Consider the following 144,179-nt stretch of genomic DNA (forward strand, 5'->3'; position numbering starts at 1 on the left):
GTAAAAGGTAATGAATATTTTTTAAGCACTGTGGTCTTTTATATGAAATTATTTCTAAAAGAGCTTGAGACAATTTACATGCTTCTTTCCCAGTGGTTTAAGGAGTGGATGGGTAGCATTCTTGCTGTGAGTGAACCTGAATTCAAAGGTAGAAAAGAAATTGGGTTGACTGGAGAGCTAAAGTGAAAAGTCAGAATGGAGAGGGTGAGGTTCTGCCTCCTGCAGAGGAAGGTTCTTTAGGACAGGGTTATGGGAATGCCAGCCTGCTGGGGCTCTCCCCCAGATTTAGTGGGAAGTCCCTCCTCTCCTCTGTTCCTCTTCCTGGGCATCCAACTCCTTCTGACCACATCTCTGAGGACACAGGAGGGGAGCAGTTGTACTAGCCAGCCCTTGAGACAGGATGGCTCGCCTTAACCATGGTCACCATCTGAAATATGGGAGCAGAACAAAGCACACTAGGAGCAAGGGACCTGCAGGATCCTGTAGCTAAGTTCACAACAAGGCCTCCAGTGAAGCGACTTGTCTAAGAAGTGACTCACAGGGAGTTTGTGTCCTCCTCTCCATTCTTGTGTGATGATAAATAAAAATGACTGGATTTAATTTGAAGCTGCAAACCTTCCAGACATGATTCTTGGTGTACACGTGTTCTGTGTCATACGCCCTCTGTAAGTGTCGAGGGTGTGGCTGGTGCTGCACAGCAACCTACTGCACTTAGGCAATTGCAAAAATCTGATACGGAAGGCTTTGGTTCCTGCCTCTCAGGTATGCATTACCAGGGTGAACTGTTTCTCATGTCTTTACTGATTTTCTGGATGCAGTAAAAAAAAATTAAATAACCGGAGGTCTCCGCCCACCTGGGCTCCAGTTTGTGCACTCCCTCATCTTGAAGTACTGTGATCTACTGGACAGAGAACCGTAGCATATAGATATGAAGTTGGAGACATCTCTCACACCCCTCTTGATGCTGAAGTCCTGTGTATATGTCAATAAAGCACTGTTGGCCAATAGGGAAGCAAGATAGGTGGGACTAGGAGTCCAGGAGGATTCTGGGTAGGAGAAACACAGGGAGTCAAGATGTAACCGCCATAGGGGTAAGAAGCCTGGAAACTTTTCTCTGGTAAGAGAAATACTTAGATTAACAATTGTGGGATAAATATTTAAGTCAGAGCTAGCCAGTAAGAAACAAACAAGGCCAATAGCTTCATAATTAATACAGCATCTTGTGTGTTATTTGGGGACTACAACGCGGCAGAGCCCAGGCAACTGGCGGGAGAAAAACCAAAGCCACTGACAAGAAAAAGGCTTCTCTCTACACCCTCTTGTGTGTGTGTGTGTGTGTGTGTGTGTGTGTGTGTGTGTGTGTTTAATGACACCCAAAGATTGGGAACCAGAGTCCTTCTGCATTTATTTACAGTGAAGCACAGGTTCCTAATGCTGTTTGTGTTGGTAGTGAACTCCTCAAGTGACACCTTTCCATCCAACCATAATGAATCTTTCACGAGAACAGGGATGTCCACCTACATGCTTTGAAATTTTTTGTTTTGTTTTTGTCTTTCGAGACTGGGTTTCTCTGTGTAGCCCGGGCTGTCCTGGAACTCCATCTATAGACCAGGCTGGCCTCGAACTCAGAGATTCACCTGCCTCTGCCTCCCAAGTACTGGGATTAAAGGCATGAGCCACAACCACCCAGCATTGTTTTTTTTTTGTGGGAAGGGGTATTTTTGAGACAAATATCATACTATAGCCAAGGCTTGGCCTCCTGGGTACTGGGATTGTAGGGGTGAGTCACCACTCCCAACCCATTTCTGTGGGTTTACAAACCCATTCAGTGCCAATGGATTGATCAATTAAGGACCATAACTGAGCACCAAGCACTAGCCATGCGCAGTATGTAGCATTAGACCCTGGGAAGATACATAAGAGCTAGTGGAATGGCTACTCTCCACATCTCATGCTCTAGTTATAGACACCTGGCAGTGCCTTTAAAACACAAAACACACTTATAGGGCTTAACAAAATCTAATGGATTGCCTCTATGGTGGAAGAGAGAAAAGGGGATCAATTTCCAATGAGTTGAATGGACACTATGTGGGTAGTGTTGCTAAAATTCCTTCCTAGGGGGAGACATACGTGACATCTACCCTTTCTCATAAAGTCTCAACAGCAAATCAAGGCACTACTCTGCCATGCTCACTCTAGGGAACGAGTGGGGTTTTTATTGTGCTTCCTTACAGAGCATAGGTGAGGGGTCACTGAAGGAATGTGGGTGCTCCTCCCCAACCGTCCATACCTGGAAAGCCTTTACCCACCTAAGATGGGGGTTTCCCTGTAGCTTCATAGATGAAGCCCCCAGCCCCCCAATCTTCCCAGTCTGCATACTCCAGTCTCTTTCTTCTTGGGGCCACATGTTATCAAGGCAGAGCTGCCTATGCCAGACAAAGGAAGTGGCTGTACACTCAGGTGAGGGTCTCATGGCCCTCTTACCCCCATGTGGGAATAGAAAGAGTCATCAAGACCAGGTGGGATGATTCTTTTGAAGGGGGTACAGTTGAATTCCCCAAGATGGTGGTTGCTTGGCTTGGAGGACAGTCACTAAAGACAGGTTGTGAAAAGAAAGTTAACCACACCTCTGAACCAAAAAGCTTCCAGAGAAGGGTCTGATTGTGAGCCTGAAATATCACCAAGACGTGAACACCTTTTCCAGCCCCTAGAAGGTGCTCTGAGAATCCCTGGGTGGATGAAGGCAGACATTTATAGAATAACACTCTCTTTTTAAATTTTCAAATTGAATTTATCTACTGCTCTTGCAGAGGACCCAGTCTCTGTTCCCAGCACCCACATGATGGTTCACAAACACCTTTAACTCCAGTTCCAGGAATATTCTATGCCCTCTTCTGGTCTCTGAGGGCACTTCATACATGTGGCACATATTTGCATGTAAGCAAAGCATTCCTATACACATAAGATAAATATTTCAAAAAATAATTACTTCAGAATAAACCCATTAACTGGGATGGCCTTTCACCTTAACACTTTAAACATGCCTTAATCATCTCTACATGTTAATGTTTTAGAACTTATTATATGATTAAAAATTCATTACATAATAACATCTACACCAAAGGCAGAGATTACTCTATTTCCAAAGATATGAACAAAAGACATCAAGGCTTTCAATATACTCCCTTCGACAGTGGCTGTCTTGAAGAAAGCCTTCTATTTCTGTTTTGTGTTGTTGTGTTAGAACATCTGATGCTGGGCAATGAACAATGAACAAAGATGTTGTAACCACAGAGTCTAAGCAGCACGGCAGCAACGTGGTGAGTGCTTTCTTGATTGTCACGATATGGTAAAGAAAGAGAAAGGAAATGGCTATTCATGAAAAGGGCATGTATACAAGGAGGAAGCAAGAGAGATGCCGGGGTGGTGTCGGATTCTCTTATTACAAAGCACACTCATGATCCAGGAAAAGATCCAAGACTAACCTTAAAGACTCAGTCATGTCTGACCCATCCTAACCTTTTAAAGGGTCTCTTACCCCAATACTGCACTGGGGCCAACTGTCCCTTGGTACTAATATGCTGGGATCAAGCTTTCCAGCACAAACAGCGTTGGGGAGACAAGCCATAGTAGTGGAGAAATGAGATCAGGTGGCATTAGTATCAGCCTGCATACTACTACATCATACTCACCATTCTATTACTCTGGAGAGACTCCATGACCAAGGCAGCTCATAAAAGGAAGCATTTGATTGGGGGATTGCTCACAGTTTTAGAGGATTAGCCCATGGTGGGAAGCAGGCAGGCATGGTGCTGGAGCAGTAGCTGAGAGGTTTACATCTGATTCACAGGCAGCAGGCAGAGAGAGACTGGGCCTGCAATGGACTTTTGAAATCTCAAAGCCCAACCCCTAGTGACACCTGTACTCCAACAAAGCGACGCCTCCTAACTGGAAACGAAGGATTCAACATATGAGACTATGGAGACCTTTTTCATTCAAACCACCATGTGGCAAGAACCAGGTAAGTGGCAGAAAGCATGTGTCGAAAACTTCTGGGAAGAAAAAGCGCCATGAGTCACAATGATCAAGGAAAGAAAGCTTCATGATGGCAAAAGGAATGGCAATGACCAGAGATACAGGAGTGAGCAGGGAACAAATGAGGTGCATCATGGGAAACAGATGAAATGATCCTGATCCCTCAGCCCCAGGTGGGTGCAGGAAGAACATCTGTCAGGGAGATCAGCATGCATGACCTTTAAGAGTCACAGGGTCCCGCCGGGCGGTGGTGGCGCACGCCTTTAATCCCAGCACTCGGGAGGCAGAGGCAGGCGGATCTTTGTGCGTTCGAGGCCAGGCTGGACCGATAGCCTCCGAAACAATACAGAGAAACCCTGTCTCGTAAAAAAAACAAAACAAAACAAAAAAAAAAGAGTCACAGGGTCCCTTTAATCTTCTTTGGTGGGACCATCATTATTCAAACTCCTACATCCTTTAAATAACCCTTTGATTCTCCCATCAATGGATTGAGTACTCCGTCAAATACAGGAACTGTTGCTGTAATATTCACCTTCTTCTCTGCATGTTATCTAGTTCAAACACCTAAGTATCAAGACAGAAGAAGAAAAATGACTGCTGAGATGGCTCCAATGATAAAGGAGCTCACTGCCAAGTCTGATGACCCGAGTTCAATCCTTGGGAACCCCACTAGTAATAGGAGAGAATTAAGCCCCACAGCTGGCCTCTGACTCCCACATAAGTTTATTGAGCTTCCTGACATAGGTGAAGGGTTACTTACAGGAGTGTGGGTGCTCTTCCCCTGCAAGTTATAGTAACTTCAACAAAGTCTCTCTCTCTCTCTCTCTCTCTCTCTCTCTCTCTCTCTCTCTCTCTCTCTCTCTCTCTCTCTTTCTCCTTCCCTCCCTCCCTCCTTTCTGTCTGTTTTCCAGTGCACATGTGCACACAATAAGTAAATAAACAAATAGGTGTAATTTAAAACAGAGCAAACAGATATCCCAAATAGTTGTAATCAAGCCTGCAAACAGTCATAATGTGAAAGGTGCCTCCCTCTGTCCCCCCTCTGCTGAAGAGCCCGCAGATAACTGGCTGAGAAATGCTCTGTGTGTGTGGAGAAGCAGAGCTGTAAGAGGTTGACAAGAGGAAAGTGACCATTGACTTCTGTCCAGACCACTTGCCCTGAGCATTAGCTGCCATCTGGCCTCCACGACCCTGGAGCTGTTGATTTTCCCTCTTCCTCTCTCTGCTGCTCTCAAGGCTCTGTCCTAGGAAGGACTGCACACTTCCTGCGCTTGCCTGTGCATTTCTCTGGCTTACCAGACCTTCTACTGATATCCAATCCTTTATCTCCAGCCCCAGACCCACACATCTTCCTGGAGGCCGGATGTAGCTCAGGTTTCTCTAGTCTAACAGCCCAAACAAAACCTTTCCTATCTGACAAACACATTTCTCTGAGTGTCCACTTTTGGTCAAAGAACACTATCGATAGGGGTGTAGTTCAGTAGTAGGGAACTTGTCCAGCCTGTGTGAGAGCCAGGGTTCCATTCCCAATGCTGTAACAATAAAAACAAAACCCCATGAAATTATTCACTCATGTATTCAAGTTTAAAACTGGGAAGTCAGCCTTGACTTTGCATCTTCCACTACTCTGTCTGAATGAGCCGTTCTAATTTAACTTCTGTTGCTGTGATAAAATATCCTGACAACAAGCAACTTCTGGGATAAAGGGCTTGTTTGGCTTACAGTTTTAAGTTATGGTTTATTATTACAGGGAAATCAAGGCAGGAGTGTCATATCCACAGCCAAAGGTAAAGAGACTAAACACTTACACTGTTCAGGAACCCCTGCCTAGGGAATGGGGCCACCCACAGTGGGCTGGTCCTCTTATAACAATCAACAATCAAGTCAGTCTTCCACAGACATGCCAAGAGGCCAACCTGGTCTATGTATTTCCTCAGTTGAGGCTCTCCTCTCTGGTGATTCTAGGCTGTGTCAAGTTAACACAGCGTGTAGGACATCAGAGTCTATCAATTATACTTCAGAACCTCTTAAGCCCACCTCCATTTGAGTTCCTGTGAGGTAATCTCTAACTAACATTACTACAGTCTTTTAACTGATCTTAGGCCATGTATTTATCTCACAGTAGAATACTGCTTGCTGTTTGTCAACATTAGAAAAAAATCACACTATCGAAATCAGAAAATTAGTGACTTTGTAACACAAAGTGCAACCCCACATTTTTAGGAGAGCCTGATGTCCTCTCAGATCCATTTATTTGTGGACTGTGTCATGGGGCTCTAAGAAGCAACCATGAGGCAGTCATCGTGTATCAATTCACACATTAAATAATAATGTAACCGAATTTATTTCTCTTCTGTAGGAAAAAATTAAGTAGAAATATAAATTTTAGTATTTTCTTCCCTTTTCTCAAATGATTGTCTTAGTGACTCTAGGGGACATTACTTTACTTTGTGAACCACTAGTCCCTTCTATGAATTGTCCCCTAAAAATATGGTCAGCCTGGAGAAAGCTCAGTTGATAAAATCCTTCCATTGTAAGCATGAGGACCTGAGTTTGTTCACTGAACCCATGTTTTAAAAACAAAAGCCAGGTGTGGTTGTGCACCTATAATCCCAGATCAGGGAGGCAGAGGCAGGGTATTTCTAAGGGGTCTTTGTCTGCCAGCTTAGTTCTCAAGAAACAAAGTGGGTAATTCCTGAGTAACCATGCCTGAGGTTGTCATCTGGCCTCCATAAACAGACACATGAGCGAGAGAGAGCGTGCACGCGCGCGCGCACACACACACATACACACACACACACACACACACTCAGAGAGAGATGTTTGACTCTAACCCTTGGAATCTGTGAATGTGCATGCCCTTGTGTGGAAAGAGGGTCATTGTGGATTAACTAGTTAGGGTGAGGTCATACTTGAGTAGGGTGAGTCCATACCTCACTCTGACTGGTCTCTTAATGAGGAGAGGTGCAGGTGTGTTTAGAAATACGAATGTTTGGAGATCTACAGGAAGAAGGCAGGCAAGGGATGACTCTGCCGAGGCTGGAGCTGAGCAGTGCGTCTACACAGAAGGGCTGGGGAACAGCAGAGGCTGTGAGAGGCCTAGGAGGAGACTATCCTGCAGTTTGCAGAGGGAACACAGCTTTGCCACCGTCTGAATTTCAGGCCTTTGGTCTGGGAGACGGCCTTTGCTTAGCACATTGATTGTGACTCATGATGGCAGCTGTAGCTAGCCCATGTAGGAGGGATCCAGAAAATGAGTGAAGAGGGTCCAGAGAGGCAGCAGAGGTCCAAGAGGTGGAGGCGACCCATGCGCCTGGAGAGGAGAGAGCTCAGAAAGGCAAAGGCTTCAGATGACAGCGGAGGGAGCTGGAGGGTGTGAGCAAAAGTCTTGGAATGCTCTGACTAAGCTCTGAGCTGACCAAGGAAACACCTGCCACCATGGAGGTGTCCCAAGGAGAGCCAAATGCCTCTGGGTAGGGCATGCAGGGCAGCTGAGAGTTCTCCAGGTGCCCATCGCTTCTGCTCTTCTCTGGTACCTGCGTTCCCCCCCCCCAGGTGGTTCCCTCTAGTCATTTTGGTGACATGTTGACTGGGCTGCCAACTACTCATCTCCAGTTGTTTGCCCACGCCCAGCCCTGGCCTTATGCTCTCTGCCTAAAATTCGACCTCACTGGAGTCTCCATCGCAAGGCCCTTCTATTGAAGGTTTAATTTGTCGCCGGAGCTCCCTTAATAGCACACAAAGCAGGCAGCTGTTGAAAACCTTGGTATTGCTAAGTAAAAAGAAAGGCACAGGAAAGCTTTTCAAAGAACAATTCCATTTTGATATGCACAATAAACTCCAAATGCAAAGCATTCCTGTCAGATTATAGCCCCTTCTTCCCTAGAGCAAAAGCCAAAGAAATAAACTATCGAGGCCAACTTGCTTTTCAATGTATGCACTACATACTCAGATTAAGTACGTGTATTACCTATTTGCATTATTTTATTTCAAAAGTGTTTACATGTATTTATTCATTGGTGGAAGGGAGAACACACGGCATGAGTATGGAGATCGGAGGACAACTTGTGGCTATCAGTGTTATTATTCCACCATGTGGACTCTAGGGATTGAACTCAGGTAGTCAGGCTTGGCGGCAAGCACCGTTACCCACAGAGCCGTCTCACTAACTAACCCTCAAATAGTTACTTAGAACATTAAATACGAATTCTTCTGGTGGGGATGTCATGCCAGTTTCACACAGGGGATGGCATGCATGGACTCACTGGGAGCGTGAGGGAAGAGATATGTCAAAGGTAGAGTCAGATGTGGAAGCTGGACTGGAAGGGAGGGAGCTGGACCGTGTTCCCAGAGGGAGAGCCCCCTTGGATCAGGCATTGTCTGCTGTGCTTACAGAAGGGATCTCTGCTATAAAGCTCACTTGGAAGACTAGGTCTGTCTTCAGCTGTAATAACAAGCTGGTATTTATCTTGTGCTGGCTTTGTGCCGTTCCCTACCAGAAAAACAGTAAAATAAAGGGAAACACTAAAAAATGTCATCATGGAAACTATATAGGATTTGTGTTCCAAGCATTAGCCACTGTGTTATAGGCAGGCTGATGACTCACCTAGGAAGAGGTGGCCTTACATGGCAATAAAAGCCTTTAGAAACGTGACTAAATCTGAGTCCTTGGTGTGTCGATTATTTTAGATAATCCAGGTGGACTAACCAGACTTTTTAACCATGCTAACCATACATTCTAACCATACTTTCCAGTAGCTGAGAACTTTTATGACCGAGTTCAGAACAAGAGGGAGACATGGCAATGGAGAGGTGCCACAGGCTGGTTTTCAAGGACGAGCCACAAGCTAAGGAATGTGAGCCTGCCTCCAGAAATTGGGAAAATATGAACACTTTACCACACCTTGAATTCAGCTGTGTGACCCTGTGTGAGACTTCTGTTTTAGATAGTTGAATTACTTTGGGCACTAAATTTTTGGTTATTTATTCAGCTGTGGTAGAAAGAATGCCTCAGATTTGCCTATCAGTTTGAATAAAACAGAATCTCTGTCTTGAAGAACTTATATCTTACCAGGGCTTTTTCAGGTGGAAATGTTTGCTTGTTTGTTTAATGTGTGTGTGTGTGTGTGTGTGCACGCGCGCGTGTGCGTGCGCACACACGCACGCGCCCAAGTCTATGTCTGTGCACCACATGCATGCAAATGGCTGAGGAGACCAATAGAGGGCGTCAGATCCCCTGGAACTAAAGTGACAGGCAGTTGTGATTTGCCAGGAATGAGCTCTGGTAACCAAACCTGAAACCCCTGCAAGAGCAGAAAGTGCTCTTAGCCTCTGAGCCCTCTCTCCAGGCCCTGGGTGGAGATATGTAAAGAATATAGTAGAATTGCTAAGGGGAGGGTGTTCACAAAGAGCTATGTACATAAGATTTACCTGGGACATTCTGCTAATATCTCCCATCTTGAACAAACCACACCGGCATCATTGCTTGCACTTCTGCAGTCCCCATTCCAGTATGATTCCTTAAAGTACTCACCTAATCATAGCCTCAACTCTTCTAGAATTTCCTATTAAAGTTAGGCTTAGCTGGCCTTTTGTATCCTCTGCTCTACCAGTATTACTTCCTTGTTGTCCAGGTGGCGAATGACCTCCACTGACAGCTGTAGTGATTGTCAGTCCTTACTCAGCACACAGAGAGCAGCATGGACACAGCTGGACACAGCTTTCCTTGATGGAGGAGCCCAGCTCCTTCACTTGGCTTCCAGGACCCCATACTCTTAGTTCTCCTTCATTTCTCCATCTGCTTTGTGGGTTTCTCACCTTTTCCTTGGTGTCTTTTATTTACATTTCCTTCACTGGTAATCTCGTGAAGGTTTGCACCAACCACATGCTGATGACCTCTAAATTTATCAGTCCATTTCAGACCTCATCTATGGCTTCCATAGAACATGGTAAATACAGGAGTCCAGTCATCCCAGCTCCTTTCTACTTCCTCCTCCACCTAGAATCTTCCCCATCCACAAGTCCTTCCTTTTAGCTGATTAGATTTACCATTGACTCTTATATTTCCTGTCAGTCATTAGGAACTTTGACTGGTTAGTGTGTCCAGAATACAATCACTTCTACTGAAGTAATGCTTTCTGTGATAACCACCATAACCAAAAGCAACTCGGGGAGGAAAGGGTTTATTTCATCTTATACTTCCAAGTCACGGTCCTTCATCAAAGGAAGTCAGGACAGGAACCTGGAGTCAGGAACTAAAGCAGGGACCATGGAGGGCGCTGCTAACTAATTTGCTCTCCATTCATTGCTCAGTCTGATCTCTTACACAACTCAGAGCACATGCCTAGGGATAACACTGTGCAAAGTGGGCTGGACCCTCTCACATCAATTGTTAATCAAGAAAATGCTTTAGAGACTTGGGCACAAGCCAATATGGTGGCAAATTTTCTCAACTGAGGTCTCTTCTTCCAGAATGATTATAGCTTGTGACAAGTTGACCAAAACAAACAAATAAAACAAAAACAAAAAACCTAACCAGCACACCGTTCTAGTTACCAATACCCCTTACAAAGGCTGGATGCCCCAGCAAGTAAAGTCCCAAGTGCATACTATATCCTACTAGGCAGGCTTTGCAAGATCTAGACACCAGCCCCACCTTGCATCTCTCAAGGCTACTCCTCCATGCTCATTCTGCTCCAGTTGCTCTAGCATGAATTAATTACCTTTTGTGCTCTACTGAACATGCTTAGGGATTATGTCAGAAGAAGACATGACAGTACTATGAGCATCACTTAGGTGCTGTGATGTGGCAGGGACGGGAACAAGACTAGGCCAACGTGGGACTCAATAAAAAGGGGGATATTTGAAGAGCATGAGAAGGGCCAGGGAAAGTCCCTACTCCTGTGGCCACAGTGGTGAATTTTAAGTATTCCAGACAGTATTAGGCACAGTGTAAGAACTCAGTGATTGCTTAATGAGTTCATGAATAAATTTTTGGTCATAAATTCTCAAATGGCCCAATTCTCTCTATTTTGAAGAACACTATTTGTAATGCTGTTTGTTTGTTTATTAATATTTTTCTAGACTCTTGATTCAGAGGCACCATTGGCTAGGTTTTTTAGTTTAAATGACAGCAGACTGTAGGTTTTGGCCAGTGAGAAAGCTCAGCAGATAAGGGTGCTTGCTCAAAGTGTGAGGGGCCAAGTTCAAGCCATGTGGTCCACAGAGTGGAAGGGGAGAACCAACCCTCTTCAGCTGTACTCTGACTCCCACATGCATGCCGTGGTGTGGTGCACCCCACTCCCACCACTCCCACAAATACACAAATAGAAAAAAGAAGATTGCAATGTTGGTGTGACAGCAGGGACACTGACATTAAGAAGTAGCACAGAGCACATGTCTAAAAGGAAACAGCTCTACCTAAAAGTCTTGTTTTAAGCCCGGAATCTAGGCTGTACCTGTTGTGACATGAATCATAAATGACACTGGGAGGACACAGTTCTGAAAATTCACCTCGCAGTCACCCGTGCCTCTATGAATGCTCCTCTTCAGTAAGCATTTCTACTCCTAAGCTGGGAGCCAGACCATCAACAGCCCTTTGTTTAGATGGAATTAAGCTAAGTCTCTTTGAGAGAATTGTTTTTATACAGAAAACTCAGCTGCTTATGTGGTTGGCTAAATCGACAGTAGTGTCTCAGGCTTGCTCTGGAAAGCTGTGTCAGCTATGATATAAGAACATGGGCCTGGAGTCATACACATGTACATGTGAACACACATACCCACACTCACACATGGTATACACAGGAAGCCATCTGTCTGAAAAACCTTTGTTCAAGTGTTGTCTTGTTTACGTAAACCTCTCAGGACTTTGTGGGTAATGCAATGAAAGGGCAGGACTGAAATACAATTGCCTACTGTACCCATTCCTTTCTCTAATATCCGTGATACACTAAATCACTCTCTTTTATACTCGATGTTCCCTTTTTTGTTTCATTAACTTGGTCTGTGGAGGTTTGGTGTGTGTGTGACCGGACACAGTGGTTCTATAATCTCAAACTTACCCTTACATCCTCACTAGATACCCCAGAAGACTTCCCTGGTGGTCTCATATCTCATCCTAGGTTCTTTTATTGCTAGGTTGGAGCTGACTCGTAGAGAAGTTTCCAAGAATTTTAGTGAAATGGTTGAGGTCACCTCCAGGATGGAAGTACTTACACTCTGGAAACTGGCAACAGCTGAGATGACTCAGTTCTCTTCCCACCCAGTTACAAAAATCCAGTTGCTAAACAACTTACAAGCACACCTCTGGTTAAGTCTTCTAGAACCAGGTTTGATGACGTCAGAGTTCTCCTTCCAACAGAGGCTGAATTTCTGTCTGAATATTAACATTCTATAGCATATCATGTGTATGCACAAGTTGTTTCCTTTGCATCTTGGGTCTGCAGTTTCACATGTGTACAAACTATTTACAGGCATGAATATCACTTCCAGTTGGGTTTGACACCCATTTACACTCTTGGTGTGTAACAGCATGGCCTGATTCACAATGGCTAACTCTCCATTCTTCTCCTGAACAACTCCAATGTGGATATAATTTAGCAGTGTAAGCTCCTGGTCCATTATTTAATAAAACTAGGATATTATTATAGAATATACTACCTAATTAGCTGCTGGGAGTATTCAAATAATGCTTGTAAAGAATTTAGCACAGTGCTTGGCACTTAGTAATATTTTAATAAATGCTAGTTACAGTGCTTGTAGCGTAGGTGGGCACAGAAGGGTGGAATATAGTGTGTTATCCACAAATATTTTGATCAGCCCCTTCTAGCTTTTGAACACAAATAAACTGTGCTCCTGATGGTTCAGCTGTTGGGAGCCTGGTGTGTACTGCCCTTGGAAAGACACCGGCTGAGGAATTATCTCCCTTCTAGGAAGAACACTAGTTACTTCTGAGACCAGGGACAGCTCGCTGATATTCAGGGGTTCGGAGCCTTTACATCAGACCTTGCATCTCTTTTCAAGCTTTCCTAAGCACTGTTGTTCCCTGTGAGGCAGTGGCTCATGAGAAACCTCTTCCTTCTATGTGCCAGCCTATTCACACTGGTACCTCCAGCTTTTGCCTTCGTCCCCTTACACATGCTAAAGCTTCTAAGGGCTTACATCCCTCCCCGCCTTCTTAAGGACTTGACTCTTATAGATGACTCCTGCTGTTTCCCCAGCTGCCCCACTGCAGGACCATTCTCTTTCCAGCCTGTAGAGTAGATGTAATAGGTCCCACCTCTGAATGGAAAGCTTCCCACAGATTCTCCACCACTCTCTAGATGCTTTTGAGTTTTTCTGCTCCCTCCACACCACAATCTCTACCTTCTCATCTCCCATTCTCTCTAAAATCTACTCAAACCAATCTTCTCCATCTTTTGTAGGTATCCGGCAGCCTTGATAACCCACCTTCTCTTGGCTGCTGCCTTATTCCACTCTCTGGTCTGCGGCTACTCTCCAATCGTTTCCCGCCAGCCTTTTTTGTTGGTACCTTCTCTCTGCTTGATTTCTAAACATCGAAGTGCCTCCTTCACAGCCCCAGGTCTTCCTCTGTGAAATATCTCTCCTGCTTCCATGGTTTTTGAGGTCCACTCATCTGTTCTGTCCATGAATCCTAAATCTGTGTCTCCAACCTCAGCTTTCTAATGAGTTTCAGCTGAACTCCCTTCTTACGGCCTCACTCAGCAGCTCAGTGGTCAGCCCAGGCTAATATGGCTGAAGAGAATGCTCATGCTTCGGTTCAAAACATCATCATTCCCACCCACTCAGGGTCACTATCTACCTATTTGCTTAATGGTTCCTGTTGAGCCTCTATCAGTGTCTTAAAGGTCAGCTGTGACAAACCTATAATTGCCTTAGGAATGGATGGATGCCCAACAAAGACATTTCTTATAGCTGAGGTTGCATCATACAATGCTCCCTGTCCTGTGTGTAAAGCCTGTCCTTGTATGACATTTATTTCAAAACGCTGCATTGACAAATTGCTGAGAACCTGCTGTCTTTCACTTCTAATGAGGACAACTGTCATACATGGTTTTGTTCATTAGGAATCTGAATGTCACCTTTCAAACTTAAGAGCTGCAGTTATGGGTTCTCTAGCATGAAACATGCTCTCTCTTCCCATTTTTTGTCTCCTTTTTTAAAAAAATTACAACTATGGTAATGAAATATGCTTCCAGTCTTCTGTTGGGGGAGAAACTATTTAGGGGAGAAGGTGAGACAGAAAGGAGGAAGTCCTAAGTTGTAATTAGATAGAAGAAGGAGCTTCTGGTATCCTATTACATAGTAGGCCGACTATAGATAATGATGTACTATGTGTTTTTTTTTATCTAGAAGAAAGGATTTTGAATTATTACATAAACAAATGGTAGGCATTTGAGGAGATGTTAACTGATTTGAATACTGCACATATATATATATAGAAACATAACACATCTCTCCTTAACTATACACTTTATTCATATACTAGTCAATAATTGAAATGGGAATTAAATAAGGTCATTGAAAATAGGGAGCAGTCTACTGCTTGTTGCAGATGCTGACTTGAGCCAGTATGGAGCTGACAGGAGTTTTCAGGTTAGAAGGATTTATGTGACAGCGTGAGCAACCTTCATTGTTATCTATGATGTTCTGAGATCCACATTTGGGGATTTCCCAAGATGGCTGGAGTTACAAGTTGATTTGCTATTAGGAACCCACCCACCTGAGGGCGAGGGGGCTAGATTAATTTGCAGTTTTTACTTGACTTGTCACTGGAAAGTCATGAGCCAAGAAGCTGACAGGTCCCAGGAATCTCTTGTTCTCTCAGTCCCCTGTCCCAGAAGTGGGAGAAGGTGCACCTTTTAGTTAGCTTTAGAAGGCTATGCCTTGATCTTGGATAATGCATGGCTACACCCTTCTGAAGTTCAAAGGAATGATGCTTAATTGCTGTTTAGCCCAAGGATGGTTTTGAAGTTTATGGAGCATAATAGATACATACTTCTTCCTAGCATGATGAAATTAAATTGTAACTTGTTTGAAGTCCAGAGTGTGTTGGTGTCTTAGTGTATTTGTTATTCTTGTATATATTCACTTGTGGCAATAGCAATAGGAAAAATGTAAATGAGTTCATTGTAACTGAGTATTTGTTGATATTTACACCAAATAAACATATTGTGATATAAAGAATTTATCATGATGAAGTCATGAAAGCAGATAGCAGACAAAACTCTCAGAATAAAACATTTATTGAAAAGCAGTTATGATGTCCTCAGTGTAAGATGGAACAATGGAACAGAAGTGTGACATGAACAATGTCCCAGATGCAAGGCTATTACCTTGATTTAGAATTACCTCCCCTGAAGCATGGCAAGCAGCAATTGCTTAGCAATTGTATTTTATTTCATGTTTTAAATTTCAATGAAAATTATGTATGTAGGTTTACAGAAGGTTTACAGAAGAGGTACACAGGTGAAAAAAAAATCGCTAACCATTCTCTTCCAGAGAGCAAAAGTCTCATTTTCATAATCAAACTAAAAAATCATCAGTGAATCGTGCATCATGCCAAAAATAACTTTTTAGATTAATCGTTGTGTGTGTGTGCGCACACGCTTGCGCATGCTTGTGAGTGCATGTACAAGAGTACCCATGGGGAGGCAAGAGGTCGGTGTCAATGTCTTCCTCCATCACTCTCACTTTATTAATTGAGCCTGGAACTCAGCCACACTGAGTGACCAGCAAACCCCAGGGATCCCTGGCTCTGCCTCCCCAGTGCTGGAATTACAAGGGTGTTCTACTGCACCAGCTTTCCACATGGGTGCTGGGGTTAAACTTAGGTCCTCATGCTTGTCCAGCAAGCCTTTTATCAACTCAGCCATCTTCTCTGCCCCCAGCATTAATCTTTCACAATATACATTTAATCTAGACTTAATATTCTACATAAAAAACAAGATTTACATACAGATGTATTCATTTGTCAGCATATTCCATTAAAGAGGTCAAAATAGGCACATTAAAATGTGTGAAGTTGCCAGGCATTGGTGGCCCATGCCTTTAGTCCCAGCACTCAGGAGGCAGAGGCAGGCGGATCTCTGTGAGTTTGAGACCAGTCTGGTCTACAAGAGCTAGTTCCAGGACAGCTCCAAAGCCACAGAAAAACCCTGTCTCGAAAAACCAAAACACAAACAAACAAACAAAAAACGTGTGAAGTGGCCAAGCAACGGTGGTGCACACTTTTAATCCCAGCACTGGGGAGGCAGAGGCAAGTGAATCTCTGTGATTTCTAGGCCATCCTGGTCTACAAAGGGATTTCCAGGACAGCCAGAGCTGTTACACAGAGAAACCTTGTCTTAAAAAAACCAACCAACCAACCAACCAAACAACATATGAAATGTTATCTGTGATCTCATGTAAAATATTCTTTCATATATAGTAAATGATACAATAGATGACAATGTTTACATATGGTTTTATCAGAACATGGATTCATCTGGTGCCTGTCAACAATATAGTCAACAATAAAATCATTTAAGTGACGAGAAGACTGTCATTGTTAATTATGAATGTTAATTAGGTTGTTTCTTAAGTGCATTAGAAAGTGAGACAAAACTTGATATGTTTATTTTTAACAGTGTTTTGCTATGTAGCCCAGGTTGAACTTGTCATCTTTTTGCCCCATCCTCCTGTGAGCTATGGTTGCAGACTTATACCACCATACCCACCTTTAGTTTGTTATATTCCTTATCTTTACATTTATTTTATTTTATTTGTGTGTGTGTGTGTGTGTTGCATGTATATGCATGCGTATGGGTATGTTTCTCCCATAGTATTCCTGTAGAGGTCAGAAGACATCTTGTAGCAGTAGACTCTCTTTTTTCCTACAATGTGGGTTTCAGGCATCAAGCTTGGGTTGTCAGGCTTGGCAGCAAGAACCTTCCCTGGCTGCGCCATCCACCAGGCATAGCTTGACTTCTCCCAGTAGTGTTCTTCATTGGCCTGTGGAGCAGCAAGTGGCATGGAATTGGCTGCCTTACATGCTGGTAAGTTAATTATCCAGTCAGGAATATTTACTGAAAATACGAGAACTTTAACAGGTCCCTTGCAGATCTGGAAGAGAAAAAACAAAAACAAACAAACAAACAAAAACCAAAAACATGGTCAGAATAAGTAAATAAGTAAATGTATTACTTTCAGATCTGTGGAGACAGACTTTGCCAGCTTTTTCAATTCAAAATCAAAACCCTTTTCTTTTATCTCACAGAGCTCCCCACTGGGTTTATCTTGATATTCCACCTAAGATAAGAAAACTTCAAGGTCCAGAAATACTTCCTTAGATGATCCCTGAACTAAATTCCTGGCGGTTATCTTCACTCTGGTTTACATCACCTTGCTTTGAAAGGGGGTAATGGAGAGCTTCAGCTTTGAGCCTGGGCTCACAAGGCTATCAGTCATCTCCTTAAAGAGAAGGCCGAGGCATTTCTGGAGCTGTACATTCACAAGATTGATAACAAAGGTTAATTCTCACAACTAAAACCAGTTGGATTTTTTTTTTTTTTTACTGAATCCAATGAATTAACCCTAAGTGTCTCCTCTGCTCTCAGGTATAAGGCCAGCACTGGGGGTGGGAGGGGTCTGGCTTTGATCTGGACTGTGACATCCCCTCCCCCCTTTGCTACCTCTTTCCATAGTGAAACTAATGACACACACTGCATGTGTCACAGACCATTGACAGTCTGTAAGCGTGGAGGAGCCAAGGGAGACAGATAGGAAGCAGGCCTTTCTCAGTGAGATAACTGGTAAACAGGAGCCATCGTTAACACAGTACACTCAACTCCACAAGCCTCGGCAGGCAGGGGAGAGCAGAGAAGCTGTTTCTGTGGCTAGAGAAATGGCTCACTGGACAAAATGCTTGCCTGGCATCCACAGGGACCTGAATATGATCCCCAGAACCTATGTAAAAATATAAATAAGTAAGAAGTGGGCAATGCATATCCTCAACCCCAGCACTAGGGAGGCAGGCAGGCATCTGTTGGACAGCCTACTTGGGGAGTTTCAGGCTACTAAGAGACTTTGTCTCAAGACAGTGACTGACAGCTGTCCTCTGACCTCCATGGGCAACCTGCATACCTACCCCTGGTCACTCATGAGCTCCTTCATGCGTGTGTATTTTTTAAAAGTTGTTTCTGTAAGATGGAATTGATAGGCCTAGAAGTTTTAGTGCAAACTCACACAAGGGTCAGAGGTTATATGGGGCAGAAGCCATCCCCTTGGCACACATTCCAAGTTTTCCAGGATGGAGTCACCAGACAGCCTCCAAACACAGATGGTTTTACAATTAGGGCCAAAGATGAGCTGTTTATTTTTTTAAAGCTCACTTATGCAATAGAGTTTAGTTTTGAGTGTAGTGAGGGAGGAGGGTGTGAGAACTGCCTTGGGGCTTTCATTCTGGGGTGGAGATCTGCATCACGTTTCATGATCTCGTGCCCCAGGACTTTGCCAGCTATGCGATGTAGCATCAGAACTAGGAGAGGATGAAAGATGTCCTGGCCATTGGGGCTGGACATAGGGCTGTTGACTGGCGCCATTGGATAGGATCCCTGAGATGGTCCCCCGAATGTGTGATGCCTGAGGCTTGCTTGGAGGCAATGGTCCTGTTTGAGAGGCGAAGGTATTTGGGATGTGAAGGTTAGGTTTACTCTGTTGTTTACTCCCCTCCTCCTCACAGACCATCTCTGTCATGATTATCATCTAAGCATCTTTTGCTTATGCTCTCTTCCTGTTTTGTTTTGTTTGCAGGTCCCCTGGCTATACTGGCCTACCTGGTTCTGCTTCTCACTCATGCCCCTTCAAGGGATGGATATCCAACCTTGGGCTGTTCTCTCCTTGCTGGCTTATCGTCTAAGTGTTTCCCTCGCTTAACATAGGTCACACCTGCAACCCTGCTGTACTTAAAAGGTAGACACCTGATTGAGCTATGTAGGATAGCTTTGTTCCATGGCCTAATATACACATTTCTTGACAGGAGGGCAAAGAAATAGGATACTAAGGCAGTGTGAACCCTTTGTAGTGTTGAGACATCTTTGATAGGTTGTTACTTACATAGACACACCACCATCACCACCATCACCACCACCACCATCACCACCACCACCACCACCACCACCACCACCACCATCACCACCACCACCATGATGTGTGTATAAAACACTTTTTTTTCTAAGACATGGTTTTTCTGTGTAGTCCTGGATGTCCCGGAATTCACTCTGTAAACCAGGCTGGCCTTGGATTCAGAAATCTGCCTCCTGAGTGCTGGAATTAAAGGCATGTGCCCTCTACCACCTGGCTGCAAAAACATCTTTTAAAGGGTGCTGGAGAGATGACTTTGTGGTTAAGAGGCCTTGCTGCTTTCAGAGGGCCCAAGCTCAGTTCCCAGAACCCATGCTGTACAGCTCACAACCATCAGCTCTAGATCTGATGCTCTCTCCTAGCTTCCTTGGGCACCTGCATACATGGACATACACACCTACACATAACTAAAAAATTGTAAGTGTGAAAGCAAAACCTAAAACTGGCTTCTATAGATTCAGTATGGTAAGAAAATCTATTGAAGTGTTCTCTGAAGAGATGATAAAACAATTTTTTTGTAAAGTGAGAAGAATGAACCAAATCAAACCAAGCCTGTCTAGCTAAAGGCTGCTAGATGGCTTGACTTCACACAGGGTGTCTCGAGATCAGCACAGAAAGCTGGCCTGCACATTCAGGGTGCTGCTCTCTACTTAGTTGCTCTCAAATGAGAACGAGCAGACGTCAGCTATTAAGTTTCTAGACTGGAAGAATCCAAAAAGGCGACTGGACATAGACACCATGTGGACATCATGCAGACAGTTCATAAAAATAACTTGCCCAACATTTTTGGAGCCTGATGCAAACTATACTTGTGGCTGTGGCTGTTTCCTTTGCTTTATCCAGTAACAAACAAAAAGAAGCCAGTCACCCAGGCTACAATAACTCGGACGCTCCGGGAGACACCAGTAGAGAGTAAGGCCACAATTAACTTGACAGCCAGTTATGCAGGGAGACATGCTACTGAAGGCAACACATAGAAGATCCAGTCAGGGGTCCAGAATGAAGGGAACAGGGCACACATCTTAAGTGCCTACCATAGGTATTGAGTATTTGAGCAACAACACAGCCCCCAGACTATTCCAACTGTGTTTCACAGCTGACAGGGTCCCAACTAAACAGCACCTGGAAACTCAGAAAGAACAACCACAATTCACTCCAAAAGCACAAACAACAGATCAATCCAATCAGAAGTATTTATTGAGTATCCATCATAATAGCTCTCCAGAACACTCAAATATACAGCTTCTGGGGCTGGGGAGAAGACTCAGTGGGTAAGGTACCCATGTAGAAAGCCAGACAGGCTGTGAGCTGTATCCCAGCTCTGGGAGGTGGAGATGGGTAGATTCTCAGAGCTTTCTAGTTTGACTGAATCACGGAGCCCCAGGTTCAGTGAGAGACCCTTCCTTGAAACAAAAAATGTGAAGAATGATCAAAGACAACACCTGATGTTGACTTCAGGCCTCCACACACTGAACATCCCCAACACCCATGTATGTGCACACAACACACAAAAATACATATTAAAAATGACGTTATTTCTTATGTTAAGGAATGAAGGTCAACAGCAGTGTTGTCGGAGAGTCACACTTACTTCCCAGAAGGGTGGGGTCGGTGTGCAATCAGGGAAGTTATTGCTAGAGGAACATACTTGGGAAGGACTCCTGCTTTATTTTTTTAAAATCACCTTTTAATTGAAGCATAGCCCAGCTAGCTGGGTGTGGTGGAGCATCACGTCTGTAATCCCAGTGCTCAGGAGACAGAGGCAGGAAGATTGTGAGTTCCTGGCCAGCCGGGCCTACATATCAAAACTGGCCTCAAAACAAGCAAGCTAAGAAACTAACACCCAGAAGTGGACAAAGTCCCTGAATTGTGACAAACCGAATACACTAGTTGTGTGACAGGCACCTATGTAAGGGGATACAGCCCTTCAGGGCACTCCTGTTCCTTCAGTCCTTTCCAAGCACTCTTAGAGAACAGAATGCTTTCAGGTGAACGCAGACAAGCTCGTTAGAAGAGTACTTCGTATCTGTGAGGATGTGAACACTGGTAGCCATGTGCCCTGACTGAAGAGTGGGCCCAGGCTAGTTTGCACCCAGTGCCAGGTGAAGAAAAGCTGTAGAGCCTCGGGTGCCGAGTAGTCAGATTCTATTCACAAGCTGCTGAAGGGTTCCTGTTTGTTTCCATTTAGTCTTGGCTTCTCCTCTTCCTCTTTTTTTCTAATCCCCTTCTCTCCTGGCCTGGTCACTCCTTCTTTAACAGTGCCTTGCCATGTGCCTGGCCTTGAGCTCATGATCTCCAGCCTTAGTCATCTGTGGCAGTTTGAGTGAGATGTCACCCAAAGTCTCAGACATTTGAATACATACATGGTCCCCATTTGGTGGCAATTTGGGGAGGATTAAAAGGTGTGGTCTTGCTGGAGTAAGCATGTCACTGGGGGCATGATTAGAGGAGGTTTCAAGCCTCTAGCATTGGAGTTAGCTTTTTGCTTCCTGTTTGTGGTTTAAGATCTAAGTTCTCAGTTGCTGCTGCAGATACCTCTGCTACAGCATCACAGACTCCAGTCATCTGGAGCCTTAAGACCCCAGTAAACGCTTTCTTCTATAAGTTGCCTTGGTTATGACGTTTTATCAGCAATAAAAATGTAACTAACACACCTGAATGCTGGGATACAAGCACACACTACCACTGGGATATTCCACCAGAGGAGTTTCCAGCAAAGGTTCCTGTGTAAGCCTTTTTGTTGATGGTTAGTTTTGCAGTTTGCTTTCTGTGGCCAAACACATTGGGGAAGAAAAGGTTTATTTGACTTACAGGTATAGTCCATCATTGAGGGAGGTCAAGGCAGGCACTAAAGGTAAAAATCCGGAGGCGGGAACTGAAACAGAGGCCATGGAGGAGCTCTACTTACTGGCTTGCTCCCAGGCTCATGCATTCTACCTTTCTTATACAGCCCAGGCCCACTTGCCTAGGTATGATCCTGCTCACCATAGGCCATGCCCTCCTATGTCAACGAGGAATCAAGAAAATGCCCCACAGACATGCTCACATGCTAGTATGATGAGGTTGCCTCTCCCCAGGCGTGTCAAACTGACAACCAGGATGACCCACCAGTTAGTCACTTGTTGTGATGGACAAGGTGAGAACTGGGAACTTGGACAATGGCTGGGAAGCTCCTCTGGAGCCCAGCATGAGCTAATGCTGGCTTTCTCTGCAGCAGTGAAGACAGGAACCTGCCACCCACAGACAGTTGGAGTGAAGTCAGAACAGCTGTGGATCTTTACAGGGACGGGAGGCAAGAATCCCTGAGCCTAACCAAGACAAAACCAACTGTCTTCTCAGGTGCTTGTTAGTGACTTCTGCTGAGGACTAAGGGGCTCTGAGTACTGTATCTTCAGGAGACCTCTGAAGATTTTCTCACACTTTTGGAATAAAACCTAGAGCCATTCTGAGGGAAAGCTGAAGAAAGAAACTGCCCTTGGAGACAAAAAAAAAAAAAAGCCTTTGTGAGACTCACAGGATGTTTGTCTTTTCATGTGGATGTATGTGAGAATAAACATTTGGCTGGGGAAATCTCACTCCAAGGAAAATTCTTGAAGCCATCCTGTTAACAGGACATAATTGGGTGTTGGTCACCAGACAGTGTCTTCTTTCCACTCTTAAATGGTTTTCAGTAATTCAGAATTCTGAGTTGGATGAGCTGATGCCTTGTATATTTATGTCTGTGCATCTACAAAAAGGATACACGCTCTTAAAATGTAATATTCTACACTTACTGAGAATTTCATATACAATATGTTTCAGTGAAATTTACCCCTAACTTCCTCCTCCAACTCCTTTTGGACAATTTCTTTTATCATTTTGGCTACATGTGAAGCTTTACTGAAGGTGCCCCTTCATCCCTCCCTCTACATCAGTACATCAACACGTGCCTTGAATTATACTATTAAGTCTAAGTGAGCACCACCCACGGTGGCTAGAAGAGGGTATCAAGCTCTCCTGGGACTGGGGCTAAAGATGTTTGCGAAGTCCTGAGAATTGAACCCAGCTCCTCCACAAGAACAGCCAGTACTCTTAGCCGCTAAGTCACCTCTCCAACTTCAATGCATCCACTGCCCCCAGTCTGTTAACTGTCCGAATCAGCTCCTTTTTCTTACAAGCTTGTTTGTCCCAGAGTTCCCCATGTGTTTGGCTGTGAGATTTGTGGTCCCAGGGTTCGTGTCCTCATGAGGACCCTGAACGGGAAGTTGCTTGAAAGGTGGTTTGTGTGTAGGTAAGTTTCCTTCCTGATAGGAGGAAGGAAAATTTTACCCGATAAAAGGCTCGCCAAGGGGAAGAAGAGGGAGCCTGGGGAGATAAGAACCGGTCTAGGCTGGATCTCTCTGACCTTAGACCACCCAAGTGTGCAGGTACCAAACGCCGCGCCTCTGCTCACTCAACAGCCAACTCCACGCGCTGCAAAGCTGAAGTTCCCTAACTTTTCCTCCAGAGGGGAGAGGAAGGGTGTTATGAAGTTTAAAAGGGAAGTCCCGCCCCCTTCCCGATTTCCAATTGGTCGGGGCCGACCCCACCCTAGTCAGACACCAGACCCGATTGGCTGCCGGAGGGACCGTGTTGAGCGAGGCCCCCAGGGCCCCAGGTGGCAGGTGGGGCGGGCCCCGCGCGCTACCGGGCGTCCGCCGCTCCGGCCCTCGCACTCGCAGCCAGCAGCCCGGTGGGGACAGGGACCCTCAGAGCTGTAGCCATGAAGAGCCTCAAGTCCCGGCTGTGGAGGCAGGACGCGCCCGTCCCCACGTCGCCCTCATCGCCCACCGCGGTGGCCAGCACGGTGAGTAACGCACGCGGCGGGGACCCTGGGGACCCTCCCCGCTGCGCCCCTCACCGAGGAGCTGAGCTTCTCGGAGGAGCCCCAGGTCCCCTTCTCACCTTGACTTTTGCGGGGTACCCCATTCCCATCTCTTTCCGCGGCGGGGACCCCCGTCTCTGTCCTCCCGTGGTGCAGCCCTGTTCTTCGCGTGTCCCCATCGTGCTGGGTGTCCGCGATGCCGGGGTCCGGGTGGCCCCGGTCTTCCACCCGGTGCCGCCCGCGCGGACTCCGGACCCGCCTGGCTCCGCGGCTTCTCGCCCTGCCAGTGTTGGGAGAGACGTTGTGTGTCCTCCGCTGAGGCTGTCACCGGGGAAGTCTGGTTCTCAGCCAGGCTGGGCGAGAATAGGGATCTCAAATGCAGACAAAGCCCCGCTTGTGTTTAATCCTGGGGATGGCGAAGTCAGGAAGGTCCTGTTGGCAGAGTAAATCCCACCTGTGGGGCAGGTGGGTGCGGGACATGGGTGCGGAGCTGTGAAGCCTGAACTCAGTGTGCAGGCGGAGAGAAATGGAGCTGTGTGGCTCCTCTGTGAGTTGGCAGAGAGAACAGAAATCTTGGGAAACATCCTGACTGCAGATGTTGGAACTTGGATAATTTGGCAGGTTAGAATGGCCGTATCATCAAAATTCTGTTATTAAGGGCATTCTATTTAAAAAGTCTCGCAAAGTCAAATACAGAGGAGATGGAATGTGCTAACTGCCCTCATACCTGGTGGTCGTAATTAAAATGGACCTCTGTAACTTTACACAGATTTCACTGAAGGATTGGATGCTTTTTTATGAGAATACAAATGAATTTGTTTCGGGTTTTGAATTCATTCAGATCAGTCAGTGTCTTTCTGAAGGATTACCTTTAGTAGTAGTTTAGATGGTCTTAAAGGAAATGGAAGAAACTAGACTTAAAAAAATAGGAAAAATGATGCATAGTCTGGGTGTGGTATTGCCGGTCTGTAATCCCAGCACTTTGGAGGCAGAGGCAGGAGGATCACGAGTTCCAGTCTAGTCTGGGCTATACAGGGAGTTGGAGTCCAGCCTGGATTATATGAGAACCTGTCTCAAAAACAAACAAACAAAGCGGGAGTGGGGGTGAGAAAGAAATAATTGATTCAGACAGCTTGGGCTTTGATGTTTGATCACACCTGGATATGTTTTGAAAATTCACAGGAAAAAAGTTTTGTTTTCCTCTTGACTTAAAAACTATTTGGCAGAAAAACGTAAGTGTATTGGAAGTAGCCATGGTTACAGATCAGCTTTTTCCCTATGCTAGCAGAAGATCCCCCTTTCCCCAACCTTGCAGCTGTATTTCTCCCAGGTTGGTTCGCACCAAGGATTTATGTTTCCACTTGGAGGTTTGTGTCACTTCTTTTCATTCCCGTTTTCCGGAAGCCCAGAGGTTGTAGCTACTGCTGGTGTTCTCAGTATGCACGCTGTAAAACACTTGGAGCATGGGTCTTTTGAGTTTGTCTTTAGCATGCACTAAACTGAGCATTCTGCCATTTCTTAAAGTCATAAAAGCTAAATGCATGGTGTAAAAACTTTCTCAGTTTGTTAAGGCATAGAATCTTGTTTTGTAGGAGTTTTAAAATGAAAGTAGCTGGATGCCGTCCTAGTAGAAGCCAGCCAAGCATCGATCGATCAATCGGTAGGATGATGTGGGCGAACAGGAAGGACAGACCTTATAGCTTTATAGTCTGTATAACCCAGAATCTGGTTTGTCACGTGTGTGTGCTCAAGAGTGTGCTTGGGTGCATTTTGTTCTGACAGGGTCCCTCTCTTCATCTCTCCTTCTGCCCACAAACCTTTCTGAAGAGACCCCGCACATGACTTAGTGTCTACCAGGAGCAAAATTAATTTCAACAGATTGCCAGTCTCTCATCTTCGTCCTTCAGCCCCACCTTCCTCAGAAGCCACTGGGGTTATTATTTGTTTTCATCCCCCACCAGAGGAAGTGCATCCCAGTAGGTATGGTATGAACACACACACACACACACACACACACACACTCGCACACACACTTTATAGAAAATGCAGAGAAATGTCTGATAGGTAAGATACAGTGTCTCAGGGTATTTTAATTTTTTAATTGCACATTATTTATTTATTTGTGTGTGTGTATTTGCTTGTGTATTGGCACATATGTGCCATAGTGTGTATGTAGAGGTCAAGGGACAACTAACTCAGGTCAGCCTTGGTGGCAAGCCCCTTTATGCACTGAGAGTCTCACAGACCTTCAGGACTTTAGATCTTGTATTTCCCTGGTGAGTGAACTTACTTGATTGTCTTTTTGTGTCCTTCTGAGCCCCTTGCATCTTTGCTAGGAACACTTTGCCTTTTCTATCTTTTGTGTGTGTTGTTGTTGATTTTTGTATGTACTTCATGTCTAGGAAGCCCAGACCTTTCACACAAGCATCTAAGATGAATTCTTAGCTGTTTGTTGTGATTCTTAATGGCATTAGCATTCTCTATGTAGAAGGTGGTTGTTTGTGTACAATTTAACCTTTGATTTTGTGACTTTATGTTACATATTAGTCTTCTCAAGATATAATATTGGACAATAGAACCTTCCCAAATTTCTTTTAGTATGCAATTTCTTTCTTAGTTTTGTTTCACTTATTTAGCCAGGGTCTTACTTTCTGGCCCTGGAACTCATTATGTAGACCAGGCTGGCCTCACAGACCCTCTTGCCTCTGTCTCCCCAAATTCGGGATTGGAGGTGTGGGCCACCCTGCCTGGCTCAGTTTCATTTTTAAACATTTATTCCCTGTAATGTAAGAGGCTGTACAGCTTGGTTTCCTTTTTCTCTCTCCCTTTCCAAGTTTCAAATCTCCTAATGCGAGTCTTGGAAACACTCATTTAATTTTCATGGAAATTTTCATAATTTACTCTGGATAACTTTGATATGTTTGTAACATAGCTGTCTTTGCTTATATCTCAGCTTAACCAACCGAAACACAGACTGAGAGATGTAGATGTGTGAGTATTTTATGATGGTGTGTGTAGCACAATACCATCATCCCCTGTGAAACTATGGTTATATGTAGAAGTAAGCTTACATAGTCTCAACAGCAGCAGTGTCAGTTAAATCAAGGTCAAGGGGTGTAGAGTTCAGCAAATGAGAATGCGTTCATACAAATGTAAGTAAGTGCACTTCACAGAGGTAAACATTGGTAGTATATATTTGTTTTTTTTTGTTGTTGTTGTTTGCTTTTCAAGACAGAGTTTTTCTGCATATCCCTGGCTGTCATGGAACTCACTCTCTAGACCAGGCTAATGTACATTCAGAGATCTTCCTGTTTCTTCCTTCCCGGTGCTGGCATTAAAGGCTTACACCACTACACCTGGCTGCTAGTATATCTTTGGAGGCTGATCTTCTACTGCTCAGATTTGGAGATAGCTGCATCTATTAACAACAAACTTGGGAAATCTTTGTGTTATATTTGTTTGTTTTGAAATAAGGTATTCCAGGCAGACTTCCTATTCACGGAGGTCCCCCTGCTTCAGCCTCACAAATCTTGAATGAACAGGTGTGAGCTTCCACACCTGAATACATTTATTCTTAATTGCTAAATTGTAGCTTTATATTCCCAGTGGGATCATTAAATGACTGGAAGTATTATATCAGATCTATGTCAGTTATATGATGTACAGTAATAGTAGGCTTGCTTGTTTTCCTGGAGTTAAGATTAGGGCATTTGAGCAATAAAATTAAGGGACTGTGTTTCAAGATGAAGCAGAGGTGCTGCAAACAAATATTGTAAGCGGTTTTTGGCATGGCTCTCCCCTTTAAATCTCACCTGTCCTTATTGTTGTAACTTATTAAGGCCCTTCTAAAAAGTTACGTGTGTGTGTGTGCGCGCGTGTGTGTGTGTGTGTGTGTGTGTGCTCGCGCGCGTGCGCGCGCGTGTGTGTGTGTGTGTGTGAGAAGAGGATGTCAGATCCCCTGGCACTGGAGTTATGAACATCTCATATAGGTGCTGGGATCTGAGGTTGGATCCCCTGCAAGAGCATCAACTGTTTTTAACTGCTGAGCCACAGCCTGGTTTATTAAGTTCTTGAATGTAATTGTCATTCTGCTGCCCTTTCTCTGCTTGTTACATAGAACAGGGCATTTTATAAGTTAATGAAACCTCTTCTGAAGCATCTTGCTAATCTCTGCACCCCAAAAAATGTTGATGCTTCTAAAGGATTAAAGTTTCAAATAGAGCACCTGGGGGAAAAACAAACAAAACCCCAAATCCACTTTTTGTTCCCACCAGGATATTAGATCCTATGTATTAGAAAGCATAAAGGTTTAAGCATGAGTCTGGTTTAGCTGTGGTTCTGAGAATGAAGACTTCAAGTTTTAGACCCCAGGATTTGAGTGTGTTCCATACAAGGCTAATGTTATTACTGCAGTGACTTAGGGATCATGTGAATAATTAAGAACACAAATTGTTACGCTTATTCTAAACTGGATAAGTTACTAAGCACAGTTTACTGTTGTTACTGAGGAGCCCAACCCTTAATTAAAAACGTTTACCTAATTAATGCTTTGTTTGTATTGTTATCCTGTGTTATTTCCTTGTGGCCCTGGGAGAGAGGTTACAAATGAAGACTTCTGTTTTGAGGTTACAGAAATGGCTCAGTTAGGAAAATGCTTGCTTTACAGGCATAAGGACCCAGAGTCCCAGAACCTGGTGGGAAAAGCTGGTGTGGTGCCATGTGTTTCTAGTCCCAATGCAGGGAGGTGGAGGCTAGAAGGTCGCTAGCCTACTTAGGAGCTTTAGGCCAGTGAGAGACCCTGTTTCAGAAGAGGGGGACTGTAGCTCCTGGGGAGTGATATCCTAGGTTGTCCTCTGACTCTCATATGTGATGCTGGGTGCATGCACCCACAGAGTTCTCTTTTTATACTTCAACTTCAGCCTTAAGGCTGCATCAGATTCACTTGGAAATGGATGTACATCCAAACTGCAGACTTATGCTGTCTTTTCCCTACAGTGTTCAAGATTTTTTTAAAATTTTATTTTTAAGATTTACTTTTAATTATACGTGTGTGTGTGTGTGTGTGTGTGTGTGTGTTGCACATTTGAGTGCAGGTGCTCTCAGGGCCTTAAGGAGGCATCAGACCCAATGGAGCTGGATTACAGGTAGTTGTGAGTCATCTGACGTGAATGTTGGGAACCAAACTTACATTCTCTCCAAAACCAGTGTGTATGTATTCTTTGAGAATTTCATACATGTATACAATGTACATTAGTCACATTCACTCCCACTTATCCCTTCAATTCTGCCACATGTTCCCAGTATGTCGGCCTCCCCACTTCATGTCTTTTTCTCACATAGTCCACAGACTTGATGATAGTTTAGGATTTTAATTACTTTTTTATGCACCATATATAACCCCCCTATATTAGGTTAGAAATTGGAGTAGTCACCTTATTTTATTTATTTTGGCGAGACAGAGTTTCTCTGTAGCTTTGGAGACTGTCCTGGAACTCCCTCTGTAGACCAAGCTACCTTTGAACTCAGATATCTGCCTGCCTCTGCCTCCCAAGTGCTGGGATTAGAGGTGTGTGCCACTACTACCTGACTTATTTTATTTTTTAAATTTATGCATTTGTGTGTGTTCAAATATGTGAGGGTACGTGTGTGTGTGTGTGTGTGTGTGTGTGTGTGTTCATTCTTGTGGAGGACAGAGGACAACTTCAGATGTCATCTTCAGGAATACACACCTTTGAGACAAGGACTCATATTTAGCTGAAGTGCATCAATTAAGCTAGCTCTGTTAGCCAGAAAGTCCCAGCAGTCCTACTGCCTCCACTTTCCTAGGGCTGGAATTACAAGCTATCCTGCCTTTCTATATAGATCAGGAGCTTAACTTTAGGTCCTCAGGCTTACAAGGTAAGCACTTAACCAACAAGTCATCTCTCCAGCCTCACAGGTGCCTTAACTAGTCTTAAAACTGTGGAAAAAGTAAATTGGGCTCAATAATGGGTTAATAATTATACCCTCTTTGGAGAACTAGACAATTCCAAGGCAGGGGTAGAGAAAGCAAAGCCTGTAATCACTTTTCATACCATATGGAAGAATGCTGCTATCAAAGATTGGACTTTGAAACCACAGTGAAGAGGCCCTCCTTCCCAGCAGGAATGGGACCTTTTAAGCATCAATAAAGATAATGTCAATGGGCTGCACTCTAGTAATGATTTTGAATAGAAACCATTAGTCACCTTTGGAAGATGCTTGGGCATGGATTCATTCTTTGAAGCTCAGGAAAAGAAAGACTTCTTTCCCTGTGTGAATTGTATCTCAGCATAACAGAACCACTGAAAGGGGAAAGAAGCTCTTAAAATAGATGGAGAAGGGCTGAACTAGTATGTCACAGGTTCTGTTCTAGCTAATGAATGAGGAAAGGGCAATGGGGTTCAGATCCGAGGGTTTTACAGCTCTGAATGAGTTAATGGATCGAGAGTCTGGCCTGAGTGACTATTAGAGGCTACCAATGTCTCAATAAAGAAAGACAGACATCATTTATTCATGGTCCTAGCCACATTAGAGTTTTTTAAAGAAGAGCCACCTGCAAACACAGAAGCACTTCACATTCACAATCAGTGCTTTTAGAAATACAGAGAGGAACCCAGGAAGTAGGCACCAAAGTCTGGTTGTGGGAAACTCTGAGATGATACAGTTTCTTTGTAAGCTGGAAGAGATGGAGAAGGAACCTAGAGATCTCAGGAGAGTGAAGGGCTTAGAAGCCATTACCCAATCGAAATGGTGGACTCTTCTGACCCCTGGATAAATAGCTGTAAAATATACAAGCTACTAAGACAATTGTGGAAACGGAACCAGCAGTTATAAACTCAACATGGAATTATTCAACAGGTTTCAGTGTGACTGTGATGGGACTGTTTATGAAGAATATCTCTCAGTGGAATATTTAGAAGAGCACTGACAGATGAAATAATAGGAAGTCTGGGGCTTGCTTCAGCATACCCTAGGGTGGTGAGAGGGATACATTTGAATAGGATTGGTCATGAGTTCATAACTGTAGCTTGGCGTTCACAATGCATTTGCTTTAATGGTCTTGTTGAATTTAGCAAATGTCCTAACTGTTAGGTCTCAAAGAAACCCAGGACAAGCCTTACTCAGTTCCTGTGGCTCCTTCCAGCACTTCTCACCCCCCCCCCCATACCCCAAACCTTTCCCTCCCAGAGCCTGGGTTTCTACCTCCCAGCCTTTCTTACCTGTGTATCTCAGCCATTTTGGCTATGTGCTCCCTTGGCCCCTTGGTCTGTTTGCCCCCATCTCTCCAGTCTCACCCCCAACCCCCACCCCGCCCCCATGACCTAGTGCAGTCTGCTGGCCATGTTCAGTCTGGACCCTTCCAGATGCCTTTGGCTGAATTCTCCCTCATATGTACAGTAAACCTCCTCCACCATACCTTGGAGCAGTCACATCCTTATTTTTCCTTCCCTAAAGTTTTTATAATATAGATCTAGTCACAGCCTCTGAGAATTTGAAGCGAGAAATAGTATGAGAACCATGATAGAGGTCTGTATAAATCAGGGGCTGAGGAGATGGCTCACCAGTAAGGTGCCCTACAAACATGAAGACCTGAGTTTGATTTCCAACCCCTGTGTCATGGTACATGCTTATAATTGCGGTGCTAGGAGGTGGAACCAAGGCGAACTCCGGGGCTAGCTGTCCAGTCAGCACAGCCTGCTTGGTGAGTTCAAGACCTCTGAGAGCATGTCTTTCAAGCAACTAGGTGGAAGGCCCCAGAGGAAGGCCAACTGAGGTGGTCATCTGTTTTCCATACACACACATGCCAAAATGTACACGCTTGCACACAGTCTCAGTCTCTGCACAAGAAGTCTGTATAGATTGCTGTAGGACCACAGATGGGTAGGTGGGGTCAAAGGAAAGATAGGAAGCTTAACAATTAGAATGGCCTTCAAGGCAGAAGAACTCTGTGTGTGTGTGTGTGTGTGTGTGTGTGTGTGTGTGTATGTGTGTGTGTGTTTGTGTGTGTGTGTTTAAAAGGCATACATTTTTTTTTTGGAGATGACATATTTTGACTGTTAATCAATTGTTAAGCTTGACATTTTCCTTTTAGTCAGGTGTTCCTTTTCATATGCGTGCAGTGGATAATTATTGTCAACGTGACTGGGTTAGAATCACCTAGGAGTTTGGTGAGGCATGCCTCTGGTGTGCTCATGAAGGCATTCCAGAGAGGACTGAAGGAGAAAACCCAAGTGAGTGTGGATGGCACCATCCCACGGCTGGGTCTGGACAGAATAAAGGGGGGAAGCCAGTAGAGAATCCTCCTCTCTGTGGGCGCTGCTTCGTTTCTGTCAACCGGACAAACTAAGGTTATCTGAGATGAAGGAACCTCAATTGAGAAACACCTCCCACAGAGTGGCCTGTGGGAAAATCTATGGGGGCATTTCCTTGATTAATAATTGATGCAGGAGCACCCAGCCTACTGTGGGCAGGGCCACCCCTGGGCAGGTGGTCCTAGGCTGTACAAGAAAGCAAGAGCAGGCCACGGGGAGCAGGCCAGTTAGTAGTCTTCCTCTGTGGTCCTTGCTTCAGCTCCTATCTCCAGGTTCCTGTCACTAGGTTTCTCCCCGAGTTACTGCCCTGACTTCCCCCGGTGATGGCTGTAATCTGCAGTATAAGCCAAGTGAATCCTTTTCTTCCCAAAGTTGCTTATAGTCATAGAGTTTAATCAAACGGTAGAAACCAACTGAGACGCTGTGCTTCCTGGTGGAGGCCTCCTTTCCTCCTTCCCCACCCCCCTCTCCTCCATACATGCCATGCATATGCCCTAGCCACAGAGCTACCTTTAGCCCCACAGGAATGCTTTGTAAACTGGTAAGAGTATAACATTCTTCCTTCTTTATTTGGTTGTTTCTTGGTTTTCTTATTGCAGGGGAGCTACTCAGCAGAGGGTGGGGTATTTTGAAAGTGAATGTTGAGTTGGAGGAGCCTGAGGGTGGTTCTGGTAAAGCAAACACACTGGTGAGTTTCGGAGGCCCCATAGTGAGAGACACTTGCTATTGCTTTATGAGTGTTTTGACTGAGTCTTATCTGGCTAACCCTGGTCTCTAACTATGTAGTGATGGCTGGCTCTGAACTCCTGATCCTCCTGCTCCCACCTCCCAGGTACTGGAATTACAGACAGGGATCACCATTCCCAGGAAGAGGTTTCATAACTGTGATAGCTTTTTTGATTCATTTTTGGTTTTGACAGAGTTTTTTAAAAAATTTGAATTTTATTAATTCTAACTGTGTGTGTGTATGGGTATGCGCATGTGAGTTTCGGTGACTGAGAATTCTAACTGTGTGTGTATGGGTATGTGTGTGTGAGCTTAGGTGACTGAGAGTTCTAACTGTGTGTATGGATATGCGAATGTGAGCTTTGGTGACTGAGGAGGAGGAGGCCAGAAGCACTGCAAGCCTTGAAGCTGGAGTTCTTGTGAGCCACCATTGTGGGTACTGAGAATTGAACTGGGTCCTTCGCAAGAGCTGGAAGTGCTTTTAGCCTCATTTTAAAAACCAACCAGCCAGCCAGACAGACAGACAGCCAACCAACCAGACAGCCAGACATCCAACCAACAAACAAACCCACTGCAAAATATAAACAACAATCATGGTAATGGACAAGTAGGTAAGGAGGGAAATGAAGAACTTTTCAGTTTTAGCAAAGGCCTGTCCTAGGCCAAAGACCATCTGTCCACAGCTTCTGGAAGCCCTGGATGGTGAGAAGTGGCAGTGCATGCGTGCGCCAGCACACACACACACATTCATTCTCTCTCTCTCTCTCTCTCCCTCTCTCCCTCTCTCCCTCTCTCCCTCTCCCTCTCCCTCTCCCTCCCCTCTCCCTCTCCCTCTCTCTCTCTCTCTGTCCCCCTCTCTCCCTCTCCTCTCCCTCCCTCTCTCTCCCCCTCTCTCCCTCTCTCCTTCTCTCCCTCTCTCCCTCTCTCCCTCTCCCTCTCCCTCTCCCTCCCCTCTCCCTCTCCCTCTCTCTCTCTCTCTCTCCCCCTCTCTCCCTCTCCCCCTCTCCCTCTCCCTCTCTCCCTCTCCCTCTCCCTCTCCCTCTCCCTCCCCTCTCCCTCTCCCTCTCCCTCTCCCTCTCTCTCTCCCTCTCCCTCTCTCTCTCCCTCTCCCCCTCTCTCCCTCTCTCCCTCTCTCCCTCTCCCTCTCCCTCCCCTCTCCCTCTCCCTCCCCTCTCCCTCTCTCTCTCCCTCTCCCTCTCTCTCTCTCTCTCTCTCTCTCTCTCTCTCTCTCTCTCTCTCTCTCTCTCTCTCTGCTCCAGGTGCTGAAGCCTGGTGAGAAGTGGCAGCGCATGTATGCGTGAACACACACACACTCACTCACTCACTTACACACTCACTCACTCACTTACACACTCACTCACTCACTTACACACTCACTCACTCACTTACTCACTCACTCTGCTCCAGGAGTAGGTGATGAAGCCTGGGAGACTTGAGCTGAGTTTTGCCACTCCTGGTAGTTGGTTTTATGACCTTTGACAAAACTACTTAAATATATTTGTTCTTGAATTTGGAAATGGAAGTTAATAACTGTGTTTTGTCAAGTCGTTGGGAGGATGAAATGAGATAAGGTACAATCAGTGCTTGACCATATTAGTGACTCTTGTCCTGTGGCTGCCTCCTTGAGAGACCTTGTCACAGTCATCAACTGTACCAACTTGGCTCTGTTGCCTTCCCATTTGTGCATACACAATAGTCGTCTCAATCTTTTCATTCCTAAAGAATATGAGCACTTGTAGGCTCTTTTTTAGGCCAGATTTCTAAAACTCATCCACATCTGCCTCTGGTAGCTGTCCTGAGAGAGGTGACTGCAGTCTTTATCAATGATAGGAAAGTAATTTCTCGAGCATTCCGTCTCCTAGCTTGAGCACCAGGAGATGAGAGGCTTTCCGCTTTGTGGAGGAGTGCGATGCAGTGCAAGCTACTGGCCTACTCGGGATTGTGGGATACAGTGCAAGCTACTGGGCTAATAGGGATTGTGGGATACAGTGCAAGCTACTGGGCTAATAGGGAGTCTGTGACACAGTGCAAACTATTGACCCAGTAGAGATTGTGGAATACAGTGCAAGCTACTGATCCAGGGTGGCTGAGGCATCGGGAGTTTCGAGTCAATCAATTGTCTGTCTTGAAGTGAACTGTTTGCTGACTCTCAGTGCGCCTACAATGCTACCAAATGGCACTTTTATCTACTTAATTATGTCCCTCTCCCCAGAAGGAAGCCACACACCCATTAAGCAGTCTCTTCCCACTTTCTCTTCCCCTGTCCCCGGGATCTGCTGAGTGAGCTGCTTAATCTGAAGCTTAAAGGAGGTGGGTGGAAGCCTTCCAGGAAAGGGCAAAAACCATTCAGAGGGAGAGGCAGAGGCATGGAGAGGAAAAGTAGAGTGACGGGAGGAAGCTGGTGCCTAGACTGGCAGCTCAGCATTGTTGGATCCTAGAAGAATATCCAGGAGATTGGGTGGGAAGTAGGCCTGAAGAGGAAGTCAAGTGTCTTAAAAATGTCGTCTTTAAGAGTATTGCACTTGGGGCTGGAGAGATGGATCAGTTGTTAAGAGCACTGGCTGCTAGTTCCCGTCACTCATGTGACAGCTCACAAATGTCTGTAACTCCAAACTCAGGAGATTTGATGACCTCTTCTGGCTTCATGGGCATTTTTCCTGGCATGCATGTAGTGCACAGGCATACTTGCAGGCAAAATATCCATACACATGAATATTTATATATTGCATATCTATCTGTCTGTCTGTCTATCTATCTATCATCCATCCATCCATCTATCCATACAAACACACATATGTATACACACACATATATATTTAAAATAGAGAGTTGGGCTTGCACTGTGAATGCAGAAGTGGGAGTCCCTCAAGTGGGGTTTCTGTGGAAGCTCTGGTGGGAACAGATTTGAGAAGGTCAAGCTTGAAGTAGTTCCTTGCAGCTGCAGTTGTGCAGACTGGAGCTGGCAAGGGCCCAGAGCATGAAGGTCTGGAGAGATTGGAGAGACAGTGCACCCAAGACCCACACAAGTGACCCACCAAAGTCATCCAGTCAACAGATTGTCAGAATCCCACATGCACTCCTAACCTGAGAGATTCCCACAAGTGCTGTGTTTGAAGCTAATCTGTGACTACCTGGTAATTGTGCTCTTAGTGGGATAGAGACCTCTGCTTGTGTATCTCCAAGCATTAGCTGCCTTGGTGGTTGTTTAAATATTCTTATCTATAGTCAGTTGGGATGAATGGCACAGTGTGCTGTTGGAGTTTGGAAAATACACCTGACACCTGAACTTTCTAGGCTAACAATCACTGTAAGCACAGAATTTTAGCAGATATGTGACTGATTTCTCTCATCTTTTTGCTATAGAAAATTGAAACACAATTCAGGAGATTAGCATAGTGAACTAGGGTGAGTCTACCCATTAGATCTAGAAGCCGATGTTTGATCATATTTTCTCTTAAAGTTTGTTTTGCATTGTGTGTGTGTGTGTGTGTGTGTGTGTGTGTGTGTGTGTGTGTAAACTTGAAGGAGGTAGTTTTCTCCTTCCACATGGGTTTAAGGGGCTAAACTCAAGTCATCAGGCTTGGCATCAAGTGCCTTTACATGCTGAGCCATCTCAAAGCACTGGCTATATTTTCTCTTCATTTGAGTATATATACAAAATATGTAGAGTTTATGTACTGATATCTTTCACTGAACCATTTGACGGGAAGTTGTAGACTATATTTCAGGTAAATACTACAGCACATGCCACTTAAGAATAGGACAGCTAGCCGGGTGATGGTGGCGCACGCCTTTATTCCCAGCACTCAGGAGGCAAAGGCAGGCGGATCTCTGTGAGTTCAAGACCAACCTAGTCTACAAGAGCTAGTTCCCAGACAGCCTCCAAAGCCACAGAGAAACCCTGAAAAAACAAACAAACAAAAAACCCAGAATAGGACAGCTTTAGTTGGAGAAATAGCATACCAGTTAAGATCACTGGCTATTCTTCCAGGGGGCCTGGGGACCAGAACCCACACGGCAGTTCAAAATTCCTGGAACTTCAGTTTAAGGCCCCCTCTTCTAGCCTTTGTGAGCATTGCACACATGCAGTGTAAAGACATATATGCAGACAGACAAAACACTCACACATATAAAACAAAATCTGTAAAAAAAAGCAGAACAGGATATCTTACATATCTCCAGTGTAATGTGCTGTGTGAAACTACAACTCAAAGATAAGGAAGTATAAGGTTGATCTAAATAAGAATTGGAAGACAGTGGCTTTTCCTCTCTCAGCTATAGTTGAATCTAGCCATGTTAAGGCATTATGTGGATATTTTTGTCATACCTGTGAAACATGCTAATTAATAATATGTTTTTATATTAATGCCCTTAATATGAATACCAGGATGCTCATTTAGACAGGAAACTATGTGTTGGCCAGCAGGTGAGAGGGTGCTGCTGGTCCCTGAAGCTACAGGGTGTCTGTAGGGAGCAGACATGGTTACTGACAGGGACTGGTGAGAGGAGGCTGTTGTATGAGCTATGTGTGAGCTTGGCGCTGCTTCCTGTGGAGCTCCTCATGCTCCAGACCCCATTCCTGCTCACCCTGAATGATCTGAGGCTTCAGATAGAATCAGGAGACTGTTGCCTGAGAGCCATATAAACACCACACTCAGAGGCTCTGTCCCTTCACTCAGTGATAAGTAAATGCCTTCCTGTGTCTGTGTGGTGCACCAGAGTTGATATTGGGTGTCTTTCCATGAGGTTACAAACCTTGTATTTTGGTTCTGGGTCTTTCACTGAACTTGGAACTCACTGTTCCAGTAGCAAACTACCTGCCCTCCCCAGCCTTTGGGTTAGAGATGTACATGGCACTACCCAGCTTTTTTTCAAGATTTATTTACATTTGGTCATGAGTGTGTGTGTGTGTGTGTGTGTGTGTGTGTGTGTGTGTGTTGCCTAGGGAATATAAACAAAAACATTTCAGTGTATATCTCTAAATGTCTAAAGCTTTTTTTTTTGGAGTGTTTTTTCTTTAAGATTAATCAGGCTCACATTTAAGGATGTAGTGTTATTTCAAATAGCTACAATAAACTATTGAAATATTCAGAATGGCTCACATGCTTCTGGAAATTAGATTTTGTGCCTCATATTTTGATCATTAAAAACATTTTCTAGTTTATAAGTATAGCCAACAGTAGCTCATTTTCTGTTGGTTTAAGTAGGATTTTTACAAAATAAAATTTTCTTTGATATAAATTATCCTATTACTCTGCCCTTTTAAAGATTTACTTTATGAGTATTAACTTGTACCCCACGAGTGCCTGGGAGATAGGGTTGTGGTGAGCTGCCGTATAGGTGCTGGGAATCGAACCCAGGTTCTCTGCAACACCAACGAAGCTCTTTTTTTAAAGATTTATTTATTTATTTATTTATTATGTATACAGTATTCTGCCTGCATGTCTGCAGGCCAGAAGAGGGCACCAGATCTCATTACAGATGGCTGTGAGCCACCATGTGGTTGCTGGGAAGTGAACTCAGGATCTCTGGAAGAACAGTCAGTGCTTTTAACCTCTGAGCCATCTCTCCATTCCCCTCCCCCCAACAAAGCTCCTAACTGCTGAGTCATCTCCTTATAGCTCCTACTTTGCTTTTTTTGTAGGAAATTTTGCTTTGGGTCTCAGTGATGCACTGTTTTAAAACACTGGAATCCAGGACAAAGCACTTTGCCGTGGTGAGCTTCACATGTTTATCTTGTACATGACCGGAAATGTTAGGGTTTGCAAAAGAAAGCATTTTGGAAGTATGTAGAGAGATTTAAGCATTGGCTGCAATCTGTCAGCGGTTTATTTTTTGTCAGTTTTGTCTGAGGCCTTGATTGGCTCAGTTCTGGAAGTAGAAAATGGTGCACATAAGATGCGGGAAGTCAATGCAATATGAAATATATTTATTTACATGCAAGCTGAGGGGACAGAAAGCGTGGCAGGCTTCCAGAGGAGAAGAGAGCTTCCTTTTCTCTTTCATTTCCTTTTATCCTCACCTGTGCTAAATTTCCCTATCTCTGCCCTTACGGGCATGAAGAGTTTTGTGGGCTCACCCCTACAATTTCCCTTTTAGTCTAAATAGAAGATTTAAATTTGATACAAACTCAAACATATACAACATATATACATAGAGGGTGATAAGTAAGTTCCAATATACTTATATCCTAAGCTAAACATATCTATCCCATCTAAATTCTAAACTTATCTGAAAGGGATGCCCAAATCTGAACACCTCCATCCAATCCCAACCCTAAAATAATTGAAAACTAGCATAAACAGGTGTAAATTATCCTGTGATACCAACAGTAGGGAAAGGGGGTGTGGAATTCTCAAATTTACTTCCTGCTGAAATGGGACGATGACAATCTCATGGGGACCTGTGGGAAGAAAATGTTAATGTAACAAGAGTCTTAAGTAGGTTAATTAGTCTCTGTTTGGCAGGAGATATTTGGTTGAAGTTCTTGACTGGAGTTCTAATTTTGATTGAAGCTCTTATCTGAAGCTCTGGTTAGATTGTAGAAGATGCACTGTATTAGTTCCTTGTTCTGGAGTTGTGTCAAGTGATGTAGTCCTAAACTGGTTTCAGGATGGTACTTGTCAGGTGGAGTTGATGATGTGGGGCAGTTCAGATGTATCAAGTCGAATTAGGTGGAGTTGATGAAGTAGGGCCCCATTTTCTTTCCGAAGTGTCTGAAGATTGCTGTCAAGAAAATCCTTGTTCTGGAAAACGCAAACATTAATGTTAGCAAAGAAATTTTCAACTTTTATATGTATGTATATTGGCAACATAAAGGCAACCCTAAAGAAGATAATAAACATGGAGATTAGACTTTCAGAAATGGAACCATATACAGATGACAGTCCCTAATTTTGTTTTCTACTGTCTTATATTAATGGCTCTTTGATATAATACAGAAATTCTGAATTTTATTTTAACAATACGCTTGGGTTTAAAGTAGGAGAGCCAATCCAACTGTAAAGCCAGCTTCGATTAAATGAATTGGGACTAAAGCATATTAAGAAGCAAAGAGAAATGGAAATTATAATAACAAAATAGATCCAGACATTGGTACCACATGTTGTATTATTGTATGTTTGATGGTCCTCTGGGTAGCTATCCTTTCTTCTTCAGGTATCCATACATCCAGTATCTTTTCACTGTTTGGAGCTGAGCTTTCCTGTAAAGACAAAAACAAAACACTTCTCTTTCCTTTTATCCTCACTTGTGCTAAATGTCCCTATCTCCACCCTTATGGGCGTGAAGAGTTTTGTGGGCTCACCCCTACACACATACCCTGAGGTAAGGAGTGAAGTTCACAGCCTAAACCCATAAGGAAAAGGTCTCCAGGATTTCAATTCAAATCATTGTTCATGTTGGTTCCATGAGATGAGAATAGTATAATTTTTGTTTCTCTGCAGAATAGGTTTGAGTGGTTAGCTGAACGAAGCATGCTTGACATGGAACAGTCTTCATAAAGGTGACAAAGGGCACATTTTCCCCTCAGCTAACTTTTAGCACAGAATGGAGCACTGTATTTGGTGAAGGGTTTTATACTTAGGACTGTCTGAGTGTCACATTCCATGGTGTCATTCATAGTTGTCAATGTGCTCTTTCAGCTGGTTAACACTAATGGGCACAATCCAAGCTCATTTTATTATGCATAATGAGTCATTGGAGCGGCTTGTAGATTTGCCAGTGTTCAAGTTATAGTTACTGTGAGAATAGTAATTCCAGCAAAGATTGCTCAATGGGTGAGGCGCTTGCTGCCATGCATGAGGATCTATGTTGTGTCCCTAGCACCCAGGTGAAATATGCTGAACAGTGTGCCTGTAACCGAGGCAGAGATGGCTGGATCCCAGAAGCTCACTGGCCAGTCAGCCTAGCTGAATCAATGAGCTTTAGGTTCAGCAAGGGACCCCATATCAAAAAATAAAGGTGGAGGGCAATGGAGGAGAGACACCCAACATCACCGTAGCCTCCACACGCATGCGCACATGTGCATAGGCACCTAAACACGCACACACACACACACTAACAACCACATACACAGCATACACAGCACACATCCACACACATAAAACATTCAGCAAAAGTCAATTCTTTTTTTTTTGTTTTGTTTTGTTTTTGTTTTCGAGATAGGGTTTCTCTGTATTGTTTTGGAGGCTATCAGTCCAGCCCAGCCTCGAACTCACAGAGATCCGCCTGCCTCTGCCTCCCGAGTGCTGGGATTAAAGGCGTGCGCCACCAATGCCCGGCAAAAGTCAATTCTTATAGCTTTTTGTTTCTTTTAAAGTCTGGGCTCCTTATTGCCTACCCCCACATTCTCCTGTTTCTGAGAACTGTTACTCAGCCCCCTTGTAGACTCCCTCTCTCTGGATCTAGAGCCAGCATAGCCTGGTATTGGTAATTTTTTTCTTTTTCTTTCTTTTTTTTTTTCTCACTGGCAGCTTTGTCTAATGGTGAAACTCCTGACAGCTGTAATGGTATTTATGGTCTACTACTGTATACTGTCTTCATGCAGCATGTATTTACCACCTACTGTATGCCAGGGGTCTGTGGTTGTTTGAATAGGAATGGCTCCCATAGGTTCATATATTTGAACATTTGGTCATTAGGGTGTGGGGCTACTTGACAGGGATTAGGAGGTGTGGCCTTGTTAGAAAAAGTGTGTCATTGGGGGTGGACTTTGGGGTTTCAAATGCTCAAGTCAGGTCCAGTGTCTCTCATCTTGCTGCCTGCCGATCCAGATATAGAGCTCTTGGCTCCTTTTTTTGGCACCATGTGTAATCCCAGTGCTGGGATGCACGCCTGTAACCACAGCATCAGAAATTCTAAATCGTCCTTGGCTACATATCGCATTTGAGGCTACGAGACCCTGGCTTAAAGAAATAAATGAATGAATAAATAAATATATGTATGTATGTTCCTGTTTGTCCCAGCATCCTTTTTAAGTTCAGATCAATCTATTCCTTTCCAGTTTTTAAAACAACCTTATATTCTATTTCTTTAATGCATTTGATAAAGATTTAAAGGGACCTTACAATTTTCTAATGCTGTACTTGGGACTTTTGTGACTTTTGACAGTAGCCTCCAGGGTGTGATCCAAAGGTGACTGGCAGAATTCCAGACTTTCATCCCTAGAGTCCAGGACCTGGAATGGTCTAAAGAAATGTGCTCATGGCTATTGAGTGATGTAGGGCCACACTACTGCAGACACAGTGAAGGTTCCCAGCCATTTTCTTCCCAGTGAGAGGCTCAGGTCTCTTAGCTCCGCTCAGATGAAGGTTTATGGACTGGGTTGACAGACTCAGAGGCTGGTAGTTCCAAGCCTTGAAACTGCAGACTTTCGCTTAAGGACGCCTGGTTCGAGGCTTACTGCTCCACGTTGCCGGCAGCTGGCACTTGCTGAAACCCTCCACGCTGCTACTGTCAACAGCAGCAGTCAGTGCCAGTTAGCATTTCTGCTCTTAGATTTGGATGTTGGGACCCTTAGGGACACCCCCACCCCCCATCCTTCAATGCAGGATCTTTGGCTTTCACTTTGCAGCCTCTTGGAGGCTTCCCGTGGCTGTGGCCTGCAGTCGCTCCTCACCTCTGCCTTTGGCAGTCTTGAAGCTGGGTGCTTGCCTTCTTTTGTATTCTACTGCCCTGTATCATACCTACCATCTTTGCCCAGGCTGACCCCTGTCTCAGCCACTGTCTCTGTGGCTCATCTGAATAATGTTCCTGGCTAGGCCTGCACTATTTTAGAAAGCAATCACAAGAAGCAATGCAGCAATAATTCCACAGAAACCTTTTTTTTTTCCGGGTGGAATGGTGTCATATCTAGGGCTGCATGGGAGGGTGTCTCCCGCTGACTCAAAACAAACAAACAAACAAACAAACAAACAAAGAGTGCAATGTGAAGCACAGCATGGGTGGGCCATGCTAATGGTACCCATCACTGGCCTCGGCTGAGTAAGTCAGGAAATGCTCTCCCTCCTGCATGAGGGAGAATTGCTTCAGGGTTATCTGTGGTTCACCCAGGCTTGCTTTGCCTGGGGTTGCCTTTCCCAGGCTTCTGGGGTGGTCTGGACTGGTTGTGACTTGGGTGCGGTCTCCTGGAGGAGTCACACTTTATTTGCTGTGGTCCTTACTGCAGGAATACTCTCAGTGACATCAGAGTGTCCCTATCAGCCAGGCTGCCTTGAGGGTTGCTTGCTGACATGTGAGGGTAGAAAGGATCTGATGCTATCTAAAAGTCTGGTTGGCTCATGCTGAGGAATTTTGCTTATTCATAGAAAACAACAACAACAACAACAAAACAGGATTAAAATGCCATTGTAGGGAGCTTACAATAAAGACTTAATGAGAGGCCAACACAAAACTAACATTCTCAGCTTTTTCCAGTATCCAATTCTTGTGCCCAACCCCCTGAGTTGAGTCCCTCTGGTCCATTACAACAACTTTAGTGTAGCCTAAAGGGATATTTGCCAGGTGGGTCTCTTCTAACTACATCTGCCCTTTAAAAAGACAATTCAGGGGATGGAGAGATGGCCCAGTGATTAAAAGCACTTGCTGCTCTTCTAAAGGACCTGGCTTTGGTTTCCAGCATCCATGTCAGGGGAATCACAACTGCCTGTAACTCCAGCTCCAGGGGATCCCTCTTTTGGCCAGCTTGGGCACTAGGCACATTTGTACACAGACATACACTGTACATATAAAAATAAAATAAAGGGGGTTGTGGAAATGACTCAGCAGTTAAGAGTGCTTATTGTTCTTGCAGAGAACCCTGGTTTGGTCCCTCTACACACATGGGCGCTCACCCCCCCTCCCCAGTAATTCCAGTTCTAGGAGATCTTGCTCCCCTCATGCCTCAGGCACCTGCACACACATGGTGTACATAAACACACACACACATACACACAAAAATAAGTGAATTTTTTTCCATGTAAAAGGCAGTCTAGTCTTCCTTGCCTCAAAATGGACCAGCAAGTCAGAGAGATGTGAAGGGCAGGAAGGAGCTGAACTGTTCTTATGACTTGATAATGACCAGGGCCACAGGCAGGGAATGTAGGTGGCCTTCAAGTGGTTGAGAGAGTTTTCTGGATCGCAGCTAGTAAAGAGGCAAAGACTTCCATTCTACAGCTGCGGAGACTCTGTTCTGCCAGTGACCAAGTGAGCTCCAATGGATTCTTCTAGACAAAAGTTCCACCTCACTGCGTCTTTCTAGCCTTTGAGAGACCAGACCTGAGGTAGAGAGTGTGGTCAGTCCCACCCAGACATCTGACCTACAGGACTGTGAACATGCATATTCGCAGTGATTTGTTACACAGCATGGAAATTAATATGGGGAGCTCTTATGTGAGTGTATAGAGAGATCTGTAAAGAAATAGAAATCTTTTAAGTGAGAAAACCGAGGTAGAAGAAGGTACGGTTATAACTAAGAGTCAGGAAAATATTTCACATGGTCAAAGACCTGGACAGACCCACAGATGATCAGAGAGGGTGTGGCAGGGTTAGAAAAATGTAAAGATATTCTATTTCTTTGTTGTAATGCGTTTATAATTAAAATAGATTTCTGTTAGTATAATAAATATAATGTTGGGAATTTTATTTGGAGATTTATCACTAAGAAAATACATATTCATATGCATGAAACACTTGCTGGGGGTACATATGAAGACACTATGAATGACTTAATTTTGTTTAATTATCAGTAAGATAATTGGTGTCAAAATCTGTAGGTAATAAAAACCTTGCATTCTAGAACATGGGCCAGTTCATTAGTCTACCAATGAGATATCTTTAAACACATTTTAGCACATTAAATAATGTTATTTTATATATGTGTATGTATGTGCTCCCATGCATGTCAGTCCACGTGACACATGTCAGAAGGCAACTTGCACAAGTTGGGTCTCTTCTTCCACCATGTGGGCCCTGGAGATTGAACTCAGGTCCTCAGGCTTGGCTGCAAGTGCCTTTATCTACTGAGCTGTCCCTCCAGCCCCTGATGAGATGGCTTTACTGTCCAGTGTTGTTGCACAGGCCTGTACCTATTTTAAATAGAGGCCATGTAGGGGTGTAAATGGCAGCTGGCAAGGATCATTTCAGGTTTGCCGTTTCATGGAGTGGTTAAAGGATCTGTAATCTTGTCACTGTAGCTTAAGGTCAGCTCCATTGCTCATGGCGCTTTCCCTGTGTCCAGCAGATGATGTGGAACAGGAGGTTGCTCTGCATTGATTGCATTCTGGCTGCCCATTATGGGTGAGGGTGAGTCAAGAAGAGGAAGGAACTGCACTTAGGACCTATTACAGACACTTTAGGGTGTGGTAGTGTGTACGCCCAAGAAAATTCATTGTCCCACTTAAGCACTAAGGCTGTCTGCAGTTTAGTTTGTTTACATTGGCTCTAACCTGGGAGATATACTTGTACTTGCTTCTGACTGCTTAGAACTGAGGATGCTCCTTAAGAGGACCATGCTTAGGGAAGGAGTGAAATTGTCCTCAGTTTTGCATGAAACTTACTAATTAAAACTAACATTCTGAGGGCAGGAAAGATGACTTAGTGGTTAAGAGCACTTGCTGCTCTTCCAGAGAGCTGGAATTCATTTCCAGTTCCCACGCCAAGTGACTCATACCCCCTTGTTACTCCAGGGGATCCAATACCCTCTTCTGGCCTCTCCAAGCAAAACACACACACACACACACACACACACACACACACACACACACACACACACACACACACAGAGACAGACAGACAGTCAGACAGAGACAGAGAATAAAGCTTAAATAAAGGAGTGTACAATTTGAGTTTGTACAATTATTTCTTAATGATGAGATTTAGGTAAATATTAGTGATAAGAATATTAGCTACCAGAGGGTTTTAAATAAAGAAGTAGTATGATTTGGGTTAGGTTAAGAAAATGTTATATGTTGGGTGGTGGTGGCACATATGTATTTAACCCCAGCAGTCAGGAGGCAGAGACAGGAGGATCTCTATGAGTTTAAGGTCAGCCTGGACTAGAGTGAGTTCCAGGACAGGCTTCCAAAAAAAAAAAAAAAAAGAAAGAAAGAAAAAGAAAATGCTTTACAAGGCTTGAGAGACAGCTCAGCCCTTGTTGCTCTTGCAGAGGACCTGAGTTCCATTGCCAGCACCCACATGTGGCTCACAACTATCCATAACCCGGGTTCCAGCAGACCCTCCATCTGTACCGGGCACACATATGGTGCACATACATGCAGGCAAGAAATAAATACATCTAAACATTTTTGTAAAAAGAAAAAAAATCATTTGACAGTGTGTAGAATTAACCTGTGGAGCCAAGGGAGAAGCAGGAAATCAGTTAACCATTAGTGTAGTCCAGGGGGCAGAAATCAGAAGAGGATATGAGCTATTACCAGGCTTACTGTCATTTGATAATATGTTGATTTTTTTCTAGGCTATTTTTAAAATGTTCATTTGCATATTTCCATATATTTTCACTTGAAGTGATGAAAACAGTTGAAATGGTGATTAAAAATAATATGCATACAAGTTTATTTAAAAACTCATATTTCCCATCATTGGTGTGAAGTCTAAAGGAACAGCAAGCAACTCTCTAATTTAGTGTATTTTATATGCTGATATAAATGCATTATAACACTGCTTCTTGAGTCTTCCAGGATACCTAACTGTGGATCTACTGTTAAGAATGGTAGTAATATAAAAATACACAACTGTCTGGAATTCAGACTTGATCATTATTAAATGTCTTCCTTAAACTTGAAATAAAAAAAGAAGGAAGTCTGGGCACATGGTCGCTCACACCTATAATTATCCAGAGGCATAGGCAGGAAGATCTTATGAGCTGGAGGACAGCCTGGTCTATGTATCGAGTTCCAGGTCATGGCTACATTAGTGAGATCCAGTCTTTTTTTTTTTTTTTTTTTTTTTTTTGGTTTTTACGAGATAGGGTTTCTCTGTATTGTTTCGGAGGCTATCGGTCCAGCCCGGCCTCGAACTCACAGAGATCCGCCTGCCTCTGCCTCCCGAGTGCTGGGATTAAAGGCGTGCGCCACCACCGCCTGGCTGAGACCCAGTCTTTAAAATATATATATATATATATTATAAAACACTGACTAGAAAAAATAATATGGTGGATATAAAAGCTAGCCATACCTCTTGGCAGCATCATAATGTTATTAGTCAATATGTAAGAACCAGTATGCTAAAACTCCTGTTACACAAAGCATCCGGTGCCCTACAATCAGCTGCGATCATGACACTGTCACCATCAGACAAGAGGTTACAAATGTCAGCATTTATGTACTGTAATCATGATATTCATATCAATATAGGTAACTGCAAGTTCATACTAAAATAACAAGGATATTGAACTTTAGGCTTCATAATTTTTCAGGTGCAGAAAATAACAATTTGACAATAGGTTGACTTCCTTGGCATTCTCTGCTCCTCTTTATACACATTATTGTATTCTAATTACATAGTAAAATATAGAATAGTTTGATAGGAGCAAGAAGCTGACCAGGATGTTGAGCCACTTTACTGTATACCAAACTCAGGCTCTTCAATTTTATCTGCAGATTCCCGTTCAGTCTGTTGGTTGCTTTCCATGTCCTAAAGCATGAAAGGGAATGTTTGGTGTGGACTGTTGACTGTGTTCACTGCATGAACGGAATGTTTGGTGTGAACTGTTGACTGTGTTCACTGCATGAACGGAATGTTTTGGTGTGAACTGTTGTGCTGTGTTCACTGCATGAACGGAATGTTTGGTGTGAACTGTTGACTGTGTTCACTGCATGAACGGAATGTTTGGTGTGAACTGTTGACTGTGTTCACTGCATTAACGGAATGTTTGGTGTGAACTGTTGACTGTGTTCACTGCATGAAAGGGAATGTTTGGTGTGAACTGTTGACTGTGTTCACTGCATGAACGGAATGTTTGGTGTGAAATGTTGTGCTGTGTTCACTTGCACATCTCTGAGAAATGTGAGGAAGGGTGTGCTTCCAGCTCCAAGCTGCCTGAGGGGGACAGCAAGCACTTACCCAGCAGCTATCTTCCTGTCCACTAAACTCACTCTTTTTTTATTGTGTTTTGAGACCAGGCTCTCTCTGTCACCCAGGTACTCCTGGACCTCGTCATCTAGCCTAGGCTAGCCTTGCACTAGTGGCAGTTCTGCCTCAGTCTCCCAAGTGATGGTATCACAGGTACGTGCTGCCATGCCTGTGTGGAGCTAAACTTGCAAAGTCTGTAGTTTGGATAGAGACAGGGTGAGGGTGTTCACAGTAAGAGTGGAAGAACACACATGCTCAAGTTGAGCAAGGAGTGTGGTGGGGTGGGGGTGGGGACAGCCCTACAAGGCCTCTTCCAAGCCACCCAGTCTCAGCTCTCTGGCCACCCTATAGCTCCAGACTTAGGGCTCACTGCCATGGTGGCTCCTACCATTAGCTTTCTGCAGGATTGCCTGTGTGGCTCTTTGTTTCTAAGACGCATCCTGTTCTTACATCAACTGAATAGTTACTTATTCCTTCCTAGTTAAGAAGCCAGGACTGAGCATTGCTCACTGAGAAAGTATGGGAAACCCAGAGAGTCTAAGGAGGACAGACCTCTTGTGCCATAACTTATAGCTGGGAACCGGGTGATGCATTATTTTGTGGAGTGTTTATATATTAAAATTGGGGTCCTAACTGTCCTTCCAGTGTGCCAGGCTCTGTGATCTTATTCCTAGTCCAGATGAAAAGGAAACCGAAGCCAGTGAAAGAGAAGGAATTGTAGAAACTACTCAGCGAATCTGTATTTTTAAGGTCTGAATTTTGGAGAGATTTGCTTGTATGATAAAAGAACAGCAGAGAATTTGCTTCTAAGCTATTGAGAAAAATCAGTCCTACTTTTAGTTTTTAGTTTTCTCTGCTTCTCAAACATTTGAAAAAGTTTTAAGTGTTTTATTAGGTGGCACCCAGTAACCGACAGGAGAAGGCCCTTTGCCACTTTAATAAATTCATCTTAGTTTTGTTTAATCAGAGACTCAGTCCTGGCTGTGTTTTGAAGTGCAGCATCTCTCTGAATTTGCTGATACGTTAAACTTCATCTTATTAATATGTAATGAGAATTGAATACCTGACCAGTGGGTGTACTTCTGTCTAGAGTCTCCCAGTGGAGAAGTAAGCTCGGTGGTGAGGTTGAATCAGAACCCTGGCAACAAGTGAGAGTCAAATCTGTAAGGTGGCCATGCCTCAGAAATGAGGTCTCTCCTCTGTCGTCCTTTCTCTGTCTCTACATGACTGGTACCAGAGTCCCTGAAAATTGTCCTGACTATCTCTCTCCTCATGCAGGTGCATTCACTTGTGTCCTTGCTCTTGGTCTTCATTTCTTGGTTAAATGATAATTCAGGAAGTACATAGTCAGGTCAGAGTCCCTCTGTCTGCACGGTGAGCGCTGACTTAGCTCTACCTCAGAGGTCCTTGTTCAGGTTGGAAGGGCAGTGTGAAAGATGATGGATTCTTCCCATGAAGTTGTTGGCCACCTCCTCACACAGCTCTCAACAGCATGTGTTCTCCTGTGACTATTTAAAGGACGTATGTTTCTTATATTTCTGACTCTTCTGCTGTGTCTTCAGGAGCCAGGGAGGTCTCGGTTAGAGGAATCAGTGCTGAGATTGAAGTATCTGTTTTGCCACGGGAGGGGCCTGCACATTTACCACAGGTCAGATGATTCCCTAGGAGTCCAATGTCCTTTAATAGAACAGGGGAAACTTTTTAGATATTCTATACATCACTCTGCATCTTGTGGGGAAAAATAATTTTAAGTCATTAAATTGGCTAAAAATCCATCAGATAAAAATGTTATCCTAGCAACACTTTAATATAAGAAATGTGTGGGAGACACATGGCTTTTTGAAATTGAGGGTTTTAGGCCTCCTTTCACAGACACATCCTTTCCATGTGCATATGACATGAATGCTTGTGTTGGGGTGTATGCGCACGTGCATATGTGTGCATGTGGAAGACCACAGCTGACACTGGTGTCTTTTTACTGAGTCAGGGTCTCTCCATGAACCTGGAAGTTACAAGTTCTAGTCAGCTTGTGCTGGGGGCAGTTCCCTTCTGTCCATGCTGGGATTACAGGTAGAAGCCATGCCTCTTGGAGTTATTACTTGGGTTCTGAGATCTGAACTCTGGTCCTTATGCTTGCATGGCAAGTGCCTTATCCTCTGAGCCATCTCCCTTTCGCAGAAGTCATGGTTGAAACAAGCAGAAGAAAGTTATTTAGGGCCATACTCTACTTACTGTCTGCTTGGGAATGTGTACTATATCGAGAAATTGTTAAACATATAGGAATCACACTTCAAGGCAGGGTGCCTTAGTTTAGTGCAGGCCGCATATCTTCCATGGAGCTCAGAGGTAGAGCATCCAGCTGGGCATTGGTACTAGTCCTGACCCGTGGCAGAGCAGTACATCTGAAGGGAGCACTCCAGCACAGCTATAAACCCCTGTGTGTAGCTGAATGTTTATCATAAGAAGCACACTGTGTGCATCACTCAGAAAGATAATCTAGTGCTGTTAAAGGGTATGTGTTTAGATTCTCTGCTCCTAAAGATTCTTCTCTGCAGACGGAACTTTTTCCCATGAGGGTTTGGGTCAACTGGATTTCAGCCTGAGTATCATTTTATGCCAGCCTTCTTGAACACTGGCTAGCCTGGGAAGGAATACATAGCATAACATTTGGAATATTATAGCATTTATATGAAAGAATCAGATTTAGCAAGACTTCTTTAAGTTCAGTACCTGTGGATTTTAGTTGATTCAGCAATTCAACAAATACTTAAATTTCTAATATAGCTTGACAGGTGCTATGTTCTGGGGCCAAGGGTAGGGAAGATGGGAACACAGTGCAGGCTTCAGCTCTGTGGGGCAAGCCTCTCCCAGAGAGGTGTTTTACACCATGTAACAGAGAGGCCAGCCTTAGTCTGTGAAGCCAGGAAAAAATGTGTTTGAAAGGCTGAGGTGAGGTCTTGGCAATGAGTTAGAGATGCACTGCAGACAAGGGAACTTTCAGGAACTCTGTGGGGGAGCATGATGCTTTTGAAAACCTCGCTGTGAAAGAGAGACTGTGGGGCTGCAGGGATGGCTCAGTGGTTAAGAACACTTGCTGCTCTTGCAGAGGACCTGAGTTTCGTAGCACCCACATGGTGGATTGCAACTGTCTGCAACTCCAGTTCCAGGGCATCTAATGATGCATTTTCTGACCTCTGAAGGTACTGCACGCATGCACACACAGACACACACAGACACACACACACACACACACACACACACACACACACACACACACACACACACACACACACACAGGGTTTGCAGGGTTTGAGGATACCCAGCTTTAAACTCACGTTTCAGAGGTCAAGAGGTCCAACCATAAAGAAGAACTGAGGTCCTGTGAAGGGCTTTGGTCTTGAGAGCACTGAGAGGCCATTACAAGATTGTGAGGCCTGCAAATTTATAGTCAAGAAAGAGGTCCTCCTATTTGGGTGTGGGTTCCAAGCAGGAACCCTTTGTGTTGTCTAGTGATTCCCCTATTCCATCTAGTTTGCCTTTCCCCTGTGTCACGTCGGAGCAGCTGAAGCACAGATATATTCCCTCCACTTCTTCCAACTAACATCTGGTGTTAGCTCCATTGTATAGACCTGGACACTGGTGCCCTGAGGATTCAGTGGTTTGACCAAGTTCAATAACAGTGGTTAAACTGAGAACCTGATCCAGGTACTCACACTGCCAAATTTGTGTTGGAAAATAAGAATATTCACTCAAGAAGTATCTGTTGCACACAGCCTGGCTAAGTTATGCACCTGGATAATTCATCAGATGTCCTTTAGCAACAGTAACTAGTCTTTTCTTGGTTGAGTCATTTTGATTTTCGACTAAAGGTTCCCTTAGTAGCCACCAGAGGGAGCCAGAGAGACTGATATTTTGATAAAAGCTCTGACATCTTCCAAGTAGATAATATTTATCTATTAGCACTTCTGTTGAAGTCATAGTAAGAATAATCACTTAAGTGAAATAGGTCCCATTTGGCATTAAAGGTTTAGTGTGTATCTAGGTATTGAAAACTCTGGAAATATTGGTAACAAAAATTAACATTAATATGATCTTTAAAAAAAGGATTTATTTATTTTTTTATTTTTAAAATTTATTTTTCAGTTTAAATTTAGATAAGAAACAAGGTTGCTTCACAAGTCAGTTCCAGGTCCCTCTCCCTTTCCCTCCCCTCCTCCCGTGCCCTCCCCCCAACCTCCCCCCATTATCCCCTCATTTCCCCAGGGAGGGTGAGGCCCTCCTTGGGGGTGTCCATAGTCTGCCATTTCATACAGGGCAGGGCCTAGACCCTCCCCCAAGAGTTCAGGGTGAGAGTGCACCTCACATTGTTGGATGGGAGTCCAAAGTCCGTGTGTATACTCGGGATAAAAGGATTTATTTTTAATTGTGTATATGTCTCTAAATGTAGGTATGTGCGTGTAGTGCTCACAGAGGCCAGAGGCATCAGGTCCATCTGGAACTGGAATTGTGGGAGTCGTGAGCTGCCTGATGTGGGTGCTGGGAACTGAACTCAGGTCCTCTGTAATAGCTTACACATTCTTTTTTTTTTTTTTTTTCGAGACAGGGTTTCTCTGTATTGTTTTGGAGGCTATCAGTCCAGCCCAGCCTCGAACTCACAGAGATCCGCCTGCCTCTGCCTCCTGAGTGCTGGGATTAAAGGCGTGTGCCACCACCGCCCGGCCAGCTTACACATTCTTAACAGCAGAGACATTTCTCCAGCTCCTTCTATTATGCTTTGCATGGCAATCTTCCTTTTTCCATTTCTTGCCCTTCACCATCTAATTTAGAATATATCTTAGTCTTTGCTTGATTACCCTCCTGTGAGCACACTGCTGTATAACAAAACAACCATTTAGAGAGGGAGTTTGCAGATTTTCAGATGACTTATGGAGTATTTAAAATGCCTTAAGTGCATCACGTGTTATTTTGATTTATCATTCATTTCCTGAAAACTGACTTTGATTTTGAAAAGTTATATGCTAAGTACGTCATTTATGTGCATCTGCAGAACCTAGATCACTGTGTCATAAACTGCAGAAATACTGAGTAGAGAACAAAGATATATTGTTTTAGATTCTTGGCTGTTGCATCTGTAAGAACAATCAGAGTTATTAAAAAAATGTCTGATTGGCCTGGAGAGATGGCTATAGTGGGATCTGATGCCCTCTTCTGGAGTAAAGTCATAATGCAGATAGAACACTCATATATAAAATAAATAAATATATCTTTAAAAATCTGTGATGAATAATATGTTTATTAAACAGAATACAGCATTAGAGCTGAGTTTTAGGTATAAACAGTCTCCTGTGTCTATCTTTGTTACACCTGACAACTGCCGAAAACACAAGTAACTCCTTTATGTGTGTGCCCATGGAGTGCTTGTATGTGTGCCTGTGTATGGGCACATGTGTGTTTGGAAAGGCTAAAGGTTGACTTGGGTGTCTTCCCGATCCCTCTTTATTTGTTTAGGTAAGTAAGGTCTTTTGCCAAAGCTTTACCGTCAGCTAACCTGGCTAACCACCTTGCTCTGGAATCTGTAGTCTAGCCGGGCCACCAACCCACCTGCTTGTGTGGCAACCACTTTATCCCCTGAGCCATCTCGCCAGCCTCCAAGTAGCCACTTTTATGGACTAATTAGTAAATCTTTACCCTTTTTTGACAGCATGACAGGAAAAAGGAACTTCAGGGCTAGCGGGTCAGAGTTTTAACTGGCCCCTGGCAGCTATGCAATGCTGACAGTCTCTGAGCTGCTGTGAGATTCCTTTCATGTATAGAATGAAGACAAAGGAAGTAATAAAATTGTCTTACTTGAAGTTGAGAACTATGCGAGGTGTTGCCTCGGTAAACGCTGATGGCTTTAGTGTCCTTTCCTGTCTCTGTGATAAAATACACTGACTAAAGGAACTTGAGGGTGAAGAGGTTGGTACTTACTCACAGCTCAAGGATACTGCCCTTATGGTGGGAAAGTCAGGAAGGCATCGAAGCTGGAAGTAGCTAGTCGTGTTCCATCCAAGGTCAGCAGAAAAGAGTGATAGATGCTTGCATGCTAGTGCTCAGCCCACTTTTTCCATTCTTACACAGTCTAGGATCCTGCCCAGGGGAATGTTGCCACCCACAGTGGGCAAGTCTTCTCACCTCAATCAGCATTATCCAGATGTTCCCTAGTAGACATGCCCAGAGGTCTATCTCCCAACTTCTGTCTTTGATGATTGACAATAACCATCTAGACCATTTTGGGTTAATTTTGGTGAGGGCCTCACTTGCAGAAACCAATTGAACTGGTTTACCCTTTACAGATCCTGCATTTACCCATTCTCCCCCTTTCCCATTGGCTTCATCTATTTCATTGCTGAAGAAACTAGTAGCTCTAAGTCCTGGAGAGTTCTCACCATATTCTGTCTCATGTAGGCTTTGGCTGCTGTGCAAATGGCTAAGACCCTGTGGTGGGTGTGCTGGAGAGATGACTTAGTGGTTAAGAGCACTGGCTGCTCCCCTAGAGGTCTTGAGTTCAATTCCCAGCAACCATGTAGTAGCCCCTAATCATCTATAATCGGATCTGATGCCTTCTTCTGTCATGCAGGCATACACGCAGTTAGAGCATTCAAATGCATAAATAAATGAATAAATTCTAAAAAAGAGAGAGAGAGACCCTGTGGTTGTTTGAGTAAGAATGGCCCCCATAGTGCTTAAGGAGTGGCCCTATTTGAAAGAATTAGGAGGTTTGGCCTTGTTGAAGGAACTGTGTCACTGGGGATGAACTTAGAGGGATTAAAGGGCCCAAACCAGGCCCAGGGTCTCTCTCTACCTGCTCCCTGTGAATCTGGGTGTAGAACCCTCAACATCTCAAGTTCCATGTCTGAAAGTGTGCTCCCTGATATGATGCCAATGAACTAAGCCTCTGAAACTGTAAGCAAGCTCCAATTAAATGTTTTCTTTTATGAGAGTTTCTGTGGTCATGGCTTCTCTTCACAGCAATGTAACACTGACTAAGGCAGACCCCAGCTGAAGAAGCAGTCCCTGTGCCCACCTGCCATTTGCTGGTTTGAGCAGAACCCTGGGTGGGTGAAACTTGGCATCCCTCCCAAGCTCCTGGTGGCTGTGGAGAAAGCTCCCACTCAGGGCAGGGTTTTGAGGTTAGACATCCACAGAGCGAGTGGTAAGGTTCTTCTAATCAGTGGCAGGGTGTGTAAGCCTCTTCCAGTGATGGGCCAGTAGTGGCCAGGAGTTTCTATTCTCTCTCTGCATCACAGATACTGACATTCTTCCTCTCTGCATTCAAAATGTATCTATTCCTTCCTACAGGAAAGCCCACCAAGGCTTTCAGTCACATGAGTCTTGATGTTTAAGCCTCACTGACATTTTTATATCCTGGCGCTGGAGAGGTGAAGCACTTGATACTCTTTCAGAGGACCAGAGTTCAGTTTCTGCCACCTATGTTGGATGATTTGCAATCACCCCCTAACTCCAAATCCTCAGTATCAGATCCCCTTTTCTGGTGTCATTGGGTATTGCACACACATGCACATATCTACTCATAGACATAGACACACAGATGTACAAATTTAAAATTCTCTACAAAATATCTTGCAGATAGATTTAGATCTTCTGGAGCCACAAAGCAGGGAACTAAAAGACCAGGTATAGTCTGCTCCCAGTCTCTTCCTATGTGTCCTGGGGCAGGAGGAGTGTCCACTGTTAAGTGTCCTGTTAAGAAAGGGGAGATGGAAGCTGGGCAGTGGTGGTGGTGCACACCTTTAATGCTAGCACTCAGGAGGCAGAGGCAAGTGGATCTCTGAGTTCAAGGCTAGCCTGGTCTCTACAGAGTGACTTCCAGGACAGCCAGGTCTACATAGAGGAACAAAACCAAAACCAAACCAAAAAACAAAAACTAAAACCCCCCCCAAAAAAACCCCAAAAAACAAAACATAAAAAGGTGGGGAGAGGGCTGGAGAGGTGGTAGCTCAGAGGTTAAGAGCAATGGCAGCTCTTCCAGAGGTTCTGAGTTCAATTCCCAGCAGTCACCAGGTGGCTCACAACCATCTGGCTTCATCTTCTGGCATGCAGGCAGAATACCATATACATAATAAATAAATCTTTTAAAAACCTGTATACTTTAAAAAGGTGGGGGGAGATGGGCAGCACTTGGCAGCCCTGGTCCCTGCAGTTCTGAAAGTCATGCTGGGCACAGGTATCAGTGCTCTTTTCCCTGCCCTGGCAATGCCTCTTGGTCATTCCTAGTATAGCTCTGTGAAGTGTTTCATTTAGGGTTGACATCCTTGTCCACACCAGAGGACTGGGTGATATATCCTTCCTGGCTGGGCAATGAAGTAAGTATTTGGATAGCTTTCTCGAGCTGCCTCCTCCTGGGGAAGTCAGAGACCCCCAGAAGAGTAGCATCCCTTCTTTGGTGGCTACTTGTGTTTTCTTTATTTGATGGCATCCATATCTGTATGCAGGAGCTACCTCTTCCAGTATTGAAATGAACATTTTCTTTCTTTTTTTAAAAAAACCTTTTTTTAGATTTATTTATTTTTATTTTATGTGTATTGGTGTTTTGCCTGCATATCTGTCTGTGCGAGGATGTCAGATCCCCTGAAACTGGAGTTATAGACAGTTGTGAGCTGCCACGTGAGTGTTGGGAATTGAACCTGGGTCCTCTGGAAGAGTAACCCCCATTTTTCTTTTTTTAAATCTATCTTTTTAAATATTTGCTTTTATTATATTTACTGATGTGTGTGTGTGTGTGTGTGTGTGTGTGTGTGTGTGTGTGTGTGTGTGTGTGTGTTCTCTCCTGCTGTGTGGTTCCCAGAAATTGAACTCAGGTAGTCTTCACCTGCTGAGCCATCTCAAAGGCTCTGGTATATCAAACACAGTCTTAGTTTCTTTCCATTTACACAAGTCCTTTTCTAAGCCATTTTGTTCCACTGAAAAGGGTATATTGGAGCACTATCAATTCAGAAATCTTATTGTGATCTGTGGGTCTGTTTGGTCTCAGTCTTGTGTCTGTGTTGCCTGGCTTTCCTGGGGAGATAGGCAATAGATCCTCATGAAGAGCTTGCACATGGAATGATATGATCCAAGCTTATAATCTAAATGCTGAAGACAATGCATTGAGTACCTAAAACAGGGACACAAACTGATTAATCATCTACTGCCTATTTGATATATAACCTGTGAGTGGAGCACAGGGAGTAACACACTGTGTTGGTGATAAAACACCATGACCAGGGCAGCTTATATGAGAAAACGTTTCTTTGGGCTTATGGTTCCAGCGGGATAAGAGTCCATTGTGGCAGAACAGAGGCATGGTAACAGCAGCAGGCCTGGGGCAGGAGCGGAAGCCGAGAGCTCACATGGTAAACTGCAAGCACAAGCAGAAAGGGGGCTGGAGATGGCCCAAGGCTTTTAATCTCAAAGCCCACCTCCTCTGTGGTACTCCTCCAGCAAGGCTCTTCCGCCCAGACCTCGCAAGCAGTGCAATGACTGGGGACCAAGTGTTCAAATATCCTAGACTCGGGGGGGGGGTGGCATTCAAATGGCTGCACATCTGTCTGTGGCTCTTTTCATTCTATAATGGCAGAGTAGAGAAGCTGCAGCAGAGAATGTGTTGTCTGTCAATCATAGAACATTACCCAGCCTTTCACCAAGCAAGTTTGCCTGTCTGTGAAGGACTGACCAGAGTCGGTGAGAATTACCTGTGTTGTGTACCCTTGGGGAAAGAGGGAGGAGTACTTTTTCTACAGTTTTATAAGTGTACTACATTATTACAAATAACTGATGAAATGTATGTTTTCCTCTTTTAAGATAGTGAAAAGGGTTGGGTGTGGGACTGGAGAGCTAGCTTAGTGGGTAGGAGCAAGCACTGCTGTACCAGAGGACCTGAGTCTGGTGCCCAGCACCTATGTCGTAGTGCTCAGAATTGCCTGGAACCAGGAAACCCAATGCCCGCTTCTGGCTGTTTTATTTGCTGCTAAGTCTGTAGGTCATTGTTTAGTCTGGACCCTGTTACCTGGTTGTTGTCTGAGTAACCCTCGTGGCTATAGTAGTTGAGCAGGACCACTAGGACTAGCTAACCTAACATGTTGGCACTGATATTTCTGACACTTGGAAATGCTTGCTTGGCTGGGTAGATGCTGCATGGCTGGGTGGCCACATAGTTGTTGGCCGAATGGCTGGGTGGCCACTTTTCTGTGTGGCAGTATGGCTGAGCTTCTTTTCTTTCATGGTCTCTCATCCTCAAGGGGCCATGCTTGTCCAGTGAGCCTGTGGTAGTCTAAGATGGCAACAGTGGCAGCCACAGGTGTCTTGACTTCAGAGTCGCACAGGTTACTTCTGCTGCATTCTGTTGGTCAGGTAAAACAAGTTCCCAGTCCAGCGCATACTCTGTGGATGAGGAAGTGTATGCCAGACCGTGAAGGGAGGAGTGGGGAAGTCACTCTTCAAATGGATTAGCTTACCCAAGTGGGAGCAACAATTGTGTGTCACAATCCACCACTGTAAATATTTCAGTTACTAGGGGACAAAAAACAGCAGAACCCAAACTGAGGGCTTGTTTCAAAATTTAGCATGTGCACTTAGAAGGGTTTCTCAGACAATTTTGGAGAGCTGTTGCAGACACTATACTTTTAAGATGGGCATAAACATGACAGCAGGCCATGAACTTTAATTTTCTTAAGTATTTTTGTGAATGTGTTCATGTGCACACATGTGTGGAGGTGTGTGTGTGTGTGTTCATGCCTGTCCATGTGCATGTGGAAACCAGAGGTGGACATCAAGGTGCTGTCTTCAGTTACTTCTCTACCTTATTTTGTTTTAGGGTTTTGAAATGGTGTCTTTCTGAATCTGTTGTTTGCCAATTACTTAGGCCTGCTGGCCAGCAAGCCCAAAGATGCCCCGCCTCTGCCTCCCCAGCCTGGGGATTGCAGGCTCAGCACCCAGCCTTTATTTTTAATGTAGGTAGTAAGGATCTGAACTCAGATCCTCATGCTTGCACAGCATACACTTTACTGACAAAGCTGCCCTTCTAACCCCATAGCATACATGTAAATTTGTGAGGCATATGCTGAGACTCACTGGGATGAATCCACTACTTTAAACATTTATGTAGAAATATTAATTGACTGGATGTATGAGGGGAAAAAAAAACACCTTCTTACAACATCTCGTTTCCTGTGACACTTTTAATATTTCTCATTTTAAATAAAAAATATTGGACATAATTATAAGGCTTGCTTTCAGCTTCATTCTTCTTATTTTTAAGAATTTATTTTTAATTATGGTTGTGTGTGTGTTTCTGAAAGTGGGTATATGCATATGAGTGCAATGCCTATGGAGTCCAGAAGAGGGCATCAGATCCTTTGTAGCTGAAGTTTCAAGTGATTGATAGCTGGTTGTCTTGGGAGCTGGCAACTGAACGTGGGTCCTCTGTAAGAGCAGGGCAGAATCTTAACTGCTGATCCATCTCTCCAGATCCTCTACTTGATTACTGAACCATCTTTTGAGTTCCTGGGACTGTATTTGTATTTCATTGATGTTTCTTTGCAAACTGTACCAAATGAGACATGGAAATAGCTTTTTTGTTTTCACTGTGATCCAGCTTGAGTCTCTTTAGCTAGTATGTATGTTTTGCTTTTTATTTGGTGTTTCCTAAAACTGGCCAGTATTTGACACTGGCAAAACATTTGTTAAAATGACCCATTTATCTTTGTTGTCTGGTGTGTATTGGGGCAGAAGGTTTTAAAAGTCCCTCCTTGGTTTTTACCTCTATATTAAAAAAAATTACTCACGCCGGGCGGTGGTGGCGCACGCCTTTAATCCCAGCACTCGGGAGGCAGAGGCAGGCGGATCTCTGTAAGTTCGAGGCCAGCCTGGTCTACAGAGTGAGTCCCAGGACAGCCTCCAAAGCCACAGAGAAACCCTGTCTCGAAAAACCAAAAAAAAAAAAAAAAAAATTACTCATAGTATTTAGGCATTTTAAAAACTCCAGTTTGAATACATTTTCTAAAAATATTCAGTTTACTTTTTTCAGTCAGCAATTGCTAAATATTTTAAAGGAGACTGAATGAAATCCGACCAGCCCAAGAGCTGTGTTCTGTTTACCAGTTATTTCTGTTTAAGATGCTTGAGGGTATTTGCATGGTGATTTGGTGCATTTGCTTTTGGAGAGGTGAAATAAGTAAAGAAACAAACAAAAAGGTGCTTATTTGAATTGCAGAGGTGCTGGCTGGCTAATGTTATGTCAGGTTCACACAAGCTGGGGTCATCAGAAAAGAGGGAGTATCAACTGAGAAAATGCCTCCAGAAGGCCCAGCTGTAGGCAAGCCTGTGGGCCGTTTTCTTGGTTGGTGATTGATGGAGGAGGGCTCAGCCCATAGTGGCACCACTTCTGGGATGGTGGTCCTTAACAAGAGCAAGCCATGACAGCAAGCCAGTAAGCAGCACCCCTCCATGTTTCAGCTCCTTTCTCTAGGGTCCTGCCCTGTTTGAGTCCTTGTCCCGACTTCCTTCATTGAAGAGCAGTGATGTGGAAGCTTAAGCCACATTTTATCCCCAAGTTGTTTGGGTCATGGTGTTTCATCACATCATCAGTAACCCTACCTAAAACAGGCACCTTCTAGTCTTGATTGGTCTCCCCTCCCATCTCTTTGTTGGGAACCAAGGGCCTCACACCCCCCCAATTAAGTGCTCTACACTAAGCTAGTCTCCCGCCCTCTTCCTACTTTTTGTTTTGGAGTACAGTCTAAGTTGCCCTGGGAAGCCTTAAATTCACTCTGAAGCCTATCCTGGCCTTGAACTTGTGATCCTTCTGGCTCAGCCTCCAATGAGCTATGATTACAGGCCTGTGCACCAGTCTGGCTGCTCTATATTTTTAATGAACTTTTTTGAAGGCCCAGACAGTGCTAATAAAGGAGTACATGCCTGCCTTAGGTAGGGCTGGACTGTCTGGTATGTAAGCAGCAGCCTAGGATAGAATTGAGCTGGGAGGCCAGGAACTCTTGGCAGAGCATTGCCTTTTCTTGATTCTAGTTCTTGACAAAAGTTTTCTCCCAGATTTCATGGCCGCTTGAGATCCCGAAATCAAGCTTGTTATTTAAATCATTTTTGTCTTTGACATTTTCTCTGTAATTCTATGTACATGTGCAAACGTGAGTAGGTGCAAATGTATATGTATGAGCACGTATGCATTAACATTTATGCTCCTGTGTGTGGAGGACAAAGGTTGATCTAATGCCTTCCACAGTGCCCTCTGTGCAGGCTAGTTTTATGCCAACTTATCAGAGAAGAGGGAACCGCCATTGAGAAAATGTTGGGCTGATAGGCAAATCTGTGGGCTGTTGTCTTGATTGATTATTGATGTGGAAGGGCCCATCCCACAGTGGGTGGTTCCATCCCTGGGCAGGTGGTCCTAGGTGCTATTAGACACTAGCAGGCTGAGCAGGCCACAAGGAGCAAGCCAGTAAGCAGCACCCCTCTGTGGCCTCTGCATCAGCTCCTCCCGTTTGAGTTCCTGTACTGATTTTCCTCAGTGATGGACTATGATGTGAAACTCTAAGTTAAAATAAACGGTTTCTCCCCAAGTTTCTTTTGGTCATAGTGTTTTATCACAGCAATAGAAATCTCAAGTAAGATGCTGTCTACACAGCCTTCGAGGCAGGGTCTCTCACTCAAGCTGGAGCTCATTGATTTGGCTCACTGGCCTGTGCTGGGACCTGGGATGACAGGTGTGCTGCCCTCCCTGGTGTGTTCCCCGGGGGTTGGGGCCTGAAGGAAGAGCCCTTTGGCCACTGAGCCATCTCCCAGCCTCTCCTGACAGTAGTAGGCGAAGGAAGTTAGTAAAGTGGGGTAAAATCTAGTGTCTTCTTCAGAAAGAAGATAGAATATACTCTCCCTTCCCTCTGTTGTTCCAGTGAGACCTGATGGCAAGCTTTCTGGGCATACAGTGGTGGGAGAGGTAGGCGAGCAGGGACTCGGAAGTAATCATGGAGAAGAGTCGGGCTAAGGCACAGAGGCTGGCTGCTTTCTTAGCTTATTCTTTTCTCTTCCTCTTCGGTTATGTCAGCTCCACTTTGCTGTTATATAAGAGGGGGACTAAATGGCCTCTCTACTAAATGGAACCCAGGAAATCTTTCTCACCACTGCCAGCCCAGTGAGCTGCCAAGCAGGTCTGATGTGCAGCCTAAGCTGTGAGGAATGCCCACGCCTGTGAGCTTTGCTCTCTGGCTGCTTGTTTCTAAGCAGGGGTGGAACCTGCCTTGGGTTTTATTAATGAGGTGTACTGGTAATAACAGGATACTGTAGAAGCCGGTTGTGCTGTGTTTCAATCAGACACCCGGTGTTTACCTAAACTCACACATTATTTAGCGTGCTCATGTAGTTTTCCACTGGAGAAACCTTTATTTAGTTGTTTATATAGTTTTTCCCTCCTCAGAAAGGCTTTTATCTTGAGATTGTGAGCTGCTGGTTTTAATTAAAAATATTGATTTATTTATAGACAGGGTCTTACTATGTAGCTCTGGGGGCCCAGAACTTGGAAATATGCCTGCTTCTGCCTCCTACGTGCTAGGAATTAAAGGCATGTTTGGCCCTGCCACCACGTTTGTTTGCATGGAGGGGGACCAGAGCATGTGGAGGGCAGAGGGAGGACGACTTGTGGAACAACTTCTCCTCTTCCACCATTGGACCCTGGGGAGCAAACTCAAGTTGTTGGGCTTGGCAGCCTCTTTACCTGTTGGACCATCTTGCTGGCCCAAATTGCTATTTTTTTTAAGTGTAGTTGAAAATTTTGTTTGTATTTTTAGGTTTGAAGTAGATGAGGTAGACTATGATATCTGGTGGTTTCTAGTAATTACTTGGCCTTATAAACATTGCAAGCAGTTATTCAATATAAAATCTTGGAAGTGTAAAAACTTTGGTGTGATTATGTGTGTGTAGTGTAGGTGCATATATGTAATCTATGGTGTGTGCAAACTCATGTGTTTGTGCATGTATGTGTGTGGTGTCTGTGCATGTATTTTATGTGATGGTGTGTGCATGTGTGTGTGGTGTGTGTGCATGTATGTGTGGTGTGTGTGCATGTGTGTGTGGTGTGTGCGCTGAACCTGGAGCTAGGCTAGCAATAGCAAGTCTCACCTGTGCTTCTGTCTGTCTCCACCCCCACAGTATTAAGGATATAAGCACGTGGGTCATACCTATTTTATGTGGTGCTGGGGATTCAAAGCCATGTCCTCATGCCCTCAATATTCCCCCTCCTCAGCCAGAGGATGAAACTTGTTTAAAGATTATTTTAACATGTCCACAGAGTCTCCTGCAGGCAGGCAGTCACCCCAGTCTCTGAGGAAGTTCCTTTGGAAATGTGTTTATGCTAAAACTAGGAATCCATGTTTTTGGTCTGGGGGCATCTGCCTTGCCCTCCAGCATGGATCTCCCCTGTAATACCACCAGATTTCTTTGGACTATACCAGGCTCCTTCCGGAAGTGGTTCTCTGTCTAGGATGGAAACCCCCATTGGCTGGTCCCCATCACTCACAGCTCCCTCTCTGCTCTTCTGAAGGCCTCACAGCTGCCTTTCCTGATTGCTGGGCTTGACCCTACCCAGCTCATCCACCTCATCTTCCCCATGCTTACTTGACAGTGCCCTGATTCATCCTTTGTCCTTCTTCATTAGAGCATCTCATTCTAATTGGAGGGAGATTTGGGCTTAGCATTCCCAGGGCCTTTCCTTTGAACAGTACATATTTCAGACAGTGCTTATTACTTATACAAATGCCAATGGTTTGGCTGTAAAAGACATCACACCTGAGATGATGATGATGAAGAAGAAAAAGAAGAAGGAGAAGGAGAAAGAGAAGGAGAAGAAGAAGAAGAAGAAGAAGAAGAAGAAGAAGAAGAAGAAGAAGAAGAAGAAGAAGAAGAAGAAGAAGAAGAAGAAGAAGAAGAAGAAGAAGATTTTGAGACAGGTTCTCACTATGTTGCTTGGCTAGCCTGCAACCCACTATGTAGACCAGTTTGGTCTCAAACACACAAACAGCTGTCTGCCCTTGCCCCCTGAGTGCTGGGATTATCAAAGGCATGTGTCTACACAAAGCTTAAAGTTATAAGAGGTGTTTGTATTTCTACATCAGGAATTTTTTTCCCATTTGTTCAGAGAAGTGGAAATGGCTTAGCTAGTAGAAAGAATACCGACCAAGAAATCCTAAAGGCTTCTAAGTGTTTGTAGCCTTAGAGCAGATGGGATCCTCTGGGGAGAACAGAGGGCCTGAAGGATGGTTGATAGTCTCCATAGAACTGGAAAGGACAGGACTGGGAGAGCTTCCTGGAGGGTATACCCCAGGAGATGAGCCTGCACTTCCTCTTTGTTCTGATTATTTGTCTGTACCCCTGGCACTTCTATAGTAAATGAGTTGGTGTGTTCAAAGGGTGAGCACTTTGTGGGTTGCTCTGGCAGACTGACCAAGTAGAGGAAGGGATTGTAAGAACACAGTTGGTAGCTAGCCTGTCAGGAACACAGCCCACAGCCTGAGTTGGCAGTTGGCATCTGTCTTAGTCTGTTTTTCTGTGGCTGTAGCAGAATACCTGAGACATGGTGGTTTATGGAACGTAAGAAGTTCCTTTTGACTCGGTTCTAGAGGCAAGGCAGTTCCAGAGCATGGAGTCAGTCAGGATCCTTTTCACTTTTGGGCAGGGCATCCTAACATGGGAGACCAGCAAGTGCACGGGTGTGGCACCCTCACCTCTCAACCCAGTCCTTCAAGAAAAGCGTAGTCCCTGTCTCAGTAAAGGCCAAATTCAGCGTGAACAGTTAAGCCTGTTTAAATCAGTGTCTTAGAGAGCCTCTGGGACCTCAACCTGGGAGAGTGGCAACCACCTCCAAGTAAGAGTTCAGCTAGGGGACACCCAAGTGTCACCTGCTTGGCTTGTGGGAAACTCTGCGTGTGTCTGGTCATAGAAGTGTTCTGTGGGGTTGAGAGTGGTGGAGGAGGTTAGCTTTGCGGGTCTCAGAGAATGCGACTTAGCTTTAATCTGATTGTTAAAAGGGATCCTTGGTACTGAACTTACCACCTGTGAGTGTCATGAGGATGCTGTGGCATGATCTTCCTGGGGAGCAGGGAAGTGCGAGGACAGCTTAGAAGAGTCACAATGGGAGCAAACAGACTGTCAGCCTCGGCAGACAGTGTCTTCGCCAGCTGAGCACTCTCACTGGCCCCATGAAGACCTTCCTATTTCTTTACATCTGTAACTTTTTTCTCGGGACTTTCTATCCTTAATACTAAGTGAGTTCACACCCAATGTTGAAATCACACAGATTTAAAAAATGATTAGACCGTAACAAAGCACAAAGTACTTAATAATAGTCATTTCTGATGGCGGATATGCTGGCTCCCTTTCTTTGTGACGAAACACCTGAGGTTGTCAACTTATGAATATTCTATGACCAGATACCTGGGGGTGGGAGACTCCCCACAGACCAAAGAAAGTTCCAGAAACCAACAGTTGTGTGTGTCCTGTAATTTAACTCAATTCGCCATTATTTATCTAGAGACAGCACTAGATCCTGCAGGCTGAGACAGCTGGGTTAGGCATTTGGGCTCAGATTTGGAGTTTGTGCATGGCTGGCTCCCTCGCTTTCAGTGTGGTGAAGAGGCAGGTATTATATTGTCAGGAGTGAGTGGTGGAGGAGCGTGCTCTTCTCAGTGCATCTGGGAATGAGGGGATGTGGGGAAGAGAAAGAGGATCAGGATTATCAGTGCCTTTAAAGAGGCTGCCCTCATGATTCATTTCCTCCATTTACCTTCCTGAAGCATCCACTGCTTCCAGAAAGCCCAGTATATATTCATTAGTGGACGAATCAGATCATGAGGCCAGAGCCCTTGGGATCCAGTCATCTCTCAAAGGTCCCACTCCAAGGACTACTGTGCTGCGGCCCAGGCATTCAACACATGAGACCTTGTGGACATTTCAGAACCAAACTGTAGCAGGGAGATTATGGGTATCTCCATTTTCATAAGTATAATCTAGGTTTTCTGTACTGAACATGCATTTCTTGCTGTTTTGCTTCTGAAACAGGGTCTCACTGTGTAACTCTGATTGTCCTGGAACTCATTATATATAGACCAGGCTGGTTTTGAACTTACAGAGCTCTGCCTGCCTCTGCCTTTAAAAGTGTGCCCTACCACACCTGGCCAAACACACATTATTCTAAATTTTTAAAAATGTTATATCATTTGTGAAAAAGTTATGAATGTATAACTGGTATGAATGAGGTGCCCATGTTAAGAATGGGGAGTTACTTACTTGGTGTTGGTTTAGCACTCACGTTAGTCACTTCTCTGTTGCTGTAGCCAGGACCTAAAGTGACTTGGGGAAGGAAGGGTTTATTGGGCTTACAGCTCCAGAGGGAAAGTCCGTAATGGCAGCAGGCAGCTGGAGCAGGAAGCTGAGAAGTCACATTCTCATCCACCCACACTTAGAAAGCCAAGAGCATGGGTAGGCTATACACGTGAACTGCAAGTGGGGTAGACTATATACGCTAAAAGCCTGCCCCCAGTGACTTGCTTCCTCCAGCAAGGATCCCATTCTGACTGATCTGTAACCTCCCCAGACAACCCTGCCAACTGGGCACCAAATTTTCAAATGCCCAACCTTTGGGGGACATTTCTCATCTAAGCCACTAACAGGGTTTAAAGTTGTCATCCAGTTAGACCCACCTAGTGAAATAGCTGTTTTGTGTTAGAATGTTGTATTTATTCTGTAGAAATAGCTGTAATTTGACTTCACCATAGGTATTTTGGGTAGCTGCATTTGGAGTTGATTATCTCTTTTTCAAACCAGTGTAGTAACTAACCATGGAACTGTCTTTGCTGGAGGATGGCTCATTTGGGAAAACTCTTGCCTTATAAGCACAAAGACCTGACTTTAACCCCCAGAGCCCATGAGGAAATGCTGGGTGGTGTGGCATGGACCTGTTATCCCAACACTAGAGAGTCAGCAAGAGGAGGGTCCCTAGGGTTCCCTGGCCAGCCAGTCTAGGAGGTAGATAGATGATAGTGTTTCTGAGGATGACCCGGAGGCTATCCCAGCTTCCAGACACAAGTATACATGTGCACCTGCATACATGCAAACACATACAAACATATGTACAAATACATATGTCTAAAATTGAAAAAGAAGTGCATTTGTTATCCTTTTGGTAAACACTGATGCTTCTCACCAAAGATGGACTGTTTGCTTTCAGAAGTGTCTTAGGATTTGTATTGCTGTGATAAAGACTGCGACCAAAAGCTGCTTGGCAAGGAAAGTGTTTGTTTTAGTTTACAGTTCACATCACAGTCCATCTCTGTGTCTTGTGTCCTTTCTTTAAATCCACACAGCCTGTGACTAGTGGTGCCATCTTGGAACCCAGGTGTCTTAATTAGGATTGATATTGTTGCAGTGAAATACAATGACATAAAGCAACTTGGGAGGAAATGGTTTGTTTCACTCACTGCTCCATATAACTGCTCATCATCAAAAGTAGTCAGGGCAAGAACTCAAGCAGGGTGGGAACCAGAGGAGCTGATGCAGAAGCCATGAAGGGTGCTGCTCACTGGCTTGCTCCTCATGGCTTTGCTCAGCCTGCTTTCTTATAGAACCCAGGACCACCAGCCCAGGGATAGCATCACCCACAGTGAGCTGCTCTCTCCCCCATCCATCATTAACAGGAAATGCACCACAGGCTTGCCTGCAGGCCAATCTGGTGGGGCATTTTCTCAATGGATGTTACTTCCTCCAAAATGACTCTATTTTGTGTCAAGCTGACCTAAAACTAGTTGGCAAACAAGGGCTTGCGTTTGCTCCTGCAGGGATTGCGTTAAGTATCCAGCTGCTATTTGCCACGATACTCTGAGGTGTTCCTAGCAGGTGGTTTCGTAAAGGACTGCAGGGGGAAGGTGGACTGCTGCTGCTGCTGCTGCTGCTGGTGACACAGTAGAGGGCCTGCCTGATAGCCGGGTGACGCAGTTTAAGATGTTCTCCATCAAACAAACAAACAAACAAACAAACAAACACGATGTTCTCCATCAAGTGGCTGAACCCTGTGTGAGCAGTGCAGCAATGTCAGAGGTGGAGAGGCTGACTCAGCAGAGAACTGCGCCAAACTTTAACAGTTGCTATCAGGTGATGGCCACCCTCACCTGCCTTGGTGTTTTAAAAAGCTATAAGTTTGTGTTAATCATTTGAATGGTGTCATAAGAAATCACATTTATTTTGGAAATTATTGCTGGGCTGAAAATCCTAGCTAATATGAAAGCAGCCTAAAAACCGTAGCATAGAATCATGGCGTTGTTGATTCGTGTGCAGTTCAGTGTTGAGTGTGTTCAGTGTCCAGCAGCTGATCTACAGAACTTCCTCAGCCTACAGGACTGAAATGGGTCCTCCTTTCCCCTCCCCTTTTTTCTTTTCTTTTCTTTTCTTTTGATTTATTTACTTGAGAGTGCTCTACCTGCATGTACAACTTTATGCCAGAAGAGGGCAGCCGATCCCACTATAGATGGTTGTGAGCCACTATGTGGTTGTTGGGAATAGAACGCAAGACCTCTGGAAGAGCAGTTCTTTAACGGCTGAGCCATCTCTCCAGACACGGAACTCCACCGTTTTATCATCCACTTCTCTCTCCTGCTGCTGGCTCTGTCAGCTGACAACCCCCATTCAGTATTTTTTGTTGTTTCTATGAATTTAACTCCTATGAAGGTGACATTATACAGTGTGTGTGTGTGTGTGTGTGTGTGTGTGTGTGTGTGTGTCAGACAGAGAAAAGGGGAGGTGGGAAGAGAGAGAGACAGAGAGAGACACAGAGAGAGAGACAGAGACAGAGACAGAGAGAGACAGAGAGACAGAGAGAGAGAAGGGGGAGGAGGTGATCAACTTATTTTCCTTAGCACAGGGTTCCCATGGGATGTGATTGCCTTCTTGATTAAGAACTGCATAATATTCCATTTTTTATTAATCAAGTATTGTCTGGGTTGCTTCTGCTCCCAGCTGTTGGGAGGAATGCTGCAGAGGGCATGGGGGTTTTTTGGAGTGGATGCCCAGGAGTAGAGCAGCCTCATGCTCTCTAACATCTAACTTTTTTCTTTCTGTCTTTCTTTTCTTTTCTCTTCTTTTTTGGTAGAATAATAACTTTTGATAGTAGTTATTCTAATGAGCATAAGATCATGTCTTAAGAGTCACTGCTGAGAAAACTGGTTATCTACCCACAAAAGAATGAAGCTTTACATCCAGTTAAAACCAGCTGCCTTCGCATGCTTACAGATCTAGACAGAGGCCTTTTTACTGTAAAACCAGAAGAAACACAGGAGAAGCCTTCACCGTGGTGGAGTTCTTGCATACGACACCAAAGCAAAAACTACCCTGGCGTCATCTCCAGTGTAAACACTTCTGCCCAGTAGAAGAAGCAGTCAGTCCAGTGAAAAGGCGAGATAATTTTCTGCCCATAAAGGGTAATATGTAGAAGATCAATGTATTTTTAAGTCTTTTGCTGTGTTTTTATCTTGTGTGTGTGTGCTTGTATGCCACAGTTCACATGTGGAGGTCAGAGGACACCTAGAAGAAATCTGTTCTCTCTGCCACATGGGTCCTGTGATTGGACTCAGATGCTTCTGTGCTGAGCCATCTTGTCAGCCCGATTGTCTCTTTAGCCGTGGCAGGCTGTTAGAGCTTACCAAATAGATTTTCTGCATTAGTTGAAATATTGTCCCCTGCCCAGGTCACTTGGTGTGTGATGCTGATTGATTTTCTTATTGTGAACGCTCCTTGAGTTCTAGTGATGGATTCTGTCAGTATTTCATTGTAGTACTTAATTTTTCAAATGTGCTGTTGAATTTGGTTCACACTGATTATTAGTATTATGTTGTTGTTGTTGTTTTTCAAGACAGGATTTCTCTGTATTGTTTTGGAGGCTGTCCTGGAACGTGCTCTGTAGACCAGATGGCCTCGAACTCACAGAGATCCGCCTGCCTCTGCCTCCCGGGTTCTGGGATTAAAGGCGTGTGCCACCAACGCCCTTCTTCACACTGATTATTTTGCTTGTGTTCAAAGCATGTGATAGACATCTGATTGTATCTGAACATGATATAACATGCAGTTTTTTAAAAATAGGACTTGAAAATTATGCACCAGCATTATCAAGCCTGCACCTTCCTTTTTTTAATACGTGTTTAATGTCATTAAGTATACAGTCAGTAGTCACACTCCTCCGACTCTTAGGGAGCCACTGTGGAGGGATGTGAATAGGACTAGGATGGTGGCCTCTGGGGCAGCCATGTGCATGAAGGCTCACAGTCCATCTCCTTAGCTGAGAGTCCCTTATGTGACTTTGGAGAGTCTGACTAGCTTCCCCTCTTATTCTTTTCTGCCTTTGCTGGCCTATTTGTTTCTAGAAAAAAAAATGTGCTTGCTATGTTATCCCAAAGGCTGGGGCCTGAGTTCTAGCCCAGATCGCCCCTGAAGAAGAATGATGAGGCTGGGTGGAGTCTCTGGGGCCATGTAACTGACCCCTTGGTATCTCATGTGGTCTGGGAGGAAAGCACCTCATTGTTTTCAAAACAATTCATCAGGGTGTGTGACCATATGTGCTTTATAATTAGAATATGTGCCTCATGGTTTACATTGCAACGGGAGGAAACCGGTTCCTTGTTGGAGTTCATGCAGTATTTTCAATAGGCAGCATGATCTATGGTAGGACAGTCACCTCCTTCCTCTAAGACTTGCTTGGAATGTATCACATTCCCGCACGGACACACACACCACAAGCAATGTGGAAAATCTTGGTATTGTAGGGAGTACAAGTACAGAGAGGTTTTACCTTTCTCTCCCCACACTTCCCACATAGCTGTGTTTTTTATAATGAAGCTTGGCTTTGGGATGGGTTTGCTTCCGTCAGTCTTAATCAGTTTATTTTCTTGTGTTTTGCTTTTATCCACGAATGGAGATCATTTGACTTTCTGCTGATATAGTATGTACTCATTCTAAGAGGCAGGGCACTTAGCTTGGAAATGCAGAGTACAGAGTTAAATTTAAAATTTTAAATTAAAACTTGTGGCACAGTCTTCACCATGATGTTATCTTGGCAGTGCCCTTGTCCCTTCTTGTTTGACTTGTGAGGAGACAGACGGGCAGCAGCTGTAAGCTGAAACCTGGTTGTATGCAGAGCAGGCTTGCCAGGGGTACTAACATTCAAAGTGGGGTGATTGTGTGTGTGTGTGTGTGTCCGTCCGTGCACACACACCCGTGTTTCCTTAAATGAAAGCATGACACATTTGCTTTAAATAGGATTGTGTATCCTGTTTGTCTAGGCTAGTGAAACTCCATGATAGATGACCCTAAGATTGAAACCAGATTTAAATACTGTTTTGTTGAATAACCAGATTTGTCTGTGCACCTCCTGGTCACATCGGCACACACTTGCACTGATTTGTACTGACGTGATCAGCACGTTTCACAATGCGCTTGAGTCATTTCCCCAGGAGACCTGGCTTTGGTTACTCAGAGGGAAGGCATGCATTGACAACAAGTTCCTGGCCCCTTTCTATCACCCAGCTGTCAGGTCCTATGGAATCTAAAATAGAACTGTGCTAATGGTTCCAGGCCACACACTGTTTACCGGTCACTTTGGAGTTGGCCGGTCTCGTGCACAGCGGCGTCTGGGCTGCTGGGTGGATGAAACAGGATGTGGGGTTTCTTCCAATGGGGTCCCTGAAAGGGGAGGAATCTGAAAGCCAGCTACTCACAAGAAAGGAAGAAAGAGGAGGAGTTACATACCTGACTCTGGGTAGCTCTGCTCGGGTGCCTGGCAGCAAGGGGAGAAGGTTCTCAGCCTTACGCAGGTGGAGAAGGATCCGGAAGATGAAGAAAATAAATCTGCAGATTCAAGCTACGTGCAACCCAGCATGTGAGGGGCCGAGTCCCCTGCGAGGAATCTGCAGAGATTTGTAATTTAATGCAACACGAACCAGAAGCCTGGCTATGATGAACTGTTGGCTCTCTTGCGCTCCTAAGCACACAGTAGGTATATTGTGGAACAGAGATCTGCATACAGGCTTCCCGTGTGCTTTTAAAGTGTCCTGTCTTATTAACAGCACCGACAGTCTCTGTACTGGTGGTTTTTCTTTCTGTGTTTTCAGCGTCAACAGCAGCTGACAAAGCTTTTGTTTTCCTGGGCTTTCAAAGCACAGGACAGAACATTAGTAACTGGTCTGTGGAACTGTTAACTGACATTGAGCCAGAACTGGAAATGGTGCTTGATGAAGTCGGACTTAAAATTACTAGCTAGCATGAAACTGTAGTTACATCGAATTATCTTGCTTCTTTTTGTGAAAGCCTTCCTTGGGAGTTTGCGGTGGTTTGTTCACTGTGCAGGGTGTTTTTTTCTACCCAGCAAGTTTCCTTGGGGGTCAGGGCTGTTTTAAGTCTAAGGATAAACTAATCAGTTTAGGGCAGGTATTTGTGTGGTCAGCATGACCTAATCCTTTGGACATCTGACAGCCCAGTGTCTCTTCCATCTAAATTCACTGTTGCTCCCCTAAGCAGGCGCTAGGCTGTTTTGCTCTGTCTGAAAAGAGAGAGATGATGCCTAAGCTGCAGTTTAGGTTTTGTGTCAGGAGGTAGGCTTCAGTCACTTGTTGACAGTTTGGACGTTTGAATTTAGAGAGGCTGGATGACCACTAATTTAACCTCAATACACCATTTCTGAAGGCTGTAGGTGCTGAAACCAGGGTCTGTTAAGCTAAATCTCAGGGGTGAGTCAGAAATTGAAATTTTACATCTGTCTTCACATTCCATTTTTCCCCATTTTCTCTTTCGAGTACTTCATGAATCAATTGGTAGAATTTACTATAGAAATTTAGGAAGCTAGTGATTTTTTTTTCCTTGTTAAACATTTAGAGGGTTCTGTGGGCAAAGGATTGACTGACTTTGCCAATTATGCAAAAATGCTTAGGTCGTGTGGAGCTACAGAAATAACACTGGTTTAGTATGGAATTTAGCAGTGAATTAATGTAATATTATATTACATTTAAAAAAACTTTGTGTGAATGCACGAGAGAGTGCACATGCCATACATAGCTCGTGTGCCCCAGAGGACAACCTGTGGACGCCAGTCTTCTCCCTCTACCATGTAGATTTGGGGATCAAATTCAGGTTATCAGACTTGGTGGCAAGCACCTTTAGTCTCTGAGCCATCTCGCCAGCCTCGATGTGATATTTTAAAAGATTAAATCTTATGTGCTTAAAAACACATATCTTAGCCGGGCGATGGTGGCGCACGCCTTTAATCCCAGCACTCGGGAGGCAGAGGCAGGCGAATCTCTGTGCGTTCGAGGCCAGGCTGGACCGATAGCCTCCGAAACAATACAGAGAAACCCTGTCTCGTAAAAACCAAAAAACAAAACAAAACAAAACAAAAAACACATATCTTTTCACCCAATATTTACTCTTTCTTGGTCCTTCTTTCTAAATGTTGTACCATACCTACACTAGATGTTTACATATGTATAAGCATAGATGCCTATAATTTCTTTTTTAAAATAATTTATTTTTATTTCATGTGCATTGGTGTTTTGCCTGCATGTCTGTCTGTGTGAGGGTGCCAGATCCTCTGGAACTGGACAATTGTGAGCCACAATGTAGTTGCTGGGAATTGAACATGGGTTCTCCAGAACAGCCAGTGCTCTTAACTGCTGAGCCCTCTCTCTAGTCCCAGGTGTCTATATTTTCATTCCATATTCTGGCATATCTATGCTCTGAGAAGAGATCCAAGTTACTGACCTCACGGTATGCTCTCTGCTTAAAGCTAACATAACCTTGATGTGATTGAAATATACATTGTATACTACTTCCTCCTGGGCTCAAAATCACCTTCATCTTCCTTTTAAGTATGTGCATGCTGGGTTTTTGCAAAAATACAAAACTTGCTGGCAATGGTGGTATATGCCTTGGTAGACTGAGGCAGGAGGATGGCCTCATTTTGAAGCCAGCATGGGCTCTATAGGGAGAGCCTGTCTGTTTAAAGCAATGGCAACAAACAAACAAAAAGTAGTATTTTAGAGTGCTTCTTCTTTTGTTTTTTTTTTCTTCTTCTGCATAATTTTTTTTTATCCCCAGGCGGTGGTGGAGCCTGCCTTTAGTCCCAGCACTTGGGAGGCAGAGGCAGGTGGATATCTGTGAGTTTGAGGTCAGCCTGGTTTACAAAGTTGAGTTTCAGGCCAGCCTCTAAAGCTACAGAGAAACCCTGTCTCGAAAATCCAAAAACAATTTTTTATCCTAATGTGCAGGTATTCATTCCTTATTCTATTGAATATTGTATGTATATAGTTGTAATCTCACAATGTCTTGGAAATAGGAGGCATTATAGTGACTTACAGTGCACACAAATTCACTGCACCTAAGGGTGCGGGGAGATAGTAACTAGGAACAGCTGTGAAAGGGTAAGCCCTAGGGGAATAGGGAGCAATCAGAGCCAAGCCTGGCTACACCACTCAGATCATCTGGTGCTGGGAGCGTGACTCCTCTCTTCCGTTAAGAGGATCTCATAATTGTAGCCCTCTGGGTGGCTTGAGGTGTTGTCTCTTGCTTGGGGGTGGATGCTAAGTAATTATTAATTTTATTTGCCCCGAAGATAGCTAACAGAATATTGAACACACAAAACATACATTTTCTCATAAATTTAAGGTAAATAGACTTCTCATGACCCGTGTATTTGGGAAGGTTTTATATGCCTATACTCCTAGCACTGAGAAGGCAGAAGCAGGTGGATCCCTGTGAGTTCAAGGCCAGCCTGGTCTACATAGCTATTTCTAGGCCAGCCAGGACTACATAGAGAAGCCCTGTCTCCAATAAATTAGTAAGTAAGCAAGTAAATAAATAAATAATGTGCTATTTTGGTAAAACACAGCAGAGAGAAAGACATTTGGTGTAGAGCTGGAAATGGATTGATACACTCTGCGGGGCCTTCTCCCCTTTTCTTCCCTTCCTTCTTTGAGAGAGTTGACGAATATAGTATGTTATGTTTCCTTTATCTCTCTCTCTCTCTTTTTTTGTAGCATTCAGTAGAGTGGAATAAATATGATGACCGATTGATGAAGGCTGCTGAACGGGGAGATGTGGAGAAAGTGTCCTCCATCCTTGCCAAAAAGGGTGTTCATCCAGGCAAGCTAGATGTGGAAGGCAGATCTGCGTGAGTATTGGCCTGTCATTGAGGCCTGGGTGGAGCCTTGGGATCCAAATGCTGCTGTGAACTGTGACTATCCCTGTTGTTTTAAAAGCCCAAACCACTGCTGTTTACTATGAACTAGTTTTGATTGTCCTCCATTTAATATTTTTACAGTGTTCAGTTGCTTAGGAAGCGTCCATTCATGCTATTTGAGGTATTTTCACTGATAGACTTTTCTTCAGTCCTTCTATTTGGTCTTTGAAGCAGCCAAGTAGAAGGAGCACTTTAAAGTCTGCAGAACTTCAATAGCTTGTTCTGACCTCAGGAGTCCCCAAGCTTGCGGGAGGGCCCCAGCTTTCTGCCTTTGACGAATTCTGTAAAGGACACTGTCCTTTCCTCCAAGCCTCAATTTGAGTTTTTAATTCAGATCATTAGTTTTAACAAGACAGAGTGGAGCAGCGAGGATATCTGCAGTACATAGTGTGCCTTGGGTAGACAGGCTTAGGGAGCCTACCCTCTGCATGTTTGGGTGAACTGACTCCCAGCATGCTGTGTGCCTCTAAGCAAATATCTCCCCCACCCATGCAGACCTGCAGCACTTCTATCTGGTTGAGGAACAGAAGCATCTGGGTTAAAGGGTAAATTCTGATCTGTTAAGACTTTAATGACAGCCTCTGCAGCCTTAGTTGGGAGCCCTTCCAACAGCACAGGTGAAAAGTCCTATTTCCGAAAATCCTGTCTCAGCCTTGTGGGGATTTTTCTTTTCTTTCAAAATCTTATAATTGGAAGCTGATGCTAAATATAGAAGTGAATATGAGGAAGTTAATCATTAATGTTTGATGTAGATTATGACTTTGGAATGTATAATATTTCAGTAGAGCAAAGTGTGACTGCAAATTCACAAGATTTCTAGCAACAATAAAGCATTCACAGTCAGTTTTACCCAGCAGCATTCTGGTTTTTGTTTGTTTGTTTGCTTGTTTGCAGTGAGACAGGGTCTCTCCATGTAGCCTTAGCTGACTTCACCAAGCTGTAGACCAGGCTGGCCTTAAACTCACGGAGACCTGCTGTCTCAGCCTCCTGAATGCTGGGATTAAAGGTGTGTGCCTCCATGCACTTTAAATACAGGAAATAAGTTATTGTTATTTTTAGTTATTTTCCTATTTTTTTTAAATTAATGCTGTTTGGTGTGGCTCATGGTACAGATGGTAAAATATAATCTCTACAAGTGAGTGTCTTTCTAGTCTCATCTTTATCCAGTGCTAAGATGTTAAGCGGTGATGCCCATACTGTGACCATATTCCTTAGTGTTTGGAATGGTTGCATGAGAGCCTGCTGGGCTCTCTCTGGTTAGAAGCTCAGTCCTGAGGTTATCTGTGCTGACCGAATCATACAGAATCAGTGTCATCTGGGGAACGCTTGAGTCCTGTTAGTCTTCCAGGTCTTTGTAGGAAGGAGCCTTCAGGGTACTCACAGGGCAAAATGTTTTCCCTTTTTATTAATATGTATGAACTATATATTCTTTCTTTTTTTTTTGGTTTTTCGAGACAGGGTTTGTCTGTGGCTTTGGAGGCTGTCCTGGAACTAGCTCTAGTAGACCAGGCTGGTCTCGAACTCACAGAGATTCTCCTGCCTCTGCCTCCCGAGTGTTGGGATTAAAGGCGAGCACCACCATTGCCTGGCAGTATATATTCTTTCTTAATGAAAGCATTTTATATTTATTTAGTGTGTGTTACAGATGTATGTTCTGTATTATCTCTAGTGGCAAAATAATTTTGATTTGAAATATTTTATTTTCAACTTTGAAATTTTAAAAGACAGTTTTATTTTGAAAATGTTTTGTTTTTAATTTTTACTTTTGAAAATATTTTATGTGTAGACGTGTGTGTGCGTGTGTGTGTGTGTGTGTGTGTGTGTGTGTGTGCTCAAGTGTATGTATGCGCACCACAGGAATGCAGGAGCCCACAGAAGTAGAAAAGTGCATTAGATTTTCTGGAATTGGAGGTACAGACAGATGGTAGCCACCATGTGTGTGCTGGGAAGTGAGCTGGGTCTTCTACAAGAGCAGTCAGTGTTCTTCATGAAAAAGCTGTCTCTCTAGTTCCTAGGTTTTGAAATTCTACTAGGGAAAAAAAAAGACAGCAAGTACTTGAAGTCACTGTGGTTCCAAAAAGGAACTAGGGTTGGCAGTTGTGGTAGACACCAAATTCAGTGGACAAGAATATCCATTTCACTAGACAGTGGTGGTGCATTTTTAATCACAGCACATGGGAGGCAGAGACAGGCGGATCTCTGTTAGTTCGAGGCCAGCCTGATCTATGGAGTGAGTTCCAGGACAGCCAGAGCTACAAAGAGAAGTCCTGTCTCAAAAAGCAAAACAAGAAAACTAAAAACCAAAAAAATAATGAATATTCGTGTCAGGTACACAAACTCTTGTAACTCCAGCTCCAGGGGATCCAGCATTGTCTTCTGGCCTCCAGATACCCTCAAGCACCACACAAAGACATACACACATAAACACACACAGATATACACACACAGTGGTATACACAGACACACATACATACATACACACAGACACACATATGCAGATATACACACATGCAGATACACACAGACACACACACAGATAGATATACACACACAGACATGCATACAGATATACAGATGCACACACTACCTATATGTAAAAAGGAGGTTTTCTTAGTTGCAAAGGAGCATTTCTCATACTTCATGTACAGCTCTGTGCATATGTTTCTGTGATTGACATGTCTTCTTCCTCAAGCATGCCTGCTATTTATAGCTTGGAAGCGCTTGTGGATTAACAGGGACTCCTGCCCTGCCATGCACCGTCTGTGCTGTGTTGGCTGTTTTGAAGACCATGGTCTTGCAAAGCTTGTGAGCTGAGGAGTAAAAACAAAGGACCCCAAACTGGCGTTTTCTAAGGCATAACTTTAGGAGGCTGAGGACCTTAGTATGAAAGAGGCACTGCTGCCTCTGAAGGGCTGCACAGTGTGTTTCAGTCTAGTTGACTTCTTCCGTGTCTCAGATTGAGTGATGCCCATGGCCCAAATGTGTCTGTCCTATTAAAATGGAGAACAAATGTGTCTCTTAGCACCTGTTCTCCTCTGTCTGATTTAAACTGATTGTAGCCCTCCTGTCTTTAGGAAGCATTGATCTCTAGTTTGCATCTCACCTGTCACGATATTGCTAGAGTCACATGATGATGACCTGCTATCTGGAAGTGAATTTTCAAGCTACTTCTGGATTTTGTCTCTCGACTTTTTCCTTAGCAGACAATTGAGAGTGTAACATCTGACATTTGTGTCTGGAGATATAACAAAGTAAAACATAATCAACTTTGCTTTTATTGAGTTTGCAGTTGAGTGACAAGAAAGCCACAGGTCACAGAGACCATCGGTATTGGATTTATATGGGATAAAATGTTCATCCTATAGAGAACAGTGGAGACAGCGATGGGGCATCAGAACTAAGGCTTCAGGCCGTGGGGACCCGGCCTCCTACCGAAAGTGAGCCCACCTGTGGGGCTTGCACTTTGACCTCCTCTTCCTGACATCTGCACGGGAGGTCCTCCTGTAGGGACCTCCTCCCTGCTTCAGGTGGGACTCAGTGTCCTTTCCCCACAACATCCAGTCTACTCACCAGTTTGGATTTTAATGAATTCTAGTCAGCTAGTAGAGTACTAGATGAGGAAAGAAAGACTAGGGTATTTTGTTAGCTGGTGTCTTAAGTACCTAAATGCTTAGAGTTAGCTTGTCTTTTTAACAAAAGATTTTACTTTATGTGTATGCATGTATGTATACATACACATATGCAAATGGAACCCCAGGAGGCCAAAAGAATTGCTGCCTGCTAGTGCTCTTAACTGCTGAGCACTCTCTCTAGCCCCAGAGGTAGCATCTTAACAGGCTTGACTCACCTCATTAGGGAGCTTGTTCAATGAGGCCTGCTGATGTGAAACTTCAGGCACTAGGTGGAATTCAGTGTTTACACTGTTGGAGGGTTAGGGTTAGGCTGACAATTCTGGAGAGAGAAGAGAGTCTGTGTTCTGCTTTGGCCTTAACCTTTTTCTGTTACTTTATTTCTTGGGTGGTTAAGTCAAACAAAATAACCTCTTAAAAATGTTTCAGTGTGGGTGCTGGGAAATTGCTTAGTGAATGAGTGCTTGCCACCCAAACATGAAGACCAGAATTCTTGTCCCTCAACTCATGAAAATTCTGGGGGTGTGTGGCAGCCTGCCTATCATTTCCTGAGCTCTGGCTTAGAAAGTGAAGACAGGTGGTCCCTCCGCAGGTTGGCTGGTTGGACTGGTTTTCTCAGCAAATCCTGCACTCAAATGAGAAACCCTGCCTCTGTGAGTAAGGCAGAGCATTGTAGACTGGAGTTTCTGTTCTGCTTGTCCCACAGCTGTTTAGTCCCAAATAAACACACTGAGGCTTACATTAATTATATACAGTTTGGCTGATGGTTTAGGCTTCCTATTGGCTAGCTCTCTCTTAATTATTAGCCCATTTCTATTAATCTGTGTGTCTCCACATGGTCTTGGTTTACTGGTGATGACCAGACCTCTTGCTTCCTTGGCAGCCACATGACATTCTCCCTGACTCTGCCTAATTCCTTTCTCTATCCCTGTTTCGATTCCTACCTGGCCAAATCTTGCCTGTCCATTGGCCAAAACAGCTTTATTCATCAGCCAATAAAAGAAGCAAATATTCACAGCATACAGAAAAACATCCCCCATCAGAGCCTGATCAAGAAAGACTCCCAAAGTCAGCCTTGGGCACACATGGACACTCACATCACAGTCATAGGCACATGCCAAAAAAAAGACAAAAGGAAAAGTTCTGGTGTTCTTTATTTATTTCTAATAGAAATAATAAATTACAGGGCTAATGATATTATATAATAACATTTTGTCTTATTAAAATTGTTGAATATTAAAATATTTCATGCTAAGGAGGTATTTCTAGAATGACTTGGCTTGTTTTATGAATCAGATTTTTTTTAGCATTTCAGATTTGGGAACTAAAAAACATTCTATCGGTAAAAATGATGTAACAGAGCAAAAACCTTTACAACAGTGTGTGTATGTGTGTGTGCATGTGTATTAAAGAAAGGAAGACATTGGTAGAACATTTAATGTGCCTGGTGTTTTGCCTGCATGTGTCTGTCTACCACATGTATGCCTGGTACCCACGGAGGCCAGAAGAGGGTATTGGATTCCCTGGGACTATAATTACAGTTGGTTTGAGTTGCCATATGGATACTAGGAATCGAACCTAAGTCCTCTGGAAGACTAACCACTGAGCCATCTCTAGCTCCATGAACTTTTGTGTTATCTTTGTTAGTTTCCATGGCATAACAGATGTTCTCTCCAATTTAGCTTCCATGTCGTGGCATCCAAAGGGAACCTGGAGTGTCTTAATGCCATCCTTACACATGGAATTGATGTTGCAACTAGTGACAGTGCAGGTAAGCTTCCTCCATGAAGAGGATAGAGTATTGCCCGTTATTAACCCCTCCTCTCCCTCCCTTCCCCTTCCTCCCTCCCTCCCTCCTCTCTCTCCCTCCTTCCCTCCTTCCACTCCCTCCCCTCCCTTGCTAGAGATTGAGCCCAGGGCCTTGCATATGGTGGCCATGCACTCTACAGTAGTTATTCCCCAAGCTCCTTCTCACACTCTGAACCAGACCTAACTTAAATAGCCAAATCCTGAAGCTTCTGTTTTAGTCTATTTATTTGATTACTATTTGTTTTTACATTTGTTTGACATGTATGCATTGTGCACCTGGCTGTGTGTATATGTACCATGTGCTTGAGGCCAGAAAGTGGGTGTAAGATCCCCCCTGGAGCTGGCTGTGAGCAGCCTAATGTGGGTGCTGGGAACTGAAGCCATGTCCTCTGCAAGAGCAGCAAGTGCTCTTTAACATGGGTGCTACCTCTCCAGCCCTGAGTCTCTGAGCTGAGGAGCATTTACTTGTGAGTGTTGACATGGGGAGAGGTCAAGAACAGGGCCTTTAGGGCAGAAGGCAAGTAGACCTGTTAAGTGCTGCTCCTAAAAGGCCCAATTTCAGAGACTTTCAGGATGTTTCCTTTATATTCCTATCCTGTGCCATATCCTCTTTGTGGTGAGGTCGTTTGACATTCAATAGGATGTCTTCTGTGCTGGATTGACAACGACCTCAAAACAGCAGCAGCCTGTTTAGATGATAGCCATAGTGACAGCCGATGTCTCTGTAACATCTGGGAGGGTGCTCTGCACTCTCTGAGCACTTAAAGCACGTCACCATGTTCATTCATCTTGTCCCCACCTCAGCCAGCAAGGGTGGTAGTCACTGTCAGGAGCTTGCCCCAGGCCCTGTAAGAGACAGGCCCGTAGGGAGCCTGTCCTGGATTTGCCTGGCAGTATCACAAGTGGTGTTTATAGACAGCTGGAGCCATTTTTTAAACTTGTTTCGGCTTACCTCTGTCTTTGAATCTCAGTGCTGAGTTTGCACATTCAAGGGAAACATGCAAGTATTTGAACACAGCTGTTGGTTTTCCTTCACTGAGAGCATTGGATTTTGATTAATTTGGATAACCATTATTAGTTTTTGAGGACTGGCTTTTGTGTTCTTATTTATTGTTTGCATTGGTGAATGTATAAGTTAGCACTCACATGCCCTAGCACACATGTAGAGGTCAGAGGTCAGAACCAGGAGTTGATTTTCTATTCAACCATGTGGATGCTGAGGATGGAACTCAGGCTATCAGGATGCTGGGTGGCAAGTGGCGTTACCCACTGAGCCCTCTTGCCAGTCCTCTGAACTACATCTGTAGCTTGTGAACTGGAATGTGAAACAGTCCCATCTGACAGTGTGGGTGCAGTTGGTTATGCTTTATCGGGGCCTGCTTACAGACCAAGACTCCATGTTTTGTTAGAATCTGGCTGACCAGACTGGGAAACATATGACTTACCTAAACTCACATAAAACTGTATTAGGTTGAAAGCCTATGTATTTGTCATTCCAGGATAATCAGAATGCAATTTCTTTTCTCGCCAATGTATTTGTAAAAATAAGCACACGTTAAGATATGTGTGATGTTGGGCTGGGTGGTGGTGGAGCACACCTTTAATCCCAGCACTGGGGAGGCAGAGGCAGGCTGATCTCTGTGAGTTCAAGACCAGTCTGGTCTACAAGAGTCAGTTCCAGGACAGCCTCCAAAGTCACAGAGAAACTGCCTTGGAAAACCAAAACCAAACCAAACCAAACCAAAAAACAAAAACAAAACAAAACAAAACAAAAAAAACAACAACAACAAAAAACAGAGAGAAGTGTGATATTGGAAACAAAATGAAAAGCATCACAGGTTGGACATTGGCATACCTGGTGAAGGAAATGCACTTAGGAGGGGCACCGAGATAGCTCAGTGGACAAAGGTGCTTGCAACCAAGTTTGATCCCCACATGGACCCCACATGGTGGAAGGAGAGAACTATTCCTATAGTTGTCCTCTGACACCTGCACACTTGCTGTGGTACATGGGTGCCTCCATCTGCAAATAATGAGGGGGGAGGGAGGGAGAGAGAGAGAGAGACAGAGAGGGAGGGAGGGAGGGAGGGAGGGAGGGAGGGAGGGAGGGAGGGAGGGAGGGAGGGAGGGAGGGAGGGAGAATGAGAGAATGAGAATTCAGAATTCGATGTTCTTTGCAGGGTCATCCTTTCACACTGAAGGCCTCCCTTCAGCCTCTCACACTGAAGGCAATGCTCTTAACCACTGAGATATCTTCAAACTCTCTCTCTCTCTCTCTCTCTCTCTCTCTCTCTCTCTCTCTCTCTCTCTCTCTCTCTCTCTCTCTCACACACACACACACACACACACACACACACACACACACACACACACCTTCCCTGTGCTGCTGCATACTACTGTGTTTCACTCAGGCAGGAGGTTGGGTGACACATGAGGGCAGATTTCCTACCCTTGAGGAACTTGCAGGATTCTTTTTTCTTGCTGCCTTCATAGTTTTTGTGTGCATGTACTACATTACTAAAATGTCAGTCATCTTGGGAACTGAAAGCCTGTTTACAAATTAAATATCCTGCCAACCAGTTGGGCAGAAAAATGTCATATTTCTATGAAAACTCCTATATGAAGAAAATAATCCTTCACACAGACTTGAAGTGTTTGCTTTTGTTTGTAGGGAGGAATGCGCTTCACCTGGCAGCAAAGTACGGACACGCGCTGTGCCTGCAAAAGCTTCTCCAGGTAGACATGGTGGAAACTCTCGTTTCAATATGAGACTGCAAAGCTTTAGTGTGTTGTTGGTGTCTTTAGAGTTTGAGATCATAGTGGCAGGCTAACTGTTCACTGGTAATTTTTCCATCCTTCGGGAAGGAATGTGAACAATAAGGAACAAAAATGCGAGGGAAGTGAATCACATAACTCAGTGTATTAAAAATAAACAACAAAGGCCTGACCTTCCTGTTGATGTTAGCAGGACACCAGAGTTTTCTGTTGTCCAGAATGTGGCCTGAGAGAGTATAGCATAGGGTTTGTGTGTTTCTGTGTCTCCACACAGATGCCTATATGACATGATAATAATGTCATGAGTATTTATCAGGTGCCTATATGACATGATAATAATGTCATGAATATTTATCAGGCTCCTATACGACATGATAATAATGTCATGAGTATTTATCAGGTGGCTATATGACATGATAATAATGTCATGAGTATGTATCAGGCAGCCACAGGACTGTGCTAGCCACTTGGCTAAATGAAGGTTTTGGCCAAAGTGTCCAACCCTGTGTTAATACTTAGAACTGATTTGTTCTCCTGATTCAGTAGTTATGTTAACTCTATTTGGAAGAAAAAAAGCCCAAACAATAACATCTTTTCAATACTCCACCTATTGTAATGGACATATGTTTCCTGTTTGGTGGAATACTGCTCAGTTCACAGTTATGTGACATTATTTTATTTGCTGCACGTCAAAATATTTAGTAGATTGTCTGAGCGTCTTTACTTCCTTTGATAAGTGGAATATTTTAAGATGAAATAACAGCTGTTCATTCAAGTGTGGATCTTGAATTTTAAAACGAAGTCCTCCCACATCATCACGTCGCTCTGTCTCCACAGTACAACTGTCCCACTGAGCATGTGGACCTGCAGGGAAGAACTGCCCTCCATGATGCAGGTGAGCAGACACCCTCCCGACGCAATAGCTCCTCAAAACACGGGGCCTTGAAAGTGATTTCAAGGGATTAACCTTAATTCATTTGGATGATTTGTGGAGGAAAAGTACTAAATTTGTATGCTTAAAATTGAAGTTTATGGCTGGGCATTGGTGGCGCACACCTCTAATCCCAGCCCTTGGGAGGCAGAGGCAGGCAGATCTCTGAGTCTGAAACCAGCCTGGTCTGCAGAGAAAGTTCCAGGGAAGTCAGGGCTATACAGAAAAACCCTATCTCAAAACAAAATGAAACAAAATTGAAATTTACAAGTTGCAGCTGTAGAAGAAACATTCAGGGGCTGGTGAGATGGCTCAGATATTGAGTGCTTGTTGTTCATGCAGAGGACTTGAGTTCAATTCCCAGCGTCCATGTGGAGTAGCTTAAAAATACCTGTAACAACAATCTACACGCAATCTGATGTCTTCTTCTGGCCTCAGTAGGGACTGTATGTATGTGCTCATTCTCCTATCCCCACACACATATACATGCAATAAAAAAAGTAAAGTAAAAATAAAATCTTAAAGAAAAAAAAGATTTATTCAGCCAGTTATTTATAGGCTGGTCAGTTTGGTAGTTAGGAAAGGTTTGAGGAGAAATAATACAGGTGCTTGTTGGCCAGGAGGAGAGAGGGGGAGGGAGGGCGATTTGAGGAGAAGTGGGAAGCCCATACTTGTGCAGGCAATTATAATTAGCCACAGCAGGTTGATCTCTGAACTGATGAGGGAGCCATTTTTTATTTGGGGGTGTTGGCACTAGGTTTCATATCTATGTCATGTACATGACATAGATGTACTTTCAAAAGGCATTTACTAGAAACCTCATATTTCAAGAATTATACTCAGTGTCTAGGGTGTGTATGCATTATTATTTTGGTGTCATAAAAGTTAGAGTTAGAAAGCACAAGATCACCTACTTGTCTTCTCTAGGCTTTAGAACTCTATAATCTCCAAGAAGGCCCAGGAGAGAAGACATTTGCCTCTGTCTTTTCATGTATAGGGAATTTTTGTATGTGTTAAAGAGGTCTGTGTTAGTCTTTTAATTTCTTTCAGCTTTAAAAAAAGCTGGTGTGTGTGTGTGTGTGTGTGTGTGTGTGTGTGTGTGTGTGTAAGTGAATGTCACATGTGTGCAGGTGACCATCGAGGCCAGAAGAGGCGTCACACCGCTGGGAACAACAACAAATGGTCTTAAACACTGAGTCATCTCTATTCCCTTCCATTTATTTTAGTTACTTAATTTCAGTTTCTCTTCCTTTTCCAATTTTGATACTTTTACAACATTTTAATTTCTCAGTCATCTCCTTTTCCTCTCTCTTATTTGTATACAGAATATCCTTTGCAAAGCAAATAAATAATTTAACAATTACAGAGACATCCTTTTTGATCCATTTTAAGATGGAAAATGGATGTCTGCCATGCTAAGCTGAGTGAATGATGTGGAGCTTGGTAGTTTGAAAAGTGAAGGGTTTAGGGTGCCTCACATGAGCCCAGGAAAGCACCGTATGTCAGCAAATGTCACTGTTTGTCATTGTCCCTTTGTTTCTTGAAGCGATGGCAGACTGTCCTTCTAGCATCCAGCTGCTTTGTGACCATGGAGCCTCTGTGAATGCCAAAGATATAGTAAGTTGGTTGGTTTGTTCACATTTCAATTCAGGCGTTGTAACACTCACATTCTGGAAGACTTGTTGCTTTAAAGTCACTTTGTTTTTCTTGTTTTTAGGATGGACGGACACCTCTTGTTCTGGCGACACAGATGTGTAGGCCAACAATTTGTCAATTGCTGATAGACAGAGGGGCAGATATCAATTCCAGAGACAAGCAAAACAGGTAAATCTTTTATGGTGGTTCCTTGTAGCAGCTGGAGGTCTCTGACACTGTTGCTATAACCTGGTCTTCCCATCCCACTTTCTGTCCTTGGAAGAATGCTGAGGGAAAACAGTAACTAAGGCCCATATTGCCTCAGAAAACTAGGAAAAGATACCCTGGCTATTTAAAACTTTCTAAAGGTCTTTAATGTAATAGGTACAAATAAAGACAATTTAAAAAATATATCCACAGTCTGTATCTTTACATGAGACATTATCTTGAGATTAAAGCAGGGTACCCTGAATTTGACATGAACCACTTTGAATTTTCCTCAGAGTTTCTCCTTAGTGGACTCAGTGGTATTGCCTCCAGGTCTGAGTTCACTTTGCCCTTAAATACTTCTGGTTTCCTTTCTGTTGCTGGAATAGAGTGCTCTGACCAAAAGAACCTTGGGGTGATGGAGGGATGGCTTTATTTTAGTTTACAGGACACAGTCTGTCATTGAGGGAATCTAAGCCAGGAACTCAAGCAGGAACTTGAAGGAGAGACCATGGAGGAACTTGGCTTGCTGACTCTCAGGCGTATATGCTCAACTAGTTTTTATGTACAGGCTAAACCCATCTGCCTAGGAGGGATGGTGCTGCCCACAGTGGACTGGGCCCTCCTACACTAATTAATAATCAAGAAACTCCCCAGAGAGATGCCTGCAGGTCCATCTGGTCTAGGTAACTTCTCAGCTGAGGCTTCTCTTCTCAAATGACTCTGGGCTGGCTCAGTTGTTAATCATCACTAACCAGAACAGAGTCCCTTCACCAATACTCCTGTATTTAATGCTATTTCAGTTGTCATGGTCTAGTAATTTCTATTCATAATTGTCTCTTGGTCAATTATGTTGCAATGCTTGCTTACACTAGAAGTATGATGATTCTGGTCATTAAGGCTCTATTGATAAGTAACTGGAAAATATTGCCCCAATACGTTTATTATGATATTTTATAACTAAAATTTCTGAGCTTTTATAATTCTTACAAGTGCCCTTTTGCTTAATTTTATTCTTCTAAACATGCATCCTGTTGTTTGTAGTTCATTGGAAGTAGACAGGTATAATAAAATTGTATTTAGGTGTCAGAGTTTTTACCTTGAATTTTTATTATTCAGATACTTCTTTTTGAAATATTTCCTAAAATTCTCATGGTATATATTCCTTGCACATGGTACTGTGCTACATAAGGGCATCTTCATATAAGCATATGTTGTCTGTTGATCTCCTTCTGCTGTGGCTCCCTGCCCCCCCCCATCTTTGTTTTCACATATTTCAAAGAAGGGCATTCTGAAGTCACCAGTGTGATCAAGAAAGTGGTATCTCTGCATTTCTGCAGATATCATACTCTGGTTCCAAGAATGACTAAGGAGATTTGGTTTTAAAGTTAAATTAGGATTCAAGAAGGGTGACCCCACTGACCCCATTAAACTGCTTGATATTTTTATTGATCGTATAGCTCTTAAAATACTTTGCTTTTGTTGGACATTCACCCCAAAGTGAGACGAGGTGCTGTGTATTTGTATAAGCTTGGTAGTGGATGGTTTTAGAAATACAGTTTTTGACACTATTTAAGTTTCTCCTCTTGTTTTATCTTTAGTGGTTTTAATCTAAGAAAACTATTAATCTCCTATGGGGGGCATAGCTGCAGAAGGCAGCATGTGTAGAAAAACAAGGAGAGGATATCCAGTATTCACAATTGAAACAGGAGTCAGATATAGGATAAGTTATGCTAGTGGAGATATGGGGTAAGTCATTGTAGGAGAGATATGATAAGTCATTTGATTGGATATGGCACCAGTCACTTAGTGGGTATAGGACCAGTCACTTAGTGGGTATAGGACCAGTCACTTAGTGGGTATAGGACCAGTCACTTAGTGGGTATAGGACCAGTCACTTAGTGGGTATAGGATTAGTCCTTTAGTTAGGTGTAGGATCAGTTGCTTTAGTAGATGTAGGATAAGTCACACTAGTAGATATAGGATCAGTCACTTTAGTAGATACAGAATCAGCCATTTTATTAGATGTGGATCAGTCAGCATTTCATCATGTGTCTGTTCCCTCAGTGGTAAGCATAGATTTGACAAGATGGTGTCTAGGCTCCTGCTGACTCTCCCTGAGAACTTAGTTATATTGCCGCATGACTGTTCTTTGTAGACGCAGTGAGGCTCATGCTCCAATGGTGGATACAGAGGAGAAAGAGGTCCATGATTAGTGAGGTGTGGAAAGGCCTGTGTGTGAGGAAGCAAGGGTCTTTCATCCTAGCACTGCTGTTTTATTTGTTTATTTATTCACTTGCCATGAAGCTAAGAATGACCTTGTTTTTTATCTCAGGCCCTCATCTCCGTGTGCTGGGATCATAGGCATGTAGAACCCTGCCTATGGGTGGGGAATCAAATTCAGGGCCTTGTGCATGCTGGGCAAGTACCCTGCAACCAAGCTATATCCCCAGCATGACTCCCTTAAACAGGACATCAAGAGCAGAATCTGTTTCCCCGTAGTGAGATATCCACCCCACCTGCACCTGCTGCATTGGCCATGCCCATTTAGGCGTGGTATCAGGTGTGGATGTGGGGTGGGGTGGAGTAGGTCTTTGAGCTCTCTTGGTTCTGGTTGGGTCATGGAGAGCAGCCTGAGTATGGATCCTTGGAACTGGAACTTGCGGGTCATCGGTTTCTTGTGTATGTGACTTCTCCCCGAATAAAATTAACCTACACTTAACTAAGTCCTGTGTATCTTAATCTGTGCATCTATACTTCCCGCCACTGGGGGAGGGAAAGGTTGTGTAATGTGGGTTAGTTCACCAGGAGCATTTGAGCAGTTGGATTATGAGCAGATTGGGTAAGAACTATAGTAGGGAAGGTTTTTGAAAGGAAGACTTATTTATAGGGCATTGAAGAACTGGAATAAACCATGTTAACTTAGCAGGTGATGTAGTTAAAGTGTGTAAGATGATGGCGGGGCAGGTGTGGTGTGCATGCTTGTAAGCCCAGCACTGGGGTGGAGGCTGCAGGATCTGAAGTCCAGGATCATTCGCACTCCGCAGTGAGTTTGAGGCTGACAGACAGCAGAAAACGAGGTTAGATTTCTCTCTCTGCCGCTAAACACAAAATAATAGGATTTTTGTTTTAGAAATTTGATGAATAAAAATATAACAAGATAAAGCAATACATGAATCTATAGGAAATGTAGTTTCTGAGGTTGAATCTGCCCTTTCAAAGGCAGTCTTTCCTAGCAGGATACTTCTGAAATATTCCATGGAATTTCCACAAGGTCTTGATTTTTCTATCTGCTTTCAGGACAGCTCTCATGCTGGGTTGTGAATATGGTTGCAGAGATGCTGTAGAAGTTCTGGTTAAAAATGGGGCAGATGTGACATTGCTGGATGCTCTTGGCCATGACAGTTCTTATTATGCGAGAATTGGTGACAATCTGGACATCCTGAATCTACTGAAGACAGCGTCAGAAAACACCAACAAAGGTGCTTGCAGGTTTCTATAAGGGACATAATTTTTAAAAATGTTTTGAAGTTTTTAATTATGTGTGTCTGATTACTGGTTTGTACCTGTGAGTGTAGGTACCCGTGAAGGCCAGAGGAGGGAGTCTGATTCCCCGAGCCAGAGCAGCTGTGTGCTGCTATGTGGGTGCTGGGAGCTGAACTCCCATTTCGAGGCAGTTGGGCCCACTATTTTTTGATTCCTCAGCCTATCCCGATCACTGTGGATTAACTCAAGCTAAGGAAAAAGCAACAGGATTTTCCTACTCATACTGTAATAAAGCATAAAAAACTGACCATGCTAATGTTTTCGTAAGGAGGGGTGAGGTAATCAATTTTTATACTTAACCAAGGTTTTTGTTTCTTTGCTTTGAGATATGTAGCCCTGGCCACCATGGAACTCAGGTATACTAGGCTTGCCCCATAGAGATCCTAAGATGGTGGTGGTGGTGGTTGTTTTAATTTCTTTAAAATTCTGTTTCTGGGGTGGGGGCAGGGGAGGTATGTGCATTAGTGCAGTTGTCCATGGAGGCTAAATGAGGGAGTCAGAACTCCTGGAGCTGGAGTTACAGGCAGTTGTGGGATACCAGTGTGGGTGCTGGGATCTGAACTTGGTTCCTCTGCAAGAGCTAAATGCTCTTAACTACAGAGCCAGCTTTCTAGCCCTAGTCTGTCAAAAAAAAAACCATTTCTTTTAAAGAAAGTATCAATATATTTAAACTACTCATCTGACATGTGCCAAATGTGTGTCTGTTTCTTAGGGAAAAGCTAGGACCTATAGAACAACCCAGCTGTGGAGCCTTTGTATAGCTTTGGAGGCTGTCCTGGAATTCTCTCTATAGACCAGGCTGATCTCGATCTCATAGATACCTGCCTGCCTCTGCCTCCTAAGTGCTGGGGTTAAAGGCATGCGCCACCAACACCTGGCTGTTTCTCAGCTGTAAAGTGGCATAAATGCCACTTGAGTTCTGAACTGGACCGTAGCTTTCTTGTGTAATGCATTTGGAAGACTGTTCCTGCATAAATATTTTTGCAGGATAATTTTTATTGATGTACAGAATTCCATTTATTTAAAGCAGCTTTAGCTAGGTGGTGCTTAAGTTAGTTTTTTACTAGTGTGTATGTAAATATTTTTACATATTTTATAATTGCCTAGATCAGCCCTCTCCTCCCTGGAGGGCTGGAGAGACGGCTCAGCAGTTTAGAGCAATTGCTGCTTTTCCATATGACCAGAATTCAGGCTCACAACTACCTGTAACTCCAGCTCCAGGGCATCTGTTGGCCTCTGTGGGTACTGTATGCATGTGCCCTACCCCACATAGTTATAAAAAGATAAATCTTTAAAAAGATTTTCCCTTACAATTTGGATTGTTAAATTATAGGATATGCATATTTATTTAAAATTGCATATGTTGATAAGTTACCTTTCTATTTATCTGAATATCATCATTTAAAAAAATCTTTGCTAATTTGGTAGGCAAAACAGACTTTCACTACTGTTTCAAACATAGGTTTTGGGAGTAAACTAAAAAATAGCAAGTTTTAAAGGAAAACTAAAGCTGTAAAGGAAAAGGGGATATTTTCTCAATGGTGCAGTTGGGGAATGCCTTCTGCCTAAGTTGTGCCCGGTCTCATGGGTTTTCTCTTTAAATCCTTAGGGAGAGAACTTTGGAGGAAAGGACCGCCTTTGCAACAGGTGTGCCTTTATTTTAATTTTTAAAAACAATTTTATCCAACCCTTTCGCTGATGTCTTCCTTTAAACTGGTTAGTGGTTCCATGTGGGGCTTTTGAGTTTAATCACATGTTGTCTGCCCCAGGTAGTCAGTGCACATGGAGTAGTCTCAGAGCTTGAGATGCTGTTTAAAAAAAAAAAAAAAAACTGTGTCACTCAGCTTGAGACAGGGAAGTGAGGTTTCCAGTAGGATGTCATGTCCTAAATGGGGCCTCAAACATCCTTATTGAGATTCTTCAAGGGATTTGGGCATGAACAACAGAGCTGATCATATTGTTAAATAGAAGATTCCCCCAATGAAATGAAAAGTGAAGAAAAACAGGGAATTGTTTTTGTGTTTGGAGACAAGTATCTTGCTGTGTAACCTAGGCTGTCCTTGGTCTTGCTGTTCTCCTGTCTCAGCCTCCCCTGAGTGCTGGATAACAGGCATGTACCAACACACCCTGCTGAAAACACTTCAAAACTAGTTATATCTTGTGACTTCAATTCCACTATTGAAGGTTTTATTTCTTTTTGGTGTCTTTTCTGTATGCGTTTAATCCATACATAATCTGTATGCATTTAAAAAAATAGCATGATACCCAAAACACTTTACTTGGTACTAATTTTTAAAAATCTCACGTGACCCCTTCCCTTCATGTCCCAGTTTGAGTGAAAGTCTTAACACAGTCTTCTCATCTTTCCAAGTTAGAGTGGGGTTTGGTTCACGACACCTGGCTCCAAAGCTAGTGCTGGCATAGATTCCTCTTCTGCCGGCCGCTCCCTTCCAGGCCCCCCCACTTTGCTCTCGTGGGGGCATCTGGCCACTTCCAAACTGAGGAGGAAGGAACCAGGTACTTTCCTAGCATCTTCATGCTCATTGCCCCGCCCATCCCTCTACCTCTCCCACCATCTGAGCTGTGCTGCAGCTGCAGCGGGGCTTCCATTCACTCTGTCAGAGGTGCAGTATGCACTCATGCATGGCTCTTGTCTGTTGATAATGTTTCTGTCTGGAGCAACTGCTTTCGGTCTTCCCCGTTTCCCAGAAACGCCGGGGTGGAGTCCTGCAATGCACATCTATTTAAGATAAAGTGTTATTGATTATCAGTATGGCAATGAAACTCTGTCCATGGTGTAGGAATTACTTAAGTGAATGCAAGGAGTCAATATTTTGCTGGGAACAGTAAGACAAATGGAGCTCCAAATCCCATGTTTCCTTGATTTATCGGATATATTTATAGAGATCGGTTGTCGATCGAGAGCTCTGTGTCTAGTGCCAGAGAGCCCAAATGTAGTTGTCAGAGGCAAACTGGCGCACTTGACTGCATACAGGGTGCCAGTTGCCATTCTAAGTGCTGAGGGAGGTGTGGTGTGCTGAGTCCCTGCCCTCATGGAGCACTCTGGTTAGCAACAGAGAGGTGCAGTAAGCAGAGGCGGACACGGTGCCGGTGCCATGGCAGGTCTGGGAGGAAAAGCTGAGGAGGGGTAAAGATACAAAGAGCATGAGCTGTGAGAGAGGCCTCCCTAGGGAAGTCCCAAGCCCAGGGTGACTGCAGTGGTGTGCAGAAGTGTGGAGAGACCAGCTGCATGGTCGGGACTTTGCAGTACGGCCGCAGGGAGCCAGAGGCACCTGGAGGGTCCTGAGTCTTAAGGGGTGGGACTGATGTAGCACGTGTGAGCCTGGCAGGGTGAGAGCAGACCATGTGAGGGTTAGGAAGGGGAGGGGGAAGAGATGGCTCAGTGGAGAGTTGTCAGGTAGCATTAGCTGAATGAAGCTGGGAGTAGAGTGCAGACCAACTTCCGACTACCGTGCCTCTGTAATGGAGCCCGTTTTCTAATTCTTCAACCAGTCCTATGTCAAACGATGGCTTAAAACTTGACAAACCAAAATTCAAACCAGTAATAGAAAATACAAAAAAGCAAAACAAAAACACCTTGGAGAATTGAACTAGAAGTTTTAAAAAGGAAAAATAGTCCAAGAACAGCGGAATAGCCTTCCTGGATTAGCTGTTGTGCCTAATTACAGATGGATGCGGATGAACAGTAGGCAGATTATTTGTCCTCTTGTCAGCCCCTGCTGTTTTTGTTAGAGCCCATCTCTAAGCCGGAGTAGATTCAAAGCGTAGTGTAGAGAAGCAGGTGCATACCCAGCTCGGTTCTGGGGAGTTCTTTGTGTAGCTTAGCTGCGCCATTGTCTGCCTCTCCCTTCACTGGCTTCTTGAGGCTTTGCCCCAGCCATGCTTAGAGAGGTAAAGAAGCCTACACTGTCTTTCAGACTCAGCATGATTTCCTCTCCCTCCAGGAACATTTTTAAATGAGTTTCTTCCTTTGGGCAGTGGGTGGCGATTTATAGAAGGACTTTTTTGGTTTTGTGTGTCTTACATATTTTCCATTTTAAACGTTTGTGACTTTAGTTAAGATGAATCCTTAAGTAGAAGTTTAAAATTCTGATTTGAGGGGGTTTAAGTGGAAACACTGCCACCTTGTGGTGTGGATGGGGAAATGTAACATTGGAAGAACTGAAAGCCACCAATAGGGTTCTTAACTTAAGAGTTGAACATCCATTTTACAGTGATCGAATGTCAGATATTTACACTACGATTCACACAGTAGCAACATCAGTTACAGTTATGAAGTGTCAACAAATACAATGTTGTGGTTGGGGGTCACCACAAAGCATCAGGAAGGTTGAGAACCACTGCGTTAAGAGAAAATGTACTTTTATGTCACTTTATATATCCTAACCTGTGCTCTCCTAATGTTCTACGAAGCGGAGCTTGTCGCATGCTCAAGATGACGGAAACATGAAGTCAAGTCAGAGGGAGCATCACAACTTTCAGGTAAAAGGGAAAAGCAAGTTCATGTTGCCTGCCCTACACAACATCGTGGGGCCCACGAGAGGGCTCAACGCATACGGGCACTTGATGCCAAGGATGGGGTCCTGAGTCAATCCCTGGATCCGAGTAGTGGAAGGAGAATGCCCACCTTCAGCAAGTGACCTCCACATGTGTTCCTTGGTGTTTTCTCTCCCTCTCCATCCCTTCCTTCCTTCCTCCCTCTCTCTCTCTTCCCACCCCACACCCATTAAAGAAATTAAATGAAATCAGTGTAATTCAAGAAGGACAATGACTTGAATGCTGTGTGTACTGGGAAGAAGAGAATAAACAAGATACTGATAAGATGGGTGGGGCGTTAGGAAGGCTGCTGTGATCTGTGGCCAGTTTCTCAACAGTCCCCTCCTTAGGAGTTGACTTTTCTTATGCATGTTATATAATTAAATCCTATAACATTGAAAACAAATATGTATGGTTTAATTTATCATCATCATATAAACCAGGCATCTATGTTCATTTTAGAAAATTAAGAGCCACTAATGCCAAGGAAATAAAGCCTGAACTTAAAGTAGTATTTGTTTTGGTTACGAAAAATAATTCCACTCAACTAACTACCATTTCACTTCATGTTTGTTGAGGTTATCAGGGGGAGTTATTACATGGTTATATTAGAGAAAGAGCCTTAATTAGTTTCCTTGATTGAACTACTGCTGAACTAAATTGAATAGCTGCTTTCAGTATGATAGAATGAGAGCATTTTGTTTGGGCTTTTACTTTGTTGTGCAGCATTAAGGAAGTAGACTACAACTGGATAGTGGTGGTTTATGACTGTATTAACAGCATTTGGGGCTGGGGCACAAAGATTGTCATGAGTTCAAGGCTAACCTGGACTACAGAGGAAGACCCTATCTCCAGAAAAGGACTTTGGGAGCAGGTGGAGAGATGGCTCAGTGGTTAGCAGCACATACTGCTTTTGCAGGGAACCTGAGTTCAGTTCCCAGCACCCATGAAAGCTGGCTCACAGCCTCCTGAACCTCCAGCTCTTGGGGACCCAGTGCCTTCTTCTGGCCTCTGGGGGCTGCACTCGTCAGGTTGGAGTAGGGGGTGCTCCTGCACACACATAAAACTGAAAACTTAAAACATGTGAACTGTGCCTTCATATAGGAGATTGTAATGTTTTATCAGAGCCACCATATAAGTATCAGTTTAGAAAAAGAACTGGAATGTTCTTATAAGTTTGGGAATTCTTAATCAAAAGCTAAAAGTACACATCCTTCTGCTATTTTGTTTCCATAAGTAGCTTCCGGTTTTCATTTGTCTCAGTAACAGTTATGTGTTTATTTTACTTGAATTTATCAGCTATTATAGCAGCAACATTACTGTTGGTTTTTAGATTTTTCAATCATGTGAGAGTTGTTGAAATTATTATATTGTATGTGAGGGATGTGACTTGTGGCAGGGCATGTGCTGGAACCCAGCATAGCCAACAAGACAAAATGCACAGAAAACTCAAAAGAAAGAAAAGAAAAGATTTTAAATTTTTTATTTATCTTGCGTACGTGCGTGCGTGTGTGCGTGCGTGCGTGTGCGTGTATGTGTGTGTGTGTGTGCATTTGAATGTGGGTGTCCATGGAGACCAGAAGATCTCAGATCCCCTAGTCTGGAGTTGCAGGTGTTGTATACCCAACGTGGGTGCTGGGAACCTAATTCAAATCCTCTGCAAGAACAGGAAACACTCAACTGTTGAGCCATCTCTTCAGCCCCCACAAAAAATTTTGTATCATTTAAACTTTTCTCAATGCATATCCATATGTGATAGCAATGTACTTTGAAAGACTTCCTGTGTCATTGCTCTGTTATGTTGATTTGTTGTTATTTATTATTATTAAAGGATCTAGAGATTGAAAATGAAGATTTGAGAGAGAGGTTGAGGAAAATTCAGCAAGAGCAAAAAATACTCCTGGATAAAGTCAATGGTTTACAGTTACAGCTGAATGAGGTAAATAGTCTGTGATAAGTTTCTGTACCCCAATATTAAGACACTCTGCTGATGTAATAAATCAGATAAGGCCAAGTTAAAGTCCAGGTTTTAATCTGAGCAAAGCATTCCCAGGTGGTCCCAGGGGAAGAGGAGAAACCACAAGGGAGAACCATGTGGCAGGTGGTGGGGCGTGTGGTCTTGAGCATCTCAGAGGGCGGAGCTGACCCTTGGTGGGCTTTCTCGGGTGGGATCTAAAGAGGGCAGTTCCAGGGGAGACCTCCAACAGTCTGAAAATCCAAAGCTATTTTACCACCTGTAGCAATCATCCACAGTCAACCTTTGCCTGTGGCCCATCTCTTCACGTCAATATAAAATGCACAGAAAACTTTTAAAAGGAGGTGAAGTTGGGTGGTAGCCCTTGCTGGGTGTCCTAATCTTATTGGGGCTAAACCCTTCCCTTCAGACATTTAATGTTGTATGTATGAAGTAGCATTGGATAGTTGGCAGGCTGACAGTGGGTATTTAGATGAGAGGACAGATCATTGAGTTTTGAAAAAGCCAGATGGAGTGAGGAGGTAGTTCAGTGCCATTGTTCTCAGCAGAATCCCAGAAGCAGTGACATGTGGGTGCAATCCTCTGGTATGTACAAAGTTGGATTTGTGGTCCAGAGAGGTGACCCAGCAGTTAGAGGATGTACTTCTCTTGCAGAGGGCCTGGGTTTGGTTCTCAGCATCCACACCCAGCTGCCTGTAACCATCTGTAACTCCAACTCCAGGGGATCTGACATCCTCTTCTGACCTCCACAGGCATGTGGAGGCTCACACAAACACACAAAATACATGGAATTAAAAATAAAATACAGATGGATGTATAAGAAATTTCAAATGTAAGAAATGTCCATAAGTCATTATTTTTAGGCAGGAAGGAGAAAATACTTGTAGTCTAGTTTAGCTGAGGATTTCCGAGTGTATGTCTCATCCAGGATGAGTTGTCATGGTGAAGTCTCAAATGATGCTTCTGTTCATGCAGAAGAGATACACCATGGTTGTCCTTTCATAGCCAAGGTTCTCTACTCCTGCAGTAGATTTTAGTTGCTGAACTGAGGAGTACTTAGCTTGTAGTCCAATCACATAGTTCTCCATTCATTCTTGAATTGAGGAAAAACCAAAGTGTTAGATATCCTAAGAGATCCCCAGCCCCAGAATGTGGATACCAAGCAGACACCAGAGAAACACAGAAACAATGGATTGTGCAGGGAAAGGAAATCCAAAAAATAAAACTCCAGATCGTCCACTGTTAGTATTATCCGTAAGACAAGAGGATGTTTTATCTATGTGTTAAAAATAGGTTGTTTTGCCAGGTTATTGGTGGTGCACAGCTTTAATCCCAGCACTCGGAGACAGAGGCAGGCGGATTTCTGTGAGTTCAAGGCCAACCTGGTCTACAGAGCGAGTTCCAGGACAGGCTCCAAAACAATACAGAGAAACCCTGTCTCAAAAAACCAAAAAAAAAAAAAAAAAAAAAAAAAAAGGAGGAAGGAACATTCTGATCCCTCCCCCCAAAAAAAGCAAACTGGAAAAATGTCCTATAATTTAGGGAAAGGTATGGACTTGGCAAGTATGAAAAGTCAGAGATGGGAGAGCATCTAAGTTACTAGGTCTCCCAGAAAGAGAGATGAGAGTGACGGAAGTCAGCACAAGGATTGAAGATTGTTGATGGAGGAGGAAGAGTGCATGAGTCTGGGAGACTCTTGACTCAAGAATCAAAATGTTTTTGCAGTTAGTGAGTAGAATTAATGACAGCTCACAGGACAGACACGTTGCCCAAAGACATACCTCCTCACATCCTTGTCCCCGATCTTAAAGATATGTACCATACATTCTGAAGATATTTTCTGAGTTCATGCTCTTCAAGGAAAATGTTCAAGAATTAAAATGTTTTCTTCTTCTTAACCTTAGGAAGTAATGGTTGCCGATGATCTGGAAAGTGAGGTAGGGTGCTACGTTTTGTTTTAAAGCCTACAGATGTCTTGTAAATGGAGGGTGGGACTAAAGTAATGATTCAAGGTGGACATTAACACTATTCTGGACTCTATAGTATAGACTTTACATATATAACTTGACATAGTATAGACTTTATATATAGATGTTACATGTAGACCTAAGTAATATGGACTTTATATATAGACTTTGCACATAGAACTTTATGTATAGACATGACATGTAGACATTTTACATATAGACTTTACATACGGACCTTCACATACAGAACTCTACATAGTGTAGCCTTTGGGTCTGGCTAATAAAATAGTGTAATGTTTTCATCTGCATGTTTTTACAACAACATCTTAATTACTAAAGTAAAACTTTTAAATGGAAAACAGAAACTGTGTATGGCGGAAAGACTGCTTTGAATGTAGTTTTCATGAAACTTGTTAAGGAAACAAACAATTTTAATTATAAAGAAGATGTCTGAAAATACTGATTTTAAAAAATGAAATTTCGAATGTTTTAACAATATTGCTTATAGAGATGCATTTTGTTGGTATATTTCTATAAATTAGAAACTCTGCTAATAGTAATAAAGTCCACCAGTTGAAGAATCCCTCCAGCCAGTCCCCACCATAGTTCTGGTTCACATTTTCAAAGCAAATGTTTACCCCATCTTAAACACAGGGCCAATTTATTTTTCCTTCCCATTTCAGAGAGAAAAGCTGAAGTCCCTTTTGGCAGCTAAGGAAAAGCAACATGAAGAAAGCATAAGAACCATTGAGGCTCTGAAAAGTAGATTTAAGTATTTTGAGGTACAAAAAGATTAAATTATTCTTCTTTGCAATGGATAGTGGGAAGGGGCCTGGTGTCAGAATTGAACTTGAATTATAAATCCACTCTCTACTTAAGGTTCCTGAGCTTGTGGCCCCTTTGGCAGAGCTAGGGTGGCTTTCCCTAACTTTGTAGACTTTGTAGGCTAGATGAGAGCATTTTAGCCAATGGCATGTGGATGACATTTAGTTCCTTTCCAGACTCTCTTCCCTTTCTTCAGTGTTGATTTATACTTTTAAAAAAACTTTATATGTTGTTTTAACCCTTGAGCTTATAATGATATGACTATAAATAGGAAAATAACATGTAAGTGAGCAGTGATGCCCACAGCTCCTGGGGAGGGCTCTGTGGAGTAAGGGTCTCTCACTGCAGGTAAGCGTGACAATGCCCCCAGGCTGTGTAAGCTTCTCTGTTTTGATCTGGGTTGTGATTAGACAGATGTGCACATGTGAAAGGTCATTGCACTGCACAGGTAATGTTGGGATACCTCAATAAATTTTATGAATCCTTCGAAGGTTATTTAGAAGCACAGCTTTATAAGCTTAAGAAAAGCTGATGATGTCACCTTCTACTTTTGTCCACATTTGTTGATGACATTTTAAGGCTGGTTGTGAAATTGAGCAGAAGGTGGTGGTTTCAAAACTCTGGCTGTAGGTGGGGAGCTGCTCTGTGCAACATGTGTGCGTTGATGCCCGTGTAATCCCCATGCTAAGGCTTCATTTTTATCTGTACTTGGAGGGTTTTGGACTGAGGTTTCCCAGTCAGGCGCTCAGGGCTTAAACCAGGCATCTTTGAGCTTCCCTGCTGTACTCTTCACTACCCTGGAGTGCTTACATGTTCATCAGAGCCTGATACCTAAGATTTGGATACTATTTATTTTTTAATTCTAGGAGGTAAATTGAAGATGTCTCAGAAAATTATGTTTTTCTGTAGCTTTAGACAAATGTGTCAATTTTAGAACTTTCAGTAAGGCTATGATAAACTAAAGGAAATTAAGTTATTTTTCTTATCTCAAAACCAGTGTGTATTTTTTATAAAAATTGTATTTTATGTGTATGGGTGTTTTGCCTGTGCACCACATACCAGGGGCCTACAGAGGCCAGAAGAGAGCTCTGGATTTCCTGGGACTGGAGTTGCACCCGGTTGTGAGCTGCCATGTGGGTGGGTGCTGGACCCTCTGGAAGAACAGTGATTGGTCTTAACTGCTATGTTTAGTTTTTAAATACAAATCATAGTTAAGCTAAAAAGTAGGTAGTGTGATCTTAGTGTTAATGAGCAATGGCCAAGGCCTTTTATTTCCTTTGCATAGCTTGTGAGTTATTTCCTCCTTCAGTGGGTGTGATCATGTTATATGTCCTGTTTACTCACTTTCCCACCAGAACAATGGGGACACGTTCCTCAGTCAGTGCATATTCATTGTGATACATTTTTACACAGGCAAATTTTTTAAAGCAAACAAAATCCCAGGGCCTACTTACATGTATTTATGAAATTAGTTTTTTAATCTAGGGCTCATCACTTACAGTAAATCTCCATATCCATGTTCCTAAGCTCTACATCCATAAATTAAAGGACAGTAAATAAAAAGTAATGGAAAATTTCCCTATTGAACGTGTACAGATGCATTTCTTCTTGTTATTTTCCCAAAGTAATCCCATACACCAGTGATTGCCATGGCATTTACCTTCTGCTGGGCAATATGAATAATCTAGAAGTTAGTTAGAATATGTGGGAAGGTGTACATCGTCCAAGCCATGCTCTGCACTCCATCATGTGAGGGATCTGAGAATCTGTGAGTCTTGATACCCATGCACACATGAGGGTGACTTGAGTGTCTGAGAATCTGTGACTCTTGATACCTGTGGACACACCAGCGCAACTTGAGTGTCCACGATATTACGAAAGATTGTATGCCAAAAATTATGTGGAGGTATTTATCTTGTTTAAAATTGGGGGAAACCTGGGCACTCTGGAATGAGGCTAGTTTCATGTTGTAATTGAGAAGTTAAGGAAAAATTAGAGCTCCTGTGTATTGTGTCCTCCTGCTACATGCACATGTAAGACCATGTAGTGGCTGATTTCGCTTCTAGTATTAGATGCTGTGTAGAATGAACAGCTTACCTATACTTGCACGTGCTTCACTCTGCATTTGGAGCACTGACACCAGAGGCTGTAGATGACGTTAACTTACTGGGCTATGTTTGCCATGCCCCCTAAGCTGAAGGTTGGCATTGAGCTGTTGGAGCTGGCACACCCTGACCCTGAGAGTGTAGTATTTTTGCCTCTACACTAGTCTGTGGACATCCTCACTTGGGATAAGGGACAGCCCAAGTGCGTGCTAACCCAGGGTAGTAAAACGCCTCTCTGAGCCGGGCATTGGTGGTGCACGCCTTTAATCCCAGCACTCGGGAGGCAGAGGCAGGCGGATCTCTGTGAGTTCGAGGCCAGGCCGGACCGACAGTCTCCAAAACAATACAGAGAAACCCTGTCTCGTAAAAACCAAAAACAAAACAAAAAAAGTCTCTGTGCCCTTTCGTCACTGATGGTGCTCTGCCGTGTGCAGGCCTTTGCCCTGGGTTAACCTGGCGGCAGCAGTAGTCTACACCTCAGCAGTTCTGAGAAGAAGGGATTCCAATACCCCCGGGTCAGCCCCAGCTGTGGGAAGGGAAATGAGTCCTTGCTGTGACTGTGGACACTTCCCTTCCCTCCCAGGCACAGCAATAGCAAATGGGAGGCGTCGAGGTTTCTGTTCATTTGCAGCTTATTCTTCTTGTGTTCAAAGCAGTGCAGTTTTTCCTTAAAGCTCTTGACTGAGTTTGTTAAAGTGCTTGCTCCCGCTGACCCTAACTGTTGCTAGCTCTTGTCCCTTTTAGACTCAGGTGGAGCAGCACTCCAGAGGAGCAAGGCATATCCAAAGGTGTTTGCAAGGGTGGGACTCTTTAGAATTAAAATAGAGCATTTGACAAATTGGGACCATGTACACCTAAAATGTTTTAATTTGCACTTCTGATTTCAGAGTGACCACTCAGCACCTGGAAGTTACTCCAGTAACCGTAAGTATGAACACGGGCAAACAGGGATGGCTGTGCTGTAGGCTCTGCCTCCCTATACACAGTGCTGCTACTGGCCAGTGTCAGCAGCTGTCTCCATGTTACAGCCTAGCAGATGGAAGGCTTGGCTCAGATGAACACTTGGCCTCCAAAGTGAAATGTGGCACAGAGGTCCTGCATGCAGTGCCCAGGAGCCCGAGGAGGGGTTGGAGCCCCTGGAGATGAAGTTTACAGATGGTTGTCAGCAGCTATGGGGGTACTGGGAATCGAACCTGGAACCTCTGGAAAAGCAGCCAGTTCTTTAAACCATTAAGCCATCTCTCCAACTCAGGGTTTATTATTACTATTTTTTAATGGAAAGAAACAAATGTAGTTTTCTGATGGGGAGAAATTGATCTCAATGCAAATAAGTATTTCACATGTTCATAAGCAATTATTATTTTAGGATTACTCATAATTCATCACTTTTTATTCCCTAGTTTGATACAGTTTCTCTAGAAACTGTTTGCTACCAGTTTGCTTCTCTAGCTAAGAGCAACAGTAATGTTAGTGTGTAAATTTGACTGATTACATATTTTAATCCTATTTAACCTAACAGTCATGCAGATTTGTTTTTTAAAAGTACTTATTTTAATTTAAAATATGTGTCTGTGTGGGTAAGTATGCCCTCAGAGACAAAAGGGGGGCCATCAGATCCCCTGGAGCTGGGGATCTGTAAAGGTGGTTGTGAACCACTTAATGTGAGCATTGGGGACTGAACTTGGGTCCTCTGGAAGAGTACCAAATGTTCTTGCCCACTGAGCCATCTCTCTAGAAAGTCTTACATATTTCTGAAAAACCACCCTTAGTGCCTCCTGTTCATTCAACCCATTGCAGATGATTTTTTTTTTCTGAGACAGGTTTCTCTGTAGCCTTGGCTGTCCTGGAACTCATTCTGTAGACCAGACTAGTCTTGAACTCATAGAGATCCGCCTGCCTCTGCCTCCCGCATGCTGGGGTTAAAGGCGTGCGCCACCACTCCTGGCGCAGATGCTTCATTTTACTGACAGAAATAATATAGGAAAATATGGCTACTTAAGAACAAAAATAACTTTATATTCTACTGCTTTTGTTTTGATTATATAATAAAGGACAAGAAATTATATCTATTTTTAGCTAATAATAAGCCAACTTTGCCATGAAGATTTAAAATATCATTTATTGGTTTTAATTAGGAAAAGAAGACATGCTTCATAAACAAGGTCAAATGTACCCAACAGAACCTCAGGTGAGACTTTTGTTATTTAACTTAAAGACTAAAGGGGCCAGATATGGTGGTGCTCGCTTTTGTAGGTGAATTCCTGGGAGTTAGAGGTCAACTTGTTCCACATAGCAAGCTCCAGGCCAGCCTGGAACATAGTAAGACCCTGTCTAAAAAGAAAAAGAAAAACAGCAACAACAAAATCCCATTTTCAAAAAGGAAACAGTTGGGTCTGTCTAAAATGAAGGAACCTCTGTATATCTACTAAGTATGTTAGCTCTGAGTAATGTTTTCATGGTCAAAGCTGGTCTTGCATTTTAGAGTTTAATAAAAGTAAAAGCACATATTGCTGTTTCTGGGGTCCTCTAGAGAGTTTGTGGTGATTGTGACTTAACCAGCAGGTTGAACTTTCTGCCCTATCCTATGATCTTCGGCCTTCATCAGGAGTGTTAGCGCTTCTATGTGCCATGTAGGAGGGTTCCAGTGTAATCATTTAAAAGCAGTAGTTGGGCTTTTAAATGTATTTTTTCTTTGCAATTAAATAGTTAAATTAAATTAAATTTGAAGTTGACTTCAAAACAGAGAAAGTTTCCAAGAGGTAGAATATTGGCTAATTTCTTACCTATTTATCTGGTATGTGTGAAGCCCTAGGTCCCATCCCCAGTGCTGCAGAAACCTGGTATGCTGGCACATGACTGTGAGCCCCACACTGCGGAGGTGGGCAGGAGGAGCAGAGTTTTTGTGAGGCTAGCCTTGGCTATTGACACTGTCTCAAGAAAATAATAATGAAAGAGTACATGATGGAGATCCATGAGTCTTCAGTGAGGGCAGTAGCTAGGGTCCTCAGTGTTTGGGAAGATCAGAGAAATATTTGATTGTAATTATATATAACATGGAAGTTGTAACTCTGTATATATAAATTCTTGGCAAATTATACTAGTGTTAGTCCAAAGATAATTGAAAACTAGTCTAGAGGCAGGCCAAGGTCAGGAAAGTATTTTATGTTGGCAATTTCTTTCTCTTGAAAAAAAGGAAGGCAGTTTTCATTTACCCCAATAGCTTAAAACAAAAACATTCTGTTACTGAAATAATAGGATGTCCTCATGGCCCATGATATTTATTGATGAATTAGTACTTATATAAAGATCATTTTTACTACACAAGAAAAGTAAAAGTATTTATATTGAGTCTCTCGTGATTATATCCCCTGATAGTTGAACTCTCTCTCTGTCTCAGAAGTTCAGTTATATTTCTTTTTGCATCAACATTAATCAAGGGAACAATGTATCCATCAAGTTTTATATTAAGATTATGTGCTAAAAATTTCTATTTATCTTCCTGCTAGAAGGAAAATACATGTTGTTGTTGTTTTAGTTGATTGACATTTCCCTGACAAGTCTTATACAGTGTGGACTTATTTTGATAGAAGTTTTAAAATTTAAAGAGCATTATATTGGAGTTAACAGTGAGAGTGCTCAGATGTTGCATGTATTTTATTAGAAATTTAATAACGTGTGTGGATCAGCCAGGTGGCTTAGCTGGTAAAGGTGCCTGCCTACAAGCCTGATGACATTAGTTCAAACTTGGGACCCACATCATGGAAGGATAGAATCAACTCACAATTTGTTCTCTTATCTCCATATATGTGTACCTTACAAAACAAGTAAACAAATAATATGCCATTAATAATATATAATTCTATGAAGTTATTTACATATTTAAGATTCAATACTTGGGGGGTTTGATGGCTTGTTTTAGAACCTGAAGTCTAGGCAGGTAACATAATGGAATAGTAAGCATAGTTTCCTAGACCTGGTGTTCTTAGGTAAGGGAGGCATGCTGAGTTGAGAACGGAACCCAATTTCTTTAGAAATTGGCCCAAAAACTCACAATGTTTTAAGTGTATTGAGGAAATCCTACCTAGGACTGTTTTTCTGATTATAAAATTGATCCTTTATTTTTCCCCCACACCCATCTCTCCCATCTTACTGTCTGGAAACCCTTTGCTGATGATGTAGATGGTCTAGAGCCCTCTATAAAATCGAAGTCACCACAGTGTCTTCTTTAGGCTCTGTAGTTGACATCTATTTTTCCTTTGCAGTGTACATCCCCAGGCGTATCCACCCATATGCAAAGCAGGTCTATGTTAAGACCCCTGGAGCTCTCTTTACCCAGTCAGACCTCATACTCTGAAAATGAGATTTTAAAGAAAGAGTTAGAAGCCATGCGAACTTTCTGTGACTCGGCAAAGCAAGACCGACTGAAGCTCCAAAACGAACTGGCTCACAAGGTAGCAGAGTGCAAGGCCTTAGCTCTGGAGTGTGAGAGAGTCAAGGAGGACTCGGACGAGCAGATCAAGCAGCTGGAAGACGCCCTCAAAGATGTGCAGAAGAGGATGTACGAGTCTGAAGGCAAAGTCAAGCAAATGCAGACCCACTTCCTGGCCCTGAAAGAGCACCTGACCAGCGAAGCAGCCACGGGGAGCCACCGTGTCACCGAGGAACTGAAGGAGCAGCTGAAAGACACGAAAGCCAAGTATGAAGGAGCTTCAGCAGAGGTGGGAAAGCTGAGGAACCAAATCAAGCAGAGCGAGATGCTGGTAGAAGAGCTCAAGAGAGGCGAAGGCCGGCTGGTGGAGGAAAATAAGAGATTGCAGAAGGAATGCAGCACGTGTGAAATAGAGAAGGAGAGGAAAGGAAGAAGGGTTGTGGAGTTGGAGGGCCAGCTGAAAGAGCTGGTGGCGAAGCTGGCGCTTTCCATCCCCACAGACAAGTTTGAAAGCATGAAGAACTCATTATCCACCGAAGTCAATGAGAAAGCGAAGAGGCTAGCGGAGGTGGGACGGGACTATGAGAACTCTCTGGGGGAGATTCGACAGTTGAAGAGGGAGCTGGAGAGTGCCAGGGCCAAGCTCACCCAGCACATCAGACCGGAGGAACACGAGCAGCTCAAGAGCAGGTTGGAGCAGAAGTCGGGAGAGCTGGGGAAGAAGGTCACAGAGCTAACCCTCAAAAACCAGACGCTGCAGAAAGAGGTGGAAAGGGTCCACACGGACAACAAGCGTCTCAGCCAGCAGGTGCACAGCCTCACGGTGGAGATGGAGACGTGCTATGTGCCTTTAAAGGTTAACGAAGAGATGAAGAAGTCCCATGATGTCAGCGTGGAAGATCTGAATAAGAAGCTTTCAGAGGTAACACAGAGGTACACAGAGAAGACGCTGGAAGCTGAGAGACTGCTGGTGGAGAAAGACAGGCTGACTAAGAATGTCAGCCGCCTGGAAGCTGTGTTTGTAGCTCCTGAAAAACATGAAAGGGAGCTAATGGGTCTGAAATCCAATATTGCTGAACTCAAAAAGCAGCTGTCTGAACTTAATAAAAAATGTGCGGAGGAGCAGGAGAAAGTGCATGTACTCACGTCTGAAAACACTAGCTTGAAAAAGACTCTGAATAGCCAGTATGTACCCACCAAAACCCATGAGGAAGTGAAGGCCTCACTGAGCAGCTCATTGGAGAAAACCAACAAAGCCTTGCTTGATGCCAAAAAAAGGTTTGACGACATGAGCCAGGAATGTTCAAAAATAAGAGATGAGAATGAGGTATTGAGGAGGAACTTGGAGAACGTTCAGAATCAAATGAAGGTTGACTTTGTGAGCCTAGAAGAGCACTCAAGAAAGATGAACACTGTGAGTCAGAGCCTGAAGGAGGCGCAGGATGCTAACACTGCCGTTCTGGCTGACTACCGTCGAGGCCAGGAGGAGATCCTCACACTGCACGCTGAGATTAAGGCCCAGAAAAAGGAGCTTGACACCATCCAGGAATGCATCAAGCTGAAATATGCTCCACTGGCCCGCTTGGAAGAATGTGAACGCAAGTTCAAGGCCACAGAGAAAGGACTGAGGGAGCAGTTATCAGAGCAAACTCATAAGTGTCGCGTCAGGGATGAAGAAGTCAAGAAGGGCAAGCAGGAGAATGAGCGGCTGCGGCAGGATCTTGCGACCCTTCAGAAAGAGTTGAAGGGTAAGAACGCTGTGGTGGAAGAGGCCAGGGAAGCAGAGAGAGTGCTGAGTGGGAAAACAGAAGAACTCAACAAGCAGCTGAAGGACCTGTCCCAAAAATACACCATTGTGAAGAAGGAGAAAGAGAAGCTGGCAGAAGAAAAGGCCAAGCAAGCCTCCGAGGTCCTCGCAGCCCAAAGTCTTCTGCAGAAACAGCCCGTCCCATTGGAGCAGGTGGAGGCTCTAAAAACATCTCTCAATGACACAATTGAGCGCTTACGGGAAGAACTGAGGGATAAACAGAAGTGCCTGGAGAAAGAGCAGCAGACAGTGAGCAAGCTTCAGCAGCTGCTGGAGAACCAGAACTCCTCTGTGCCCCTGGCGGATCATCTGCAGATGAAGGAAGCCTTCGAGAAAGAGGTCGGAATCATGAAAGCCAGCCTGAGAGAAAAGGAAGAGGAAAGCCAGAACAAAACCAAGGAAGTCTCCAAACTCCAGACAGAGGTGCAGAATACCAAGCAGGCACTGAAGAATCTAGAGACCAGAGAGGTTGTAGATATGTCAAAATATAAAGCCACGAAGAATGATTTGGAGACCCAGATTTCCAACCTAAATGACAAACTGGCCAGCCTGAACAGGAAGTATGACCAAGTGTGTGAGGAGAAGTTCTCTGCCAAAGATGCAAAGGAACTTCTCCATCTCAGCATTGAGCAGGAGATCAAGGACCAGAAGGAGCGATGTGACAAGTCCCTGACAACAGTGATGGAGCTACAGCAGAGGATACAGGAGTCTGCCCAGCAGATTGAAGCGAAGGATAACAAGGTAGGCATGGCACAGATGGAGTGGCTGTGCGGAGGAAACCCTAGGGTAGGACTGTGTGGTAGACTATGACTCCTTGGCATGGTATCCCACAGATAGGTCCATAGAACCATGAATGAAGCGCCACCCTTCCAGTTGACCATGGGTATGTCAAAAACCTCTGAATTGAAAAAGCACAAAAATCAAAGGCTTTCTTCTTTCTGTTTGCTCAGCTGACAGTTAAAGGAAAAGGGGAGAGTAAGGTTCATTTCCTTGTAGTGATGAGCCAGAATCTAGTGGGCTTCTTGCTTTGAGAAGTCAAGGTCTCTGGGAGCATCCAGACTCCATCTCCCTACTCACCCATACCTGTGCACTGAGCTGACATTGCTGTGATTCTGCCCACAAGTTTCTACAGACCTGGCCTGGAATATTTTGTCCTTGTGTTTTGGCGTGTCCTGTGTACCCTTTAACACTCCATCTTTACCCTGAAGTCTGCAGTGGTCACTCTAGCCTACAGCCGACAGTTCCTCAAAAACACAGGCTTTATTAAATTAAAACATTTTAGAAACAAATTTCATAATTTTCCTTCCCTCTCGTTTTCTTCCTTATGGTCCATTTTTACAGAATAGCTACATAATAAAATTTTTGAAACTGGTAGATGTCTAGTTTGTGCCATGGAGATGAAATAGGAAGACTGATCACAGCTTAATGCATTCACTAAGTAATTATGAAGTGGCCTTTACCCACTGGGGAAATATGGAATGAGTAAAAGCAGGCTCAGAGCCAGCCCTCCTCAGCAGCACGTCTCTCCATAAGATGCAGCATTTAAATCCACTCAGCTTATGTGCAAAGTCGTTAGGATGCAGTAGCACATCATTGTGATAGCTAATGCCCGCAACTCCCGGGACTGCAGAGATGGCTTAGCAGTTAAGAGCACTTGCTGGCTGCTCTTCCAGAAGACTTAGCATCAATGTTGGGCAACTTACAGTCTCCTGAAATTCCAGCTCTGGGGGAACATGATGCCATCTGCCATCTGCTGGCTTCTCTGGGCACTACACACACACACACACACACACACACACACACACACACACACGAATAAATAATACAACCCTTGATGGGAAGAAAAATTTAATTCTGTGTGTACATGAGCCAAGCTCTTTTACTTTTCATGCTCCATCTAATACAACCCCTTTTCAGTGTTCAAAGCATCACCTTGGGGATAGTTCAGGTGCTTCGGAGGCCCTTTCATTCTCCTAGAACACTAAGTTCATGGTCCAGTCCTAGGATGTGCAGGTGTTTATTCTCCATTTGGTGTTGTCTTTGGAAGAAATTTACTGAGGGCAATTCAGCCTGAGAACTTGCAGGAATAGCACACTGTGTGTCCTGTTGCTAGAGTCTGCTGTTTACAGTTGTGTCTCAAGTGAGGAGTGATTTCTGTGCAGAGATGTTCATCAGAAGTGATGGCCTGTGTTTTCCTACAACCTCCCTCTCTCTCAAAAGATAACTGAACTTCTGAATGATGTGGAAAGACTAAAGCAGGCGCTCAACGGCCTTTCCCAGCTCACCTACACCAGTGGCAGCTCCACCAAGCGGCAGAGCCAGCTAGTGGATACTCTGCAACACCGAGTGAGGGATCTGCAGCAGCAGCTGGCTGTGAGTATCCAGGGCATTGAGGGGCGGGGCCAGCTGTGTGTGTGTGTGTGTGTGTGTGTGTGTGTGTGTGTGTGTGTGTGTGTGAAGCTTCCATGTAGCTGACGTCACACTCCAGTGTGTAATCTTTATTTAATGTTACCATTACTTATGGGATGGTAGTGTCATTTATTTGATGCCTACTTGTAGCAAACATTCTTCCCGCCAGCCTGGTCCCTGAGCCGTGTCAGTCCCAAATGAGCACACAGGATGTTATATTAATTATGAAACTGTTGTTCATTTACTATGGTTTCTTATTGACTAGCTCTGACTTAATTATTAACCCATAACTGCTAATCTGAGTATTTCCACGTGGTCTTCTCTTACTGGAGAAAGGGTCTGGACCTCTTACTCTTCTCGCATCCTACACGGTGACTCACTGTGCCTCCATTTCCCAGAATCCTTCACCTCTCCTAGTCCCACCTGTCTTGCTTCTCTATTGATCAACAGAGCTTTATTTATCAACCAATAAGACAAACATACACACAGAAGGACTTCCTCCATCACCTACCGGGTGCCACTACAATAAGCATTCTGTATTTTCTCTCTAAACTTGCCTTTACCACTGTTCTACAAAGCAGGGTAGTTTAAGGAGACGCATTGGCTCATGGCATTGGAGGGGCTGCATCTGGTGTGGACCTTCTGGCTGTGTCACAACATGTTAGAAACTATCACACAGGAGAACAAGAGTGGAAGGGGCCAAACTCACCTCTCACGAGGACCCCGCTCTGGCAGGAAGAAGCCTGTGATAATGACATCAATAATGTCATTATGAACATTAGATCTAAACATCTCTTACCTATGGGCTGTGATGATCGGGAACTATTTCTAACATCTGAGGTCTGGAGCACATTCAAATAGCTCTTTCCCAGGCAGGAAAGGCTAGCAGTCAATTGGGAACTGGTTCCAAAGAAGGAAGAACTTGGCCTGAATTACCATTTTGGTGGGTGAAAGGAAGTTAGAGGATCTTTCAGGCCACGAAAGTAGTGTGAAAAGCCCCACTGAGGTGGAATCTAGCCACCATAGCCAGAGAGGGACAAAAGGCAGGCCTAGTAGGGCGTGGCCATGCATGCCTGTAAGCCAGCATCCTAGAGGCAGAGGATGGGGTGGCTCAGCTGTAACATCACTTGGTGCACAAGCCTGACAACCCAAGGAACACACACGTAAAGGTGGGAGGAGAGAGCTGCTCCCCAGAGTTGTCCTCTGCCTCCATGTGGGCCCACGTTCTCATCCATCTTCTCCCTGTCCTCCTCTCACTAAAACAACAACAATAACAACAACACCAACAGAGGTGTTTTTTAGACCTGAGCGTGAGATTTGACTCTGCAGTTAGAAACTTTGAAGCATACACTGCTTTTGCAGAGGACTCAAGTTCAGTTCCTAGCACCCACATTGAACAGAGCAACTCCAGGGGATCTGATGCCTCTGGCCTCTGCACTTACACACCCACAAGCGTGTACATGCACACTTAAAATAATAAAAGTCAATATCAAAAAATACTTGGTTTTTATTGTTTGAGACTGAGTTGTGGAGGACTTGGGAAAGCAAGCTGGTAAGTTTGGATTTTTCTCAGATGTATAAGGAGGCAACCCCTGAGGTCTTTGGGTCAGCACTGATAAAAGAGAAGAGCTAGCTCAGCCCTGGAAACATGACAAAGGGGACACTGGAATCAAGGGGATGGGAAGCTTTTGCAATGGCCTCAAGCATAAGTTGGCAAGTTCATAGTAGTAGAGGTAAACTGAGGCAGCAAACCCCTATGACCTAGGGTGTCATTGCTTTCCCAGGAATATTCCTATGCATAATGGGAAAAATCTTACACTAGCTCCATCATATGTAATTCAGCATCTGTGGTTTGTTCTAAGAGTGGCAGGAGGGAGCCCTTTAATAATCCGCCAGTCTGCAGCAGGAGGTGTCGGGACAGCATTTCCACGAGCCTCTTGGTCTTGCAGATGTTGGTGATGATGTTCTCATCTGTCTACTTTCCCACGGTTCTAGGATGCTGACAGACAGCACCAGGAAGTCATTGCTATCTATCGGACACACCTTCTTAGTGCTGCACAGGTAAGAACTGCTGTGTCTCTGGAAAAACTTCATTTTAGAGAAAACTAAAATACTGTTTTTATTTTTTGAATAAACTTACATGAATGTAATTGACATTTGAAGTTGCTCTAGCCCATATGCTTATTTAAAAATAATTGTGTTTCTTTTAATCATGGCTTGCATATCTCCCAGAACAATTTACAAAGCTATACAGCAACACAACATCTTAAATTTAGTGTTGTCTCCATCTGCTTGTCACTCATCTTCTAGACAGTTTGGCAACACACGATGGCAGCTCACATTAACAGTGTCGCTAGCTGGGATAATGCCTTGACATTGCACGTGGCTGTCAGCAGGAAGAGGGAGAATAGAGGGGACTGCATATGTTTCCCGGTGGTTTAGGGGGGTTCTTTGAAGTAGAGAAAACTTAGTCTGAAAAGGACAAAGGAGATATGCATAGAATTGTAATAATTAAGGAAAATTGATCTGGTATGAGATAATTGATATTTATTTATGGAGCTTTAGACATGGTGAAGCCAAAGATTGTAAATCCTCTTCCTTAGTCCTGAGAAAGCCTTTCATGCTAAGAGAATGTTTAGGGTGTGAAAGATGGGCTGTTACTGCTCTGTGGCAGCCATGTGAGTAGCGTCTCCCGAGTTCTCAGAATAGATTGTTCAAGAAGATGTACTGAAAGAGACAAATGTTGGAATGACGGGTGAGGGGTAATAGGAATTATTTGGATTTGAGAAGTGTTAGGGCACACTGTTCTGCTTTTTAAAAAAGGAGGAAGGGTGGAAGATGGTGCTGAGGACAAATTTCAAAGAAATATGAATTTTTTTAAACAAGAGAGTGTAAACAGTAAACATACTGTCTGACATCAAATTCTTTTTTGTTGTTGTTGTTGTTGTTGTTTTTGTTATTGTTTTTACGAGACAGGGTTTCTCTGTATTGTTTTGGAGGCTGTCAGTCTAGCCCGGCCTCAAACTCACAGAGATCCGCCTGCCTCTGCCTCCCGAGTACTGGGATTAAAGGCGTGCGCCACCACCGCCCGGCCTGATATCAAATTCTTAAATCAATAGTGTGCTTTTTTATAGGGATGGAGGGGACATTGAAAAAGAGGGATGGCATGTGAGGGATGCTTCCCTGCTGCTTTTCGAGTGGGTGGGACATTTATTGAGATCTGAAAGATTATTTCAATTATTAGAGCTAGCTGTGGGCAATAGAGTAGGATGTTTATGAAGGGAATTAGAAAAGCTCAGATGGCTCAGTGCATAAACACACTTGCTGGTCAATCATGGGGACCTGGGTTCAGATCACAAACACATGTAAAGAGACAAGCATGGCTGCCTGAGTTCCTGTAACCCAGGATGGCGGAGACAGGAGGATCACTGGGGCTGCCACCAGCCTAGCCCCAGGTTCAGTGAGAGATCCTATCTCAAGGGAATGAGGCAGTGTTAGAGATAGGGCTGGACACCCAATGTCCTCTGTTTCCTTTAAAATATAAATGACTGACACACTCAACTTTGCAACAAGGGAGATGCTAATGTATAAGAGGTACCTTTAAGTTATAGTATCAACCTAGGGCTTGGAAAGTGGGGTCTTTTATGCTCTGTTGGGTGGAAGTGTAAACTGATATTTGTAATACTTTGGAAAGTCAAATACTGAGCAGACTTGTTGTTGTTATTGTTGCTTGGTTTTTTGAGTCAGGTCTCATAGAGCCCAGGATGCCCTTGAATTCCTGATCCTCCTGCCTCCACTTCCTGAGTGCTGGCATTATAGTTGTTCCCCAGTGCTAAACCTGCCTTTTGAGCCAGCTATTTCTTCTCCAAGTGTCTGGCTATAAAGTGTGTGTGTGTGTGTGTGTGTGTGTGTGTGTGTGTATCTTAAATGTCTGACATTAGGGAAGAGGCATAGAAATATAATATCTGTATATTGGGATATTACATAAAAAAGTAACAGTTAGCTGGCCCTGGAGAAAGATAGCTCTGACACTGGGTGAATAGGCAAGTTGCAGAGATGTGTCATCTTGCTTATGTAAAAATTATAAGTATGGGAGTTATTTTTCCTCAGTTGCTTTTCTCCTTAAAGCGGGGAGATGGCTGAGTGAGCAAGGCACTTTTCATGCTAGCTTGAGGGCCAGAGTTTGGATCCCCAGCACCACAGAATGCTGAGTGGGTATATACTTCAGCAAGCTGGCTAGGAAGACTCACCAGCCAATGCCAAGCTCTGGTTTCAAGTGACAGCCTCTGCCTCTGTATAGAAGGTAGAGACTGAGGACTCACATGCGCATGTATACACATGCTTGGAGCTTACTGTTCTAATGTATACAGCCCTACTCAGCAGAGACCATTGCTGCCGTCGGTTCTTTTTGCTTGTAAGTGTTAAGAGTCCCTCTTGTGTACTCACTCCTTATAACCTGACACCTTTTTTTCCAATGGTGAGTTCCTGTGGGGTACTCTTAGCATGGTAATGGGTTCACCTGTGAAACAACGAGATGTGCCCTAGGATAAAGACTTCCCCTTCAGAGTCCGAGAAAGATGACACACACTGTTTCTTCCCATCCTTCTTCTTTCCAGGGTCACATGGATGAAGACGTACAAGCAGCCTTACTACAGATCATACAGATGCGACAAGGCCTTGTGTGCTAATGTCAGCTGACCTGGAGCCTGTCCTGCTGGTGCTATGCATTCTGGGTGCAACTCCATGGCTCTTCTAGGCCTTACTCTGATAGTATCAGTAAATAAAATATATTTTGTTCTGTTGTTGAATTTTATTTTATTTTTATGAGATAAGCATATCACTGAATTTTTCAACCTTAGATTTTGTGTGCATTCATTTCACACCATGGCAAACGGCATGCACCTTGCCTTGCTTCAACTAAATCTTTTCTACTTATACTTTTTTGAAACAATGTCTTACGTAATAAAATATGGGCCATTTGAATGGGTCCATATGAAAAGGGTCTGAAATAAGCACCTAAAGATTGATTTTGGAGAAATTGAGTTATCTGACAGTTATTTTTAAGTGGCTCAAAAGATCTTTCAGGGACTGACGAGATGGCTGAGTCAGTAAAGGACTTTCCAGGCAACCATGAGGACCCAAGTTCAATCCCTAGGACCCAGTTTCCTCCCCCAAGTGCAGCAGTGTGCATCTGTAATCCCAGCGCTGAGGAGGCAGAGAGAGCAGAGTCTGAGGCCGTCCAGTCAGATCAGCCAGCTATCTCAAAAAGTAAGATGGAGAGTGATTGACGAAGATGCCAGATGTCAGCCTCTGGCCACCACATGCACAGGAACACATGTTGCACACACATACTTACAGACCAGACAGAACATTTTTCCCTCATGTGGTCTGTAAGGCTGACACACTGTGGAGGAGTGGACCATGCGGCTAGTCAAGGTGCATCTTTCTTGAGCAGCAAAATGGTGCCTTTGGCTGTTTTTCTTCTTACACTAACACCTTTTAAGAGAGACTTCTCTTCATAAATGTTTTGCAGTGCTAAATTACATGTAGATCAAGAACAGGCAGGCGCCGAATATTTGAGGAATTTATAAGAAGATTACCTCGTGGTCTCCATGGCAGAGCTTTAGCCTTTTGTCACTTGCAGTTGACATCCTCACCATGGTCTCTCAAATGAGAACAAAGAGAGATGGTGTGCAAATCTTTCCAAAGTGTTAAAAATTTGACTTTTTCGCTGTTGCTTTGACATTTGTGACTTGTAATTAAGCACTCATTATACGTGTGTCCTCCAAATGTTTCAGACTTATTTATAGGCACGTCATCCGAATGGGATTAATAATGGGAAACACAAGTTTCTTGCAAAATTAACATTAGAGAGGATTGATTTGGGGAAACATCGTCTAGCTTTAGACAACAGTGCCACAATGCAGAGAGCTGCCAGAATAAAGACAGCAAGAAGATAGTAAAATTGGACATATTTATGGTAAATTCTCTAACCAGTTATTTCACTAACTACATCTTACTAAAGACAAAATAAATTTATATCTTTATTTTGATTAATATTTTGTTTACTGTTCACACTAAAAAGTACTAATGTGACATTTAGCAAGTAATTGCACAAATGGATCATTTCAGCTGAGCTTTCTTGTGTGTGTGTGTTGCATATATATATATGTTCATGTGTGTATGGGTGCATGTGAGTGTGCATGAACCGGTATATGCATACATAGAGGCCCTAAGTTGATATTGAATATCTTCCTTCATTGCTCATCACTTTAGTTACTGAAGCAGGGACTCTCAGTTGAACCCAGAGCTTGGCAATAGGGTAGATTAATGAGCCAGCTTGCTCTGGGGATCCCTCTGTGTCTCTGGCTCCCTTGTGCTGGAGTTACAGGTTGGCCACCAGTCCTGTCAGGCTTTTATAAGTTAGTTCTGGGGATCCAAACTCTGCTCTTGACACACATGTGGCAAGTGCTGTATTCACTGAGCCATCTCCCCAGCCCCTGAGTTTCCTTCTGTCACAAATTGTGCCTTAATCATCATTGAGCATTCTGAACCAGTTTTTTAAAATCCTATCTTCAATTAATACAGTTGGAAAAATGACCACTCACACCAAGGATATGCCATTGTATTTCTTTTTTGAAAAAGTATTTTAAAAAATACAAGGCTATATAAGGGGCTTCCATGAAAGCATGCAATGACTTTTAAGCATACTCACCCTGTACCCTGATACCCCCCATCATCAGTCCCCCTTGTTGCCCTGGATAGTGTTACTTCTGCTTTCATGTAATCTGTATTCATATACATTATGTCACTGTAAAGTTTGGGAACCACAAATGAGGAAAGACATGTGATATCTATCTTTCTGAGACTGACCTTATTAGCGTAACATTGTGATCTTCAGTTGTATGCATTTTCCTGCAGATGGCATGGTGTCATTCTTTATCAGCCAGCATTTTCCACATTTCCTCATTGTGTAAACAATGAAAAGTCATAACTGATTTCTTTTTACTTCTTGAGATAGATACAGAAAGTTTACTTGAGCAAAATCTGGTTCCTTAGTTGTTATATTTAGTATTTTTTTTGTCATGAATTCTGTTTTCAGAGTGTTGGACCACTTATTGAAGTCTAACAGATGGATGTTCTGAACTGAATACCTATGTTCAGAGCTGTGTTTTCCTTAGTAGTTGGGGAAGTAACCTTATGCATATTTTATGTTGTGTCTTAAGTTTTGTGTATGCGCACCTGAGTGCAGATGCTCATAAAGGCCAGAAGGGGCATCAGGTCACCCTAAAGCTGGAGTTACAGATGGTTCTGAGCCTCCTGACACAGGTTCTGGGAACCAACTTGAGTACCCTACAAGAGTAGTATGTGCTCTCCATCACTGAGGCGTCTCCCCAGCCCCTGTATATTTTATTTTTGTCTTTACCTGAAAACTGAGTGTACTTATAGAAGACTGGAAAGCTAAGTAGTCCGTTTCTTAATTTTGGAGAATTTAGAGTGAAAGCTGTCAGAGTCTAAATATGGAACATAATAGTCATTTTGGTTGGCTGTCTAAACCCTTTTAAGCCAATTCTGTTGTCAGCCACTGACCTGTTGAGGTGCCAGGCTGAAATCACATTTTAAAGTATTGATGACTAAAGCCTTTTAATAAGAGTGGAGCATAGATCATGGGAGATGCTTGTCTTTGCTGTTTTGTGTTCAGAAAGACTGTGAGACCTGAAGAGGCCAGTTGTCATTTACAGATCTGCAAGTTCTCTGTGAGGGTCACTGAATTCTAGCAGAGGTCTGATCCTTCATTCTTTAATCCTTAGAGTTTTCTTCTTTATCATTCCAGCATCATCCTGCAAGCTTATTCTTTTTTACCTTCAGCCAGTATTAAGAATTATCTATTAAAACGGGGCCATCGGGGAGCTGGAGAAGAGTACTTGCTGCTCTTGCAGAGTACCTTGTTTTGGTTTCCAGAACGTTCTCCACATGAGGCAGTTCATATCTGCCTGTAACTCCAGTTCTAGGGAATCCTGTGTCTTCTTTTGGTCACTGCAAGCTCCGGGCATGCACATGGTATACATATGTAAAGATTTGCAAATACAAAACTAAAATGTAAATGTTGTGCAGGTGAGATGGCTCAGCAGGTGATGTGTACCACCAAACCCAACAACCTAAGTGTGATCCCTGGAACCCTCATGGTGGAAGGAGAGAACCGACTCCCTCAAGCTGTCCTCTGACACTACACACTCCAACCCCCAAATATTACCTATTAAAATGAAATATTCCTGCAGTGACTAACCACTAGGTATACCTATCTTGTTTTAAAATCTCAGGTGGAATTAGTGTAGTTTTTGTTATGAATTGGATCTTAAATATCCCTCCAAACCCATGTTAAAGGTTAGTCACCAGCCTGTGTGTGTGTGTGTGTGTGTGTGTGTGTGTGTGTGTGTGTGTGTGTGTGTGTGTGTGCAGGACCTGTGGAAAGATGTTAAGGCATCACATAGTACCCACAGAACCATCTCTCTGACCCTGTACTCACCTTTGCCTTAAGTGAATATATAGATTTAGAAGTGAAAAGATGAAGCCAGGACAGCAACTTCTGTCTCACGAGTCTCCCCCGCACCCTGGGCAGTAGGAAAGCTGTGGTTAGCACAATTGGGCATGTGGCATCCCTCTATCCATTAGAGGACATTCTTATTTCTGCCTGCTTGAACAAACACCACCAATGAATGGATCCAATCGAAAGAAGATAACAAAAAAGTCATATGTAAATGAAAAAGAGGGAGACTTTTTGAAGGCTGTTTCCCTAGCTATATAGACACATGATTTGGTCACATATAGTATGTATACATATTTATATATGAATTTATATTCAATGAAATAGGGGAGGAGACACCGAGAAGACAATGTCCCCATAATTGTCATTTGCTATCAAGTTGTCTTATCTAATAGGCACGGTTCTTATTTATTTCATGCAGGTTTGCAGATTTATTTTGTATGCTAGCAGACCTGGGAATATCCTGAATTCTGGAAAGAGTTTAGAGAGGTTATTGCCTTCTTAATAATTTAGAGCGTCTATTGCTGTGCCAAGTCAGAAGATTAACATTTAATAGAAAAAATTATATATCTATAATTCAGTCACGGCTATTAGATCAGATGGATTTTACATTAAGTGAAAAAGATGTCGAGCATTTAAGGGCCATTAAACCACAGGACTCCTTTATTAGGTTTTAAGGCCTCCGAGCCAGGGGCCTGCTGCGAGGAGTATTTATTTTACATATACAGAATGCATTAAGGATGGGGAAAGGGCACACATTTTCAAAGAAAACAGGCCATGAAAAATTGTGATTTTCCACACCGTGAGCAGCTGCCGTGCGGAGTCCGTCTTAGTTTATAATAATTCCTTTTATGCATCATTAAGTAGCTTTCTCAGAGATGAGGAGCATAGGGTGAAGGCCATTTCCCAGTGGTACCCGAAAGAAGGCTGAGTGACGGCGTCTCCTGTCAGGATAGGACTTGGAAAAATCATATTCCCAAGTCCTGAGAGGAAACTGAAGGTTACAGTGAGAATACCTCTCCAGACGTCCTTTAAGGACCCTAAAAACAGAGGCGAAGCGAGCAAATGTCTCTCTCTCTTTAGTGTGTGTGTGGGGTGTGCGTGTACGTTCACCTCTCCATGCATATGTGGAGCCAGAGCTTGACTAAGTATCGTCTTCCATTGTTCTCAGCTTTAGTTTTTGAGTCAACTTCTCTCAACTGAATCTGGAGCTCTGGAGCTCACTGATTTTTTTTTCTTTTTCTTTTTGCCTAGCCTGGCCAGCAAGCATGAAGATTCTTTATGTGGGTGCTGGGGATTGGAACTCATGTCCTGTGTTGGAAGAAGTACTTTGCCAATGAAGCCATCTCACCTATCAGTTTTTCTAACCCTTTTTCTCAGGGCACCTCCATTGTCAGTGAGGGACTAGAATTTGGCCCATGAGGAAGATTGCATACTAGGAAGGAGAAAGTCTAAACCATCCTTATTATTACATACATGCTCAGGACACATTTTACATTGCAAGAACAAAAACATAAGTTATATCTGACATTACTCTTACACCATTCCCGCCTCCCCAAACTGGGCACCAGGTTCACATAAGGGCCTCTGAGACGATGTGGGGATGAAGTTGGTCTCATCACTAACCTTTTTTCCTCTACAGTGTCCAAATAAATTTTGTGCTTTTCTTTTCTCTCCCTCTTGCTTGCTATTCTGAGCTTTTTTTAATTGCCTGAAGTGGGACCTTATGGGCTGTTTAGGCATTTTCTTCAGGATTTAAAAATGAAGCCAATTTATATTCTCAGTCTTCTTGCTAAAAATCTGTTAAGCCACAATAAAAAGGACTGCTACTTTAAAAAAAAAAAAACCTCTTTGTCATTGCCACAGTCACTGGTTCCTTGCTGCTGCAAGATTCCCTTATGCACGATTAGAAAGACAGGTGAGTAGAGAAGGCTCATCTGCACAGGTGAAAGACACAAGCGCTAAAGACCCTCTGCTTCAGTCAGAAACTGTGAGACTCTCAAGCTTGGAGGACCCCCCCCCTTTTTTTAAAGTAAATTGTTCCAGTTGGCTCTAATCCCTAAGCAGTTCAGTTCCTTTAAAACCATCTTTATTCATTCACACCAATTGACACTTAAAAAAAAAAATCCCCGGCGACTATTCATCTGCGTCTAAATATATCCGTCAGAGCCGAATGTGTTTAAGGGGATTTACCATCTGCTTATTCAAAATACTATTTGTTGTCAATATTTTTGGTGTACTGGCGTCAGGCTTGTTATTGTAATATGCATAGCCACTTCCCAGCAGCCGAGCCCCAAACCCATCACAGCATCGCGACCTGGAGGAGGGCTTTCCCCCAGCTCTGCTCCGCCGTCTGACATGGCTGCTGCGGCTGGTGAGCACGGGGAGAATTCCTTAATAAGCTCTCGCTCTGCTCTCCTTCCAGACCCTTTTGGGCAATCACGCCCTCCATGTTCTCTCAGTAGCGAGCAGTTACCAGGACAACAGAGACTTGGAGGAAGGTTTAATTGTGACTTGATGTCGAACCAGAATAAAGCTCTAGTGGCTTTTTGTGTGTATTCTAGGTCCCCAAACAAATGCCAGTGTGCCTGTTTTATTAGGTTAAGGAGGCTTGCAATTTTTTTCTCTCTATGAGAGAGGAAAAGGCGGAGATAGTCCATACTATAAAGGGTAGGGAAGCAAGCAGTGATTTTGACCCAGAAAACACTTGGTTAAACACATCCTGTCTTGCTTGCTTTTCTGGAACTGACCTCAGTTTGAACTTCCTTGTACCACACAGGAGGATGAGAGCACGTGCGTGCACCACATGCAGCATCCATTAAAAACTAGGAACGCTTGTTCCTAGCTTCTGGCCCCGTGGGTTCAGCAAACCAATTGGCATCTCCAGCCGGAGTACCTACTTCTGAGGGGGCACATGCTTTGGACGGCACAGTTTCCCGAAGTTCTTCCACTAGTCTTGCTGGAAAGAAGGCCCAGCAGCGAGGAGCACTTGTTGCTCTTCCAAAGGATGCCAGTTCCGGTCCCAGTACCCATGTTTGTGGCTCACAGCTGAATGTAAATAGCGCCAGGAGTTTGGCGCCCTCTTCTGGCTTCTATGCACGCATATGACAAACACAGGCACAGGAATAAAAATAAATATTAAAAAATGAAGCAGGTGGACAGTGCCTTTGGAACAACATGCATGGTTGCACATTCATGGGTTCTGAGGATTGAACTCCGGTCCCTATGTAGTGTCCTGTGTAGGTGTCTACACTGAGAGTCTACTTGGGTGCACAAGGAAATATTGTGTTTCTCACTTTACTCCTGGCCCACAGATGTTTCAAACAAACAAATCCCTAAAGCCCAGTATCATGGGTATTTTTTAACTGTCCTTTCTGTTCTTTCCATTACTAGAACCCTCCCCCCCTTCCAGCCTCATCTGTACTTAAAAACATAGTTTGCTCAGCCAAACTTAAGTCGGCTCCACAGGCTTCTCCAGGCCCTTCCCTGTGCACAGCCCAGCAACTCCCATTTTAACCAACAGTGCTGCTAGGTCAGCCGGAAGGAGCCTCCCGCCCAGACTCTGCTCGGGTCCCTCCTCTTCATTCCCAGGTGAGGTCCGATAATTCAGGAAGAGTCTGCTGTAACCTAGTTGGCTGGAATCGCGCTTGATGCCCATGTCTCTGCTTAGGAATTCTCGGTTACCTGACTCCCACCCTGAGTCAGTGCTGTAAGTTCCCACTGGCTCAGGCTGTTCGTGTTGAACCCCATCTCCTTCCAGACCCAACGGTTCTGCACAGAACCTTCCCTTGCTTGAATGAGTATCATTGACACCTTTTTCTTCAGTGTGCTCAGCTGGACCTTTACATTCCCCATTTTTGTACCACAATGCCAAGGTCTCAAATGCCTTGTTCTCCTTTCCCTCCACTCAGAGATAGGCATCCATACCATTTTCTGAGGCAGGAATTAAGATGTAGTGTGTTCAAATGAATCCATACAGTTCTAAATTATCACTAACCCGTTAATAATTGTAAACAAATTTTTCCTTTAGACATGTCTAACCATCAATGATAGATGTTTAGAAAACACTCTTCCTTGTGATTCTGGAGAAGATGAAGAGCCACCTGCCCACCACAGAGGCTGAAAATGTCAAACAGTTGTTTTCCCTCAACTTAGCTGTTTCTGGTGCAGGTGCGTGATGCCAGGCCAGGTCCTTCTGTTACCCATTCCCTTAGTATTGACAAGGGGACGAAGTAGCAGTAGGAAGCAGGGGCAGGACCGAGGTGATGGCTCTGTAAAGTGCTGGCTATACAAGTGTGAGCACATTGGTTCAAGTCCTTAGCGCCCACATAAAGCTGGGAGCAGTGGGGCGCACCTATAATTGCACCATTCCAGTCAGGAGATGGGAGGTAGGGTTAGGAGACTCCTTAGGCACACATAGACCAGCTAGCCTGCTGTGAACATGCAAACATCAAAAAAATAGATGTGCAGGGATGTGCACAACATGGGCTGTATGTGGGAGGTCACAGAACACAGAGAGAGAGGGAGAGGCAGAGGGAGAGAGAGAGAGAGAGAGAGAGAGAGAGAGAGAGAGAGAGAGAGAGAGAGAGAGAGAGAGAGAGAGAGAGAGAGAGAGAGTGAAGGAGGGGGAGAAGGAGAGGGAGAGAGGGAGAGATGCAAAGGCAAAGCCCCAGGGACAACAGGAATCCGCTTTTCTGATGGGGAGACGGCTGGGGGTCACACCAAAGTCCAATTTCTGGTACAGAGACGGAGGTGGCTCCAAAAGCATCTCATGTACAGTGAGACAGCTGTTGTGTTCTCACGAGACACGCCTTCAGCATCATCTGGAAACTTGTTTCCGTTGCTCTGGCCCAAGCTTGGTACACTCCCCACACACACCCCGCAAACACACTTCTCTGTTCTTCTGGGATCAGTGGGATCACTTGCCTGGGTGAGGTAGTCAGAATCAGTTCTGTTGCATCTAACAAAGAACTTGGCTCATTTCCCTGGATTCAAAGCATGGGCTATTCCATGTCATTTAATTTGTCATTGTGGACAAGAAGACAAGAGATGGAGGTTGCCTTGACTTCTGCATTTAAGAGCCATGTACAAAAGACTACCAACTTTTTGCTACACAGTTGCAATCTTTTCCCAATTCTATTTTTTTCTTTTAAATTTTTCTTTCACTCAGAGGTTTAAAAATAGTTTACAGTCAAATCTGTCAGTCTTTCATTGTATCTGGCATTGGTTTCACGTCTTCAACACTCCATACATTTGTATGACATCTTATCTGTGTGTGGTATGTGCATGCATGTGTCCGAGGCATGGTTATGCGATGCATGGTTCTGCGTGTGTGTGTGCACGTGTGTAAAGGCCAGAGGTTGCACTGGGTGTCTGCCTTACTTGATTTCTCTCCTGTTTGCTCTCTGTTGCTGTGACATAAGACTGACCAAAGCAACTTGGGGAGGAGAGGGTTTGCTTGACTTGCGTGTCCCAGTCACTGTTCGTCTCTGAGGGAAGTCATGGCAGGAACTCAACTTGCGTCAGAGAGAACCCTGTCTCTGTCTCCCAAGTGCTGGGAATGCAGGGAGTTACAATAACTGCAGCTTTTTACACGGGCTCTGGAGAGCCAAAGTCCAATCTTTATACTGATGCAGAAAGTGCTTTATCCCTCTAGCTGTCTCCACAGCTCCCCTGTATCTACAGCTTACCTGTCTCCACAGCCTTCCTGTAGCTACAGCTTACCTGTCTCCACAGCCTCCCTGTAGCTACAGCTTACCTAGTACTTATAAATAACTGTTGATATTTAAACAATTACTTGAAATTTGTTTCATAGTCTGGTATCTAAATTGCTATCCAGTTTGGCTAATCTGACATTTAAAAAATTGGACTCAATAATTTTCATTTTATTTACAGACTTACTATACCACCTGGAGCGGTGAGTAGATTCCCTCTGATGTTTGGGGCTGGTTTGTTTCCTTCATCATTTTCTAGGAGTCTTTTATTTCCGTTTTAGATTCTATTGGTTTTTCTTCTCAAGTATTTCCACAGTTGTGTCTGAAATGGTAAATGCAAACTTGAACTGATGATAGGGATGTAGAGGAACCTGTGAGTTGAAGATTGCCCCTAAGGAAACCTAGGGGTTTTTGTTGTCGTTGTTCTTGTTTTTGAGATAAGGTCTCATGTACCAGAGAGTGGCCTGTACTCCACTATGTATCCAAAGATAACATGAACTTCTGGTCCCCCTGCTTTGAGTGCTGGGATTGCAGGCGTGACCACCACATCCTACTTGTGAGGTTCTGGGGGGTAGACATACACACACGAGGCAAGCCTCTCTCCACAGAGCTCTATCTTCCTCTAAAACTGGTTTTAACATGAGAGGAGAAAGCGTGTTCAGATAATTTCTGGATTCTGGTGCATCAGCCACTGTGTTGAAGAGATTTGCTTTGTGTCTGAGAGCCCATCAGCTCAGCTGGGGCCTTCCAGTGACATCACAACACTGGCTGTCACTGAGCTATAGAGATGCATTCCTCACAGTCGCTGATCCCACATGGTTGCCACATGTGTCACTATGTCCACATCAAGCAGATAGACGGTCAGCATGACTCGGGACTGTCCCAGAAGGTTAAGAGAATGATAACCAGTTGGTCAGTCATTTACTCTTAAAACTCTCTCACAAAGGAGCCACATGGACTTTTCTATAACACATCAGAACATTGTGGCTTGATGGAAGGCCATGGAAGAACAAGCTGTAAGATGTCCCCCACTGGCATGGTTAGGCGTGTTTGAGGGAAGCCTGTGGAAACTGGTGTGTGGACTTGTCTTAGCTAGGGTTTCTGTTGCCATTAAGAGATGCCATGACCACAGCAAGTCATATAAAGAAAACATTTAATTGAGGGGGCTCACTTACAGTTTCAGAGGTTCAGTCCATTATGACCATGAAGGGGAGCATGGTGGCCTACAGGCAAATGTGGTGCAGGAGCTGAGAGAGCTACGTCTTGCAGGCAACAGGAAGTTGACTGACTGTCCTACTGAGTGAAGCTTAAGAAAAAGACCTCAAAGCCGGTCCCCACAGTGACACACTTCCACCAGAAGGGGTGGCCCAGATTAAAGGTGTGCTCTCCAGTTTAAGGTCTGGATTAAAGGCCTGTGTCATCCAGCCTCTTCCAACCAGACCACACCTCCTAATAGTGCCACTCCCCATAAGCTTATGGGGATCAGATACATTCAAAGTACCACAGGACTAAAGCCAAGGTGTGGTGCAGCATGGCTTCCCCACTGTTCCCCAGTCATCCTCACATCATCTGGTTTCTCCTGCCTCCACGCTTTGCCCATCTCATTCCCACCAGTTTCTACCATAACTCCCTTAACCTAGAGGAACAACTCAGACTGTACATCTGGAAGCCTCCCGGGAGGTCCCTTATGAGAGAATTTTCCCTTTTATTCTGAACTCCATGACTACAGAGTATATTGGTTTCCTATGGTCAGGCTTAAATGTTACCCTGAACTTGGTGACCTAAAATAACAGATATTTATGCTATCACAGTTCTGTCTGGAAGTCAAAAATTAGAAACCAGGATGCTAGGTCAAAACCAAAAAGTACACAAGGTTGCAGCTTCCTCCAGTGGCCCTAGGCTAGCATCCAGTCCTTGCTTCTCTCACTTTCTGGAAGCTGCCAGCATTCCTTGACTTGTGGCTCTGTCATTCCAATCTCTGTCTTGATGGTTGCACTCAATAACTGACCTTGGATTGGAAAATCAGCCTTGAACTTCCCAAGGGCTCCAGAGAAACATGAGACTGTTCGGGATTTTGTCTCATCTTGAGCAGCCTTTAATGCAGAAGGCAGTATCTGCAGAGCTGTGGGGACTCGGGGAGCTCTTCCGTAGGGTTACATTTCACTGTCAACTGGTCCTCACAGACCACCTTTTCTCTCCTGCACCCTGTTCAGATGTGCCAAGGACTCTGTCTTCCTTTACTCAGAGAAGTAAAGAGGGAAAAGCAAAAGCAGTAGAATTTCCAAAGAGAAAAACCTTGCTGAGAACCTTCTAGAATAGCACTGGATTAGAGAAGAAATAAATGTCGTGTGGGGAGGAGTTCACTTTGAAACAAGTGAGAGTTACATTTTCTGGTTCAATGGACTCACCTGGAATTTGGGGTTCCTTACTTTTTTGTGATGCAGAGGATTGAAAACCAGGGCCTCTTTGGATTTTGTGCAGCAAGTTCCTTCCTCATAGCCGGGCCTGGTGGCACAGGCCTATATCCTAGCTATTAGAGGCCTAAGCAGGAGGATTGCAAGCTGAGGCTTCCTTGGGCAACACAATGAGTTCAAGACCAGCCTGAACAACTTTGTGTGACCCTGTCTCAAAATAAAAATAATGGGGCTCTGGTGAGGCTCGGTGGTAGACACCCGTGCCGCACAAGCAAGGCCTTTTAGCTCATCCCCTCACAGCATTCCCTGTGGATGCAGATTAGATATTATCAATGGGCTTGACCTTAGCCCAAAAGCCAGGAAGCAACTTCCTGCCACACCAGGATGTAGTTAATGATGGGAATTTATAAAGCTTTGCAAAAGGCAAGGCGTCAGCAAGATTTGGTTCCGTCTCTGAGGTAGACTGGTTATTGGCATGACCTTCAATAGCTAACTTAACCTGGGGTCTGGATGTGAATAAAAAGAGAAATGTTTTAATATCACAAAAACACGTCTTAGAACACTTGTGTTATGAGATTCTAATCTTGCTGTGATTATCCATTCGCCACAATATTGAACTAATAATGTTCTCATCCTTTTCTCTGAATTACGAACCTCGGAGTTGCTGATTTTGCCACTGAGCTTAGCTGAGATGTACATGTGATCACACACGCCTTGGACCCTGGAGCCTGCAAGAGGGGGACTGCAGAGCAGAGTCCAGCAGCCCTGGAGGTTGGAGCCCTGTGCTGCCTCCATGATGGTGATGGGAAGAGGCGCTTTGCGGACAGGGAAACTAAAGAGACAGGACCAGATGCACACTAGTAGCAGGCTTCTGAGCAAAGGGTCCCGCTTGGCTCCAAGTGGCTCGCCTCACTTCTGCCCACTGCCCTACTTCCCTCTCAGTCTGTTTAGTAGAGGGAACTAAGAATTCCAGATCCATGGATGTTTAAGGAAGACGTATTCATTGAGAATGATTACTAAACAGCTAAGGGGTGACTGGAAAGACACAAGACTGGCTTTAAGATCCCTGCAGCTAAGCCTTAGGAGTAGGTCAGTACACAGCCCACAGTTACTACTGGGTGCCAAACTTTCTGGTGGCTCTGGGCTGTGTGGCTGAGGCACTAGTTACAAAGGAGTTCAGGATAGTGGATGCCGGGGGTTATCAGCTGGGTCCCATAAACCAGCTCAAGTCTGGAAAGCCAAAAGTAGATAAACGCACTTACCTTTGAAAGCCTTTCTTATATAAACAGTTGTGAAATGTGGGCTGAGCTATTGAGAAATAGACTTAACCACTGGAGCTGCCTAGGTAGATGGCTGCAGGCTCTCAGAGTCCCACTGCAGTATTTAGTTGTATCCAAGTCCTGAGGGCTGTGTGTCACCATTTGGGGGATCTCAGTGAGAAGGGATCCTGAGACAACCCAGTGGTTCTAAAACTGGACAACTGGGCATGTCCCCATGTCTTTGTCCTGCTCTGGGGAGAGCAGCAGTGCCGTGGGTCATGCTCTCCATCTCTCCTTTTTCTCAGGCGGGGTCATCTGCCATTTCCCTCTTTACTTTATTCTCACCCCACATCCCCTGATCTTGCTGCAGAAGCATGAACAGTCAGAAGAATGTCCCCAGAGGGTCATGGCAGTCACTACTGTGCCAGATCCAAATTTGCAGAGAGATGGTGCTTGTTACAGGATTTTCCTCAACCAACGATGTCCCTTATATCCACATTTACACTTCAAAACATGCAAAACACAAAACCCCGCCTTTGACACCCTCACATGATATCTTGTCCTCAAGAAGGGAGACAACATTTCTGCCTTTCCACACACCCCCTGCCCGGGCCCTTTAAGAATTGCTTTCTCTATACCACTCCCAAATACAAATGAATCTGTCCCTTTGGGGACTCACATGCTGCCTCTGCTGGTTGTTCTCTGCCCTAAGCTAGAGGAGGGAAATTAACGAGTGTTACACACTGCCTTTTGCAGTGGCCATGGGGTGTATGGGTGCAGATGGATACTGGCAAGGAATCATGGGAGCTCAGGCCTTTGGCCTTGGCTTGCACATGCCTAAGAGAGCACGAAGCACATTGTGATTGTCCCAGTAACTCCAAGCACTGCTTCTCTCTATCAAGAACAAAGAGCTAGTGAAAACCAGCCTGGGACCCCGTTCAAGGACTCACCTCAGGAAGCAACCCTACATTTCTCTGAACCTTCAAGGCCTCTGCACCCCAAGTGGCCCCAGTAGGGGTGCGATTTCTTCAGTAGTCTCTCTGTCTCTGTCTCTGTCTCTGTCTCTCTCTCTCTCTCTCTCTCTCTCTCTCTCTCTCTCTCGCTCTCTCTCGCTCTCTGGAAGAATACAGACGATCTTTTTCTTTTTTTAATTTTTTCTTTTTTATTTAAATTAGAAACAAGCTTGTTTTACATGTCAATCCCAGTTCCCTTTCCCTCCCCTCCTCCTCTGTCCCCCACCGACCTCCTATCCCATCCCCTTTCTGCTCCCCAGGGTGGGTGAGGCCTTCCATGGGGGATTTTCAAAGTCTGTCCTATCATTTGGAGCAGGGCCTAGCCCCTCCCCCCCCCCCCCGTGTGTGTGTGTGTGTGTGTGTGTGTGTGTGTGTGTGTGTGTGTGTGTGTGTGTGTGTGTGTCTAGGCTGAGAGAGTAGCTCCAGTCTCTTAAGGAGTGGGGAATACACTTCCATGGGCCACAGTGAAGCCGCCTCTTCTTGAACCTCGTATCTGGTGACTTCCTGCCAGGTGTTTCCTCAGAGGACAACTCCTTTTACAGAGCCCTTTTCTCATTCTAACCTAAGCCCTGTCTTCCTGAGGCTTTGTGCCGACAGTGGTGCACAAAGATGCTTTTGTCAGCTCCTCTCTGCCTTCTCTCCCCCTTCTCCCCTCCTCTTTTTCCCCTTACCCCTCCCTCCCCTCTTCCCTCCCCTCTCCTGCTTATTCAGACAGTCTCATTCCGTTTTGATTTCTTGCTAGGCATATTACAGACAAAGACCCCTAGTTCTGTGTTGTCACAACTAAGGAGCTCTGTCATGTGAAGTGTTCAGTTGTAGGTGGTTGGAGGGAAACTGCAGGGGAACTTCACCTTTTTCTCCCTTTAATTTCTTCATGCTGACTTAAGCCCACCTTCTTTCGAGTCTTCTCAGCTTTGGAAGGGCTTTGTCAGTGTCATAGATATCGCAAGTGGGCAGGAGGTGGCAGGAGAGAGCCATGGTGGCCTCAGCAGGACTGTGAAGACTTGGAGTCACAGGAGCCAGGTGCTAGGGATAACAGGAAGCCAGGGCAGATCTTGCCCTTGGCGTGAACAGCAAGGAGAGAAGAGAGGATGCAGACACCCGGACAAGGCTAGCAGAAAGGAGCGCTCAGGTGCAGCGAGAAGGTGGGGGAGGGGGAAGCTGCATGAGGTGTCTGGGGAAAGATTCATGAGCCCCACAGAGCAATGCAGCCCCAGACTTAGCTGTCACCGAAGCCAGACCCAGGTCCTGAGACACTACAGGGGCAGTGGAAGGGCAATGGTAGATCAGCCACGGAACCTGGGGTGATGGAATATTATGCCCTGATCATAAGGGATATCATCAAAGACTGCACTGCTTGCACATGAGTGTGTGTGTGTGTGTGTGTGTGTGCTCGCGCGCGCGTGCGCGTGTATATACCAGTGGAACCAAGAGGTCAATGATGGGTACCTTCCTCCATTGCTCCCCACCTTTACTTTTGGGCCAGGGCCACTCACTGAGCCTGGAGCTCACTGATTCATTTGGCTGACCAAGGAGCTGCACTGAGCCTCCTGTGGCCACCTCCCCAGCACATGGATGACAGGTGTGCACCGCTGCCCCTGGTTTCTGTGTGCTGAGTCTGTGGGCCTGTGTGGCACACATTTTACCGCATTTATCTCTTAATGACAAAGAGTTATTTTAAATGTTAAGCTGAAAATTATACTGCTGATCCCAATTATACAGTAAGAAAATCTGCGGGATATGTGTGTGTTTATGTGTATGTATGTATGACTGAATGAATATTCAGACCATACATTCTATATGAGCAGGAAAAGAAAATGATCAAAAGTTAACAATGCTTATGTTTTCTAAATCTGGCTCCCAGAGCTCGTGCTAATTGCATAATTAGAAAATGCAGTAGATATATCCAGGGTGTTCAACTTCTGTGCATTAGAGCACAATGCACAGAAGGCTAAGGCCTTTGCTTAATACTCAGAAATCTGAACAGACTCGAAGGAAGGTGTCCATTAGTTAAGTGGTCTGGGCATTCTGTGGCCTCTGAGTTATTTCTAATCCTGCCTAAGGTCTGGCGCCCTGCTGGTGTAGACGGATACAAAGATGAACTCCCCGTTGGACTCTGTTCATTCTATTGCCTGTTAGCTAGCAGAGACTGGGATAAAACAATTGCCCAGGACACTGGAAGGGTCAAGCAGTGGATGCCACCAGAGGACCGAAAAGTATAGTTCAGCACTGTGCTTTGAATGCCAGAAGGTGGGATTTAGGGGAGGTAATTTGGGGAATAGTACAACTTCAAGTGATAGAGCTTAAGTGAATGATAATTAGGCCATTGCCCATAGGGCATTACCTTTGGAAGAGATTAACATAGTTCTTTTGGGACCCTGGGTTATTCTATCACTGGACTAAGAAAGAACCAACCCAGGCCCCCCTCCCAATTTTACTTGTTTCCTGCTTCTCGTGTGAACTCTTCTATAGACACCAGCTCACCCTCTGTTTCTCTGCCATGTGGTGACACAGTCAGGGAATCCTCAGCAGGATACCATCACCATGCTGTTTGAAGACCTCAGCCCCCAGATCATAAGCCTCAAACATTTCATTAACTTATAAGTAACCCAGACCTTGTCATTCTGTTGTAGCAGCACAGAATTAACTAATACAGCTTGCACAAGGAAGCAGGAAGTCCTCTCATTCTAGCATCTCGTGGGGAGGCATGCCAGAGACTGTCTAACCTGTTGGGCTTGTCTCAGGGAGATAGGCCCTAGAGGAGTGGACCTAGTGAGCAGCGACTCTGCACCCAGGGATCCTGGGGGTTGGGCAGGCTCCTCCTCTTGGAGTGAAGAAGCCTTCCATTCCACAAGAATCTGAGCAGAGCTGGCCCTTATAGCCTAGAGCAGATGCATGGGCAGTCTTCAGATTTTTTTTATGATGTCTTTGTAGACAACACATCCTCAAAGACATACTAGTGCCCAGAACAATGCTGGCCACTAGGTCTTACCAGCATGATTCAGCCCATCATTTGAACCTGCTGAGACTGATTCAAATTGTGTTACCCCAACCTGCTGTCCCTCACAGCTTTGTGCCATTTATTCATCCCACAAACTTGTTATTATTGTCTCCAGCTGAAAGCCCTAGAAGCCAGCTTCCCAGCAGTGCCCAGGCTAGCTTGGATCTGCTGAACAGTGGTTCTTTCTAGCAGGTATGAATGTCCCCGCAGTTACAATCAGCTCACATCCCCTTTCTTAGCCAGCCCTGTGGGGATCCAGCCATGTCCCAGTCTTCTCTCTCTGCCCAGACAGACCTGACCCAAGAGCAAGTCTTCCAGATTGCCCTACTGTCAGCTGCTCCAGGCCCTGTACCCTCACCCCTTCCTTCTTGCTCGGTGCTCAGCCATTCTGCCACTCAGACTACCACTGTCTCCTAACTGTTCTCTTAGCTTCTACTTTCTCTCTCCTCTGCTCCATCCTTCATTCCGTAACCAGCACAGTCCTTTAAATAGGCATGGGACTGAGGCAGCACTTGGCAATAAAGAGGGACAAACTACTGATTCACGCTAAGCGAGAGAAGCTGCAGGCACAAGAGCAGGTACTGTACGATTCCATTTATTTGAATTGTCTTGAAATAGCAGCTATGAAGAGACAGAGAGCAGATTGGTGACTGCCTCAGGCTGGGGTTAGGAATGGTGATTGAGTACAAATGTACATGGGGGACTCTTTGGGGTGACAGAAATATTCTAAAACTGGATTATAGTGATCATTGCACAATTCTATAGATTTATTAAAAATTACTGAGTTGTACTTAAAAAGAGTGTGACACATCTGCATGGGTAGAGAGTTCTAGTGTATTCTCCAAGGTTCCACCGTATTCTACTGTTTGGTGCATGAGGTCATTGTGGGCAGATTTATGGATGAGACTAGTGTACTAATTCTTGGCTGGAGGGAAGAATTTTTTAACCAGAGCTGCTAAGCATTTTCTGTGAACAATATCTGACTGTGTTACCACACTCAGTAGTTTTCCTGAGCCTTTTGCCTGGAAGACCCCACCTAGGGACTCACTGCAGCACCCAGGGCCAGCTGAGGCCTGTCTCAGCCGCTCTTCCCACACTGGGTGGCACGTGTTGTCTCCAGCTCGCCAAGAACATGCATGCCCCCATTTACTTCCACGTTATGTTCTTGGCAGACTCCATTTCTTCTCCTCTGGATTGGGAGCTCTTGAGGGAGACACTGTCTTACTCCTCTGCATTCCCAGGACTCACAACAGTGCTGAGTCTCATTCATTCATTCATTCATCCATTCATTCGTCCTACAATCATTTGTTTAGACCAATGATTCTTAAGTCTTGTAACTACTGACATGCTGGGCTAAGCCGGTTTGTCCTGGCACGGGGTGGGGTGGGGGGGTGGGGACACATGACGACGGTGGTGTGGTGGGCGGTGTCTTCATTTAGCATGGTTGGAAGTAATGTAGCATATCTAGTTTCTATCCACTGGACACCAACAATGCCCCCTACACTTCTGTTATGATAGCCCAAAGTGGTCTCCAGACATTGTCCAAAGTCCCTTGGCAAGGTGTGAAGTATGGAGGGATGGGTGTAACATTGTCCCGTGTTGACAATTGCTGGTGTCAGGCCTTTCCCCCACTGAGTTCTGTGTTGATCCTCATTCAGCTGTTCAGAAAAACGGTTGGGACTGAGAACAAAGCCTGAAGTGGCTCCTAGTTACCGTTCAAGAGCTTGCCAGCCTAGGAACCCAAGGCCTTGCTGGCTGCCGGTGTTTCTGGCTGGTGACCCTGCTCAGCCTGGGAGCCTGATGGGCCCCTAAGCTAGTGTTGACTTCTGCTTACTCCTCCTGTCTTCACCTTCTGTGCTCTCAGCCGTTTGCCTGACAAGGGGGACAGGAGTCAGACAGGTGGGAGATGCAGGGCTCTGTTTCTTCTGCTACCCGAACAATGCACACTCTGCCCCGGCACTAGCTGCCCTTTCCTCTTTCTTGGTTTTGTGTGGAACCTACTTTAACAAAGACCCCTCTATTGTTCTCAGGGATTTGCAAGCCACAGCATATTCTGGGGTTTGGCCTCCCTCTCACTCACCTTACAGGCTGAGGGAGGGGAACTTTGTTCTCTGTCTCTTATGGCAGCATCTCTTGCCCTTTGTCTTTTAAACCTGGCTCCCCTGAAGCATCATGGGAAAACACAGGATTTCTGCAATTGCTTCTGTAAAATGACTTATTTCTGTCTTCTCATAATTGGAAGATGTCACCCATCCTTCTGGAACTATCTTCCTTTTCTAAAGTTCCCAGCTCTGCTTCTCCTGAACCTCTTTCTAGCGTCTATAAATAGCAGTCCTGTTAGCATTAAATATTTGCGTCCTAGTGAGGCAGATTCAAACACAGACTGTCTGACTCCCCAGCCTGGGGGAATTGCATGGCTATTTGTTGGGAGAATTTCCTTTTGGAGTGGGGGTGGGTGGGTGGGAGGGGACTAGGCAACACATCCTATCTACTTCCCTTCTTCAAAAGGCACCAATGTCAAAGAGTTATGAGTCAACCAAAATTCACTTGGAGGAACAATGAGCTTATTAGCATTACTAGCGGATCAGTGCAGGAGGGGCCATGGGCAGCATGGGTGGCCTTAAAGCTGACACACTGGGAAGTATGCACCCAGCAGGGACGATAGCTCTCGCATGGTGGCACAGATGAAGCCTGTCTCTCGTCCTTCCAAGCCTGTGTACCTCAAGTCCCTTCCTGAGGCCACGTGCAGTTAGGACAGAACTGTGGATAACTGGTTAGAAGATCCTCTCTGCCCCTCCCTCTGTGAGGGAAGGTCAACCAATCACAAGCCCAGCTGAGGAGATCTTTGCAACTGGGCACAGCTGAACTCATGAAGGTGGCAGCTGTTAAGCTTGGAGTATTTTCCTGCACACTAGTCTACTCCTATGTCTCTGTGTTTCTAGAATTTGCTTTCAAGGCTATCCACATGTCTTTGTTTGAATCTCCCCAGACATAGATCCCAAGAGAAGAATTTGAGCACAAGAGGAGTTGGGGCGGTGGTGGTGGTGGTTGCTGGATAGATGACTTAATCAATACAGTGCTTGCTGTGCAGACATGGGGACCTGAGTTTGATTCTAGAGCCTATGGAAGTCAGATATGATATTCACACTAGTAATCCCAAAAGTGGAGATAAGGGACCACTGGGAGCTTGCTGTCCAACCAGCCTAGCTTCCTGGATAAGTCCAGACCAATTAGAGACCCTGTCTAAACAACAAACAAACAAACAAACAAAAAAGTGTATGGGTCCTGATGAATGATATCTGAGGTTGACCTCTAGCCTTCTCTTTCTGTCTCTGTCTCTGTCTCTGTCTCTGTCTCTGTCTCTCTCCCTCCCTCCCTCCCTCTCTCTCTCTCTCTCTCTCTCTCTCTCTCTCTCTCTCACACACACACACACACACACACACACACACACACCTACATGGATATGGACATACATACACACATGAAAACAATGGTGAGTGAAGTGAGGTAAGAAAGAGAAGAAGCCAACACACAGTGTGTGTTATCCTGCAGGTTACTGCCTTGAGCAACCAAAGCTTAACCCACTGGGGATCCCAGGGAGATTCCTCAGAGCACACCTCAGTGTCCCCCAGCACAACGAAAGGAAATGGTTACCCGATTCCCAACTCTGCATGACAGTGAGAAGATTCCAGAAGCATTAACTCCAGGCATCCTGCTTAGACTCAACGTGTAGACTTAGGTGTTCACAGTAGATAATAGAGGAATGTAGTGGACATGGCCTGGTCTACATATGTGTACCATGTATTCTACATATGTATTCAGAGCTGCTCATATTCAGGGCTAGCTCCGAGGGGCCTTCTGGACACCTGGGCTCCTGGTGATACTGTCTTCAGACCCCATTGCATCTCTTCCTATCCTCTGCTAACCCCTGTCCCCTGAACTCGCTCCACAGGTGGCTTCTCGACAGCATTCTTCACCAGGCACCCTGCCCACTAAATACTAGCTTAGGGTCAGCTTCAGTGGCGCCCATCCCTGTTCCTTCCTCTTTGCTGTGACTGAAGCCCTTCCCAGCCACAGTGGGTAGGTGTGTCTGACCCTCTCCAAGTCATTCTGACTTCTTGACTTCTTTGACCATGGCAGTGTATTGTCCTGGCTCTGGAGTCCCAGCCTGAGTGTGTTTCAGCTTCACTTATGCTCCCTGAACACCCTCCCTCTGGGATGTAAACAAACTCCCCCAGCTGTCTCTCTGGAGAGAAGCTGTGTGAGGGAACTGAGGCACCCGGCCAACAGCCAGCACCATCTTAGGACTGCTCAGCTCTTGCCAATGAGCCATCCTAATAGTTATTCTTTATTTGTGTGTGGATGTATGTAGATGCTAGAGTTTGACATGGGCGTCTCTCTCAGTTGTTTCCCACCTTTTATTTTTGAGAAAGGACCTCTTCCTTTACTTTTAAATTTTTTTCAAGGCAGGGTTTCTTTGTGTAGCTTTGTAGACCATGCTGGCCTCGAACTCACAGAAATCCGCCTCCCGAGTGCTGGGTGGGATTAAAGGCTTGTACCACCACCACACGACTGAGAAAGGACCTCTTATGTCACCAGTTCATCTGGCTGATTAGCAAGCTCCTTGCCACTTGTCACCCCAGGGTGCTTGGGGTTACGGGCATGTGCCATTGTGTCTGGAAGTCCTTGGGTCCAGCCTCGGGTCCTCATGCACATGCAGCAAGTACATTATGGACTGAGCCATCTCCCCAGCCTTGTGAATTATGACCCGTAGAGTTGTAGCTAATACAGCGTGGCTGTTTGAAGCTCCAATATTTTTGGAGCCTTTGGGATTCAGTGATAACTAACACAGCATAGCTGTACAGTGAAGGGGCCAATGGCTCGTGATCTAGTAGGGTGGCTGCCCACATATTGCCAGACCTCCGGGATGCTTTCCTTCTGTGCAGCTCTTTTCCATACCCACTGAGTGGGGTTCTGTTCCCTTGTCCCTGGGACCACTGATGTTCTTCCCATCTCCTCTCTTGGAACAGGGAGATGCCAACGCTGTTATCTCTTAAGCTCCCTGTGTTGAGAGAAGCAACTCACAGCCAAAAGAGCAAATGGAGCCCACCCTTCCCCAGAAACATCCATCCCCTGCCGCTGCTCCAGGCAGCATCCCAGCGCATAATTCCCTTCTGTGGGAGCTGGCTCAGAGTGCATCCATCTTCACAGGCTCATTATTCATCTGATTATTCTCATGCCGGCCCAGTGGGGACTCAGAGTCATCAATAAATCACCACATTGCTGAGGATTATGCTAAATGACCTGGGCAGAATCCTGGATGTGCCAGTTGCTATGACCACAAGGGCCAGAGCCACTCATAGATGGTGCTCCCCTAGGGCTGGAGAATGTGTTCCCTGGACAGCGGTCCACCATCCTCTTGCCCTCATTTGCTGATGTGATCATGACCCATGAGAACTGGAGCCCTTGGATTGTCAGATACCTGAGTTCAGCCCCATGGTAGCTGTGTGTTATTTGGGCTTTTGGCCTCTTTGAGGCTCTTCATCTGTGAAATGGTCAGAAATTTTTGTTGCGGGAACTAAACGAGAGGGTAAATGGAAGGTCTATATACTGTTAAGTCCCTTTGTGTGTGTGTGTGTGTGTGTGTGACATATATATATATATATATATATATATATATAGAGAGAGAGAGAGAGAGAGAGAGAGAGAGAGAATGAAAGCAAGAAAGTAGGACATACAGGTTAAAAAAAGCTCTGATGCAAAACATAGGAGACAAACAGGTTGATATAAGTGTAACACAAAGAAATAAATGACCCAGAGACAGATATTGGAGTTCAAGCTTCAAGCTGAAGATCAGAAAAGCAAAGCAGCTGGGCACTAACTCTTACGCTACCTCAGACTGAAGGGCGATCCTGGCTCCATCGAACCTCAGACTGCTGACTCTCCTCAGTGTGGCTGGACAATCCTGAGATTTCAATGTCTTCTTATCCTCAATGTAGCTGGAGAAATGAACACCAGGTCTGAGACCTTGCTCCTGCCTTATATACCTCCCTAATGCTGGGATTAAAGGCCTTGGTGGCCTTGAACTAACAGAGATCTGTCTACCTCTTCATTCTGAGTCCTGGGATTCAAGGTGTGTGCCACGACTACCTGACCTCTATAGCTTGTGGCTGACCTTGCTTTCTCAATCCTCAGGCAAACTTTAAGAAATCATAAATGATATATCACCACATATAAGTTATATATAACAGCTAGTGGGACAGTCTAAACTAAGGCTGAGCATTCATAACTAATAATAAGTCTCTGTGCCATGATTTGGGGGCTGGTGGTCCAAGAAAGCCCACTACACTTCCTCAGGACTTCCTTCAGTCAGTGAGGAATTTGGGTCAGGGGTTAAGATTGTTTTTTGAAACAGAAAGAAATATCATTGAATACTCACTATGTCACAGGCCTTTCAGTACAGTTCTCATTCACCAACCCCTTCTTGGTGGGCTTCACTTGGTCCTGTTTTCACAGGGTAGGGATCGGGCTTCTGTGAGGCCAGGCTTATCTGCTGTAAGTCACAGGTGGGAGTCTAAGTTGTGCTGTCCTGTCGATTCACATTGGAAACCAGGGGCCTCTGTTTTGTTTTATTTTTCATTATAGATGTGCATTAACTTACCCCAATTTTCATCTTGTTACCACTCTCTGTTTTGGGCTTTTCTTGTGGTAATTAAGACTCCTGTAACTTAAACTCATTTGTGGATTCCAGAATCATGTGAAACCGTTGCTGGTCCAGGTAATGGGTGGAGACAAAATAAAATAAAATAAAAAGAGGAGCTGATTCATAAGGTGGAAATATTAGAGATTTTTATTCAGTGAAAAGTTAATGGAGAACAGATTACTATGTCTATGTGCCCCTGAACATCAAGGTTTAGGAAAGCTTTTGGGTTACCTAGATAAGTATATAGAATTTTCTAGAAAATATTTTAATTGTTGAAGGGGAATATAGTTCCAAATGAGATGTCTAGGTTGATAGACCAGGGGTCAAACAATATAAGAAAGAGAGGAAGAAATGAAATGGGCTTTTCGTCAGCAAGATGTTCTTATAAACTGACCAGAAAATGAAGACCAGCTGGGATGGAAGACCCTACTCTTGAGCACTTCTTGGAAATCCTCATCACAAAATGTCTGGCTCTGAATTTTGTGGGGGAAGAGAAACAAACAAACAAACAAACAACAACCAAAAAACAAAGCTTGGGGTCCAAATTGGCTTATATCCCAAGAGCAGAGTCAGTTGATTGGCTTTGACAAAGATCACCAAGGTCACTTGTATCATTGCTTTTATGTTAAAGAACTCACTTTGCTGAGTGCTATGTGAGTATAAAAGCAAATGCAATGTGGGACTAGGTGATTTGGATTAACTCCCCTCCTTGGAACAATAATAAAAACCAAACAAAATACGTGAAGATCACTGTGGACTGACGGGTGTAGTGCAGCAGATGTGGTGGTCCATACTGACTGTCAACTGATAAACTGCAGAGCCACCTAGGAAAGGAGGGTCTGGACATGCCCATGAGGGATTAGGTAGACTCTTGATCAGGTTAATTGAGATAGAAGGTACACCTGAAATGTAAGCAGTGCCATTTCATGAATGGGGTCCTGGATTTCATGAATGGGGTCCTGGCTCAAGAACAGAAAGAAAGGGAGCTGAGTGTGAGTGTGCTTTCGTCCCTGCCCGCTTCCTGATTGCTTCTGCCTCATGGCCAGCAGCCTCACTCCTGCCACCAGGACTTCCCATCAGGATGGACTGCAACCTCAAACTGATACAAAACAATCAGTCTCTTAAATTGTTATTGGAGGTGATTACACCAACAGGAAAAATAAGTAAGATGGGGAAACTCAGAATTGGGAACCTTTAAGATGTCTTTGCTGACAAAAATTTAATTGAATGAAAATAAAACATCTAAAACCAAAATTTACACAGGTTTACACAGTTCTATGTAACCTACACAACAAAGGAGAAATCCCAAGAAAATAAAAAAACTATTTTGGACTGCAACCTGGGAATACATCTAAATGTGAGAGACTTGACTAAAGCAGTGTTTAGAGAGAGATACTTTAAATTCATCTACTAGAAATGACAAGAGGTCCAAAGTCACCTTTAAAGTCTAAAAATAACACAAAGAGAGAAAAGCAAAGGTAGGCTATGTATAAAAAAATAACAAAGATGAAAGTGAAAATCCACTTAGAAGAGACGTGACAAATAAAGATGAACTCATAAGGCCATCCTTGAAAGGATGGACAAAATTGATAAAGCCCTACCTAGTAAGACTGAGCCTGAAAATACAGAGCAGAAAAATGATCAGGTCCAGAAATAATTTAAAGCTACTGCTATAGATACTACAGGCCTTAAAAAAAAAGAAAGGGGGTATAATTAATAACTCTGTAATAACAAATTCATAATCATTGAAAACATCAAACATTTAAGCTGACAACAATAAAACAGAAACTCAGAACGGCCTGTCTGTTAAATAAATTTCATTTGTTCTTTTGTTTTAAGAGAGAGAGAGAGAATATGTGTGTGTGTGTGTGTGTGAGTGCACACACGTGTATACATGCATGTGTGTGTGTTTATGTATAGGTTGGTGTGACTTCCTCTATACCTCTGTCCTAGTCTGCTTCTGTTGCTGTGATAAAACAGTGGCCAAGAGCAATTTAAGAGAAAGGACTTATTTCCACTTACAGCCTACAGCCCATCATTGTGGAAGCAGAGAAACAGGAACTTGGAGGCAGGAACTGTAGCAGAGACCATGGGGGATTCTGCTTACTCGCTTGCTCAGCCTGTTTTCTTGTATAGCCCAGGCCCTCCTGCTCAGGGATGGCCCCACTGACAGTGGTCTGCGCCCTCCCTGCATCAATCAGCAATTAAGAAAATGCCCCCCACTCATGCCCACAGGCCAGTCTGATTGAGGCAGTTCTTCAGTTGAGGGTCCTACTTCCTACGTGTGTCAGGTTGACAATCAAGATTAGCCAGCACTCCTGCCACTCTTTTTAAAGACAGGGTCTCTTCCAATGTGGAGATCCCCACTGTCTAGACTGACTGGCCAGTGAGATGTAGAATCTGCCTAGCTCTGCCCTGCCCCATCCCTAGTGCTAGGGTTTGTCCCAACTTTTATGTGAATCCTGGGGCTCTACACTCAAATCCTTACCCTCGAAAGCAAGTGCTTCACCAATTGAGCTATCTCCCCAGGCCTTCATTGTTATAGTCAAAGAAAATTTCCACAGAGAAGCTCCAAGATCAAATAACTTTATTGGTAAAGTCTACAAGAAAATCCCAAGGATGAGATAAAATGACACCAACTGCTCTTGTTAGTCTTCTCATTAATGGAACCAAATACAAGAGCAGCTTAAATGGGAGGGTTTGTTCTGGTTCATGGCTATGGTGACATAGTGGTCATGCAGGGAAGGTATGGTTGTGGGAGTGGGAGGCATCTGGGGACTTAGTCTGCAATCAGGAAGCAGAGAGTAGTGACAGCCAGTGTTCGGCTCACTTTCTCCTGTCCCCTCTGTGTGGTCCTGCACTCAAGCCCATATACAGGTAGACCATATTTGCATACCATACAACTCAATATTGCCACATCTCAGTTCTTTCCAAATGGGGTTGGTGAATCTATGCAACAAAAGTCCCAGCAGACATTTAAAATCTAGAAATTACAAGCTGATTTGTAAAAAATTGAAATTTCAAAAAAAATCAGGAAGAACAAATATAATTTTGAGGTGGGGGCAGGGAAGAAAAAGGAAAAAAAGTAGAGGTTTGTTGTTGTGATAAAACACCATGGCTAAAGGCAACTCAGGGAGGAAAGGGCTTATTCAGCTCGCAGCTCTCAGGTCTCACTCCATCACTGAGAGAGGTCAGGGCAGGAACTCAGAGCAGGAACCTGGAGGCAGGAACGGAAGCAGAGGCCATGGAGGAACATTGCTACTGGCTTGCTCCTCATGCTTGCTCAGCCTGAGTTCTTATACTACCCAGCACAGCAGCCTAGGGTTGGCACCATCCACAGTGGACTGGGCCTTCCCACAATCAAATATTAATCAAGAAAATGCTCCACAGACTTGCCTACAGCCTAATCTTATGGGGATATTTTCTCAGTTAGGCTCCCTCTACCTTGATAGGTTTGTTTTAAGTTGACAGTAACCAACCAGGACAAGGTTATCTGACTTCAGGCACACTGCAGAGCTATAGTGAAGGGGGTAGTGAGGTGGGTGGATATGCAGAGCCAAGTTCAAAGGTCACTGCAGAGTCACAGTGAAGGTAGCAGCTAGGTGGGTGGGTATGTAGAGCCAAGGAACAGAAGAGAATCCAGAAATGGACCTACACAGAGATGAACGATTGGGTTTTTGTCGAATCAACCAAGAGAATTCAATAGAGAAAGGGTAGTCTTTGACCTCCACGCTTAAAAGTATGTTCAATGGTATTAAATTTTGTAATGATATCTTAAAGTCAGTGGGGAAAAATAAACCAAACAAGCACCTAATGGGAAAAAATGAGCAAACCATACACTTAAAAGGAGACTAATAAATAATTGCAGATGTGTTCAAGTTCATTGTCAGGGGAAAGCAATTTTAAATACAAATGAGTGTTCCCTATACATCCGTCAGAATGCCTGAAGTGCCAAGCTTGATAACACCAGTTCCAAAGATGGAAATGTGAAACGGTAAAACCACCGGTTTTGATTTTTGTCTCTTAAACTGGAAGACCCGTGTTCCATGACTCAGCAGTTCTCCTTATCTATGCATGCAACACAAATATGCAGGTGCACTAAGAGACAGATGCAAGAATGCCTACAGCAGCATTATTCAAATAGTCCCAATGGACAGCCCAAATGTTCATCAACAACAGAATGCAAAAAAATTAAGTGCGAGCTAGTCATACAAAGAAATTCTCAGTGGAGAAAATGAGTAAGCCACAGCTTCTCATAACAATGTGGATGAAGCTTGCAAACATAATGTTGGGTAAACAAAGCTAGACATAAAATAAAACAAACCAATTTTACTCGGTTCAAAGACAGTAGACACAACTAAACTGCTGTGTTTACGGATGCGTGTCTCATTGATAACAACACTGTAGAGGAAAGGAAGAGAGTGGTAACTGTGAAAATCCATGTAGGAATGAGACCCGCAGTCAAGGGGGGATGCTGGGAAAGAATCAGTTTGGGAAAGGGTTTCAAAATATAGAGAAAATCTTTGGGGAAACATCCTGCAAAACTGTTATGATGGAATGGATCCTTTAGACATCCTGGTAGATCTGGTACCTAGGCACTGAAGATGCTACCTAGGACTGTGGAGAGCTGCATGTGAAGTATATTAGTTGCTTTTCTGTTGCTGTGACAAAATTCCATGACTAAGACAATTTAGAGAAGAAAGAGTTTGTTGAGTCTTACGGTTCCATAAGGTTAGAGTCCATGATAATGGAGTGGAGGCAGCAGGTGACACGCATGGTGTCTCAAGCAGAAGCTGAGGTCTCACATATTGAACCATAAGCACAAGCAGAGAGAACCTACCTCTAAGGGACACACTTCCTCCAACAAGGCCACATTTCCTAAACCTATCCAAATAGCACCACCAACCAGGCATTCAAGTGCTTACAACTACGGGGGTATTTTTTCATTCAAGCCATCATGTGGGAGACAGGAAGTCAGTAGGAGGGTATCCCTCTACATAGCTACTGTGACTTTGAGGCTGAATGTCCACTTGTGAGCTGTGGTCACTGTTGGTTCAGTATGGAGTGTATTAGAAAAAAATAACTGGGTGTAAAACCTAGGAGGACAAGACTAGTCCCCCAACCTAGGGTCTGTGTTAGATGACTTTCCCTGGGGAGACTTGAGTAAGTGTTTAATCAATCCCAGATAGGGCACCAATGTCAGATCAAGGAACCCATCCTACCCAAGTCTACTATGGCAAACCAATAAGTTTACTGGTCTTACTTATAGAAACACAGAAAGGGATAACTTACCAGAACCTGGATTAGTTGTATCACTGGAAAGCCCATCCTATCATGAATGATGACTCATAAAAGCTGTAACCAGCCAGAGTCTCCTCTCCCTCTCATTATTACTACTTATGTGATCTTAGGGTTTGGGCTTGTGAATCTTGTATGCTTCAGGAGCCTCCTGGGCTCTTTAAGT

At 44.1% G+C, this 144,179-nt stretch overlaps 1 protein-coding gene across 3 annotated transcripts; it reads left to right on the forward strand.

The window, feature by feature from the left end:
* The first annotated feature begins 23,808 nt into the window (after window positions 1-23,808).
* Window positions 23,809-114,868, forward strand: Uaca (uveal autoantigen with coiled-coil domains and ankyrin repeats). Of its 3 annotated transcripts, XM_040739644.1 has the most exons (20): window positions 23,809-24,001; window positions 38,723-38,794; window positions 75,258-75,391; window positions 80,772-80,860; window positions 83,570-83,634; window positions 84,511-84,568; window positions 86,151-86,221; window positions 86,322-86,428; window positions 89,747-89,928; window positions 91,602-91,639; window positions 94,427-94,495; window positions 96,381-96,488; window positions 98,429-98,461; window positions 99,175-99,273; window positions 102,309-102,345; window positions 103,557-103,609; window positions 105,684-108,398; window positions 109,878-110,030; window positions 112,062-112,127; window positions 114,683-114,868. In XM_040739644.1, the coding sequence occupies exons 1-20, from the start codon at window positions 23,918-23,920 to the stop codon at window positions 114,752-114,754; spliced, it is 4,305 nt and encodes a 1,434-aa protein (XP_040595578.1). In that variant the 5' UTR covers window positions 23,809-23,917; the 3' UTR covers window positions 114,755-114,868. The 3 variants fall into 3 exon arrangements, with proteins under 3 accessions (XP_040595578.1, XP_012972912.1, XP_005075650.1); XM_013117458.3 differs by lacking the exon at window positions 38,723-38,794 and having other exon boundaries at window positions 23,810-24,001; XM_005075593.4 differs by lacking the exons at window positions 23,809-24,001; window positions 38,723-38,794 and adding an exon at window positions 72,036-72,222.
* The last annotated feature ends 29,311 nt before the right edge of the window (window positions 114,869-144,179 follow it).

This window comes from Mesocricetus auratus, unplaced genomic scaffold, assembly GCF_017639785.1.
Source record: "Mesocricetus auratus isolate SY011 unplaced genomic scaffold, BCM_Maur_2.0 Super-Scaffold_100691, whole genome shotgun sequence".
NCBI classification, from domain to species: domain Eukaryota; kingdom Metazoa; phylum Chordata; class Mammalia; order Rodentia; family Cricetidae; genus Mesocricetus; species Mesocricetus auratus.

Excerpts from the sequence above, each read along its gene's own strand:
- Uaca (XM_040739644.1), top strand. The coding sequence starts at position 23,918 with ATGAAGAGCCTCAAGTCCCGGCTGTGGAGGCAGGACGCGCCCGTCCCC. Across the intron at positions 24,002-38,722 it reads CCACCGCGGTGGCCAGCACG|GAAATTTTGCTTTGGGTCTC; the intron begins GTGAGTAACGCA and ends CTTTTTTTGTAG. Across the intron at positions 38,795-75,257 it reads GGACAAAGCACTTTGCCGTG|CATTCAGTAGAGTGGAATAA; the intron begins GTGAGCTTCACA and ends CTTTTTTTGTAG.